The sequence below is a fragment of the Aquarana catesbeiana genome, linkage group LG06, assembly GCF_042186555.1.
Source record: "Aquarana catesbeiana isolate 2022-GZ linkage group LG06, ASM4218655v1, whole genome shotgun sequence".
NCBI lineage: Eukaryota > Metazoa > Chordata > Amphibia > Anura > Ranidae > Aquarana > Aquarana catesbeiana.
The window spans coordinates 23,652,108-23,796,286 of record NC_133329.1 but is presented as its reverse complement, the minus strand read 5'-3'; the positions used below and the strand labels follow the sequence as shown (position 1 = coordinate 23,796,286).

The window sequence follows — 144,179 nt, the reverse complement described above, 5'->3', positions numbered from 1 at the left end:
TTTGCGCAAACCAATCAATGTACGCTTATTGCGATTTGTTTTACCCAAAATATGTAGAATACATATCGGCTTAAACTGTGAAAAAAAATATTTTTTTAATATATTTGTGGGGGATATTTCTTATAGCAAAAAATAAAAAATAATTACGTTTATTTCAAAATTGTCGCTCTTTTTTTGTTTATAGCGCAAAAAATAAAAACCGCAGAGGTGATCAAATACCACCAAAAGAAAGCTCTATTTGTGGGAAAAAAAAGGACGTCAATTTTGTTTGGGAGCCACGTCGCACAACCGCGCAATTGTCAGTTAAAACGAATGTGCCGAATCGCAAAAAGTGCTCTGGTCAGGAAGGGGGTTAAAATCTTCCGGGGCTGAAGCGGTTAACAGGGGTGTGTAGACTTTTTATATCCACCTATAATGTTTGGGGGTTCTAAGTAATTTTCTAGCAAAAAAAAATGCAGATTTTTACTAGTAAACAAAAAGTGTCAGAATAGGCCGGGTCCTTTAATGGCTCTCACAAAACACAGACGTATACGGTCTTTGGAGCATAATGTGTAGGTTGTAATTTGTAGGTTGAATTCTTTTGTTAATTGTGTAAAAATATTTTAATTGTGTACAACGGCTTTATAATAACCTATTCACTGTCCAGACAGCCATAAGAGTTCAGTTATCTGTGGCTAAGAAAATCTTTTCAGCCGTGCAAACAACAGGAAGCATGTCGTTCTGTAACTCCACACCCAGCCGAACTGAAACCTAAGAATAGCACAACTACTGTGTGTACAGAGGAAGAACAATTCTCAGACTGCGAGCCTCATGCAGCACTTTAACCAAATAACAATTAGATCACAAATAGAGCTTTTCTTTTGGTAGTATTTGATCCCCACTGCGTTTTTTTTAATTTTTATTACATAAATGAAAAAATACAGAATATTAAATATATATATATATATATATATATATATATATATATATATATATATATATATATATATATATATATATATATATATATATATATATATATTTATTTTATTTTATTTTTTTACTTTCTGCTATAAAACATATCCACAAAAAAAAAAAAAAAAAGAAAACAAACTAATTTCTCCATAAAGTATGGACAAAATGTATTCTTCTACATGTTTTTGATAAAATAAAAATCCTAATAAGCGTATATTGATTGGTTAATGTGAGAGTTATAACGTCTACAAACTATGGTAAATACTGGATTTTTTTTTTTAACTACTAATGGCGGCGACTTATAATGGGGCTGAGAATGTGTGGTGGGAAATCTGACACTAACTGATGCTGGGTGGGGACTGACTAACCTCCCTTGACATCGCCAGTGACACTAATGCCCTGTACACACGGTCGGACATTGATCGGACATTCCGACAACAAAATCCATGGATTTTTTCCGACGGATGTTGGCTCAAACTTGTCTTGCATACACACGGTCGCACAAAGTTGTCGGAAAATCCGATCGTTTCGAACGCGGTGACGTAAGACACGTACGTCGGGACTATAAACAGGGCAATAGCCAATAGCTTTTGTCTCTTAATTTATTCTGAGCATGCGTGGCACTTTGTCCGTCGGATTTGTCTACACACGATCGGAATTTAAAGGATCGGATTTTTTTGTCGGAAAATTTTAGATCCAGCTCTCAAACTTTGTGTGGCGGAAATTCCGATGGAAAAAGTCCGATGGAGCCCACACACGGTCGGAATTTCCGACAACAAGCTCCGATCGCACATATTCCGTTGGAAAGTCCCACCGTGTGTACAGGGCATAATACAGTGATCAGTGCTAATAATAAGCACTGTCACTGTACTAATGACACTGGCTGGGAAGGGGTTAACACCAGGGGCGATCAAAGGGTTAAATGTGTGCCCAACTATGTGTAATGTGTATATTTTGCATGGCTCCCAACTGTCCCTGATTTCGAGGGACTGTCCCTGATTTGGAACAAGTCCCTCTGCCCCTCTTTCCTCCTCATTTGTCCCTCGTTTTGGTCTGATCTATATAGTTGTATATAAAATGCACTTTTTTCCCGGGGGTAAACCTTTTATCCAAATTTGCAGGGATAAGAAACAGAGAGATTGTTCCCTCTGTAGAGTGCTCTGTGTTAATTGTCAACACAGGTCTCTGGGCTATGATTGGACATATCCCACCAGCAGGTCCCAGATATGAATTATTGGACTTCTTACAGACTCTCAGATGTCACAGTATAAATGGAAGAAGACCAAAAATAAAAGGAACTTTTAGGCCCCTTTCCTAATTGTGTGACTTGTCCTGCGACTTGGGACTGCAAAGTCACATGACAAGTTGTACCCCCTATGATTTTCAATGAGTATCGTTCAAGTCCCTGCACAGTGGTTATACCAGAATGATGGTTGCACCTACAGGCATCATCCCCATATGTTTGTTTCCAGCCAGCGATTCTCTTTCTTGCAGAAGTGATCCGAGTGACTAATATTATTATTATTATTATTATTATTATACAGGATTTATATAGCGCCAACAGTTTACGTAGCACTTTACAACTTGAGGGTAGACGGTACAAATACAATACACTTTGATACAGTAGGAATCAGAGGGCCCTGCTCCTTAGAGCTTACAATCTAAGAGGGAAGGTCAAGAGATACATGAGGTAATAACTGTGGGGGATGTGCTGATTGAGAAGATAAATGGACAGTTGTTAGGTGGGGGCCAGATAGGCTTCTCTGAAGAGATGAGTTTTCAGGGATCCTCTGAAAGTGGATAAAATAGGAGAAAATCGGACGGATTGGGGTAGAGCATTCCAGAGGATGGGGGAGGCTCTGGAGAAGTCCTGAAGGCGAGCATGGGATGAGGTGACAAGGGAGTTTGAGAGCAGGAGGTCTTGGGAGGAGCGAAGAGAACGATTAGGTTGGTATTTTGTGACTAGGTTAGAGATGTAGCTGGGGGGGCAGGTTGTGGATGGCTTTGTAAGTTATAGTTAGTATCTTGAATTTAATTCGGTGACTGAGTGGCAGCCAATGGAGGGATTGGCAGAGGGGTGTAGCAGACGCTGAGCGGTTTGTGTGGTGGATGAGCCTGGCCGCAGCGTTCATGATGGACTGAAGTGGGGAGGAGCCTATGTAGAGGTAAACCAATGAGGAGGGAGTTGCAGTAGTCGAGGTGGGAGATGACCAGGGAGTGGATTAGAAGCTTTGTGGTGACATTGGTTAGGAAGGGGCGTATCTTGGAGATGTTGCGAAGACTGAGGCGGCAAGCTTTGGATAGTGATAGAATGTGGGGTCGAAAGGTTAGTTCAGAGTCCAGGATTACACCTAGGACCTTGGCGTGGGGAGATGGGTTGATAGTTGAGCCGTTGATCTTGACAGGGAGATCAGGGGAAGTGGCACCTGAGGGAGGAAATATCATGAGCTCAGTTTTGGATAGGTTGAGTTTGAGAAAGTGAATAAGCCACTAATAAGCCACTCAATCACTTCTGCGGGTGACAGAATGGGGTACCACCCCCCTCCCCCACGCCTCCTCTCCTGGACTCTACCGTGGCACTCGGGATAGATGTGGCCGGCGGCAATGGCTGCCCTGAACAAAGAGAAACTTACGTCGTTCCCCTCTCTCTCTGTAACCCCAAGAAGCCAGGAGCGATGGGTTATATCATCACTTCCGGTTTCTGCTCCTTGTTTACCTGGCCGTTAGTGGTCAGGAAAGCAGCCGATCAGACCGATCTGTGCCTGATCGACTGCATGGGAGGCCAGAGGGTACTATAATTGACACCAGAGCTCTCCATAAAGAGGACCAGTCATGGCCCATGCTGTCACAAAGGGTGTTGTTCATCCCTTGTGATAGCAATAAAGTTAAAGCAGAGTTCCACATAAAAATGGAGCTTCCGCTTTAAGTGCTGGTGACCCCCTGACAAGCCACATTTGGTATGTCATTTTTTTTTTTGTTGGGGGGGGTGGATACCCTCTTTTTAGAGGCACCCAGCTCCCACTTCCTCCCGGGGCTCCGCGGCACCAGAAGGGAGATCACCTCTCCCCCCTCCCTCTCTGCAATCATCTGGGACACGCCACAGGTCCCAGAAGATTTCCCGGTCATTCGCAGCGTGGCTCATGCATGCGCAGTGTGTGCCCAGCTGTGCAGCCACAGCCAGGTGCCCACAGTTAGAATACCAGCACCGTGGAGAGGAGCGGGGCTTCGTTCGCCCACATCGCTGAACCGTGGGACAGGTGAGTGTCCGATTGTTAAAAGTCACCAGCTACACTTTTTGAGGCTGCTGATTTTAAATTTTTTTTTTTTGCCGGAACTCCGCTTTAATCTGAAAAAGGTGTAAACTTTTTTTTTGTATAAAAATAAATATTTTTAAAAAATGGAAAGAGCCCATGTGCTTACGCGCTAATGCGAACGCATACGTTACTCCCGCATGCATGCACGCATGTTACTCCCTCTATGTAAGCGGTGATCGCACCACACATGTGAGGGATTGTTGCAAACGTCAGAGCAAGAGCAATAATTCTAGCACAAGAACCCCTGTGGATATAGCAAACAGTTTAAAAGTTTCATATTATGTGTTCTCTGTTATGAAATGTCGGATCGATATGTTTTATCTTCATAGTGAGACCTGTTTTCTTTCAACCATAACCCTGTGTGTCCTGAAGAAGCAATAGCGAAACGCGTTGACGTACAGGGGCTCACTAGCATCTATTTGTACTGTCCTGGCATCTTCAGGCCTGAAATGAGAACGGCCATCAGTACATCAGGATTGATCAATTTTCAGATATATATCCCATAGTTTGTGACTCTATAACTTTCCTGCAGAATAAATAATATACACTGATTTGGGTTATTTTCACCAAAGAAATGTAGCGGTGCACATTTTACCCTAAATATATGAAGAAATTAGATTTTGTTTATTTAGCAAAAAATAAAAAATAAAACACATTGGTGATAAAATACCACCCAAAGAAAGCTCTATTTGAAAAAAGGATATCAATTTCATTTGTGTACAGTGTTACATAAGCACGCAATTGTCAGTTAAAGTAGCTCAGTGCTGAATAGCAAAAAATGGCCTGGTCATGAAAGGGGTAAAACCCACCGGAGGTCAAATGGTTAAAGTGCATAAGATCATGGCCAGCAATGACACATTAACATATAAACTATTCTATAGAACAAATATACTATACTGTACCATAAAAAATACAATACTACAACATCTTTACTATACTATATAACAAATACACTATATAACAAATATACTAATATAGAACATACTATACAATACTACAACATCTGTACTACACTACAGTATACTATACTATACTATACAACAAATATAGTAATATATAACATACTATACAATACCACAACATTTTTACTATACTATACTGTACTATACCTAAAACTATACTATAATATACTATATAACAAATATACTATGATATAACATACTATACAATACTACAACATTCTTACTATACTATACTATATAACACATATACTAATATACAACATACTATAAAATAATACAACATTTTTACTATACTATACTATAATATACTATATAACAAATATACTAATTTATAACATACTATACAATACTACAACATTTTTACTATACTATACTATACTATATAACAAATATACTATGATATAACATACTATACAATACTACAACATTTTTACTATACTATGCTATAATATAAAATACTATATAACAAATATTCTATAATATAACATACAATACTACAACATTTTTTCCATACTATACTAGACCTATAACTACCGTATATATACTTTAGGTCTTTTGATGCCCTCTAGTGGGAAGTTTGAAAGTTGTGGATAATTATTTTATCATATCTTCAAATAGGTTGACCTATACCAACTCAAAATCCTCAACTGTTTGATGAATGTTACATGTCCTTTTATATACTCTGAGGCTTTTTTCAATATTTTGGGGGAGTGGCTCAGTTGATTGGGGATCCTTACCTGGCTTGGTCTGGTAAATGTATTTTTTCTGTCTTTTATCTTGATGGGATTATGCTGGAATGTGTCCTATTGGTATAAATAAGAACATGCTGGCTTTTTAATAAGGAATCCCCCCTCTCCTTTTTTTTTTTTTTTTTTGACCCAAAGGTGTTCTATCGGGTTGATGTCAGGACTCTGTGCAGGCCAGTCCAGTTCCTACACCCCAAACTCGCTCATCCATGTCTTTATGGACCTTGCTTTGTGCACTGGTCCAAATAATTTGGTGGAGGGGGGATTATGGTGGGGGGGTTGTTTTTCAGGGGTTGGGCTTGGCCCCTTAGTTCCAGTGAAGGGAACTCTTAAGGTGATCAGTGATTTTTATCATGACTGTGGCATTATGGCGGACAGATCGGACAATTTTGACACATTTTTGGGCCTATTGTCATTTTTACAGCGATCGGTGCTATAAAATTGCACTGATTACTGTAAAAATGACACTGGCAGTGAAGGGGTTAACCACTAGGGGGCTAAGGAGGGGTTAAAGAGGAGGGCCCATTAAAAAAAAAAAAAAATTAAAAGTCAGCAGCTACAAATACTGCAGCTGCTGACTTTTAATTGGACACTTATCTGTCCCAGGGTCCAGCGATGCGGGGGATAGAAGCCCCGCTCGTCTCCCCCTCTGTTTGGCGGCGCTGGCATTGCAACTGTGGGCGCCGGGCTGTGGCTTCCCAGCCGGGCACCCACTGCGCATGCGCGAGCGGCGCCACGTGCCGTGATTGGCCGCTCAGTCACCTGGGACCTGTAATGGGTCCCAGGTGATTGACAAGAGGGAGGGAGCAGAGCCGAGCCCTTCCTGTGCCGAGGGGGAAGTGATGTCACCAGCCCAGGCACTGAAAGAGGACTACGACTACGAGAGACCCCCTAGCAACAGGCATTTAGAGGTGAGTTAAAAAAAGGTACGCCCATTTGCCTAGCCGTGCCATTCTGCCGACGTATAAGTACGTGCGGCGGTCGGCAAGCAGTTAAAATTTTTCCGACAGCAAATGTGTCTTGTCTGATTTTTCGATCGTGTGCACACAAGACTGTCAGACAAAAATCCAAAGTACAAACACACATGCTCGGAAGCAATGCTCACCATAACACAACATTAGCAGAAGTTACCCAAAGGGTGGCGCTAAAGAGCTGAAAAACCACGTTGTTTCGTGTTTGTTGGCCGACAATTCTTTGCCGTTTGTATGCAAGACAAGTTCACGGCCAACGCCCTTTGGACAAAAGTCCTACGCTTTGTCCGGTGGAAATCCGATCGTGTGTACGAGGCTTTTTTCTCAGCTTATTTATTCCTGGGAAAAATATCCAGATTTTCCTCACCTACTATGTAACTATTAGTTTAAAAAAAAAAAAACTATTAGATAAGCAACTGAACGACCACAACATACAGGGATATATAATGTAATACTGACACATAATCACACACATAGGTTGGACTTAATGGACTTGTGTCTTTTTTTCAACCTCACCTACTATGTAACTATTAGTTTCAAAACTATTAGATAAGCACCTGATATAGTGGACCATTGCAGAGGATCTTTTTTTAAAAAAAGATCAACAAAGATGGAGAATCAATGAATTCCAGAGAAATACCATTTCCTTATCTTTAGATATATATATATATATATATATAGGCGAAAGCTGCTTAGTTCTAAACTACATTGAACATGTATAATTTAGTAATATGCAGCATACTATTCACCACATATTTCATTTATAGATGTTAATCTTATATATTGTACTTGCTATGTATTATTGCTCTGCTAAGAATCTTTTTCTGCTTCCTCCCTTGTTAAATAGTTCTGGGAACCAACTGGATCTAAATCTGCCCATGAGTTTAGATTCTGATTTGCCCCATGTTGGTGATCTCCGCTTTAATCTGAAAAAAAGTGTAAACTTTTTTTTTGTATAAAAATAAATAAATATTTTTAAAAAATGGAAAGCGCCCATGTGCTTACGCGCTAATGCGAACGCATACGTTACTCCCGCATGCATGCACACATGTTACTCCCCCTATGTAAGCGGTGATCGCACCACACATGTGAGGGATTGTTGCAAACGTCAGAGCAAGAGCAATAATTCTAGCACAAGAACCCCTGTGGATATAGCAAACAGTTTAAAGGTTTCATATTATGTGTTCTCTGTTATGAAATGTCTGATCGATATGTTTTATCTTCATAGTGAGACCTGTTTTCTTTCAACCATAACCCTGTGTGTCCTGAAGAAGCAATAGCGAAACGCGTTGACGCACAGGGGCTCACTAGCATCTATTCTGTGTCAATTTTTGGTCAATATGTATTGTATGCTTTTAACTCTTTTCTATATATGACCTGTCTGTTATTATCTTGTTGTTAATAAAATATTCGTTTTATTATACTTTTGTCCATTGCCTGAAAAGTCCGAACGAGGGCCTCTGCCCCTTGATTCCTCTCCTCCTCTGTGTAACTCTAAACTGGTAACCTGTAAAGGCGTTTAAAGTTGTGACCTATGGAAAATTTTCAGGACTGTAGCTTGTCGCCATTCCACTGGCAGACGCAATTTTAGGCCTCGTGCACACTGGATGTTAACCTCCCTGGCGGTATGATTATTTCGGATTTTAGGTGCTGAAAGCGGTACAATTATTTTGCATGAAATTTGGCGTTTTATATTGTAGGCCTGTAATTCTTAACAATAACACACTTAAATCTGTCCAAACAAAAGTCTAGTAGATATCCCGGGTATGATAAAGTTTGAAACACAAAAACATAAATTATAATATAATAAATAAATATAAATAAATATAAATAATTAAAAAAAAAATAACAATATAATAATAATAAAATAAATTTCCCCACGATTCACTATCGCTCAATTCTGCAAGTGTTCTAATTTACTATCGCTGTTTTCTAGCTGGTCTAAAGCCACTTTTGACGTAAAGGGACACTTTTTGGTTGCTATGGACAATCTCCAGTTTCCAGGCAGAAAGAACAGTATATATAATATAAAACTGCATGCAGGGCATGGGCCAAAGCACTGGGGACAAAAGGGATGTGAAATAATTGCATACAGTACTGTAATCTGTAAGATTACAGTACTGTATGTGTTATGATTTTTACTCTTTTTTTAATTTGCCGCCAGGCTCCGCCCCCGTGCATCGCGACTCTCGCAGGGAATGGAGCCTGGCACGGAGAGGCTTCGGAGGAGACAGAGCCCGCAGACACCGCGATCCGGGGGACAAGGTAAGTAACATTGCACCAGGATCCTGCAATGTAATCCGGAGTGTGGCTCGGGGTTACCGCTAATGGTGCTGAAATTTAACCCCGAGCCACACTCGGGAAAACTGTCAGGGAGGTTACAATAACATTATAAAAACGCCAGTAGCTTTGCAGTGAGTTTTTCAATTTTTTTCAACTTTTTTCAACGTTTTTGCAATAGCGTATTTTTAGCGTTTTTTAGCGTTTTTTAGCGTTTTTCCGTGTTAGCGTTTAAAAAAAAAAAAAAAAATTTCAATGGATCAAAAACTTTAAAAACCGCTGGTGAGCAACGTTTTTGAGCGCTTATCGACGTTTATCAGCGTTTATCAGATTTAGAGCATTTTTACAGCTGAAAAACGTCTCTCAGAACCCACTAGTTTTGGGTTTTTTTTTACTGCTCAAAAAACATTACTGCCCAAAACTGCTGATAACAGCCTATGTGTGCATGGACACATAGGATAACATGATGGAGAGTTTAATGATTCTAGAAAAAAGTGTCTACAGCTTAAAAACAGGTGCTGTAAAAACGTCCAAAAACATCCAGTGTGCATGAGGCCTTAAAGCGTGATATGTTAGGTATCCATTTACTCGGCGTGACATCATCTTTCATATTATACAAAAAATTGGTCTAACTTTACTGTTTTTTTTTTGTTTTTTTTTATTAATGAAAGGTTTTTTTTTTCCCACAAAAACATTGCATTTGAAAAACAGCTGAAAGCAAATACCGTGTGACATTAAATATTGCAAAACCCACCATTTTATTCTATAGGGATAATAAAGATATAATGTTTGGGGGTTCTAAGTAATTTTGTAGCAACAAAAAGATTTTTCTGTGTAGGTGTCAGAATTGGCCCGGATGGCAGGTGGTTAGTTAAAAAGACCCCCCCAAAAAAAGATTAATGTATTTATTTATTTAACATCCTGTCACCAGTCAGTATCCCTGATCACCACCACACCAGGGAAATGGTGATGCTGTACTGCACTGGTGACCTATGTAAACAAGAGTTGTGAATTTTTTTTTTCTTCATTTTACAAAAACACTTAAAAAAAAAAAAAAAAACGAAATACCTTGGACTGTTTACTTTAAAAAAAGGGGTCATTTGGGGGATATTTGTACTGTCCTGCCATCTTCAGGCCTGAAATGAGATCGGCCATCAGTACATCAGGATTGATCAATTTTTAGATATATATCCCATAGTTTGTGACTCTATAACTTTCCTGCAGAATAAATATTATACACTGATTTGGGTTATTTTCACCAAAGAAATGTAGCGGTGCACATTTTGCCCTAAATATATGAAGAAATTAGATTTTGTTTATTTAGCAAAAAATAAAAAATAAAACACATTGGTGATAAAATACCACCCAAAGAAAGCTCTATTTGAAAAAAGGATATCAATTTCATTTGTGTACAGTGTTACATAAGCACGCAATTGTCAGTTAAAGTAGCTCAGTGCTGAATAGCAAAACATGGCCTGGTCATGAAAGGGGTAAAACCTACCGGAGGTCAAATGGTTAAAGTGCATAACATCATGGCCAGCAACGACACATTAACATATAAACTATTCTATATAACAAATATACTATACTGTACCATAAAAAATACAATACTACAACATCTTTACTATACTATATAACAAATACACTATATAACAAATATACTAATATAGAACATACTATAAAATACTACAACATCTGTACTACACTACAGTATACTATACTATACTATACTATACCATACTATACTATACCATACTATACTATACTATACTATACTATATAACAAATATAGTAATATATAACATACTATACAATACCACAACATTTTTACTATACTATACTGTACTATACCTAAAACTATTCTATAATATACTATACTATATAACAAATATACTATGATATAACATACTAAACAATACTACAACATTCTTACTATAATATGCTATAATATAAAATACTATTTAACAAATATATTATAATATAACATACTATATAATACTACAACATTCTTACTATACTATACTATATAACAAATATACTCATTTATAACATACTATACAATACTACATTTTTACTATACTATATAACAAATATACTAATATATAACATACTATACAATACTACAACATTTTTACTATACTATACTATACTATATAACAAATATACTAATATATAACATACTATACAATACTAAATTTTTACTATACTGTATAACAAATATACTAATATACAACATACTATACAATACTACAACATTTTTACTATACTATACTATACTATACTATACTATACTATACTATATAACAAATATACTAATATATAACATACTATACAATACTACAACATTTTTTACTATACTATATAACAAATATACTAATATACAACATACTATACAATAATACAACATTTTTACTATACTATACTATATAACAAATATAGTAATATATAACATACTATACAATACTACAACATTTTTACTATACTATACTGTACTATACCTAAAACTATACTATAATATACTATATAACAAACATACTATGATATAACATACTATACAATACTACAACATTCTTACTATACTATATAACAAATATACTATGATATAACATACTATACAATACTACAACATTGTTACTATACTATGCTATAATATAAAATACTATATAACAAATATTCTATAATATAACATACAATACTACAACATTTTTTCCATACTATACTAGACCTATAACTACCGTATATATACTTTAGGTCTTTTGATGCCCTCTAGTGGGAAGTTTGAAAGCTGTGGATAATTATTTTATCATATCTTCAAATAGGTTGACCTATACCAACTCAAAATCCTCAACTGTTTGATGAATGTTACAAGTCCTTTTATACACTCTGAGGCTTTTTTCTATATTTTGGGGGAGTGGCTCAGTTGACTGGGGATCCTTACCTGGCTTGGTCTGGTAAATTTATTTTTTCTGTCTTTTATCCTGATGGGATTATGCTAGAATGTGTCCTATTGCTATAAATAAGTACATGCTGGCTTTTTAATAAGGAATCCCCCCTCTCCTTTTTTTTTTTTTTTGACCCAAAGGTGTTCTATTGGGTTGATGTCAGGACTCTGTGCAGGCCAGTCAAGTATCTCCACCCCAAACTTGCTCATCCATGTCTAACCAACAAATGGACATATCTAATACAAACAACAAAGGATGTAGACCAGACATAACTAACTTTGCACAATCAGCTTGCTTATATGATGTATGGAGATGTCATCACTCCACGGACAGGGATTTTTCATTCTTCTCCCGGGTTCATCTCTCATACTCGAGAATAGACATGTTCTTACTGGACAAATTCTTACTACAGCAAACCTCTAAATCGGAAATAGGAAGCATTACATGGACGGATCACGCTCCAGTGTCCATAACTGTGGGGAGCCACAATTTCTCGACCTGAGCAAACAGATGAAGAAGAAGAATGAAGAAGAATGATGTGCAATTACTTTCTGACCCCGATGCATCAAAGGACATTGCAAACTCATTACATAAATATATATAAAACACAAAGTGCTGTGATGCTAAATAGCTGATAATTACACATAAAACCAAGTGAGGCTGCTATCAAAAAAGAGTGTTTTCAGAGTCACTTAAAAAGAATAAATAATGATATTTGAAGCGCTTCACAATGTGCATGAAAATGAACATTGTGACTGTGATGTAACGCGTGGGAGGAGCCAAGGACGCTCTGTGCAGATCAGCAGTTTCACACAGTGTACTGCACTGAATCTGCTCCTGTCTAAGGCGGCTGACTGCTATAGTAAAACCTGCATATGCCTTATCATTATAAGGCACACGTGAGTGGATTGAAGTTTGCCTGTGTACCTTGGTATCCTAACTATTGCACAATGATTGTTTTTTTTTCTTATCTGCCTGTTTATGATTCTCACATTGGTTGTGAATAGAAGCAAAAAACACATTGGTACTATCAATGAGCACCTTAATTAAGCAAGTGTTTTTAAACAGCTTTGCTAGTGATCAAAAGCTCTATACCAATCAGGATTCTACACCTGTATAATTGAACCTTCTGAATACATCCCTATATATTTATTTTTATGTGGATTTTTTATGTGAATTTTTTTACACATTTGGTGTCACTAATTTTTTATAATTTTACATTATTTTGATTGCTGGATTTTTTAGGAATTTTTACTCACCGCTGGATTTATTTGACTATTTATATTTATTCTTATATATTCATTTTCATGCACATTGTGAAGCGCTTCAAATATCATTATTTATTCTCATTACATAAATACTTTAGCAATAATGATACTGAAGATGTGAATCCATTTGTTTTGTGGAATGCCCACAAGGCATTTATTAGGGGCCTTTTAACCCCTTCCCGCCGAGCGTACGCAGATGTGCGTACTCGGCTTTCCGGGGTTATACCGGGATGATGCAGGCATCATCCCAGTACCGTTTTTTACAGCGGGCGATCGGCTTTCCGAGTATAACAACCGATGCGGCTAAAAGCTGCTCGGCTGTTATACCGGAGCAGTGGGAGGGGACGCCCCCCCTCCCGCCACCTCCTGCCGCTCTTACCGGGCCTCCCGTGCCATCGGGAGGCCCGGTGACCAATCGGATGCCTCTGGCGGCTGGGGACAGGCTGGAACGAAGCTGTGGGTGGCTTGGTTCCAGCCTTCTAATTGTAAACGCGGAATCGACGTCATGGCGTCACTTCCCGTTTACTCGGCTGCCAATGGCGCCGGTTTTAAAAAAAAATATACAGTGTGGCGATCTGAATACTGTGAAGTGCAAAGAAGGGATCCGGGTCTTTTAGACCCCCGATCCCTCCATAAAGAGTACCTGTCACCACCTATTACTGTCACAAGGGATGTTTACATTCCTTGTGACAGCATTAAAAGTGATCACATTTTTTTTTTATTTAAAAACACTATTTCTAAAAATAAAAATAAATAAAATAAAAAAAAAAAAATTTTTTTTTTTTTAAAGCGCCCCCATCCCCAAGAGCTTGCCCAGCAAAGAAAATGCATACGGAAGTCGCGCCCGCATATGTAAACTGTGTTCAAATCACACATGTGAGGTATCTCCGCGATCGTCAGAGCGAGAGCAATAATTCTAGCACTAGACCTCCTCTGTAACTCTAACCTGGTAACCGTAAAAAAATGTAAACGTCGCCTATGGAGATTTTTAGGTACCGTAGTTTGTCGCCATTCCACGAGTGCGTGAAATTATAAAGCGTGTTATGTTTGGTATCTATGTACTCAGCGTAACATCATCTTTCACATTATACAAAAAAATTGGGCTAACTTTACTGTTTGTTTTTTTTTTTAATTCATGAAAGTGTTCCTTTTCCCAAAAATCTGCATTTAAAACACCGCTGCACAAATACCGTGTGATTAAAAAATATTGCAACGATTGCCATTTTATTCTCTAGATTCTCTGCTAAAAAATATATATATATAATGTTTGGGGGCTCTAAGTAATTTTCTAGCAAAAAATACGGATTTTAACTTGTAAACACCAAATTTCAAAAATAGGCTTAGTCATGAAAGGGTTAAAAAAAAAGTGCAGCGTTGAGGAGTAAAAGGAGGCAGCGCATGGATACCATTCTAAAAGAAATCACCAATTTAGAACTCCTGAATAAAAAAACACCCTCAGAATCCGCGAGTAACAAATTAGCAGAGGCCCAATACTCACGCACCATCCTCAAATTAAAAGCCACATTTTTACACACATGGTGATAAAGCAGGGAAACTACTGGCTAACCAGATTAAAAACAAAACATTTAAACAAAGAATCCCCTATTTATACCATCCAAAAAATGGATCTAAACTGACTAACCCCCAAAGAAATAGCTGACGCATTCAAGCTTATATAACCTGAAAAAAGACAAGATAAAACCTCAACCCACACTAGAACTGATAGAGCAATTTCTACAAGAAATTTCTCTACCAACTATACAACCAGTAGATCAGGACATGTTAAACGCCCCATTTACAATATCAGAAATACAAAAAACTATAGCTAGTCTGCCAATCAATAAGTCCATGGCCCTGATGGATACTCTTCGGGGGATTATCAGAACTACACAGATATCCTAACTCCAATTTTGCAAAGGGTGTTCCAAGCTGCTGCCTCCTCAGCCTCTTTTCCAAGCGACTGTAATTACACTGCCCATACCAGGGAAGGAGCCGGACAAAGCACAACATTTCAGACCAATATCACTGTTGAATGTGGATCTAAAAGTAGACGCCAAACTCTTAGCGAATAGGATAGCACGACTACTTCCATCACTAGTAAAACCTGATCAAGTGGGGTTTGTGGCAGGTAGGCAAGCTAGGGATGCCACAAGAAGAATACTGAACTTGGTCCACTCGGCATCCGGTGACAGACGGCCCTCGGTTCTCCTGTCACTGGATGCCGAGAAAGCCTTTGATAGGATACATTGGGGCTATCTATTGGAGGTCCTTTCAAAGTTTGGATTTACCAGTCAATTTTTTTCTGCCATAACAGCCCTCTACTCGGGGCCCTCGGCTCATGTGTTCACTGAGGGCTTGTTCTCCAGTTTGCCATCACGAATGGGACAAGGCAGGGGTGCCAAAGGGTGTGTTTTTCTCATTTGTAGAGGAACATTATAGAAAAGAGGCAGAAAAGTTGAACTATTACATCTGTGGACAGAGGGTGTTGGGGGCAGTTTATGGTAGGGGAGAATAATACAGAAAGTATAATTCCATAATGAGAGGCCGAGGGTCCCTCTCCTTCCTTCTGGTCCTACTGTGTTCCTCTAATGGATGGACACCTAAGTATCTTCAGGGATATTTAATGTCTTTAGGAACATTTTCCTCTTAACAATTTTCTATGTATACATAAAATATGTATTCAGGGATGGGGGGTTGGTATACTTTTGGAGAAGCATCAACTCCTCATCTTCTATGAGAATCAAAATAAAGAAAGCATGATCACTTCGAAGGTAGCTTCTATCTGTAGATTAGTCTTAAGCCTTGTACACACGATCGGATTGTTGGCAGAAAAAGCGCCAGACTTTTGTCTGAAGGGAACTTGTCTTGCATACAAACGGTACACAATTGTCGGCCCACAAACATGAACGTTGTGACGTACTACGTGGAATTTCAGCTCTTGAGCGCCACCCTTTGGGCACCTTCTGCTAATGTCGCGTTTGGTGAGCATTGAATCCGATGCGTGTTTGTACTTTGGACTTTTGCGTGACGGACTTGTGTACTGACCATAGGAAAATCTGACAACAGACCGTTGTCCGCCGAAAATTTACTAGCCTGTCATCCAACATTTGTTGGCTGGAAAGTTGGACAACAATTGTCTGATGGAGCGTACTAATGGTCAGATTTTAGGCAAACGGTCTGTCATCACACAATTCCCTGCCGAAAATCCGATCGTGTGTACGAGGCTTTAGATAACAATACTCCATGTACAGGAGAAGGAGGATGCCATGAGTTGATGTGGTGCTGGTTTTGTAGTGGAGTCTGCAATCTGGCATCGTTGTGTAGCTCTGAAATAAGTGAAAGAAGAAGGATGGGGGGAAAACAACTTATTTAAAAAGTGAATTATTCTAGCTTGTCTCCATACCCAGGACTTGGGTTTACTTCACTTTAGATAATATTCACTAATATTGAAGACGGGTGCGCCAGCATAGAAACTTATCGTCATGTTTGGTACCCGTGACTAAACTTTTTAGATCCTTCAGCACATTTTATAACAATTTAGGATTCCAGATATCACCAGGGTGTTCATCAAAGATCTTTAAAGTCATCCTTAAGGCCCATACACACGATCTGATTTTTTGACAGGAAATGTGTGATGTCAGGCTGTTGTCGGAAAATTCCGACCGTTTATACACTCCATCGGAAAATTGTTGTCTGATTTTCCGCCAACAAATGTTGGATAGCATGCTTTAACCACTTCAGCCCCGGACCATTTGGCTGCCCAAAAACCAGAGCACTTTTTGCGATTCGGCACTGCGTCGCTTTAACTGACAATTGCGCGGTCGTGCGACGTGGCTCCCAAACAAAATCAACGGCCTTTTTTCACCACAAATAGAGATTTCTTTTGGTGGTATTTGATCACCTCTGCGTTTTTTATTTTTTGCGCTATAAATAAAAATAGAGTATCAATTTAAAAAAAAAAACATTATTTTTTACTTTTTGCTATAATAATATCCCAAAAAATACATAAAAAAAAAACATTTTTTCCCTCAGTTTAGGCTGATATGTATTCTTCTACATATTTTTGGTAAAAAAAAAAATCGCAATAAGCGTATATTGATTGGTTTGCGCAAAAGTTATAGCGTCTACAAAATAGGGGATAGTTTTATGGCATATTTTTTTATTAATAATTTTTTTTTACTAGTAATGGCGGTGATCAGTGATTTTTATCATGACTGTGGCATTATGGCGGACACATCGGACAATTTTGACACATTTTTGGGACTATTGTCATTTTTACAGCGATCAGTGCTATAAAATTGCACTGATTACTGTAAAAATGACACTGGCAGTGAAGGGGTTAACTGCTAGGGGGCTAGGGAGGGGTTAAAGAGGAGGGCCCATTAAAAAAAAAAATAAATAAAAGTCAGCAGCTACAAATACTGCAGCTGCTGACTTTTAATCGGACACTTACCTGTCCCTGGGTCCAGCGATGCGGGGTATCGAAGCCCCGCTCGTCTCCCCCTCTGTTTGGCGGCGCTGGCATTGCAACTGTAGGCGCCGGGCTGTGGCTTCACAGCCGGGCACCCACTGCGCATGCGCGAGCGGCGCCGCGCGCCGTGATTGGCCGCTCAGTCACCTGGGACCTGTAATGGGTCCCAGGTGATTGACAAGAGGGAGGGAGCAGAGCCGAGCCCTTCCTGTGCCGAGGGGGAAGTGATGTCACCAGCCCAGGCACTGAAAGAGGCAGACTACGAGGGACCCCCTAGCAACAGGCATTTAGAGGTGAGTTTTTTTTAAATTTTTTTTAGGAATTTTCATGTATTTTTTTTTTTGGGTGAAACACCACTTTAAGTGTGTCCTAGGGAGTGATTCTAACTGTGGGGGGGGGGCTATGTGTGACACGTCACTGATCACCGCTCCTGATTACAGAGAGCTGTGATCAGTGTCCTGTCATTAGGCAGAACGGGGAGATGCTTGTTTACATTAGCACCTCCCTGTTCTTCAGCTCCGTGAGACGATTGCGGGTATCCCCGCAGACATCGAGTCCGCGGGACCTGCGATCACACTCATGGAGCTCCCGGCGGGAGCAAATGGGCGTACAGGTACGCCCATTTGCCTAGCCGTGCCATTCTGCCGACGTATAAGTACATGCGGCGGTCGGCAAGCAGTTAAAATTTTCTGACAGCAAATGTGTCTTGTCTGATTTTTCGATCGTGTGCACACAAGACCGTCGGACAAAAATCCAAAGTACAAACACACATGCTCAGAAGCAATGCTCACCATAACACAACATTAGCAGAAGTTGCCCAAAGGGTGGCGCTAAAGAGCTGAAAAACCACGTTGTTTCGTGTTTGTTGGCCGACAATTCTTTGCCGTTTGTATGCAAGACAAGTTCATGGCCAACGCCCTTTGGACAAAAGTCCTACGCTTTGTCCGATGGAAATCCGATCGTGTGTACGAGGCTTTTTTCTCAGCTTATTTATTCCTGGGAAAAATATCCAGATTTTCCTCACTACTATGTAACTATTAGTTTAAAAAAAAAAAAAAACTATTAGATAAGCAACTGAACGACCACAACATACAGGGATATACAATGTAATACTGACATATAATCACACACATAGGTTGAACTTGATGGACTTTTTTCAACCTCACCTACTATGTAACTATTAGTTTCAAAACTATTAGATAAGCACCTGATATGGTGGACCATTGCAGAGAATCTTTTTAAAAAAAAAGATCAACAAAGATGGAGAATCAATGAATTCCAGAGAAATACCATTTCCTTATCTTTAGATATATATATATATATATAGGCGAAAGCTGCTTAGTTCTAAACTACATTGAACATGTATATTTTAGTAACATGCAGCATACTATTCTCCACATATTTCATTTATAGATGCTGATCTTATATATTGTACTTGCTATGTATTATTGCTCTGCTAAGAATCTGTTTCTGCTTCCTCCCTTGTTATATAGTTATAAGAACCAACTGGATCTAAATCTGCCCATGAGTTTAGATTCTGATTTGCCCCATGTTGGTGATCATCACCCCAGCTTATGATTTGCTCTTCAAGGCTAACCAATCTGCTCTATGAAGAGCCACAGTGATTTTTAATGTCTTTTTTTGTTTACTGGGGTCTTTATTATTATAATGATGTCATAGCTAAGTCTTATTTTCTGTTCTTTTTCTAGAAACCAGCAACCCTCCAAGCTCTGGTAAGTGATCTCAGGTTGTAATTATCTTTCTGTATTTCAATACTGTACATAGTCCTACATATTCATACATATTTAGACTGAAAATTCTGCAGAGCTTTGATTGGATACCCTCTATTGGGGGGGGGGGTATATTTAATATGTTATAATTATATTATTGAAGCACATACCTATCAGTTGTATTTTTTTCCGGGTATTTTTGTTTCCACTATACATGTGATCACCTCACCGTCATTAAAGTTTATGCTGATGGGTCTGAATGATTGCTTCATTTAGCTTTTCTAGGACGACTTTTTAGTTATACCTACCAGAATTATACACATTTGGTAGATATTTGTATAATGAAAGATTTTGTTGATTGACTCTCGATAACGTGACCTAACAGCAAAATGTTTTTTTTTGTAAGGGTTTTAAAGATCCAGAGGTTCAGAAATCCTTGTAGGGTTGGGGAGGGAGCTGGTGGGGGTTGGACAGACACCTCAGAAATCAGATGACTCCAGCCTATTCTTACGCCCCGTACACACGAACAGACTTTCCGACAACAAAACCGTGGAATTTTGTTCGAAGGGCGTTGGCTCCAACTTGTCTTGCATACACACGGTCACACAAATGTTGGCCAACAATTACAAACGTAGTGACGTACTACGTGGTTTTTCAGCTCTTTAGCGCCACCCTTTGGGCTCCTTCTGCTAATTTCGTGTTAGTAGAAGTTTGGTGAGTGTTGATTCGCGCTTTTCTTTTTGCGTTTTTCATTTAGCGCTTTTCAGTTAGTTTCTGAACTGCAGTTTGCCAACCAGACATCGGAGGAGATAACGTGTTATTTATTGTTGGCCTTGGAGTTATTGCTTTGACATAATTTTTTTGGTTGAATAATGTATATATTTGATTTGGTATATTTTCTATATTTTTGGATGCATAGAATGCACTTTTTGGTTAAGTTCTATTGGCAGATAGCATGTCTATTTTTTTTTTAATGCACATTAGAATAATACTTGACTATGTGTTTTACTTCAAATGACAGTTTGGAAATCGGCAGTTACATTTTAAAAAATACAATATAAAATTGACAAGGGACACCAACATAGTTGTATCTTTGATCTTAAAAACTACGGGATAATGGTGTTGTGGTAACTTGCACAAATAAAAAAAAAATAAAAAAACATAATAATATTATTCTTGCTATCACTAGAAAAAAAAAGCCTTTGAAAATTTGTTTGCAATAACTCCATCAGTATCACCAGCAAAGCAGCTTCATTATTATCCCATTAAAGAAGAAGAGAATGTACGCTGCATTTGGAGATTTCATAATTTGCCGCGTCACAAATGTTAATTCTCCATTACGAGCGCTAGTTTACAAGACCGACCGCTTCCGGCTCGTCCTTGCTTCCGAGCATGCGTGTTTGTACTTTGGACTTTTGTCCGGCAGACTTGTTTTACACACGCTCGGAAAATCCGACAACAAACATTTGTTGGCAGAAAATTTGAGAACCTGCTAGCCAACATTTGCTGGCGGAAAGTCCGACAACAATTGTCCGATGGAGCGTACATACGGTTGGAATTTCCCCCAACAAGCTCACATCCAATTGAAAGTAGCTAGCTATGAGTAAGCACTTAGCATAAGTGCGAAACGCGTTAGCTGATTGCCTGTACCTTCTGCCACAGTGTCTTGTATGCTATATGCGCCTGAATTTACAATAAATGATTTTTGAACTATATCTTCCTGGAGTGCGGCTGTCCGGATGTTCTCATCTACTTTCAACATGACTCAGCATTAGTCAGCACCTGGGGCTCTTTATCTTGGGAGACAACTGAGTTCACACCTGGTGTGGATCCATACCTGTGCAGTGAGAATCTTCCAAGCTCACATCCAATATTTGTTGTCGGAAAATCTGATCGTGTGTACGCGGCATTAGACATATGACCACGGAAGCCCCTACCGATCAGACCACCGACAGGCTTTTTTTGCAGACTCTTTTTGAACTCTTGGGGGGTTATTTACTAAAAGCAAATCCACTTTGCACTGCAAGTGCACTTGGAAGTAAAGTCGCTGTTGATCCGAGGAAGATAAAAACAGCAAGGAAGATAAAAAACAGCATTTTATCTTGCACATGATTGGATGATAAAATCAGCAGAGCTTCCCCTCGTTTCAGATCTTCCTCTTAGATTTAGAGCGACTGCACTTCCAAGTGTACTTGCAGTGCAAAGTGGAATTGGCTTTCGTAAAAAAAACCCTCGGATACCTCAAGCTCTTTATTGATGTAGCAATATAGTAGACTGAAAAAAAGACCAAAAGTCCATCTGGTTCAACCAATTGAAACTTACCCTGTTTCCCCCGAAAATAAGACCTAGCGTGATTGTCGGTGATGGCTGCAATATAAGCCCTACCCCCCAAATGAGCCCTAGTTAAAGTCCTTGTAGGTCTTATTTTCAGGGTAGGGCTTATTTTTGGGGAAACAGGGTAGGGCTTATTTGGGGGGTAGGGCTTATATTGCAGCCATCACTGACAATCACGCTAGGTCTTATTTTCGGGGAAACAGGGTATCTCACTAATGAGAAAATTAAAAATTTGAAATAAAATGAGGGTGATGGCTTTAAAGGTCCATTTAAAAAAAAAAAAAAGTTTGTATTTTATTAATTACATGTGGTTAATACACATAGTGATAGTATTTAATATAGTCAGTTTTTTTTTACCACCTTCAATTATGATTTACATCAACAATTCCACGTAGTAACGGAGAAAAAAAAGTAATGAACCAAATTATAACACAGCCAAAGTAATTGCAGGATTTTTTAAGAAAATGTAAGCCATGGGAAAAAAATGGTGACTGTTATAAGCCCTCCTGGCAACATTTTAATCTACCCCAACCTTGTCACTCTCACTACTGATGGTCACATTGGTAGATTAAAGGGAAATATAAATAAAGGAACATAAAATAAATTTAACTGCTTCCAGTTTTTTTCAGCAATGATCCTTTTTACATTAATAGCAATAAAAAAACTTGACAGGGTAGCTACACATTTCCCCACCACTCCATTAAAAAACTAACTTTAAGGAAAAAAAGTTGTGCCTTTGTAGAAATTGTAACTCTCACCTATATCTTTTCTAATGAGGGTTTGTGGATACAATAAAAACAAATGCTTGAAAAATATAAACAAGATTTATACTTTCTTTTTAATAACTTATATTTCGGATTTGCAATTTCTGATCTTTTATTTCTTTTGTATGGAAATCTCTGTCTCTTCAAGCTCAGATAAGTGTGATGAGTCGGGATGAGTAAATCTGCTCGGGCTCATTTCATGAGGGGTTTGAGTTCTGCTTGTTCATATGTACATTTTTAAATGCAAAAATGCACAACGGGGAAAAATGGTGGAAGGGGAACTTTGTGATACCCAAAAGATATCAGAAAAATGTTGAAAGAAAAGAAAAATACAATGTCTATTTAAGTAACATTAAAGTGTCCTTTTGTATAAAGGGAGACTGTATACAAAATGCCACACACAGATATAGACAAAAATGATGTTGCTAAAATGCTGGAAGTTGGTCAACAGCACAATATTGAAGAATTTATGATTTCTTGGCCATTTTTCAGAGAATATGAATGATAACACAAAAACTTTTCTTTCACTCATGGTTAGTGTTTGGCTGAAGCCATTTATTACCAAGTCAACTGTGTTTACTCTTTTTAAAATCATAATGACAACAGAAACTACTCAAATGACCCTGATCAAAAGTTGACATACCCTGGTGATTTTGGCCTGATAACATGCACACAAGTTGACACAAAGGGGTTTGAATGGCTATTAAAGGTAACCATCCTCACCTGTGATCTGTATGCTTGTAATTAGTGTGTGTGTATAAAAGGTTAATGAGTTTCTGGACTCCTGACAGACCCTTGCATCTTTCATTCAGTGCTGCACTGATGTTTCTGGATTCTGAGTCATGGGGAAAGTAAAAGAATTGTCAAAGGATCCACAGGGAAAAGGTAGTTGAACTGTATAAAACAGGAAAGGGATATAAAAAGATATCCAAGGAATTGAGAATGACAATCAGCAGTGTTCAATCTCTAATCAAGAAGTGGAAAATGAGGGGTTCTGTTGAAATCAAACTGAAATTCCACGTAAGTCACTATGTTCGTGTTTGTTGGCTGACAATTGCGTACCGTTTGTATGCAAGACAAGTTCCCGGCACACACCCTTCGGACAAAGGTCTGACGCTCTGTCGGCCAACAATCGGATCGTGTGTATGAAGCTTAAGAGTTGTAGTTTTTACAATTTTTAACATGCACAAATTACTTTTCCCTTCAGGCAATGGATTTGTAATGAAAATAGGTTTGTTCACTCAAACAGAGCATATGATATGATTGCAAAACTTTCTAGTTGAGGTTTAAAACCACAAAGAGGAAGTTTACCTCGGCATGAAGACATTCAGAGGGAGTTTGGTACTGCTTTCAGTAATATGAACCATCAGAACTCTACTTATGGGAAGGTAGCCAAAGTGTTGATCTAGACTTATAGCTATAGAAATATAGAAAGTTATATTTAGACACTAGCTAGTGTGATATGGGGGTTGGTGAGCTCAGAAGTGGTGAGTCCACGTAAATCAGAACTGTGTTTAACACCTTCCTGTCCGGCCTATAGCACAATAATGGCCGGGCAGGACCACTGTTGTTCAGGGAGGATGTCACATGACATCCCCTTAAAAGGTGCCTCTCGCGTGGTCATAGGGCCACACAGTGGCGTGATCTGCCACCGGTTGTAACCACTGGACACAGCCATTGACTGATCAGTGTACCAGTACTGTGTGATCACTGTGACCAATCACAGCAGATCACATGACAGTTGTAAACAATGGTCCGGCAATGGCTTTAAGATCCCCACTGGATATCACATGATGTTCTGCCAGAAAGTGCCACTCGCAGGGCCACACAGCGGCGTGATCTGTCACCGGCTGTGACCCATGTACCACGTGACCGCCGTGACCAATCACAGCAGGTCACATGACAGTTGTACACAATGGATGGCTTCCTTTCATGCCATCCATTGTATAGAATTGTGTCATTAGCTGTGATTGGTCACAGTGATTACATGGTACAGAGAGGGCCAATCACAGCCCATCTGTACCATGTGATTAGATTTGGCAAATCACAACAAAAGACACAACAAAAGACACTGAATAAACCAGCACAGTGTTCATCTAAAGCTACAAGTTAGTGCAGTGTGTCCTGCTCACAGTGTTCAGCTAAAACTACAAGTTAGTGTGGTGCGTCCTCCTCACAGTGTTCAGCTAAAACTACAAGTTAGTGTAGTGCATCCTCCTCACAGTGTTCAGCTAAAACTACAAGTTAGTGTAGTGAGACCTCTGCACAGTGTTCATCTAAAGCTACAAGTTAGTGTAGTGCGTCCTGCTCACAGTGTTCAGCTAAAACTACAAGTTAGTGTAGTGAGACCTCTGCACAGTGTTCATCTAAAGCTAAAAGTTAGTGCAGTGCGTCCTGCTCACAGTGTTCAGCTAAAACTACAAGTTAGTGTAGTGAGACCTCTGCACAGTGTTCATCTAAAGCTACAAGTTAGTGTAGTGCGTCCTGCTCACAGTGTTCAGCTAAAACTACAAGTTAGTGTGGTGCGTCCTCCTCACAGTGTTCAGCTAAAACTACAAGTTAGTGTAGTGCGTCCTGCTCACAGTGTTCAGCTAAAACTACAAGTTATGTGGTGCATCCTCCTCACAGTGTTCAGCTAAAACTACAAGTTAGTGTAGTGCGTCCTGCTCACAGTGTTCAGCTAAAACTACAAGTTAGTGTAGTGAGACCTCTGCACAGTGTTCATCTAAAGCTACAAGTTAGTGTAGTGCGTCCTGCTCACAGTGTTCAGCTAAAACTACAAGTTAGTGTAGTGAGACCTCTGCACAGTGTTCATCTAAAGCTACAAGTTAGTGCAGTGCGTCCTGCTCACAGTGTTCAGCTAAAACTACAAGTTAGTGTAGTGAGACCTCTGCACAGTGTTCATCTAAAGCTACAAGTTAGTGTAGTGCGTCCTGCTCACAGTGTTCAGCTAAAACTACAAGTTAGTGCTGTGCGTCCTGCTCACAGTGTTCAGCTAAAACTACAAGTTATTTTTTTGCGAGCTCTGCACAGTGTTCAGCTAAAGCTACCTGTAGAAGGTTGGTGGTGTTCTCATACTACAGGCAGGCAGTTGATTTTGCTAGCTGCAGTATCAGTATATATATATATATATATATATATATATATATATATATATCCCAGCTTAGTGCAGCTACAGGCCATTAGTATGTCTGGAAGGCCAAGAAAGAGAGGCAGACAGTCACAAGCCAATAAGAGAGGGCAAGCAGGCTCTGCGTCTAGTGCTGGTCGTGGAGACGGTGCATCCTCATCAGCACCTGGCTGTGGGACACGCTTGGCTTTTTTTCGGCAGCTGGCCGTGTTGAGCCGCAACATGCAGAAGACTTAGTCGAGTGGATGACCAAGCCATCCTCATCCTCTCTCACCCATGCTCAGGGTACTTTGTCTGGCAAAGCAGCGGCCTCTTCCCTCGGCTAAATGTCATCAGTGACTCCTTCCCTAGCCCGACCATGTCCTCCTGAGGAGTACTTCGAACTGTTTGACCACAGTTTTGGGTACATGCTCCAGGAGGATGCCCAGCGCTTGGAAGGCTCTGATGATGATACTGAGCTCGATGAAGGCAGTAACATGAGCACGGACAGAGGGGGTGCTCAAGAAGGACAGCAATCTGGCAGTCATGCTCCCCCTGCTGCAGCATGCTGCCAGGTTTGCTCCAGTGATGAGGAGGGAGGGAATGATGAGGTCACTGACTCAATGTGGGTGCCTGATATGAGAGAGGAGGAGGAGCTGGCACATCACCAATGAGGCAGGATGCCCTCCATGGGCCAGCCTAAGGGCAGCACATTGACTGCATCACACCCCAAAGCTCCACATGTGCAGGGCGCTGCAGTCTCTGCGCGTTATTCAAAAAGTTGTTTGGTGTGGGCCTTTTTTGAGACGAGTGCATCAGATCGCACCGCTGCTATTTGCAACATATGTCTCAAGCGTATCTCGCGTGGCCAAAACATCTCCCGCTTGGGTACCACGTGCTTGACCAGACATATGTTGACCTACCATGCAGTTAGTTGGCAAGCGTATCTAAAAGACCCACACCAAAGAACAAAGAGGACCTCTCCTTGCTCCTCATCAGCTGAGATCTCCAACCCCACTATACCTTCAGTCCTCTCTGAGACCTGCACTGAGAGGAATGGAGGTGTAGAATTAGGTGTGTCACAGGCAAGTACTTGTGGGCAATCTGCTTTTGGTACACCGACGTCAGATTGTACCAGGCAAATTTCCCTGCCCCAGCTGCTGCACCGCCGAAAGAAGTTTGCTCCCAGCCATCCACATGCCCAGCAGTTGAATGCTAGCTTGGCAAAATTGCTAGCAGTTCAACTGCTGCCTTTTCAGTTGGTAGACTCTGCCCCCTTCCGTGAGTTTGTGGAATGTGTGGTTCCTCAGTGGCAGGTACCCAAACGCCACTTTTTCTCACGGAAGGTGATTCCGGCTCTCTACTGGCATGTGGAAGGCAATGTCCATGCCTCGCTGGACAGGGCGGTCAGTGGTAAGGTGCATATTACCGCTGACTTATGGTCCAGCAGGCATGGACAGGTACTGTACCTAAGTTTCACGGCGCATTGGGTGACTCTGCTGGCAGCTGGGAAGGATGCAGGACAAGGTGCAGTAGTGTTGGAGGTTGTTCCGCCACCCCGCCTCCAAAATGCCACTACTAATGATTGTGACACACCTCTCTCCTCCACCCCCTCCTCTTCTTCTTCCTCCGTGGCCTCTTCCTGTGCTTTTTCCTCGGAAACAGCGGTGCTCCGTAGCCGTTCAAGGGGTACCGCAAGTACCATCGCCAGCGTCTGTTTTACATGGTGCAGGAATACCTAGGGGCGAGATCTGACTTGGACACCTTTCCCACCGAAAATCCTCTAGGTTACTGGGTCTTGAGGATGGATCACTGGCCAGAGCTTGCACAGTATGCAATTAAGCTACTGGCCTGTCCTGCATCCAGCGTTCTTTCGGAACGCACATTCAGTGCTGCTGGAGGCTTTGTAACCGATCACAGGGTGCGTCTGTCCACCGACTCGGTCGATCAACTGACCTTCATAAAAATGAATCAGTTTTGGATCACCACCAGCTACCAAGCACCTGATGCTGATGTAACTGAATATTTTTTTTGAAATCTCAGATCCCTTCAAAGACTGCCTATGCTGATGCTGAGTGACTATCCCTGAGTAATTATCCTCTTCCTCCTCAATGATCACGCTGATAGCTTGTAAGAACATTTTTGGTTCTGGGCGCCACCATCAGTGCCTAAGGCCCAATTTTTCAGCCCCTGATTAACAGGGACGTGTAATTACAATTTTTGATGCAATACTTTGCAGCAGGGCTCGTTTCTGCATTCCAACTAGAGTATCTGTGAGGGGTTGCAGTGTTGTGGCACCAGTGCCTAAGGCCCAATTTTTCAGCCCCTGTTTAACAGGGGCATGTAATTACAATTTTTGATGCAATACTTTGCAGCAGGGCTCGTTTCTGCGTTACAACTAGAGTATTTGTGAGGGGTTGCAGTGTTGTGGCACCAGCACCAGTGCCTAAGGTCCAATTTTTCAGCCCCTGTTTAACAGGGGCGTGTAATTACAATTTTTGATGCAATACTTTGCAGCAGGGCTCGTTTCTGCGTTCCAACTAGAGTATCTGTGAGGGGTTGCAGTGTTGTGGCACCAGCACCAGCACCAGTGCCTAAGGCCCAATTTTTCAGCCCCTGTTTAACAGGGGCGTGTAATTACAATTTTTGATGCAATACTTTGCAGCAGGGCTCGTTTCTGCGTTCCAACTAGCGTGTCTGTGAGGACTTACAGTGTTGTGGCACCAGCACCACCACCACCACCAAAGGCCCAATTTTTCTGCCCTTGTTCAACAGGGGCATGTAATTACAATTCTTGATCTAATATTTCACAGAAGGGCCCATTCTGCACCCACCAAGAGCGAGTGAGGACTTACAGTGTTGTGGCACCAGCACCACCACCACCACCAAAGGCCCAATTGTTCTGCCCTTGTTCAACAGGGGCATGTAATTACAATTCTTGATCTAATATTTCACAGCAGGGCCCATTTCTGCGCCCACCAAGAGCGAGTGAGGACTTACAGTGTTGTGGCACCAGCACCACCACCAGCACCAAAGGCCCAATTTTTCAGCCCTCTTTTCAACAGGGGCATGTAATTACAATTCTTGATCTAATATTTCACAGCAGGGCCCTGTGAGGGCTTACAGTGTTGTGGCCACAACAACACCTAAGGCCCAAATTTCTGCTGAGTATATAGGGCAGGCCCCTACTTTCAAACATCTAACTTACAAAGGACTCCTACTTGCAAACGGAAGGAGAGAACAGGAAGTGAGATGAAATCTACCCCTAGGAAGGGAAATTCTCTCCTGTAAGAGTTAATATGGGAAAAACATTTCTCCTTTCCACTGATGCTTTCCAATCCTTGTTCCACAAAAACACCCAAATTTTCAAAATCCAATTGTCATTGGGACAAAAAGTGAGGTGAAATCTTCTGAAGAGGAGGACAGACAGCAAAACAAATGTCACAGGGGTGATAACCCTTCCCTATGTTTTCCAAAAGGGTTAAAAAAGATTTTTACGTTAAAAATGTACCCGTTCAAAATTACAAAGAGATTCTACTTAACAACAAACCTACATTCCCTGTCTTGTTTGCACCGCCTGTATACTGCTGTTCAGAGTATATAGGGCCTGGTGGCCCCACAACTTTCCTTATTTTAATTTGGGAGTGGGATTCCCCTTAATATCCATACAAGACCCAAAGGGCCTGGTAATGGACTGGGGGGTACCCATGCCGTTTGTCTCACTGATTTTCATCCATATTGCCAGGACCCAACATTACATTAAACCCGCAAGCAGTTTTAAATGAGATTTTTTCCTTTAAAAATGACATTTTGTGCAGGGACTGTTCTAAACACGGGAAACACGCGCCACTTTACAGGCATACTATAGACACACCCCAGGTACGATATTTAAAGGAATATTTCACTTTTTTTTTTTTTACTTTAAGCATCATTAAAATCACTGCTCCCGAAAAAACGGCCATTTAAAAAAAATTTTTTTTGCATTGATACATGTCCCCTGGGGTAGGACCCGGGTCCCCAAACCCTTTTTAGGACAATACCATGCAAATTAGCCTTTAAAATGAGCACTTTTGATTTTGAACGTTCGAGTCCCATAGACGTCAATGAGATTCTAACGTTTGTGCGAATTTTCGGTCCGTTCGCAGGTTCTGGTGCGAACCGAACTGGGGGGTGTTCGGCTCATCCCTATTTAACAATACTGTTTTACAGTACAGTAAAACCTTTGGTTTGAGAGTAACTTGGTTTAAGAGCGTTTTGCAAGACAAGCAAAATGTTTTAATACATTTTGCCTTGAAATACAAGCGATGTCTTGATATAAGAGTAGCGTCATGTCACAACTGAGTATAAAAAGAAGAGAGGAGACTCTAAGTGTAGCAATATGGTTACATTTAATGAAGGTACAACATTTAGCAAAGTATTGCTACACTTAGAGGTGCCTCTCTTCTCTTTTATACCCTGTAAAAAAAAATGCTTTGATATACAAGTGCTTTGGATTACAAGCATGTTTCTGGAACAAATTATGCTCGCAAACCAAGGTTTTACTGTAAATTAAAGGCGTTAAAATTCATAAAAAGTGACCAGTCACAAAGCCAGGTATCAATGGCATGCTTCCGTCCCGGGTTAATGTATAAAGAAACAAAGGGGTTGGGGGGGAGTGGGACTTTAAATGAAGCATGTCAATAGAAAGTAATATAAGGAATGCATGTGAGTAGGTAAAATGATTTGGATTTAATTTAAAGTCAATGACCCATAGGGGTAGTCCATGATTTAGAAGCACACAATAACACACAACAACAATAAAGTAGTATAAATACAGATATATTCAAAACAAATGAATTTATTAGTAGTAATGATCATCAAAGAGTATAGATACAAATATAATCAAAATTAATACACTGGTAGTAATGATCATCAGAGAATCTGGGGTGCAGACAAAATCAATGGACATACATGAATGCAGTTCAAATCACAAAATCACATGGAATGAGTAAAAACTCAATAAGGCAAAGTAATTTTTTAACTTTGCCTTATTGAGATTTTACTCATTCCATGTGATTTTGATTTTGTGATTTTGATTGGTAATTTTAATCTATGTATTTCTGTTATGAACTGCATTCATGTATGTCCATCGATTCAGTCTGCACTCCAGATTCTCTGATGATCATTACTACCAGTGTATTAATTTTGATTATATTTATATCTATACTCTTTGATGATCATTACTACTAATAAATTCATTTATTTTGAATATATCTGTATTTATACTACTTTATTGTTGTTGTGTGTTATTGTGTGCTTCTAAATCATGGACTACCCCTAGGGGTCATTGACTTTAAATTAAATCCAAATCATTTTACCTACTCGCATGTATTCATTATTTTACTTTCAATTGACATGCTTCATTTAAAGTCCCACTTGCCCCCCCCCCTTTGTTTCTGTATATTAAAGATGTTACTTGAATTGCTTTTAAGGTCCTATTTTATATAAGAGATATTGTATCTTGAGCCCATTTAAAGGGCTGTGGGTTTGTTGTGTCGTTGTAAAACAAAAAAAAGTCCCACTATTATCCCTCCCCTCCTTTTTTCTTTAGTTTAGGAGGCCTGGAGGTGTTCTTTCTTCTTTGTTGTCAGACAGATCCTTCTCTCTCCCACACGTGTCTCTGCGTGAAGATTCAGTTTAGACAGATATGGTTACAAAGTGAGCGGGGCAGTTTTTAAATTTTTTAACATTCACATATTACTTTTCCCTTTAGGCAATAAATATGTAACACAAACAGGTTTGTTCAATCGAAAAGAGCACATGATTGCAAAACTTGCTGGTAGAGGTTTGAAACTACAAAGAGGAAGTTTATCTCAGCATAAAGACATTGAGAGGGAAGTTGGCACTGCTTCCGCTAAAGTGAATAATATGAACCCTACTTACTGGATGGTAGCCAAAGTGTTGAGCTAGACTTTAGGAGGGATAATCATACAATTGCTGGTTAATGCTGGCCACGTACAGGTCCAGCTAAAGCATGCGGGTAAACACTCCAATCCAATTTCCTCCAAAGTCTAAGCTGCATTCTAGTATACAAAATCCATACAATTTTTCAATACCATTTGAGTAGAATAAAACGTACTCAAGCATATTTTTATTTTTGAACAGATGAACAAGAACAACCTCCCGTGCTCCATTGTAGTGTGGCGTTCAGAGACAGATGTACCACCACTGTTCCACTCCAGAGAAACGTTAGGCCACCATGCTCTGCTGCCCTCTTAGAACTGGGAAAGTCCCGAACTCAAATGAACTAAAAAAAATAGGCAAACAGTGGGAAAACCAGCCTAGTGCATTATCTTTGCAAACAATTTATTAATTTAATAGAAACAACTGTTATGCCCTGTACACACTGTGACAGACCTAGCCGTGAGAGAGACTTTTGGAGGGGACTGTATGCTAGCCTCTTGCTGATCGATCGTGGGCCCTGGCATTTGGAGGAACGGTGCTCTTTGTGAGCTGTATGCCTGGGGACCCTTGAGGTGGTATTACTGTGGATTCGGGTCCTGGTCCCCCAAAACACACAGACTCTGGGGACCCTCAATTTGTCATATTAGAAATAGTGGCTGATTCATAATGCTGGGACAGATACTGTTAGGAGATGCTGATGTAAATTCCAGCCACCTGTCTGTCTGTTCCCTGCTAGAATGTGTATTGTAAATAAGTCTCTAGTATGGGATCTAAGAGTCATTAGATCCCCATTGTTGTTTGTGTTAATTAACTCTGCTATTGTGATAATGTTGATTGGGTTTTCTGAGCTACAAGACGGCCAGTCTGGCCTAAAGGTCATGTCTGAGTCATCTAGGCTGTCTAAAGGGATTAGTTAATTAGCTCATGTTAATTAGGTTAATTAGGTTACAGCTGTATTGTTAGAGTAATATGAGCCGGAGGTACGCACCTCCACTTTTAGTGTGTAAAAGAGCCTGTATTGTTCAACAAAGGAGATTCCTGGTTGAACTTACATACAGCCTGTCTGGTGTTTGTTCTGAGCTATCACAACTGGGTTAGAACGGCACATAGCTGTAGTTCTAGTCCCGGAGCATCGGATGACCGAACCATCAGATGTTGCGATCTGCAATCTGATTCTATAGCTGCAGAGGAGTGTCTGGAGAGTGGAATCGAGCGAGCAGGGGCTCGTTACACACACACGATAGGATTTTCCAATGGAAAACGTGTGATAGGACCTTGTTGTCGGAAATTCCTACCGTGTGTGTAGTCCACTGCCTATAGCATGATTTATATACCTCTTGCTATTGTGAAATATAAGATCTGATCCTGTGGACTAAATTCCACAGGAGGAATTCAGTCCACAATTTAGAATTCAGAGGAATTCCACCCACGCGCCCCCTAGCGGCCACAGGGCGAAGCGACGTTACATAACGTTGTTTCGCCCGGCTGTGCCATTCTGCCGCAGTACAACTGCAGTGACTGGTCGGCATGTGCTTAAGCATCTATAAAAGCACTGCTCCTGGAAAAATAATCATTTAAAAAAAACCTTTTTGCATTGATGTCTCCCAGGGCAGTACCCGGACCCCCATACCCCTATTATGGCCAATTACTTGCATAGAAGCCCACAAAATGGGCACTTTTAATTTTTCCTGTTCGCCTCCCATAGACTTCAATGGGGTATGCCATTCGGGTTAGCACTTTTCCCCCGGGAGTTCTGCTGCAAACCGAACAGAGGGTCATTTGGCCCATCCCTACCTCCTATCTTTTACAGCCAAGGACGCTGCTTCTGTTTGATCTATAACCTCCATGGTGCTGAACGTGTGATCAGTTATGACACCAGCCAATTGATGGTTTGACAGTTTGGTTGAGGACACAAGCAAATGTGACAGTTAGCAATCCAGGAATGTAACAGTTTTTTGAAACCATTAAATCAATTGGTTTAGTTCCACTTTATGATTTACTGCTGTTCAGGGGTTCCAAACTTCAGCAAAATGTCGGCCTCCACAAAGAGGAAACAGGAACAATGCGGGAGGCAATTTACAGCGCACGCTAATTTTGGTAGCATAATTATTACATAGTTACATAGTTACATAGTAGGTGAGGTTGAAAAAAGACAAGTCCATCAAGTCCAACCTATGTGTGTGATTATATGTCAGTATTACATTGTATATCCCTGTATGTTGCGGTCATTCAGGTGCTTATCTAATAGTTTCTTAAAGCTATTGTGTCTCCCCGCTGAGACCACCGCCTGTGGAAGGGAATTCCACATCCTTGCCGCTCTTACAGTAAAGAACCCTCTACGTAGTTTAAGGTTAAACCTCTTTTCTTCTAATTTTAATGAGTGGCCATGAGTCTTGTTAAACTCTCTTCTGCGAAAAAGTTTTATTTCTATTGTGGGGTCACCAGTACGGTATTTGTATATTGAAATCATATCCCCTCTCAAGCGTCTCTTCTCTATGGTATACACGTTCTTTGCTAAAGAACATTATTTTTATCACGTTGCTTTGGGTAATGTTCTGCTTTAACCATTAAATGTTTTAAAAAGTCCTTCAAGGAACTTTTGTCCCAGGCACACCTCAATACACATACAAGAATTTATAATCTAATGAGCTCTCCATTTGTCGCTATCAGAGAGGTAGCAGCCTAGCACAAGAACGGGATCCACCAATACTATATTTCAATGATGAATCTGTTTCTTTGAAGGAAAAATCACTTTACGGTGGATCCATCGAAACCAACTTTCACTTCTATTGGTCCAGCGCTGTCACACACATATCTGGCATCATTTAGATGACTGTGAAGACATCCTGGGAAAGCATAGCATCCCAAATCCCATGTGAATGCACCCATTGAGAGTGCTGTAGCATCTTATTTTGGCATCCTCAATCTTCTCAGAATCTTCAGTGATACCTACAGGAAGCATCTGGAAGCCCAGGAATAAGGTTAGCATTTCTTTACATTTTTATTTCAACTTTTTTTATTTTTTATTGATTCATTTAGCTTTTTTTAATGGAGGATGAGTTGTAAGATATGCCTTCCAAGGTCCACCTTAAAAAATACTTTACAAAAGTATGGTCTACTTAAAATTCTACGTAGATTTTTGGCATCTGTCAATGGGAGGTAAACATTGGCTTGCAGTAATATAAGCACTTAAACACACAAAAAGTTTCCACACTTTTTTATACTCTTTTTATTAAGTTAGCCGGCTTACCAGACAGACTAGTCACATGACACTCTCAGACACGACCGATTACTACTCCTCCTGCCCTCACAGTTTCTAAGGAAAATATAAAAGCACAGAAGCTTTTTGAAGACCCCTGTACAAAAGTAATGCAATAGTGGGCATAACTTTTTAATTAACTTACTGTACATAGGTCGTTCAAATTTCACATGTTGGTAAAATAACTCTTCTTCTTCTTCTTTTTCATTGCAGGTAAATAATGGATCCTGTTATGTCCCTTTGACACAGGGTCTCTCAGGGTGTTGCTAGCAATGCTGCCAGTATCTGCTCAGCAAGTTACACACAGGCTGGATGCACTTCTTAGCCAGGGAAGGGTTTATTACTCACTCAGAAAGCGAAATACATTCTTACATGGAGGAGTCTTATACAACAGGTCTCCCTCTCAGTATCATGCTGCTGCTTCCAGTCCCACACACACTGACTGACTTCCTGGTACAGCCCCTCCCCCAGCATGCATCAGGAGAAAGGGGTTAAGGGTCACAGTGATTCTGGATAAACATTACACCTCCTCTTTTTCTCAAAGAAAAAAAATCAAAATAAAGAATAACAAGAGAACAAATACACAACCCATAAAATACTCAACACATAAAGAACAAGGCAAACAGGATTAGTTCAGCAAGTAGTATCTTAGTATCTCCAACTCAGTTCTGTGGCTTCCGCAGCACTTCAGGAGCCCTTTGTCTCCATTTCCTGACCTCCGATGTAAGATTTCAGTGCTTTGCCAAAAAGGAGTTTAATGTCTTTGGCGAGCAGACTTACGAAGTGGCAAAGGACTGGAAGGAATAGAGTCGGTCAAGGGTTCTGGAGATGTCAGTGGGTGTCCAACAGACCAATCAGTCTCTGTGACTCCAGGCACATGTCTGGACTCCTCAGGAATATGGTCACCAACCGTTTCAGGGGTTGGTTGTAAATTTGTGGGATCATGCCAGACACCATGCCATATGTCACCAGTAGAGCCCTGAGTAGACTCTGGTGGTTGGTTAGAAAGAGGGGTCGGGTTTGTCTCTAGTGGTCGGCAAATGCGCTTCCTCAATTGCGAAAGGTGTCGTCGAACATAAACGCCATTCTCCAGGCGAACAAGGTACATTCTTCTTCCAAGAGGTCCATCAATTATGCCAGGAAGCCAATGAGGCAAAACTCTGTAATTCCAAAACCATACAAGATCAATCCAGGATGGCCTGGTGGATGTGGTGTTGGTGACTGTTCCTGTGGACGGACTAAATCAAGTTTGGTGCGGAGATGCCTGCCAAACATAAGAAAAGCAGGGGACAGCCCAGTAGTAGCATGTTTTGTGTTTCGGTACATGGTCAAGAACTCCAGCAGCTTCTCCTCTGACAGTCCGACCTGGTCTAGATGGACAGAAAGTGCTTCTTAAACATCTGCACAAACCGTTCTGCCAGCCCATTCAAGGCTGGGTGATATGGAGCTGTTTTGAAGTGTTGGATGCTCAAGCCACTGAGGAAGGATTGAATGCGATGTAAATTGAGTTCCATTGTCCAAGACTATGGCTGTTGGCAAGCCATATTGGGCAAAGAGCTTCCTTAAGACTAGAATGGTAGCAGCTGAGGTAGTAGAAGGCATTTGAAATACCTCCGGCCATTTTGAATGTGCATCTATCACAATCAAATACATTTTACCCTGGATTGGGCCAGCAAAATCAAGATGGAGTCTTGACCACGGGTCTGTCGGCCATGGCCAAGGTAGCAGGGTTCCTTTCTTTTGGGGTCGCTGAGCTTGACAGCACCCAGGACATTGAGCCTTCAATTGCTGTATCCATTTGTGGCCACCAAACATAGCTCCGGGCTTGCTGCTTCATGCGCACCATGCCAGGATGTCCCTCATGCAGTATCCTTAGCATGGTTGGTTGCAAATACTGAGGTATAATCACTCTATTGCCCCACTGTAGGCAACCAGCATTAGTCACAAGCTCACATTTTCTGGCAAAATCCGGACACAATTCACCTGGGACTTTCTCTGGCCATCCAGCCTGAACATATGAGAATATCTGAGACAGGAAGGGATCTGTGGCTGTATGTCTGGCAATTAGGGAGGTGGACATGCAGGACCGTGGCCTGTGTACTTCCACTATGCGTATGTCTCTAGGAGGGTGGTCTCCAATTGGCAATCTGGAAAATGCATCTGCATTGCCATGGGCCTCATGAGAGCGGTATCTGATAGAATAAGTATAAGCTCCCAAGAATAAAGCGTACCTTTGTAAGCGAGATGCGGTCGTTGTAGAAATTCCTTTCTGAGGATTCAGTATGGACAACAGAGGCTTGTGGTCAGTGATAAGTGTGAACTCCCAACCATAGATGGACATGTGAAATTTTTTTGTGGCCCATACAATGGCCAAAGCTTCATTGTCTATCTGGGTGTAGTTTTGTTCTGCTGAGGTTAAAGACCTGGAGGCAAAAGAAATGGGGCGCTCCGTGCCATCTGGCATGACATGGGAAAGCACGGCACCCAGTACATAAGGTGAGGCGTCACAAGCCAAGGTGACGTGTTTCTTTAAATCGTAGTGGACTAGAACCTGAGGACTGAATGAGCTCTTTAGAAAGCCGAAAAGCTTCTTTACATTTGTCTGTCCATATCCATTTAGCCCTTGCATCCAGTAAGCGATGTAACGGGTAGAGCTGGTGTGCTAGGTTCGGCAAGAAACGGTGGTAGTAATTTAGGAGGCCAAGGTAGGACCTGAGCTGTGTGACATTCTGGGCGGTAGGGGCATGGGTAAGGGCTTTAACCTTTTCTTCAGTAGTGTGTAACCCATGTCGGTCCACAGTGTGGGCACAAAATTCCAGTCGATACTTCAGAAATTCGCATTTTGAAAGATTGACACATAAACTATACCGTTGGAGTCTCTCTAGCACAGCTTCAACATTCTTTCTGTGTTCTTCATCAGTGGGACCAGTGATGAGCATGTCGTCTAGTAGACATTGGGTGAAAGGTATGCCTGCCAGGACCTCATCCATGATCCGCTGCCAGATGGCTGGAGCTGGGGCTATACCAAAAACCATGCGGTTATATTGAAATAATCCTTTATGGGTGTTAATAGTCAACAGATGGTGTGAATCTGGGTGTACTTGCAGTTGCAGGTAAGCTTGCTTTAAGTCTATTTTTGTAAACTTTTGCCCCCCAGCCAGTGAACCAAATAGATCTTCAAGTCGAGGCAATGGATATTGATCCACAAGAAGTTGGTTGTTTAGGGCAACCTTGAAGTCTCCACAAATTCTAATGTCTCCATTCTTTTTCTTGACAGGCACAATTGGCGATGCCCATTCACTTCTATCAACTTTAGTTGTGATCTTTTCAGCCAATAGGTGGTCCAGCTCTGCTTCCACTTTCTTCTGCAAGGCAAAGGGCACTGATCTTGCCTTACAAAAACGAGGTGTACCACCAGGCTTTAAGAGAAGGTGGGCCATTTTTCCTTTTACTGAGCCCAAAGAGTCCTCAAAAACCTCCTTAAAGTGTGACTTCAGGGATTCCAGTCAATGGTCTACCTCAGAAAGCAATGTACATTGGGCAATGGCAAGAGGGGGCATGCCCAGGGCTTTGATCCAGTCCCTACCATACAGCGGAGGACCTCCTTTACTTACAACATAAAGGCGTAGAGTTTGACTGCGCTTGCCTAATGTCACAATGGGTTTCACATAACCTAAGGGCTGTAGCAGTTCCTTGCTGTAGGTTTGTAGTGTGAGATTTGTAGGTTGGAGCGGTAGGGACAGACCCGATGCCTTTAAATCAGTCCATGAAATGACGGACACAGCCGTCCCTGTATCAACATCCATGAAGACAAGACAGCCATTGAGTGTGACATCCACTTTTATCGCAGGAGTGTTCCCAGCTACCCGAAACAGTCCAACAAGCTGGACACAGGTCTCCTCATCAGAGCTGAAGCCGTTATTGTCAATATCCACATGAAATGTCTGTTAACGTCTACCTTTTGTTGTAACGTTCGGGGAGCGTGAGCTGCGGCAAACACGCTATGACCAGTCTTTCCACAAAGAAAACAAATGACATCCTTGAACTTGCTAGCAGGTGCACTGTGAGAAGTGTTACCATAACGGTGTAGTGATCGGGTATATTTATGTATATTGGGTGTTATATTAATGTATATTTACTGGGTGATATGATGTAAGTACTCTTCCGCAGCAACCCAATTCTTCCAGAGAGATGCACTTTATTGACTTCCAACACAGAACAAAGTCCAAAGTCCACAGATGACAAAGAAATCCGACAGAGGAAATATAATTCAGAGACCCATATTATTCAGTCTTCCCATATAATTCAGTCTTCCCAGCAATGCACAGACAAGCCTCCCTCATACACAGACAAGCCTCACTTACAAACCTATAGACTGAAAGCCGTGTTATATTCACTAAATATTGAATGGCTGAGCACTTTGATTGGCTGTTTCAATTTAGGACTTTGATTAGCTTTATTCTATCAAACAGACAACAACTCCCAGCTGTGAACAGCTTAGTCATAAACCGCCCCAATTTGCACTCCCGCATATCAACATCAACAAGTCCCCTTTAGATATATTAATTAGATAAACAGAACACCCTTTTGAGCCCTTGGAATACCTACATTCCTGCATATCAACAAGCCCCCCTGATAAATTAGCCCCACAGGAGGGAGCCTCCGCTAGGCCAACCCAAAACACTCCTTGATCCCATTGTTACCCCCTCAAGTCTAATTACCATCAATAAATATTTCTTCTATGGTCCTTTAAACAATGTACCCTTTGAAATGTTCAATTAGGTTAACAGCCCATACCTCACACCCCTAGGTAGACTTGCATGAGACTAACACATCAAAGGGTTTTCAGCTGTTATATTAAAATTGAGTTGGTTTGGACAAAATAGACCATCGTCAACTCAATTCTGGCCTGGTCAACATTGACTGCATGTGTACATACACACAACAATGTCCCACATAAATCGGTGAACATTACAACATATTACAACATATACCCCCACTTGGGTCGGTTCTAACTACTAGAACTGACCCATAAATCAAACAACAAAAAATATCATTACGATTTAAGGTACTGGATGCTTTACAATGGCTCATATAAAATATGAAGTTGAAACTGGTTACATCTCTCTTCGCCAGCCTCTAAAATATCCCCATGAAACAGTTATTAGATAATATAACTTTTAGACCATGACTGGAAAAGGATTTGGTAAACGTCAGTGGCCCATATAGCTGTTAGGCCTTATATCACATCAAGATCTTGAATATTGGGCAAAGACGAGCTGATGTCACAGTCCATTCTTCGGTCTGACTTCATCACATCTCTCACCATCTCACTGAAAGTAAACTTGGTATGCTCTGGGAACTCCAATCCACATAAGTCCAGGATTTTTTTCATCTCCAGGCTCAAGCTTTCCATTTTTAAAGATGCTTTTACGCAAACACTCTACTTTCATCTTTATAGTAAGAAGAACTATCAATGTACCAGCACTCACTTTCAAAGTCAAAAGGTTTGGATATGGCAGTAAAAACTGTGCTTCAAACTATTTTCTTGCACTTGACATTCATGAGTCCATCTTGCAAGCATTTTACAATTCACATCTGCTTCTTTCCATTTCCACAATTTGAACAAAGATGACCGGGTTGTGTACCTGTCAAGTACCAGAATTTGTTGATTGCCAGTCACAATTTGCTTTTGAAATTTGCTGTAGGCCGACCCCTCATTGCCTTCAATAGAGCAGTTACTTGGATCATTCAGTCCATAATTCCACCTGAATGGTATACCAACATATACATATACCTCCACACGATGGTTCAGATAGAATCAGCTTGACATCAGTGTTTATCAGATCTTCTATCCAGACAAAGCGGCAGTGGAAATTCTTGCCAGTATCCTCACCATGAAAGGTAGAAAGGTCTTTTTCATCCATATATGTCATAGCCTTTAGCATATTATAAACAACTGATTCAACAAAGTTTCAAATCATGACTAGAGTGATGAATTTCACTCACCCCTCTTATAAATTTAGGAAAACCACCCAACATACTAAAATTTATGCTATGCCAAGCCATTGTGCAGCATCTCACCTTAGATGTCAAATATATTGATCAATACGCATTATGTAATATGTACAGATGTTATGAAAATTATTTTAGGTTTAAATGCTTCTCTTTGGTTTTAGGATAAAGTTCAAGAAATAAAACATAAAGAAAATAAAAAAATGAAAAGCAAAATATATCAGGAAAAGGGAGAAAAATTAAAAATTAGGGCGTTGAAGAAAAAAGAAAAAAAAAGGTCCATTGCTTGATGAATTTTGAGAGTCCATGAACTTTTAATAATTCCTTGTTGTCTATTCAGCATTCCTCCCATAATTCTCCCCCACTAGCCAGCAATTTCAGACTGTGCTTCTGCTATTCACCATCATTTAAATGTCAATATCTGAAAGACAAAAAAACTCTCCAACAAAACTAATTAGCAAGGTCCTTAAACATTGTTTGACGTTAAAACAAAACACTATTTACACGTTTACAGTTTGGAGCTAATTCACCCCCACTGCTAGAGAAGTGTCATCTGCATTCAAAAACAGATCTGGAGAATATACATCTTGTACATTCAGGACGCCCTGTACCCCCTTCAACTGCTCTAATAATGTATCACGTTCCCCTCTCATCTTGTCATACTCAATTTTCAGCTGGTCATATTTCTGTTTTAACTGAGAAAACGGTATCCAAGTCTTGGACCTTTTCTTATTATTATTTTGTTCAGCTCTGTTTTTCATATTAATATCACCTATGTTTGACCCGGAGTGTCCTCTCTGGGTGTTATCATAGGATATTATCTTCTGATCTTTATGTTCAGTATTTGTCCTAAACAATGTGGCTAAATCAATTTTGACAGCCTGCTCATTTGACTTTCTCCATAAATGGTCTGCTCTCAACAATATGTCTTTTAAATCATGAGGATTTGGGGTAACTAATAAAATATTTTGTTTGATATCTTCATGCAACGCATCTAGAAACATACTCATATGTATCAAGCCACCACGCTCAAATGCAAGATTATTACCGACCAATAATTCCATAATAGTTGCTATCCTGTGTGACAATTCATAGGGAGATTCATTTTGCATTTGTTGGATCTTCCCATGAATAGTAACATCAGAACGTACACCATACAAAACACATAATAATTCCAGTAATATGTCCCTTGTCCTCAGAGGCTGAATACAGATTTGTTTAATTCTCATCCAAAGACCACTTCCTACAGAATGTTGTATGACTCTTTCTAAGTCAGATGGGTTGAGATTGTACAGATCTCTGACTTGCTGCACGTCACAAAACCATTTTAAAAATCTGTTTAAATCATGGTATGGAACCATTCCTATTTCTTTAAGAATTGCGTCTAATAATTTTGATTTCAAAGGCTTCATTACAAGCTGAACTTCACCTGTATTATTATTATTGTTTTAAACTGTGGTGGTCACAGTGGGGGCAGCTGGTAATGAATTATCAGATTTAATATGAGGTTCTGTTTGCTGCAGATTGCTGAATCCAAGATTTGATGCATATCTGCATTCCTGAGATCTCTTCTCTAATTCCATAATTCTTAATTTTAATCTCTCATTTTCCTCTGATAATTCATCACAACGTTTAGATTTCTCAAGTAAAGCTTCTCCAATGGTAACCGCATGCAATTTTAAATTTACTGTCTCAGTGTCTGATTGGTTTTGTAACCTCTCACAAACATTGTTGCTATTATCAACTGCCTTCTGTAACTGGGTAATTTCCTCAACCTTACCATTCAAAGAACTTTCCATTGTTAAACAGCAAGATAATAAGCCCTGTATAATGCAACCTTTTCTTTTACTTTCTGAAATTTCGCTATCAAAAACATTTTTCTCTAAAAATTCCTTCATCATCGTCCACGTCTGCTTACATTTTTCTGGAATTTCATAAGGACCGCCATGGCGCTTAATACATTTTAATACCCATCTGTTAACTTTATCAGAACTGACACTAGCTTCACACTGAGTAAGCATTTTGACTATATTACTAATAATTAAAAAAAGGAAATATTTTACTCACCGCATTAGTTACTCCTTCAGCTTCCACTTCAGGTCTTCTGGTACACGACACGGTCCTTTTTTTGTTGTTGTTTCCAGTCTCCAGAGAATAATTCTGGGGTTCCCAACTTGTTAAATTTTGTAGACCAGACTCTTTTATGTCACAACCAGACATTAGAGTCACAGCACAGCTCTTGGTTCTTCATCAGACTTCTGTCCACCTCACAGGATTGTTGTCACCACCGACTTCTGTTACTAAGTCCGAAAATGCTCTTCTGGTCGCTTGAACGGCACCAGTGTAGTGATCGAGTATAAGTTCAAAGAACGGGTCACGGCACCAGTGTAGTGATCGGGTATATTTATGTATATTGGGTGTTATATTAATGTATATTTACTGGGTGATATGATGTAAGTACTCTTCCGCAGCAACCCAATTCTTCCAGAGAGATGCACTTTATTGACTTCCAACACAGAACAAAGTCCAAAGTCCACAGATGACAAAGAAATCCGACAGAGGAAATATAATTCAGAGACCCATATTATTCAGTCTTCCCATATAATTCAGTCTTCCCAGCCATGCACAGACAAGCCTCCCTCATACACAGACAAGCCTCACTTACAAACCTATAGACTGAAAGCCGTGTTATATTCACTAAATATTGAATGGCTGAGCACTTTGATTGGCTGTTTCAATTTAGGACTTTGATTAGCTTTATTCTATCAAACAGACAACAACTCCCAGCTGTGAACAGCTTAGTCATAAACCGCCCCAATTTGCACTCCCGCATATCAACATCAACAAGTCCCCTTTAGATATATTAATTAGATAAACAGAACACCCTTTTGAGCCCTTGGAATACCTACATTCCTGCATATCAACAAGCCCCCCTGATAAATTAGCCCCACAGGAGGGAGCCTCCGCTAGGCCAACCCAAAACACTCCTTGATCCCATTGTTACCCCCTCAAGTCTAATTACCATCAATAAATATTTCTTCTATGGTCCTTTAAACAATGTACCCTTTGAAATGTTCAATTAGGTTAACAGCCCATACCTCACACCCCTAGGTAGACTTGCATGAGACTAACACATCAAAGGGTTTTCAGCTGTTATATTAAAATTGAGTTGGTTTGGACAAAATAGACCATCGTCAACTCAATTCTGGCCTGGTCAACATTGACTGCATGTGTACATACACACAACAATGTCCCACATAAATCAGTGAACATTACAACATATTACAACAAACGGTAGCAAGTCTGCGTCCTAGAGAGAGAAGAATTAGTGTGGCAAGGTTTAGGTTGATCTGGCGACGGCCGTCGTGGCTGTCGGGTGATAGCAGTGTGGAATATTTCTTCTCCCTGGCTTACAGGAGGTTCAGGTGGTGCCTTCAGTAGGGTGGTGTCCCGTGTAGCCAACTCCATGACTGTAGCAAGCTCCGTGGCTTTCGTCAGAGTTAAGTCGGGTTCTGTGAGTAAAAGTTTCTGTATGGCTGGGTCGCAGAGTCCCATGACAAACAGGTCGTGGAGAGCCGTCTGCAGGTAGTCTCCAAACTGACAAGTGGCAGCTAGTTTACGTAAAGCAACGATATAAGTCTTTATATCCTCCCCGGCATGCTGCCTCCTACTGTAAAATTTAAACCGCTCTGCGATTTCTAACAGCTTTGGGTTGTAGTGCTCATTTAGCCTCTGAATTAACTCAGGCAGGGGCTTAGAGGCAGGCTTGTCTGGAGAAATTAGGTCTCTGAGAGTGCCATATGCAGCTTGACCCAATGCTGTGAGGAAAACTGCAACTTTCTTTTCTACAGCCACACTATTTGCTTCCATATACTGCTCCAGCCTCTCCACCCAGGAGCTCCATGATTCAGCAGCAGGATCAAATGGTTGAATAAACCCTATGAAAGCCATGTGTGCTAAAATCCACAATCCTCGTCGCCACTGTTATGTCTCTTTGACACAGGGTCTCTCAGGGTGTTGCTAGCAATGCTGCCAGTATCTGCTCAGCAAGTTACACACAGGCTGGATGCACTTCTTAACCAGGGAAGGGTTTATTACTCACTCAGAAAGCGAAATACATTCTTACATGGAGGAGTCTTATACAACAGGTCTCCCTCTCAGTATCATGCTGTTGTTTCCAGTCCCACACAGACTGACTGACTTCCTGGTACAGCCCCTCCCCCAGAATGCATCAGGAGAAAGGGGTTAAGGGTCACAGTGATTCTGAGTAAACATTACAGATCCCAAGCAGAAACAATGTGCCACCATTGAGTTCTTGATGAAGGAGAGGTTCAGGCTGTCTGATATCCACAGATGGCTACAGAATGCTTACAGAGATTACACCATTGGATACCTCCCAACTTTTTCTTTCAAATAATTTTATTTGTTAAAAGATGCATGTTACAAGATAAAAGCGTAAAAAGAACATTTTCAACATCTGGTACAGTCAAAATTACATTTAACTGGGTATCTCGCACAATTAAAAACTGTGACAAATCCGTGCATTTTCAATGTGTTACAAGAGGATAAACTTGCAATACAAGAGCCTATCTAAATCAGTAATTATAAACTACAAATAATGAGGCTGTGGACCAGACTTCGGGGCATGAGTTTGAGAGGCTTGTGTAGTATGTATGTGGTTCCAAGAAAAACGTAAATTAAAAATTTCCCGTATACTACCTTCGCACCCCTAATGGGAACATGCTGTGCGAAGGAGACGGTTATGAAAGTATCACGTGTATTGAAAGCCTTGGCGATCCACTTTGGAATGTGTAGGAATGAATATCTTGGAATACCTCATGCCTCTTCAGCCCGTATCAGGATCACCAAATTTCCTACCCTTCAATGGGTAAGAAATCGTATGGGAGGTAGGTAGTGTGGTTTTTGGGGGTGATAGTGGTACTTACTCTCTTGAAATATGTCTATTCACTCCTAAAAAATTAGATTTAATAAAATGATTGGACATTGTGTTGGGATTTGTACTCTGAGGCACGTGGTGTTATAACACAGGAAGGGTCGTGTTTTTTCACTCAATTGACGAAGAAACGAAGTGATGGGGGTGGAACCGACAGGAAGGTAGAGCTAACATGACATCTACAGAGTACGTTGCAGTATGGACTGATAAGTATACCTAAATGAGCATTCTCAATTTACTATCACTGTAGGTTACAATTACGGGTTGGGAAGAAGTTCCTGATATTTTGGAGAGTCTCTGAAGTGTAACCAACAGGCCCAGATCTTCCCATATTTAGAAGGGGTATCATTGGCTTGATGAATTAGGTTTTCCAATTCAGCTATTCTGTCAATACGTTTGAGCCACATTGCTATTGTAGGAGGGTCAGAGTTTCTCCAAAGTACCGGTATGCATTGTTTAGCAGCGTTGATTAGATGGAGTGTAAGGAATTTTTTGTATGCATAGTGTGGAATGGATGAGTGGTGAAGGAGGTATTGGGATGGCGTGAAAGATAGGTTGTATGTTGTGATATATGCTATTGTCTCGTGTACTTTTTCCCAGAATGGTTTAATTCGTGGGCAGTTCCCCCATATATGGAGCATAGAGCCTATTTCAACATTGCATCTCCAGCATATGGGAGGAACAGATGGGTAATATCGGTGGATGATATCCGGTGTTCTGTACCATCTCGAGTGTATTTTGTAAGAATTTTCCTGTGCAGTTACATTTATGGAGCCTTTGTGTATGTGTTCATATATGTTTTCCCATTCTTCGGTAGTGATGTCTAACCCAAGTTCCGTTTCCCATTTTTGGTTGATTGCGTTGTTTTTTGGGTCATAGTTGCTGAATAGTAACGTGTACACCTCAGAAATAAGATGGCGTTGTGGGGGAGTGCTAGTGCAGAGTGATTCAAAAGGGGTCATATCTCTAAACCACTGTGAAATAGGTCTGGCATTGTTCAGAAAGTGCCTAATTTGGAGAAACTTAAAGAATGGTATGTGATATCCCTGGAAACGTGAGATTAGTGCTGTAAACGGAAGAAGAATCCCGTTCTGGAAGAATTGTGAGGCTCTAAGAGAAGGTGTTACTTGTGTATGCGTTGGAATGCGAAGTGGCACTCCAGGTGCAAAGTCAGGATTGTCAACTAGGGGGGTCAATGGTCCGGGGGTAGGGCACCAATGTAAAGATTGGGAGATGCTCCTGAAGGCGGAGAGTGTGGGACCCGTCAGTGGGTGTGAGGCATATTCTTTGGGTGTATTTGTCTTAGCAATCCATAGCAGATGGGCAATGGGGACTGACTTCAAGGTCTACCCAGTCTTTAGTGGATTTATGGATGTGCCAGTCAATGATTCTTGTAAGGTGGCATGCTGTATGATATTTGTGGATATCGGGAAGACTTAGACCTCCTTTTGCTTTGGGGGTAGTCATTTTCTCCCAACTCAATCTAGGGGATTTTGCGGCCCAAATGAAGTTCCGGCATAATTTCTTGTATGTGGTGAAAAAAGACGTGGGTAGTTTGATGGGAATGGTCTGCAATAGATATAATATTCGGGGTAGGACGTTCATTTTTATGATGGCCGTTCTGCCAAACCAGGAGAAATGGCCCGAAGTCCATTTGAGGAGGTCTTTCTGGATATCAGCGATGATTGGTAGGTAGTTTCTATCATAAAGTTCATCGAGATGGGTCGGTAATTGTATCCCTAAATAGGTGGGTGCACGTGGTTCCCATTTAAATGGGAAGTTCATCTTACAGTGTGTCACCCATCTCTGCGGGAGGGAGATATTAAGAGCCTTGGATTTTGTGAAATTAATTTTAAAATTAGATAAGGTGTTGAAATTGGTAAATTCTTTTAAAAGATTGGGCATGGTGATTAGGGGTTCTGAAAGGAACAATAAAATGTCATCAGCGTATGCTGCAATCTTGTATTGTTTGGCGTTGATATCTATGCCTTTTATATCAGGATTTGCTCTAATTTTACGAAGAAGGGGTTCTAGAGTGAGTATAAAAATAAGGGGCGATAATGGGCATCCCTGACGGGTACCATTCGAGACAGAGAAGGCGTCCGACAGGCGGCCATTAACTCTTATTCTGGCCGTGGGAGAAGAGTATAGTGCTAATATCATTTGTAGGAAATGTGAGGGAAACCCCAATGCCTGTAGCGTTGCTGACATATAATCCCATGCCACCCTGTCGAACGCCTTCTCCGCGTCGAGCGGCAAGAGAAAACCTTGTTGTTTAGGGGTGGAGGATGTTGATGAAAGATGGTGATGAATATGAAGGGCTTTTATGGTGTTATCCCTAGCTTCTCTACCAGGGACGAAACCTACTTGGTCAAGAGAGATAAGTTTAGGGAGGATAGGGAGTATTCGGTTAGCAAGAATTTTAGCGTATAGCTTCAAATCAAGATTTAGGAGGGAGATGGGCCTATAGTTTGTCACTAGGGTATCGTCTTTGCCGGGTTTTGGTATTAGGGTAATATGCGCTTTCAGAAGGTCTTTGTTGCATTGAGGATATGAGGGTAATGAATTGAATGCTTTGGTAAACTGGGGGGCAAGTATAGCCTGAAAGGTCTTATAATAACCAACGGTTAATCCATCTGGGCCAGGACTTTTTCCCATCTTGAGTTGTTTCAGTGCTGCCATGGTTTCCTCAATGTTAATGGGGTGTTCAAGGGTTTTAGATTCTTCATTAGAGATAGGTGGTATACCGTATTGTGATAGGAAAGTGGATATTCCTGTCTACTGGGAGTATTAACGGTCATTTCTGCGGGGGGTAAATTGTATAGTTTGGTAAAATACTTCACGAATTGTGTGGCAATGTCATCTGGGGACGTAAAAGATTTCCCAGAGGGGTTTTTTATTTCGTGTATGGTATATGTTGCTTTCTTATGTTGTAGTGCTTTAGCCAGTAACTTTCCAGACTTATTGCCAAATTCGTAATATAGTTTGTGGTTCAAAATAGTGCTTTGTGCATTTCTTCTTTGAGAGCTTCTCTAGCCCTTAAGAGCTCCTCAAGAGATTTAGTGGCGAGGGATAGTTTATGGGCCCTTTCTAATGTATGGATTTTAGACGTGAGCGCTGTAATATGTGCTCGTCTTTGTTTATTGCGGAAGGCCGTTATGGAGATTAAGTCCCCTCTCACCACACATTTATGTGCAGCCCAGATAATGGGAGGTCCGGTTTCATCAATAGAATTTTCCTGAAAGTATTGGGTGAGTCGGGTGGCGATTCGGTTCGTGATATCTGGGTCTGTCAGCAGTGAATTATCCAGGCGCCATATCGAATTTGTGTGTTGAGAATGTGCAAAAGCGAGTGTCATTGAAATGGGATTGTGGTCAGAGAGTATCATAGGGTCTATGGTTGCTTGTTTGAGAAGGGGTAAGTCATTTTGGGAAATGAAAAAATGGTCGATTCTGGAGTACTTGTTGTGGGGGGGGTGAGTAAAATGTAAAGTCCCTATCATGTGGGTGTAATGTACGCCACAAGTCATGCAGGGTTAATTCTTGCAACTGTTTTTTGATTGCTCTAAGTGCTCTATAGGGTAATGAAGTCGCACCTGTAGAGGAATCTTGCTACGGGTTTAGGGCCACATTGAAGTCGCCACCCACTACGAGGATCCCTGCATAGAATTCAGTGAGTAAGTGAAGTGTTTCTCGAAAAAACGTGACTTGTTGTTTGTTAGGGGCGTATAAGTTTGCCAGGGTAATGGGTCTGTTGTGTAATGTTCCCTTGAGAAATAAGTATCTGCCATTAGGATCATGTTTTGATTCTGTAATTTTCAAGGGACAGTTTTTCGATATTAGAATCGCAACCCCCTTTGTTTTGGATGTGTCATTGGAAGCATGGTATACAGTAGGGTACTGAGAGTTACCAAGTTTGGGTATAGTATCAGTACGAAAGTGAGTTTCTTGGATGAATGCGATTTGCGTTTTGTTTTTTTGTAATGTATATAGCAATTGGGACCTTTTTTCCGGGGTGTTCAGTCCTCTAATATTCAGTGAGCTTAGTTTTATTTGTAAATCAGTCAGAAGCTTACGAGAGCCGTACGCTCCCTGTTTGTGAGTATCCGTTGCTGCCATGTTAGAGGGTAGTTTTAGGTAGCCTTCTTTGAGTGGGTCAAACTAAATTGTGTAGATTCCTGCAAATATAGTACCGTAGATGTGGGTACGTAGAAAGGTAAGTGAAAGGGAAGGGAGGGTGAAAACGTAGGAAGGGGGAAGGGAAGAATTTAACTAACCTATCCTGCAACGAGATAGGTTAGGTCTGTACAGTGCTTTGTCTGTGGAGTGTCTTCCAGAACCAAATCTGGAACCTCTCACTGCACTGTGTGGGGGTTGGGAAGTATTGAACGTAGGAGAAAGTTAGTGAAGTACTTTGAGGGGATATCCCTCCGTTGCGATCCATGTAGTGTATGATTGGAGGGTGTCGTATATAACACTGTTCAGAACATTTACTATATGTACCTCTCTGAGTGACCTATATAACCTTCTAGCAAGAGAGAACAACTGACTCAACAGTGAGTATGTAACATGTATGAAGTACCTTGGATAGGGGACATGTATTAGCAGTATAGCCTTATGCCCCGTACACACGGTCGGATTTTCCGATGGAAAATGTCCGATCGGAGCGTGTTGTCGGAAATTCCAACCGTGTGTGGGCTCCATCGGACATTTTCCATCGGATTTTCCGACACACAAAGTTGGAGAGCAGGAGATAAAATTTTCCGACAACAAAATCCATTGTCGGAAATTCCGATCGTGTGTACACAAATCCGACGGACAAAGTGCCACGCATGCTCAGAATAAATAAAGAGATGAAAGCTATTGGCCACTGCCCCGTTTATAGTCCCGACGTACGTGTTTTACGTCACCGCGTTTAGAACGAGCGGATTTTCCGACAACTTTGTGCGACCGTGTGTAGACAAAACAAGTTTGAGCCAACATCCGTCGGAAAAAATCCTAGGATTTTGTTGTCGGAATGTCCGAACAAAGTCCGACCGTGTGTACGCCCTATAAGTGTTTAAGGTATAAGCTATAGACTGTCAAACCAAAATACAGTTTTGCTGTTGGTGTCAAAAATTTGCCTCGTGAATCATATGATATATATATAAATATAGTATTACAAACTTTGTTTTATAAAACCTTTTTCAAAAGAGAAACATCACAAGTAAAAATCCTGAAAGCCTGTTGAGTCAAAGAACGGAAACCTGGTAAAGTGCATCAATGGATGCGTAGTTATGTCATACTGTAATCGTAGCCTCTGAGTGTTGGCCTGTCATGTTTCTGTTTTCCCCTTTCTCTTTTTTTTTTTTAAAGTTTCCATTTAATTGTGTATATTTGGCCTCTTTATCCTTCCCCTATATGCTCCCCTCAACAGTACAGCAGTCAGTTGTAGTCCATTACTTTAAGAGGAGATTGTATAGTAACATTTGTATGTGTAGGGTTTAGTAGAGATTTACAATGAACGTTAGGAGGTTAGGTGTTCGGCAACTGTAGAGTAGAGTAGACGTTTCTCAGAATACCGCTGACAGTTTGATTCAAAGGAGGTAAGAGGTATTCTGTCTACTAACACTGTCGCTTGCATAGTTCCGTCAGGATCTACTAAGTCCCTGGTTAATCCTATGGTTATGTCATGTCGAATGCACAAGTCTATGGTTAACTGTCTTTATTGTCCTTCTGTTGCTAGAGTGATTAAATGATGTGCGGACATTTTGTGTGTTAGGGGATAAGCGTGGTCGCGCCCTTGAAATGGAGGGAGGTCACTGTCTAAGGAGGGTGGGGGCGGTGTTGGAAAAGATTACTCTGAGGTGACTGCTTGCTATACTGTTGGTTGAACGCCAGGAGGAGCTTGCTAGTGTTTGGGCGAAAGATATGTGTAAAGATTCTCCAATCCCCAGATATGCAGTATTGCCGCTATTAATTCTTTGTGCCCATTCATCAGCAGTCTAATCAAGTTCCTGGGTAGATAAGAGTACCTAACCTTAATTCAAACGTTAATACCTTAAACATTGAAACATTACCTATACCAGTAAACGAACGGGAAAAACAGTGGAGCTTGCTTTCGGCTAATTCTTACTGGGGTCTTTAGCTTTCAGATGCAGAAAGTTTCTGTACTGAAAATCTGTGTCGTGCTAGTGAAGTATGTGTGGATCCTCTGATGGTGTGTGGGCAGGTCGGTCCGTTCATGTGGGCCCAGTTATTGTTCGGGGATTGTTCTCGTCTAAGGTCCAAAGAATGGGCATTGTGCATCAGGCATCTTATTATGCTGAGTAATGAGCTTGAGGCGTTGCTATTGTGAAATACTTGCCACATGTAGGTTACCGATGTGAAAGTTGTTAGCTGTCCGGAAAGTGTGTACCTATAAACGAACGGGAAAAAACAGTGAAGCCTGCTTTCGACTGGTTCCTACTGGGGTCTTTAGCTTTCGGATGTATACTGAGATTCTGTCTCGTGCTGTTGAAGTATGGGTGGATCCGTTGTCGGTGGGTGGGATGGTCGGTCTTTTCAGGGGAGCCCAGTTGTTGTTCGGGGATAAGTTTCGTCAGAGGACCGGAGACTGTGCTTTGAGCATCGGACAACTCTTCTTGCTGAGTGTTGAACATGAGGCAGAGCTAATACGATATATTTGCAGTATGAAGGCAGCAGATGTGGAAGCTATCTGCTGTCCGGGAAGTACGTCAGTAACGGAGACTAGCAGAGACATAACTGCTTCTATGCATTAGGAGGTGAATAGGCTGTGAATTAACAGTGATGCCCAACATGGCAACTTGAGATCCTGAAAAAATGTTTAAGATTACACACCTTAGTAGTCCCTGCAGGCTCTCCGATTTCTCGGTGAGAGCATGGGTCCGTGACCACGCTGGATACCCTGAGATGAGGCATGCGATCTGTTGCCTGACGGGGATCTTCTCCTGCGGTGTTGGGATTCTTGTGCTTCCATCGGTTCTTCCTGGGGCGAGTGTTTCTCGCTAGTGTGATGGCGGAATTCCGCATACCAAGTCGGAACGTCCACTAGGGGTATGCCCAGGCTGTCGCAGAAGTAGGGTAGGTCTTCTGGCACTTTGAAAAGAACCGTACGGCCTAGGTGTGTGGCCGATAAGCAGAACGGGAACTTCCACCTGTAAACGATCCCGTGAGTGCGTAGGACATCCAATAAAGGTTTCAAATCCCTGCGATGTTGTAAAGTGATGCCGGAAAGGTCTTGAAAGATCTGAAGATGCGCACCCTTGTACTGTAATGGCTGTTTGTTCCTTGCCTGCCTCAGGATTTCTTCTTTCAGCTTGTAATCCACTATACAGCAGATAACGTCTCTTGGCGGATCGGTGTCTCTGCCTTTTGGGCGTAATGCTCTGTGGATCCTTTCCATTTCAATTTTGGTCTGAGGCGGTCTGTCAATTAGGCCGTTAAACAAGTCAGTCACAGCAGGGGATAGTTGCTCCGAATCAATGGCTTCTGGTAGGCCTCGGATTCTGAGATTCTGACAGCGTCCATGGTTGTCAAGGTCCTCGATGCGGCGTTGTGCCTCCCTAAGTTGCATTGTGTGGGTATCGATCTTCCTTGTGGCTTTACGGAGGACAGTGTCGTGTTTTGCCCTGACTTTTTCAACTTCCAAGACCCTGTCATTTAAGGTATGAATGTGCACTCTGAGCTCTGCAATGGCGGCTGACAGGGTATCTTTAATGTCATTAGCAATAGCCCTCAGATCATGTATGTTAAGGCCGGGAGGTTGAGGGATATCTGTCAACCCCGATGGCATGGGCTGTGAGATTTGGGGAGAAATTAAGAGGTGCGGTCCCGCGTCTTGCGAGGAGCTGTGACGGGACGACGCCATATTGCTCCTCTGAGTCCTGAACATTTCAGGAATGTTTTGGCTTTGGTTCCCTGGATTTTCGCATGGCAAGTGGGACCTTGAGGCCGAGGTGTGACGGGAAGCTGTTCCCATTGTGTCCGATCGAAAGAAGCGGTATTTACCACCGGTGATAACGATATACAGGGATGCAACGGCGGGAGCTGTTCTTTCAGGCAGCCATCTCCTAGCTTGTCCAGGCCAGGCCCCCCTTCCCAACTTTTTGAAATGGGAATGAGGGACACCTATCAGCAAAATCATGCAGGCATAGGACACGCCCCCTGCCACGCCCCCTTAAAGTAGAATTGTACAAAAAAAACAAGATTGATTAAACCCACAAGTACTCTTTTACCACTACTATTCCTTTATATTGGCTTTTGGAATTTACAAATGCAGCAATTTAGAATTCAGATGAAAGGTTTAGCGCTGGGAAACATTTTTTGATAGATACAAAGTGCATTTTATATACAACTATATAGATCAGACCAAAACAAAGGACAAATTGGGAGGAATGAGGGACAGAGGGACATTGCTCCAAATCAGGGACAGTCTCTCAAAATCAGGGACAGTTGACAAGAGCAATGGGAGACCATCAATGTCAGACAGCCTGGACCTCTCTTTCATCAAGAATTCAATGGCAGCACAATGCTTCTGCTTGGAGTTGATTATTTACCTGCAATGAAAAAAGAAGAATAGATATTAAAGAGAAAGAGTTATAGGGCGTACACACGGTCGGACATTGATCGGACATTCCGACAACAAAATCCTAGGATTTTTTCCGACGGATGTTGGCTCAAACTTGTCTTGCATACACATGGTCACACAAAGTTGTCGGAAAATCCAATCGCTCTGAACACGGTGACGTAAAACACGTACGTCGGGACTATAAACGGGGCAGTGGCCAATAGCTTTCATCTCTTTATTTATTCTGAGCATGCGTGGCACTTTGTCCGTCGGATTTGTGTACACACGATCGGAATTTCCGACAACGGATTTTGTTGTCGGAAAATTTTATATCCTGCTCTCAAACTTTGTGTGTCGGAAAATCCGATGGAAAATGTCCGATGGAGCCCACACATGGTCGGATTTTCCGACAACAAGGTCCTATCACACATTTTCCATCGGAAAATCCGACCGTGTGTACGGGGCATTACTCTTTCAACATGTGCAATTTGAACAAACTATGTAAGTTAATAAAGCGATGCCCACTTTTGCAATACTTTTGGTACAGCCCCAGTATATGCCAACATAATCTAAATGACTTTACCTCTTGTACTGCTGCACTGTTCCCACTTAAGGACCAGAAGGATTTTTCCCCTTAATGGCCAGGCCATTTTTTGCGATACAGCACTGCGTCGCTTTAACTGACAATTACGCGGTCGTGCAATGTTGTACCCATACACAATTGATGTCCTTTTTTTCCAAAAGATTTCTTTTGGTCGTATTTGATCACCTCTGCGGTTTTTATCTTTTGCGCTATAAACAAGAAAAGAGCGACAATTTTGAAAATAAAACACTATATTTTTTACTTTTTGCTATAATAAATATCCCCCAAAAAATTTAAAAATAACTATTTTTTTCCTCAGTTTAGGCCAATTTGTATTCTTCTAGATATTTTTGTTAAAAAAAAATCACAATACACGTATATTGACTGGTTTGCGCAAAAGTTATAGCGTCTTCAAAATAGGAAATGGCTTTATGGCATTTTTTATTATTTTTTTTTGTTTACTAGTAATGGCGGCGATCTGCGATTTTTAGCAGGAATGCAACATTGTAGCGGACAAATCGGACACTTTTGACACTTTTTTGGGACCATTGACATATATACAGCCATTAGTGCTATAAAAATGCACTGATAACTGTGTAAATGTCACTGGCAGGGAAGAGGTTAACACTAGGATGTGATTAAGGGGTTAAGTGTATTCCCTGGGAGGTGTTTCTAACTATGGGGGGGAGGGGACTGACTAGAGGAGGAGGAGAGAGATCACTGTTCGTAAACACTAGGAACAGCAGATCTCTTGCTACTCCCCTGTCAGAACAGGGATCTGTCTGTTTACATTGACAGATCCCCTTCTGGCTCTCTGTGGAGTGATCGTGGGTGGCCGGTGGACATCACGGCCACGTGCATCGCCTCCGGTGTCGGTGTCCCCTATCACTCCTAAAGCGGCCGACGTACACTTATGGCAATTCGCGCAGGAGAGCCAACCTGCCGCAGTATAATGACGGCGGTTGGTCCTTAAGTGGTTAAACATCAATAAAGAAACATTTTAAATATTATATTATATTAAGTCATTATATATAATTTTTATTTAGTGTACATTTTTCTTAGCAGAAGCTTGGTCCGCTTGAAACTAGACATGTGCAGAACGGGAACATTTCAGATAGATTCGTTATGTTACTAATTTCATTTCATTATGGAATTCGTTTAGTTTGGTTTTCGGAATTTGTTTCATTTTGGTTAATTTTCGTTTTCATTAAAATTTGTTTCATTTATGAATTTTTTAACAAATTCCAACTTTTTAGAATGATTAGAATTTGGATTGGTCGAAAAACGATTGCCAGCCTATGTTAATGAGTATCGGGTACTTGTGATGTCATGTGACATCATGTGTAGTTAGAAGGGGGTGGTGCCACCTGGTGACGTACCCGGGTGGTCCTGCCCTTGCCTATAAAAAAAGCTGTCAAACCCGAACAGGGCTCATTCGTCTAGAGACCTCTTAGGAGGCGAAGCGTTTTTTACATTTTTTCTATTTTGCGGTCGATGGGCGGCGTGATTGACGGTGGATTACATCGCGGGACACTTTTTTTTTTTCTTTTAATAAAGGATTTGTCAAAAACTCTCTTCTGTTTTTCTTACATTTTGACACTTTTTTTGGTGAATGGGTACCGGGTACGATGTACCCGATACCCATTCACATAGAGGGGGATCGGGATCTGGGGGCCCCCTTTAACCCCCGACAACCACACCCCACGGTTGTCGGGAAGAGGCCCTTGTCCCCATCAACATGGGGACAAGGTGCTTTGCGATGGAGGTGCAGAGCCCCCCCCCTGCCCCAAAGCACCCACCCCCCTCATGTTGAGGGCATGTGGCCTGGTATGGTTCAGGAAGGGGGCGCTCGCTGTCTGGTATGGGGGTCTGATATGGATTCTGGGGGGACCCCACACAGTTTTTTTTTTACATTTTGGCGTTGGGTTCCCCTTAAAACCCATACCAGACCCAAAAGGCCTGGTATGGACTGGGGGGGAGGAACCCTATGCTGTTTTTTTTAACATTTTTCTATTGCCTGGTAATTGCCGGCATTCTTTTCTTTAACACAATCTGTCAGTGGGGAAGCCCGCTGACAGATGAGAAATCATGGTTGTTAAGAACGCAGGCGTCTGGCTTCTCGGCCCGCTGCTTAATAATAACCAGCTATTTCTTCACACAGAATTCAAATCGATCACTCGTTTTTTGACCGATCCAAACTCTAATTGTTCTAAAAAATTGTAATTTGTTAGAAAACGAATAAACAAAACAAATTTCAATGGATCTCAACAAAAAACGTTACTATTTGTTTCTATTTCATTTCGGAAATTCGGATGTATCGGAATCTTCAAATGAAATAGTAACGAATAGTAACGATTTTCATTGAAATCTGTTAAAATTTTGTTGCTTTTATTCGTTTTCTAACCAAAAATTCATCCAAATTTGCATTTGGACTGAAACGAATTGCGCATGTCTACTTTAAACCCCACGTAGATTTGTGGCATCTGTCAATAGGGATCAAAAAAGGGAGCGGTGCAGGTACTGTCTCTTAATATGACACAACTCCATCCCTGTAAAACATATAGTACAAAAAAGAGAAGTTTGCCCGTGGGACTTTAAATGAGTTGGTCATAGAGGTCATAACAAATAGAGTTTAATAAATTTCCAAACACATGATGAAACATGAACATAAAAACATCATAAGACATCGTTTGACCATTGAAATGTTAAATATGATGGTATGTTACATAGTATACATATACAACATAGTACTCGACGCGTTTCGCGAGCTCCGCTCGCTTCCTCAGGAGTTGGTGTATATGTGAAGTATCTAAAAGATAATAGGTATCAGTAAATAATGGCATACAATGATAGTTATGGTCAAAGAAGAAGTATGTGGCTTCATAGAAGCCTTCCATACTTACATATGGTCAAATGGTCCATAGGGCTGGATAACAAGGGCAGCAGCGGAAAATCCTCCACACGGGAGCTGAAGAGGCGTAGCCCGCAGCAACCAGAGCAGGGGCCCAGCAGAGGGCGGACATGGCAAAGAAACAGATTGGGGTATGATGTATCCTGAGATGTCCAACTAGCCACCTGGGTCATATTAGCTGTAATCAGATTATATATGTATCTATGTCAAAAAATAGAGTGTTAACTGGGAGTAAAAGTAATATGACAATACTAATATGTGGAAAGGACCTCTGAAAAGGTGGGCATGGATAGAAGTCAGGAGAGAGAGAGAAGAATAGAAAGAAATTGGGGGGTGCAGGGGAGGAAATGAAAAAATAAAAAGAAAGGAATGGTGTTGCACTAATGTGTCAGGTTACACATATACAATAAAAACAACAATGGTAGTAAAGTATATTGGATATAAAAGTAATTGCCATAATGGTAAATTACAGGAGTATGAAGATGTAAATGTCATTATAATGTACATATTGTGTACTGAAATGAAACACAAACAACCCATGATAGATAAAGGGGGGGGTTATATGATAAGTGAAGGAAAAAACCAAATGAAATGAGAAAAGAGGGAAGGCAATAGAAAACATCTCCTAATAATGAATAGTCAATAGGGATAAGCAATACCTGGCAGTAATACAGTGCCTTAAAAAAGTATTCATACCCCTTGAAATTTTCCACATTTTGTCATGTTACAACGCTAAACGTAAATGTTTTTTGTTGGGATTTTATGTGATAGACCAACACAACGTTGCATTTACTGTAAATGGGAAGTGCAAGGAAAATTATAAATGATTCTCAATTTTTTTTTTTTTTTACAAATATCTGAAAAGGGTGGCATGCATTTATATTCAGCTCCCTTTACTCTGATACCCCTAACTAAAATCTAGTGGAAACAATTGCCTTTAGAAGTCACCTAAATAGTAAATAGAGTCCACCTGTGTGTTATTTAATCTCAGTATAAATACAGCTGTTCTGTGAAGCCTGCAGAGGTTTGTTAGAGAACTTTAGTAAACAAACGGCATCATGAAGGCCAAGGAACACACCAGACAGGTCAGGGATAAAGTTGTGCAGAAGTATAAAGCAGGGTTAGGTTATAAAAAATCTCCCAAGCTTTGAACATCTCACTGAGCTCTGTTCAATCCATCATCCGAAAATGGAAAGAGTATGGCAGAACTGCAAACCTACCAAGACATGGCCGTCCACCTAAACTGACCGGCCGGGCAAGGAGAGCATTCATCAGAAGTGGCCAAGAGGCCCATGGTGACTGGAGGAGCTGCAGAGATCCACAGCTCAGGTGGGAGAATCTGTCCACAGGACAACTATTAGTCGTGCTCTTCACAAATATGACCTTTATGGAAGAGTGGTAAGAAGAAAGACATTGGTGAAAGAAAGTCATAAGAAGTCCCATATGCATTTTGTGAGAAGCCATGTGGGGGACACTGCAAACATGTGGAAGAAGGTGCTCTGGTCAGATGAGACCAAATTAGAACTTTTTAGCCTAAAAGCAAAACGCTATGTGTGGTGGAAAACTAACACTGAACATCACCCTGAACACACCATCCCCACCGTGAAACATGGTGGTGGCAGCATCATGTTGTGGGCATGATTTTCTTCAGCAGGGAAGCTGGTCAGAGTTGATGGGAAGATGGATGGAGCCAAATACAGCACAATCTTAGAAGAAAACCTATTAGAGTCTGCAAAAGACTTGAGACTGGGGTGGAGGTTCACCTTCCAGCAGGACAACGACTCTAAACATACAGCCAGAGCTATAATGGAATGGTTTAGATCAAAGCATATTCATGTGTTAGAATGGCCCAGTCACAGTCCAAACCTAAATCCAATTGAGAATCTGTGGCAAGACTTGAACATTGCTGTTCACAGATGCTCTCCATCCAATCTGACAGAGCTTGAGATATTTTGAGAAAAAGAAGAATGGGCAAAAATGTCCCTCTCTAGATGTGCAAAGCTGGTAGAGACATCCCCAAAAAGACTTTCAGCTGTAATTGCAGAGAAAAGGGGGTTCTACAAAGTATTGACTCCGGGGGGCCCCATACAAATGCCCCCCACACTTTTCACATATTTATTTGTAAAAAAATTTGAAAGCCATTTATCATTTTCCTTCCACTTCACAATTATGTGTCACTTTGTGTTGGTCTATCACATAAAATCCCAATAAAATACATTTATGTTTTTGGTTGTGACATGACAAAATGTGGAACATTTCAAGCGTTATGAATACTTTTTCAAGGCACTGTATATACACACAATGGAGCAAAATGTTGAAAATGTGACAAAAATTGTAATTGATAACTGAACAGACATGCAAAAATCTCCTCATGCTTCAGTGATTCATCTTTATTTTGATATGACTATAAATATTGGTAATAAGGAAGTGAATCTAAAATCTGCTGTGGTATTAAACCAAGGGAGTGCTGATTTTTAATTTTTTTTTTATAAAGAGGGGAAGTAAAGCTGATTCGTAACACCTATGAACAGAGTGTGTTGGCAGCAGTTTGTGTTGGTGAGCGACTGACACAGAACATAGAATTCCATAATGAGAGGCCGAACGTCTCTCCCTTTCCTCCTGGTCCTGCTGTGTGCTTCTAATGGATGGACATGGACACGTAAGTGTTTTTAGACATTATATTTAGATATATATATATATATATATATATATATATATATATATATATCTAAATATAATGTCTGTGTGTTTGGGTACACGCTTTGAAGAAGCATCAACTCCTTATCAGCTATAAGAATCAGAAGTAAGTAAGATCACTTAGAAGAGGAATTCTAACTTTAGACAAGGGATGGGCAAACGGTTTGGCCCGAGCATAAGTTGGAGGCGAACTTTGGTTGTTCGGACGTTCGGCGAACAACAAACATTATGCGGCGTTCGCGGCCAATTCGAAAGCCGCAGGACCCCATTAAATTCTATGGGACACTAACGTGAAAAAACAAGTGCTCATTTTAAAGGCTTATATGCAAGTTATTGTCATAAAAAGTGTTTGGGGACCCGGGTCCTGCCCCAGGGGACATGGATCAATGAATAAAAAAGTTTTAAAAATGGTAGTTTTTTTCAGGAGCAGTGATTTTAATGATGCTTAAAGTGAAACAATAAAAATGAAATATTCCTTTAAATGTCGTGCTTGGGGGGTGTCTATAGTATGCCTGTAAAGTGGCGCAGTTTTCCCGTGTTTAGAACAATACCACAGCAAAATGAAATTTCTAAAGGAAAAAAGTAATTTAACACTGATCGCGGCTGTAATGAATTGTCGGGTCCCGGCAATATGGATAAAACTCATTGAAAAAAACGCCATGGTTTCCGCCCCAGTCCATTACCAGGCCCTTTGGGTCTGGTATGAATATTAAGGGGAACCCAAAACCAAAAATTAAAAATAAATTGCGTGGGGGTCCACCTAAAATCCATGCCAGGCCCTTCAGGTCAAATCTGAAAAAAAAAAAAGGCGTAGCCCCCCCCCCCCAAAATCCATACCAGACCTTTATCTGAGCATGCGACCTGGCAGCCCGCCCGCCCCCGTGGCGTCAGAAGGGGGCAGAGTCACCCGTTTACATCACCGGGTGGTCCCGTCCTCAGCTAAGTAACAGCTGTCACAGAGAAGAAGCGTCTCTCGGTGGAAGAATCCAATGGTGGTCAGTTTGCGTGCTCGGATAAGGGTCTGGTATGGATTTTGGGGGGGGGGGACCCCTACGCCATTTTTTTTTAAAATTCGGCGCAGGGTTTCCCTTAATATCCAGTCAGTGTAAGGTTGTGAGTGTCGATCACTGGCACTTCCGTGTTTTACATGTGACCGGCTGTGAATAAACACAGCCAATCAAATGGTTAAAGAGCCGTGTGATCAGCTCTTTACAGAGATCGGGGTCGTGCAGTGTCCTAGCAACACCATCTGGCCTTTTTTGCCGTGCTGCGCGCCCCCACGGGCGTGTGAGGGGGGGTCATTCTGGGGCGACATCATATGACATGACCTCCACCCAGAACGAGAACCACACCGTCCCTCCGTCATTTGACAGTGGGCGGGCGGCAAGCGCTCATTTATGAATTTGATGGAGAGATCACACTCCAGGAAAATGTTCATTTGTGCTGAGAACTTTACTATTACGAGAACTTCCAGACTTACAATTTTATTTTTTGTTTTTGTTTTTTTTTCTTCTTTTATTTCTAGATACCACCAGCTCTCCAACCTCTCCTGGTAAGTGATCTCTTTTTGTAATTGTCTTTTTTTTTTTTTTTTTTTTTTTTAATCTCACTAATGAGAACACTAAACCTAAGGCAGATGGCTTTAAAGTGATATTGAACCCAAAACAAAAAATTAATTGTATTGCTGCTCACTGATTCTTAGATGTGGTGGCTACATTCGTTTTCTTTTTTTGGGGGGCTTTTTTCCCTTATTTTTACCTGGTAAGTCTGTTCTCTCACATCTTTCTTTAATAGACCAAGCTGTCCAGCAAAAATTGCAGTTATAGAGTTGAGACAAACCATTTAACACTGACAGGGGTGCTCACAATGGTCAGTTTTTAATTTATTTATGTAAAATATCCCAAATGAAAAAAAAAAGATGTTGCTGTAATTGCTTATAAATTGTTACTTGTAGTTCAGCTTCAACTTGTTAATCAAGTCCATAAAGGTCCAGTTTATTTATCACCACCCTTTCCTCAGATCGACAATGCTGCTGTCAAAGGGTCTCCATTGTTCCTCCTTCCAGAATGCAGACACCCTGAGACAAGAAGTGTGTTGCTGGCTGGATCAGCAGATGAAAATATAGTTAAAAAAAAAAAAAAGCTAAACAAAAAAGAAAAAATGCAACCTCCGCATTTAAGGATTGGCAATATTAAATTTCAATTTTGCTTTATAGCTGGATATTGGATGTTGAGTGTTTTAGAGCTTTGAGCTACAAAAGAGCTCTTAATCTTAATCTTAAAAAATCTTTTATCAGTAACCCAAATGTTATTCCTAATCCTAAATATTAGACTAAATTTGTCGTACCCCTAACATTTACTCTTTTAATGAGGTTATTCTTTGACTGGAACAATAAACTTTTACATTAAATCACTGGCTAATCCATGCGGATGACTTTTTTTTTATACTGATGTTTTTTTCCCTTTAGATACTAAAGTCTACAACTGCACACAAAGAGGTAAGACTAGACACTCTGTATATAGAGAGGTAAGACTAGACACTCTGTATATAGAGAGGTAAGACTAGACACTCTGTATATAGAGAGGTAAGACTAGAGACACTGTATATAGAGAGGTAAGACTAGACACTCTGTATATAGAGAGGTAAGACTAGACATTCTGTATATAGAGAGGTAAGACTAGACACTCTGTATATAGAGAGGTAAGACTAGACACTCTGTATATAGAGAGGTAAGACTAGACACAATGTATATAGAGAGGTAAGACTAGACACTCTGTATATAGAGAGGTAAGACTAGACACACTGTATATAGAGAGGTAAGACTAGAGACACTGTATATAGAGAGGTAAGACTAGACACTCTGTATATAGAGAGGTAAGACTAGACACTCTGTATATAGAGAGGTAAGACTAGACACTCTGTATATAGAGAGGTAAGACTAGACACTCTGTATATAGAGAGGTAAGACTAGACACACTGTATATAGAGAGGTAAGACTAGACACAATGTATATAGAGAGGTAAGACTAGACACTCTGTATATAGAGAGGTAAGACTAGACACTCTGTATATAGAGAGGTAAGACTAGACACTCTGTATATAGAGAGGTAAGTCTAGACACTCTGTATATAGAGAGGTAAGACTAGACACTCTGTATATAGAGAGGTAAGTCTAGACACTCTGTATATAGAGAGGTAAGACTAGACACTCTGTATATAGAGAGGTAAGTCTAGACACTCTGTATATAGAGAGGTAAGACTAGACACAATGTATATAGAGAGGTAAGACTAGACACTCTGTATATAGAGAGGTAAGACTAGACACTCTGTATATAGAGAGGTAAGACTAGACACTCTGTATATAGAGAGGTAAGACTAGACACAATGTATATAGAGAGGTAAGACTAGACACTCTGTATATAGAGAGGTAAGACTAGACACTCTGTATATAGAGAGGTAAGACTAGACACTCTGTATATAGAGAGGTAAGACTAGACACTCTGTATATAGAGAGGTAAGACTAGACACTCTGTATATAGAGAGGTAAGACTAGACACTCTGTATATAGAGAGGTAAGACTAGACACTCTGTATATAGAGAGGTAAGACTAGACACTCTGTATATAGAGAGGTAAGACTAGACACTCTGTATATAGAGAGGTAAGACTAGACACTCTGTATATAGAGAGGTAAGACTAGACACTCTGTATATAGAGAGGTAAGACTAGACACAATGTATATAGAGAGGTAAGACTAGACACTCTGTATATAGAGAGGTAAGACTAGACACTCTGTATATAGAGAGGTAAGACTAGACACTCTGTATATAGAGAGGTAAGACTAGACACTCTGTATATAGAGAGGTAAGACTAGACACTCTGTATATAGAGAGGTAAGACTAGACACTCTGTATATAGAGAGGTAAGACTAGACACTCTGTATATAGAGAGGTAAGACTAGACACAATGTATATAGAGAGGTAAGACTAGACACACTGTATATAGAGAGGTAAGACTAGACACACTGTATATAGAGAGGTAAGACTAGACACTCTGTATATAGAGAGGTAAGACTAGAGACTCTGTATATAGAGAGGTAAGACTAGACACTCTGTATATAGAGAGGTAAGACTAGACACTCTGTATATAGAGAGGTAAGACTAGAGACTCTGTATATAGAGAGGTAAGACTAGACACTCTGTATATAGAGAGGTAAGACTAGACACTCCGTATATAGAGAGGTAAGACTAGACACTCTGTATATAGAGAGGTAAGACTAGACACTCTGTATATAGAGAGGTAAGACTAGACACTCTGTATATAGAGAGGTAAGACTAGACACTCTGTATATAGAGAGGTAAGACTAGACACAATGTATATAGAGAGGTAAGACTAGACACTCTGTATATAGAGAGGTAAGACTAGACACTCTGTATATAGAGAGGTAAGACTAGACACAATGTATATAGAGAGGTAAGACTAGACACTCTGTATATAGAGAGGTAAGACTAGACACTCTGTATATAGAGAGGTAAGACTAGACACAATGTATATAGAGAGGTAAGACTAGACACACTGTATATAGAGAGGTAAGTCTAGACACTCTGTATATAGAGAGGTAAGACTAGACACTCTGTATATAGAGAGGTAAGACTAGACACAATGTATATAGAGAGGTAAGACTAGACACTCTGTATATAGAGAGGTAAGACTAGACACACTGTATATAGAGAGGTAAGACTAGACACTCCGTATATAGAGAGGTAAGACTAGACACTCTGTATATAGAGAGGTAAGACTAGACACTCTGTATATAGAGAGGTAAGACTAGAGACTCTGTATATAGAGAGGTAAGACTAGAGACTCTGTATATAGAGAGGTAAGACTAGAGACTCTGTATATAGAGAGGTAAGACTAGACACTCTGTATATAGAGAGGTAAGACTAGACACTCTGTATATAGAGAGGTAAGACTAGACACTCTGTATATAGAGAGGTAAGACTAGACACTCTGTATATAGAGAGGTAAGACTAGACATTCTGTATATAGAGAGGTAAGACTAGACACTCTGTATATAGAGAGGTAAGACTAGACACTCTGTATATAGAGAGGTAAGACTAGACACACTGTATATAGAGAGGTAAGACTAGACACACTGTATATATAGAGGTAAGTCTAGACACACTGTATATAGAGAGGTAAGACTAGACACACTGTATATAGAGAGGTAAGACTAGACACACTGTATATATAGAGGTAGGTCTAGACACACTGTATATAGAGAGGTAAGACTAGACACTCTGTATATAGAGAGGTAAGACTAGACACTCTGTATATAGAGAGGTAAGACTAGACACTCTGTATATAGAGAGGTAAGACTAGACACTCTGTATATAGAGAGGTAAGACTAGACACACTGTATATAGAGAGGTAAGACTAGACACTCTGTATATAGAGAGGTAAGACTAGACACTCTGTATATAGAGAGGTAAGACTAGACACACTGTATATAGAGAGGTAAGACTAGACACACTGTATATATAGAGGTAGGTCTAGACACACTGTATATAGAGAGGTAAGACTAGACACAATGTATATAGAGAGGTAAGACTAGACACGCTGTATATAGAGAGGTAAGACTAGACACACTGTATATAGAGAGGTAAGACTAGACACACTGTATATAGAGAGGTAAGACTAGACACTCTGTATATAGAGAGGTAAGACTAGACACACTGTATATAGAGAGGTAAGACTAGACACACTGTATATAGAGAGGTAGGTCTAGACACACTGTATATAGAGAGGTAAGACTAGACACTCTGTATATAGAGAGGTAAGACTAGACACACTGTATATAGAGAGGTAGGTCTAGACACACTGTATACAGAGAGGTAAGCCCCAAGACACTGCACACAGAGATTCTAGTGGATGATCACTGATACAAGAACGCAATCTGTACTTATTTATTTTGCATGCTGGCAACACCTAAACCTTTCTTTTTATCTTCTCAAGTCACCAAAGTGAATAAAAAAGTGCATGTAAGCACACATACAAAAAATGCACAAGGGGGTGTTGAATGGTCCCTTTCCAAAGAGGTAGAACCTTTAAATGACGCCCCCCCCAACCCCCCAGGTCGCTTGATTCTTGTAAGGCACACTCAGGTCCACCTAGCCTAAAAGCCTGGTGGCCCACACTTCTCATGATCATGATAGGCCAAAGCTGACCAATGAGTACTAGGTGGGAGACTCCTGAAGAGACACCCTACCAAGGCAGAGGAGGAAAGAACCTGAAAGAACCTGATGACCACATATCCTTCTCCTAGACTTGCCCTAGAGGGTAGTCCCAAAGACCCATAACCTGCAATACTGAGTGAAAAATTGAAAGACCCATGGAGAAAAATAAATAAAAAGCACCAAGACAATGGCTAGGCCCTCCAACACCTTGTGGATGTCATCAACAGACATGTCTTATTTCTGGAAGAACACGTATAAGAATCTGTACATATACTGTATGTGTACAGAATAACTAGAACATCAGGAGTCAGGAGTTTGTATATAGTGTATATGTCTACAGCAGTGGCCTCCAAACTGCAGCCCAGGGACCGGATGTGGCCCTTTGCTTGCTTTTATCAGGCCCTTGGTAGATTATATCACCCACTGTCAGCAACAGTGGGGCATAGTTCCTGACACAGACACCAACAATGGGACACTAGTCCTCTCACTGACAATGACGATGAAACACTATTTCTCCCATTGATACCAGTGATGGCGCACTATTCTTCCCACTGATACCAATGATGGGGCACTATTCCTCCCACTGATACCAATGATGGGGCACTATTCCTCCCACTGATACCAATGATGGGGCACTATTCCTCCCACTGATACCAATGATGGGGCACTATTCCTACCACTGATACCAATGATGGGACACTATTCCCCCCACTGACACCAATAATGGGGCACTATTCCTCCCACTGATACCAATGATGGGACACTATTCCCCCCACTGACACCAATAATGGGGAACTATTCTTCACCTTAATATCGATGATGAGACATTGGGGTTGATTTACTAAAGGTAAATAGACTTAGTTTGCATATTGCACACTGCAAGAGCAGTTGCTCCAGAGCTTAGTAAATGAACAAAATCTTTGCTGATTTACATTATTATTATTATAATACAGGATTTATATAGCGTTGCAGTTTATGCAGCGCTTTACAATGTGAAGGTAGACAGTACAACTACAATACACTTTAATAAAGTAGGAATCAGAGAGCCCTGCTCATTAGAGCTTACAATCTAATCTATTATACAATCACGTGCAAGCAAAAATGCTGTTTTTTTTTTTTTTTTTTTTTTCCTTGCATGTGATTGGCTATTCTTTGCAAAGTGATGCTTTAGCTCATTTACTAAGCTCTGGAGCAACTGCACTTGCAGTGGGCAACTGCACATTGCAAAGTGCACAGTCTATTTGCCTTTTGGTAAATCAACCCCAATGTCTTCCTCCACTGGCCACAGTTCAGCCCCCCTCTAAAGTTTGAAGGACAGTAAAATGGCACTTTGTTTACAAGGTTTGGAGACCCCTGGTCTACAGTATACTCATACAGGTTATAGTGAGAAGGGACTAAAGGAACCAAAAAGCCCTCCAACTGAATCACTGCATAGCACAGCAAAGTCTTCTTAGAGCAGATGATATTCACATGTCTCATTCCATCACACCTCCAAAAAATAAGAGGTGTAGTCCTTATTCCAGGACAGTGGGCAAAGCCATGCAAATCATTATTTGTATGCACCAAAGAGCCAAATGAACATCTAGGTTGGCACTACCACTTCCCTAATAGGGATGAGCTTCGAGTTCGAGTCGAACTCATGTTCGACTCGAACATTGGCTGTTCGCAAGTTCGCCGAACAGCGAACAATTTGGGGTGTTTGCGGCAAATTCGAATGCCGCGGAACACCCTTTAAAAGTCTATGGGAGAAATCAAAAGTGCTAATTTTAAAGGCTAATATGCAAGTTATTGTCATAAAAAGTGTTTGGGGACCTGGGTCCTGCCCCAGGGGACATGGATCAATGCAAAAAAAAGTTTTAAAAACGGACGTTTTTTCAGGAGCAGTGATTTTAATAATGCTTAAAGTCAAACAATAAAAGTGTAATATCCCTTTAAATTTCGTACCTGGGGGGTGTCTATAGTATGCCTGTAAAGGGGCGCATGTTTCCTGTGTTTAGAACAGTCTGACAGCAAAATGACATTTTGAAGGAAAAAACTCATTTAAAACTACCCGCGGCTATTGCATTGCCGACAATACACATAGAAGTTCATTGATAAAAACGGCATGGGAATTCCCCAAAGGGGAACCCCGAACCAAAATTTAAAAAAAAAAATGACGTGGGAGTCCCCCTAAATTCCATACCAGGCCCTTCAGGTCTGGTATGGATATTAAGGGGAACCCCGGCCAAAATTTAAAAAAAAAATGACGTGGGGTTCCCCCTAAATTCCATACCAGACCCTTCAGGTCTGGTATGGATTTTAAGGGGAACCTCTCGCCAAAAAAAAAAAAAAAAAAACCGGCGTGGGGTCCCCCCAAAAATCCATACCAGACCCTTATCCGAGCACGCAACCTGGCAGGTCGCAGGAAAAGAGGGGGGGACGAGAGTGCGGCCCCCCCCCTCCTGAACCGTACCAGGCCACATGCCCTCAACATTGGGAGGGTGCTTTGGGGTAGCCCCCCAAAACACCTTGTCCCCATGTTGATGAGGACAAGGGCCTCATCCCCACAACCCTAGCCGGTGGTTGTGGGGGTCTGCGGGCGGGGGGCTTATCGGAATCTGGAAGCCCCCTTTAACAAGGGGACCCACAGATCCCGGCCCCCCCCTGTGTGAAATGGTAAGGGGGTACAAAAGTACCCCTACCATTTCACTAAAAAACTGTCAAAAATGTTAAAAATGACAAGAGACAGTTTTTGACAATTCCTTTATTTAAATACTTCTTCTTTCTTCTATCTTCCTTCATCTTCTCGTTCTTCTGGTTCTTCTGGCTCTTCTGGTTCTTCCTCCGGCGTTCTCGTCCAGCATCTCCTCCGCGGCGTCTTCTATCTTCTTCTCCTCGGGCCGCTCCGCACCCATGGCATGGGGGGAGGCTCCCGCTCTGCTCTTCATCTTCTTCATCTTCTTCTCTTCTTCTCTTCTTTTCTTCTCTTCTTCATTTTCTTCTCCGGGCCGCTCCGCAATCCATGCTGGCATGGTGGGAGGCTCCCGCTGTGTGACGGCGCTCCTCGTCTGACAGTTCTTAAATAACGGGGGGCGGGGCCACCCGGTGACCCCGCCCCCCTCTGACGCACGGTGACTTGACTGGACTTCCCTGTGACGTCACGGGGAATGCCACAGGGAAGTCCCGTCATGTCCCGTGCGTCAGAGGGGGGCGGGGTCACCGGGTGGCCCCGCCCCCCATTATTTAAGAACTGTCAGACGAGGAGCGCCGTCACACAGCGGGAGCCTCCCGCCATGCTAGCATGTGTGCGAAGTGGCCCGGAGAAGAAAATGAAGAAGAGAAGAAGAGAAGAAGAGAAGAAAAGAAGAAGAGAAGAAGATGAAGAAGATGAAGAGAAGAGCGGGAGCCTCCCCCCCCCATGCCATGGGTGCGGAGCGGCCCGAGGAGAAGATAGAAGACTCCGCCGAGGAGATGCTGGACGAGAACGCCGGAGGAAGAACCAGAAGAGCCAGAAGAACCAGAAGATGAAGGAAGATAGAAGAAAGAAGTATTTAAATAAAGGAATTGTCAAAAACTGTCTCTTGTCATTTTTAACATTTTTGACAGTTTTTTAGTGAAATGGTAGGGGTACTTTTGTACCCCCTTACCATTTCACACAGGGGGGGGCCGGGATCTGGGGGTCCCCTTGTTAAAGGGGGCTTCCAGATTCCGATAAGCCCCCCGCCCGCAGACCCCCACAACCACCAGCCAGGGTTGTGGGGATGAGGCCCTTGTCCTCATCAACATGGGGACAAGGTGTTTTGGGGGGCTACCCCAAAGCACCCTCCCAATGTTGAGGGCATGTGGCCTGGTACGGTTCAGGAGGGGGGGGGCCGCACTCTCGTCCCCCCCTCTTTTCCTGCGGCCTGCCAGGTTGCGTGCTCGGATAAGGGTCTGGTATGGATTTTTGGGGGGACCCCACGCCGTTTTTTTTTTTTTTGGCGCGGGGTTCCCCTTAAAATCCATACCAGACCTGAAGGGTCTGGTATGGAATTTAGGGGGAACCCCACGTCATTTTTTTTTTTTAAATTTTGGCCGGGGTTCCCCTTAATATCCATACCAGACCTGAAGGGCCTGGTATGGGATTTAGGTGGACTCCCACGTCATTTTTTTTTTAAATTTTGGTTCGGGGTTCCCCTTTGGGGAATTCCCATGCCGTTTTTATCAATGAACTTCTATGTGTATTGTCGGCAATGCAATAGCCGCGGGTAGTTTTAAATGAGTTTTTTCCTTCAAAATGTCATTTTGCTGTCAGACTGTTCTAAACACAGGAAACATGCGCCCCTTTACAGGCATACTATAGACACCCCCCAGGTACGAAATTTAAAGGGATATTACACTTTTATTGTTTGACTTTAAGCATTATTAAAATCACTGCTCCTGAAAAAACGTCCGTTTTTAAAACTTTTTTTTGCATTGATCCATGTCCCCTGGGGCAGGACCCGGGTCCCCAAACACTTTTTATGACAATAACTTGCATATTAGCCTTTAAAATTAGCACTTTTGATTATTCATGTTCGTGTCCCATAGACTTTAACGGTGTTCGCGTGTTCGAACGAACTTTTTTCCTGTTCGCATGTTCTGGTGCGAACCGAACAGGGGGGTGTTCGGCTCATCCCTATTCCCTAACAACCATGGACAGGAAGGAAGCTGTAATTTATAGTAGTAGTAGAAATACTGTACCTTTACTATGTATGATGTTCAGTCAAATGGGTTAAAGTTCAGGATTTTGGGTTAATGTTTGAACAAACACTGAGCACATCTATAACAGTCACATCAAATAACATAATCAATGAAAGCCTGTAGGGAAAAGGGCTCTGCAGTTCAAGTAAGAGGGTAGGTGGTTGGAGGATGGGGGGGGGGGGCTGCAGAATGGCACAATGTTCCATATTACACCCTACATATGTTATTTAGTATAAAAATATGGGATAAACATGAAATAATGTTGGAAAGGTGGAACCAGTCTTTACCAGGATCAGCTACAGGGCTTCCTACCACGCTGAAGTGTTGGGTAGATCTCCTCCTAGTTGTCTTACATGGAAAAAAAATGTGCAAAGAACATTTGTGAATACAAGTTTTTAATATTTTTATTAAAGGTTTTTTAGAGAATGTGTGACGCCATGTTTGTATACTTTCTTTTGTTCTATAGTGTTTATAAAATATCTCTGATTGGAGGAAGTAGCAAAGACATGTGTATAAGGAAGGAACAAAGCCATGGATATTGTGTATTAGGAAGGAACAAAGCCATGGATATTGTGTATTGGGAAGGAACAAAGCCATGGATATTGTGTATTAGGAAGGAACACAGCCATGGATATTGTGTAATACAATTACAACAATAAAAGAGAACATTTATCTGGAAAGATATATTCCGAACTTTTCCTGAACCAAGACTGAACCATTTCTTCTCATCCAGGGTCACCATCTGCTTCCTGGACTGAGTTACCAGCTCAGAAATGACACAGTCATGGTCACACATGTCTAACACTGATTAGCCCCCTGCAGCAGCCCCTAATGCTTTTTACAAAGTTACAATTTTGCAGTCTGATCACTGAGGGAAGGGAGACTGAGGAAATGCTTCCTCCTGCCTGCACCTAGTGAAATCACCTCAGCCTAGGCAAAGTCACTGATTAGAGCTTTTTTTTTTTTTTTTAGTTTCAATAGATTTTTATTGAGTTTTCAATAACAGATAGTACAGAAAGGAAGAAATATTATTCAGAAAATAGCCATGTACATAGAATTCTTATATATAGTACTTTGTTATTATTGCTCTATTATGAAAACGTTAATTCGAGAACATCATCTTTGTGAATATATATACTTATAGAAGGTAACAAGACATATGTAATATCGTTATATTTCCAAGTGTGCATCCTGTCTTCCTGGCACCCCTATGGGAACTTTCTGTGCCTCGGTCAACAGACGCACACCTAATAGTTTAATTCTGTCTCTACTACTTATAAACTAAGATTGGGTTTCAGGGTGGTGTTACAATTTGTCTTCATGTAGAACAGTATTTATATAAAGATATAGTAAGTAGATGGTTATACTTAAAGGAACTGCCGTAAAAATTGTAAAATAAATGAACCGAGTAAAAGGGTAAAGGGATATCTAGTGTAAATCTGTGAGGTAGACATGTCTTCACTTGGTACAGAATGTACGGTGCCAATCTGTCCATGGTTTCCAAATCTGACTTTTAGTTGTGTAGGTGCCTTGAGAAGCGGCAAACATAAGTTTGTATGATATATGGAGATTGGTGGTTTTGATCACATCATTAAGAGTTGGTATTTCAGTTTTTAACCATCGTCTCGTTATTTCGAGGCGAGCGCTAGTAAGAATCTGGGTAACTATTTGTCTCATGGAGTGGGGTACCATATCTATTCCCAAGGACAGGATAGCCATATTGGGCGTATTATATATTTGGGTTTTAGTGATTTGTTTTATGAAATGGAATATATTGGTCCAATAGGTTTTTTATCGTGGGCATGACCAGAAAATATGAATGATAGAACCTCTTTGACTACAATTCCTCCAACATAGTGGCGATATTTGTGGGTTGAACCCTGCTAATCGTGTAGGAGTTAAGTACCATCTCAAGAGTAGTTTTTGGTATAATTCCCACATGTTAACACTCCTGGAGGCCTTGTATATGGATGATATTGCTTGTTTCCATTGTTCTAAGGTATAGGATACATTAAAATCAATTTCCCAGGTTCTCATAGAGGGCGTCTTGTTAAATATTGATTTCTGGTTTAAAAGGTTATAAAATAGGGAGATACCTTTGATAGAGGTCGTGGGATTTGAGAAGTATAAGTATGCCTTCCAAATAATGTTTATGTGAGTATTGTTAACCGATGATAATAAATGTGATACCTGTAAATACGTGTAGTATTCTTTAGAGTCTAAGTTATGCTCTATTTGAAGTGCTCGGAAGGTCTTTATTGTGGGTCCTATATAGAGATCTTCGACTGTTTTTAGGCCTTTGGATTCCCAATGTTTAATGTTGACATTGGGTATCAACAGTTGTAAACTGGTGATGGGGAGGGCAATGGTTTTTAGAGGATAGTCAGTGACGGGAGTGTTTAGGAATGCTTTCCATGTGTTTATAGATGCCTTCATTGTGGGCGAAAGTTTGGTGGAGGATTGTGGCATCATAGTGCAGGTCAATAGGAGGTCGTATAAGCTATGGTTAGGGGATTGGAAAGATTCTAATTCTTGCCATCTTGGGGTATGATTCCCCGGAAACCAATATTTAAGTTGGGCCAAAATTGCCGCAAGATAGTAGTCCTTCAGCAGGACATGCCCCACTCCCCCTGCTCCTCTGGATTTGATAAGTTTATGGAATGCGCATTTAGACTTTTTTCCCTGCCAGAGGAATCCATTAATCATAGATTATGCTCTGACAAAGAAGCTGTCTGGAATTGGTATTGGTATGGCTCTGAATATATAAATGAATTGAGGGAGTATCATCATTTTAAAGGCCGCGAGGCGGCCCGACCATGTGAATTCTACTTTATTTATTGTTTGTAATTTTTGATTTAAACTAAGTAAGAATTGGGTATAATTTGTTTCCGCCATTTTTTTGGTATCATCTGTGAGTGTTATGCCAAGGTATTTTATTCCTTCTGTAGTCCATTTATATGGAAATTGTGATTTAAGTTTGTTGCTAGTAGTACTGTCTATCCCTAAACCTAAAATATATGATTTATTTTCATTAACTTTATAATAAGAGATTGTGTTAAATAAACGTAGTGCTTCATGTGCCGCTTTAAGAGAAGAGCCCACCTCAGTCAAAATCATAATAATGTCATCTGCGAATAGACTTATAGAATGAGTATCCTTACCAACAGTGAATCCTTTTATTTTTGGGTGATTTCTTATATATATGGCCAAGGGTTCTATTAGTAAATTAAAAATTAGAGGGGACAATGGGCACCCTTGCCTTGTACCATTGGATATGCTAAAGGGTTTTGATATAGTTCCAGAAATATAGACCTTGGCAGATGGGCTAGCGTATAGGGCTAAGATGGCAGATAGAATAGGTCCTACAAAACCAAATGATTCTAATACTTTGGTTAGATATAGCCAGTGAATACGGTCAAAGGCCTTCTCCGCATCCAATGTTAGGAGCAGAGAAGGCCTCCGAGATACCCCCGCCATATGGATGATATTAATCATGCGTCTCGTCGCGTCTGAGGTTTGTCTGTATTTTGTAAATCCTGCTTGATCAGGATGGATAAGGTTGGGCATAATGTCAACAAGGCGTAATGCTATAATTTTGGCATACAGTTTAAGATCGATGTTTAGTAAGGATATGGGTCTAAAATTTGAGGGAGAGGTGGGTTCTTTTCCTTGCTTTGGCAGAGCCACAACTAAAGCTTCTAGCATTTCTGGTGGGAAAGAGGCAGAGGCAGCTGCTGAACTAAATATGTGTGTCAAGAAGGGGGTCAGTAGAGTCTTAAATTCTCTGTAGTATTCTCCACAAAAACCGTCTGGTCCTGGGGATTTATTCGTAGGGAGTGTATCAATAGCTTTATGAATTTCTGCATCGGTGAATGGTTGATTGAGAGCTTGGATTTGGTGTGGAGATAATTTAGGTATGGATAATTTACTTAAAAAGTCATTAATTGCGTCAGGGGTAGGTTGGATGGTTGAAGGGTCATCCTTTAAATTATAAAGGGACCTGTAGTAGTGGCTAAAAGCGTCTGCAATTTTTTGTAGGTGGTATTCTTTTTGATTGGTGGATGGATGTATAATAAATGGTATTCTTGATTTATATCTATGGCCTTGGATATTCTGTGATAAAAGTTTTCCTGCCTTGTTTCCATTCACATAATAATTCATTTTAAGTCTTTTTGTGGCTTTCTCAAAATTTTCTAGTAGATAAATTCTTAGTTCAGATCTTATTTGTGTCAATTTTTGAGTAATTTTTTGGGAATATTTTTGTTTATTTTTGATTTCTAAATCAGAAATGTGTTTTAACAATTCAGTCAGTCGTTGCTGCCTCTGCCTCTTCGCCCTTGCACTCAGTTGAATGAAAATGCCACGTATAAATGCCTTATGGGCATTCCATAATGTAAAAGGGCTTTGTACTGAGTCCTTATTGTCATCAAAAAAATTGGTTAAGTGGTTGTTAATTTGTTGTTTGAAGTCTTGTTGCTGTAGCAAGTAGGTGTTGATTCTCCAGATTGGGCTGGGTCTAGGAGAAGCCGAGTCTGATAGTGTTAGTACTATAGACGCGTGGTCCGACCACGTTATTGTGTTGATGGATACAGCTTTAGTTCCCAATGGTATAGGTTGGTCTACCATGAATAGGTCAATTCTTGTATATACTTTATGCGTTGCAGAAAAAAAGTAAAGTCTCTTTCGTTGGCGTGGAAGCAGCGCCACGCATCATAGAGATTATATTTGTTGAGGGAGGTTGATAATGTAGGAGAATAGCGTGTGGATTTAGATGTAGAGTCTAATGATGGGTCCGGAGTAGCATTAAAATCTCCGCATAGTATCAACGGTCCTCTTTGACACTTCCTGATTTTTCTCATTAGCTTATTAAAGAAGTGTATTTGATGCTTATTAGGAGAGTAAGCTGTTACTAGTGTATATTTTGAAGAGTTCAGTTCGCATACCAAAATTAGGTATCTGCCCAGTGGATCACGGATTTCCTGGTGGAGAGTGAAAGCTATAGAGTCTTTTATGGCTATTAATACTCCTTTAGTTTTAGAATCTGCGTTGGCAGTAAAAACATATGGGAAGCTTTTGTGGGTACATTTCGGTGGTGCTTGGTTACAAAAATGAGTTTCTTGAGCGCAAATTATGTCTCCCTGGTGTGTTAATGCTTCTTGCCACAATGATTTGCGTTTCATGGGGTGATTGAGCCCCTTAGCGTTTATGGAGATTATGTTAATAGGCATGGAGTTTAAATGAGATAAGCTTTATAATTAAGACCTTCATCTTAATTCTAGTGCTTAGTTCATCTATGTTTGGTGCGGTTATAACTTCATGTGATAGTGTAGACTTACTTGTACGGGTCAAAGGATAGGTTGTCATTTGGTGCAAACGAGGTTGACTGTTCTTGGAGGTCCAAGTCGAGCTGAATCTTGCTGGAGTAGTTTCTGTTATTTTTTCCTTGTGTGGAAAAGGTGTAGTCTAGGGTGAAGCGTTGCTGTTCATATCCCAGAGGTAACGGCAGGAGTATAGAAAAGGTAGAAAATATAAGTAGAAAAAAAAACAAAAAGTCGTTAACTTTCAACTTTGGCATAGCACAATAGGTGCAACATATATAGGGGGTATAGGGTACCCTGGAACAGCATTTTGCTGTTGAATGTAACTGGGGGGAAAGTTCAATCTTGCGAGCTTCATTAGTCAGGGACTAAAAGGAGTGATTGAAGAACATCCTTAATTATTCAAGAGTGAGAGGTGGCATTTTTTGCCGTAACTTTTTTCCATTCTTGTGATAAATGGCGCGGAGTGCTAGTGTCCGCGTTTTCTTCTGGGGGGTCAGAAAGGATACCCCATTCTTTCAGGAGATTGATGCCTTTCTCCAGAGATGTCACTGTATAGGTGCGGTTACCCTTAGTGATATTTATCTTTGTGGGATACCCCCATCTGTACACAATTTTGTGGTTGCGTAGAACCTTTGTCACCGTGTTCAGATTTTTGCGTTTTTGCAGGGTAAACTGTGACAAATCTGCGAAAAATTGCAGATTATGGTATTGTGGTGGAATCTGCTCTTGTTTTCTCATTGTGGACATCAGTTGTTCCTTTACGTGAAAGAAATGCAGCCTGAGTATCACATCTCTAGGTATCAGATCTGGCAGATGGGGTGGCTTAGGCAGACGGTGAATTCTATCGATGGTTATATCTAAGTCCATAAGGCTTGGTATGAGCGCTTTGAACAAAGTGGCAGCATACAGGCTCAGATCTTGTTGTTGCACTGATTCAGGGATTCCCCTGATTTTTAAATTGTTCCTTCTAGATCTGTCCTCCATGTCTGCCAGCTTTGCCTTGATCCATTCATTGTCTGCCTCAGTGTCCTCCTGGGCGTCAACTAGGTCATTGATAGTGGAAGCATATTCCCCCATTTTGGTCTCTATGTGGCTCACCCTGTTTCCCACATCTTGTATGTCTTTATTCATGCGGTGCATATAACCTGCCATGTCAGACTGCAATGTGCTTCTCAGAGATAGTAACATCTCTTTCAATACTGTGTCTATCACAGGCTGGTTTTGTGTGGGGAAGGATTCGATCGATTCTGGGAGTTCTCTGGTGTCCTCCCCAAAATCTGAGACTGGGCTCCCTGTGTAACGGAATCCGCCAGCATCCAGCCTAGGTTTCGTTTTGGCTGGGCTACAAGTGGATGGGGTGGATGGATTCTGCATTTTATCTTTTGGGGAGCTGTTATTGTGAGATCGAATACCTTGGGATGATCTTTGTTGTGCAGGAGCCGTTGCTGTGGAGTAGGCCTCGGTGCCATCTTGCTCCTCTGTTCTGCCGTTTGGGGGATAAAAGTCCGTGAGGCGTTGGACCTTTCCGTCCTTTCTCCACTTCCCAGGCATAGTCGTAGGGTTACCCAGCCTTGCCCTCTGCCAGATTTGGTGCTAGTTTGCTTCGGATGGTCGTTTTGGCCTGCTATTGTCCCTTATCTCGCCGGAGCTCCGGGCTCACACATCCATCCGGCTTGCGTGCTAGACCACGCCCCCTATGTTTTTTTTTTTTTAATGGTAACAAGCAGTGTTTATACTAAAAACCAAAATGCTCCTGCATATTATATTTATTTATTTATTTATTTATTGCAGGTATTTACATGGCACCATCATCTTATGTAGTGCTTTCCATATATCGTACATTCACACCAGTCCCATCCCCCAAGGAGCTTACAATCTAATATCCCTACCTCACATGCATACACATTCTAGGGCCAATTCATCTATGAGAATGTCTCATGTTGGTAGAATAACTGTCCCTAGAATGTGTATGCATGTGAGGTATGGGTTTTAGATTGTAAGCTATTGCCCTGCAGCACTAGGGTCATCAGCTCAAATCCCAACAATGGTGCTACCTGCATGGACTAACTAGCACTAAACAAAAGGAGAGGATCCCAAAGACATTCTCATTCTCACGATGGTGCTGCCTGCATGGACTGACTAGCACTAAACAGAAGGAGAGGACCCCAAAGACATTCTCATGAGAATGTCTTTGGGGTCCTCTCCCTTTTTGTTTAGTGCTAGTCAGTCCATGCAGGTAGCACCATCATTGGGAATTGAGCTGATGACCTTAGTGCTGCAGGGCAAGAGCTTACAATCTAAAACCCATACCTCACATGCATACACATTCTAGGGACAGTTATCCTACCAGCATGTCTTTGGAGTCCTCTCCTCCTGTTAAGTGCTGGTTAGTTTTTACAAGTAGCTCCAAAGTTGGGATTTGAGCTGATGAACTTAGTTCTGCAAGGCAGGAGTGCTAACCAATAAGCTACTGTGCTTTTAGAAGATACCTGTCAATCTATGGTCAACCTTAAACTCGCCAACAAAATGTTGGTCTTACAGAAATTCTGTATGGAAGTGCAACACCTGAACTTACCAAGATGAAGTGTAAATTATTTTACCAGTGATTCTGATTGCATACTACAGTAAATGTTCATGAGCAATTGTTTTCATATAACCATTTTATTTTACAGAAGGGACTTCCCTTACCATACTGATAGAAGAATGTAGGACCTATTTTGATTCCACATATCTATATTACTTTGAACCAGTCCTGAATGATATATCGGCAAGATTTCCCTGTGTTACTAAACAATACACTTCTATCCTTCTAAACAATACAGGTAAATGCAAATCCAAGTCTTTGATAACACATAATTTAAACATAATCATTACTTCCTGAAAGATTGGGTATGGATTGTATCTTTCCATCAGTATATGCAAGGTTTGATTTCCCAAAGAAATATCTGTATCCCAGATTTATCCATCTCCTTACATCTATTTTTCTGTGTTGTATGGAACTACTTTGGTTTATTATTGTTCAGTTGTATGCAGACATCTAACAGCAGTTTTGGGGGCCACTACAATTTGTTTACTATATGATTTGGTTTCTCCATCTGTCCTCTATTCCTGTTTAGTGCTAGTTGGTTTAACCTAGCTAGACCCCCCCCACCTCATTTCTACATCACATGTTCAATCAGTGTCAGGAGTCTACCGAGGTCTTAAGCTCTCGACTGAAGTGTGACTTGTCTTTCCTGCCACTCCAGGTCTCGCGTTTAACTATTGGAATTGTCATAGTTCCCCTATAGACAATTGTAAGTACCTTTGTCCCCGCCTGGAGCCTAACGCCCCGGGGGATCAGGGAATTGGCACGTCTGTGTACCCGTGGCACTTTTTTGTGAGCACTCTTTATGTGTGTGCACATTTTTTATGCACCGGGTGAAGTTTTTGGGTGTGTTTTGCACGCCGTAGGCTTTCAATAAAAAAAAATAAATTGTCATAGTTCCGCATAACTGCATTTGCTGTGAGTCTGACCTAAATTTGATCATGTGGGCAAACAGGGTAAACATCTTATATACAAGGATGGCACAACCTTGATTAAGTTCTTATTTAGTGCCCAAAAACAACGATTAATAATGTCCTAAAAAGCACAACTGTGGCCAATGGGAACGCTTAGACTGCTACTCCTCTCAACTAAAGGAACTTGGGTAGTCCCATAAATGTCCACAAAAAAAGAAAGAGATGTCAGCATGCCAGGTCAGGTTCAGGGCAATTGTTTTACTGAATGACTGAAGATATTTGTATATTTGTAAGTGCATTACTATTTTAATAAAGCATACTTTTATTGGAAACTGTGTAATGAGCGATTATATTCCTCTCTCAGTATATGCCTGGCTGATGTATAGTGCCTGACATTTGGCTGGCTGGTTATCTTGGAAATTCTTCTGATGATCTATCTCACATGTGTGTTCCTTGAAGAAAGTTACATGGGGGGGGGTTTGAGCTCAATATGCATGGCTAAACCTTGTAACAAGGGTCTTTGTGTCTGGTAAGTGTCCATCTTTTGTATGGTGGTGGAGCACTGATAAATGATCACCTTGAGCACCTTTGAAGACAATATGTGTGTCGCACCTTCTCTGTCGCAGGCCCTGGAAATGGGACTATCTTATCTATTTTATGCCATTAATTATCTAGAGATGCTATTTATGGTGGTTTTGGCATTTGATGGCTGATGGCATGCAGGCATGTTCTCTCTCTGTACCACCACTGATTAAACTCAGAAGTGAATGCCTAACCTCCACCACACGCAGCACATCCCAGCCGACACTATCCAGTCTGGATCTACCGTGAACATCCATCCGATGACCCTGCCAGTACCGGTGAACTACCTACCTGTGAATTTTGACGGTCTGGATATCGTTCCACATGCCCTGGGTGGCACCATGCCTTCATGACTCCATGTCTACGACAGGGGAGTCCACTGGATCCGGTAAGAGTTTACGCCTACCATTTTCTGTTTTGATGCCGTTGTGAGTTGAGGAAGTGTCCATGCAGTGATCTTCCAAGTCTCCTTTTCACTTTCAGAACATCTTTATTGCCAGTGACTTTCTTTATGTGCACACTTAGAGACTCTGGCCTTTATTTACTTTTTTGGCACATGGACTTCTAGCATTGTTTGTTCCATTTACCACACCTGGCCGATAGGTTTGTGGTTTTTGGGAGCACATCACACTAACATTCTTTATGCGTAATAGGTGACGGTAATTCCGCGCTTAGGAGGATAGGGACAAGGAAGGACTGCTGCCCCCCTAAAAATGAAAATCACCTAGGTGAAATCCAATATACAAAAAATTACTATAAACAGGGGAATTGGCGCTGTCCGGCTATATGTGCATTAAATAATAATTCATACAAGTGCAAGAAAAAGGAAACATACGTGTAAAATAAAAATAAAAATAAATAATAAATAATAAATAAATAAATAGGCAAAATAAGGCTATTAATATACGTGTGACAAATGTGTTGCGGGGGCTATTAAAGTGCAAACAACACTCCCAGCGGGTGTTATTATAATAAAGTGCAACGTGCTCCTATAAATATGTATATGTGCCAATGTCTCAATATATATCAAATACCTAAATAAGTATAGGAATGTGCCCAAACGTAAAAAACAAGAACTCTAAAATAAACAATTATGGCAATAAAACAGTTTTGGCAATAAGGAACAGTTATAGCAATAAAAAATCCCCAGCATGTGTGCATAAATCAGTCCAACAAAACAATTCGTGAAAGGTAAAAAAAGTGTGTAAAAAACACAAAATCTGTAAACAGCAGTAAGTGTCCAAAATCAAGGTCCTAAAGTGTATCCTTTTAGTGAAGAAAACGTGGTATCAGCTTTGACTGGTGTTGCCCCCATCCTTCACTGCACCCCCACTCGTGCTTGCACTCACCGGACTGCCTAACCCCTGCAGGGGTAAGAGGCATGTGTAGAAAATCCTGCGATGGCGAGTCCAGGAAGCGATCCTCCGTCCAGGGGTATTTATCCTTCTCAATGATGAGGCTGATTCAATGCCTTCCAAACAGCGACTCCTGGAGAGGCGTCCTTTCAGCAGATCCCCCTGGACGATCGTCTGATGCGAAGCAAGAAGAGCAGGTTGTCAAGGTGGTGCTGGATAGATGTCCGGTGAACAGCAAGCAGTGCTAGGCGCTTCTCGGCCTGGCTGGAACGTTGTACACCGTGTGGTAGGCTGCGACCTCGCTCCCGCTGCTCAGAAGGGTCCGTCACACGAGGCCCAGGAGGAAGAGGAAGACATAAGCACTAGACAATTATACACCTTGCTGAATATTGAAATGTAGAATTGTAAGTATAGAAATATAAATGTAAGGCTGGACAGACTCATACGGGGAGGTGACCCTAACATGACCCCATGGTCCCAAACATACCTGAACACCCGACACCCAGGGAAAGCCCGGCAGAAGACCCCCCGCCAAGGGAGGAACAGGCTGCACCGTATTTATGCTTGCAGGGGGCACATAAAAGACCTGGCGATTGAATATATTGAAAATTAGGAGTAATAATAGTTGAATAGACGTAAGATACGTGTAAAACATTAGGTTCTGGAAATATAAAAAGTGTAATGCACTATGCATAGATTAGATAGGGCATAAAAGCCTCAAAGGAACTCAAAAAAAGAAAAACAAGTTGATTGGTGAAGAGGAAGCGCCTGAAGATGGATTAAAAACAAGCATGGACAGCTGGTAAAGATGTTAGATGATGGTCTGGAAAAATACATGGGAAAAATGAGCCAGTTAGCCAAAAGGGATAGTTTGGCAACAATTATATCAAGGGATTGAAAAAAGTGACCAAAAACTGCTCACCTAATAGGTGATTAGCAAGGCATGTGACTGTCACCAATAAGTCTTCACATAGCTTGCATAGAAATAAGAGACCAGGCAATGGAAGAGAGTTAATATGTCCTGGGAGAGGGTGGATAAAGGCTAAGTTAGAAGTGGCAAAATGGGTTATTTCAGGATGGTTGAGAAGTGAGTAACCATAAATCATTACCTTGTCAGCCTGTGCAGAACATGTACAGGCGTTTTCCTTGTCCGGGTGAAAGAGTGGACAAGCCAGCTGCTTATATCCCCCCCACACCTGATCTGAAGCCGATCAGGTGTGCGGACGCTGAAGAGAGGCGTCTGCGCGTGCGCACTAGGTAGCACAACGGAGCCTACAAGGTCCGTCATGCACCGCGCGCGCCTGCTCTAACTGCACGGCCCCTGTGTGGCCAATAGGAGAGTGGGAACGCCGGGAGGACGAAGATCCAACGGCGCTACCCAAACCAGACTGGCTGATGGAGTGAGAGAGGCCGGGCAGTGCGAGCAAAGCGCAGACACCTAGGGCAGACATGAGTGTTCTGCCCTGGGCGTCCATAAAAGCAATGACAGCGCAAGCTCCGCCCATCCCGACAAGAGGCCAAAGCCAAGCCCCTCCAAGGAACGAAGGGGGAACAGGGATTGCAGGGACCAAGGGGATGGCACCCCCCAGTAGTGAGATAGAGGTTTTCTCCACATTTATTTATTTAATTTTTTTTTTTTTTTCATACTGGGATCCTGTGATTCCCTATGCACTCTATGCTCTCTGTGGCTGGACCACGCGGGGGGATGCACAAGGATATCCCCTTCGCCCCCAGAGACCCATGGGATCATTGGGTCTTTTGGGGTTTACTCCCCTCACCCTGCGCCTCTCCCCGCGTCTTATCTCACTACTGGGGGGTGCCATCCCCTTGGTCCCTGCAATCCCTGGTCCCCCTTCGTTCCTTGGAGGGGCTTGGCTTTGGCCTCTTGCCGGGATGGGCGGAGCTTGCGCTGTCATTGCTTGTATGGACGCCCAGGGCAGAACACTCATGTCTGCCCTAGGTGTCTGCGCTTTGGTCGCACTGCCCCGCCTCTCTCACTCCATCAGCCAGTCTGGTTTGGGTAGCGCCTTTGGATCTTCATCCTCCCGGCGTTCCCACTCTCCTATTGGCCACACAGGGGCTGTGCAGTTAGAGCAGGCGCGCGCAGTGCATGACGGACCTTGTAGGCTCCGTTGTGCTACCTAGTGCGCACGCGCGGACGCCTCTCTTCAGCGTCCGCACACCTGATCGGCTTCGGATAAGGTGTGGGGGGGATATAAGCAGCCGGCTTGTCCACTCTTTCACGTGGACAAGGAAAACGCCTGTACATGCTCTGCACAAGCTGACAAGGTAATGATTTATGGTTACTCACTTCTCAACCATCCTGAAATAACCCATTTTGCCACTTCTAAGTTAGCCTTTATTCACCCTCTCCCAGGATATATTAACTCTCTTCCATTGCCCGGTCTCTTATTTCTATGCAAGCTATGTGAAGACTTATTGGTGACAGTCACATGCCTTGCTAATCACCTATTAGGTGAGCAGTTTTTGGTCACTTTTTTCAATCCCTTGATATAATTGTTGCCAAACTATCCCTTTTGGCTAACTGGCTCATTTTTCCCATGTATTTTTCCAGACCATCATCTAACATCTTTACCAGCTGTCCACGCTTGTTTTTAATCCATCTTCAGGCGCTTCCTCTTCACCAATCAACTTGTTTTTAAAGAGTGAGTTCCTTTGAGGCTTTTATGCCCTATCTAATCTATGCATAGTGCATTACCCTTTTTATATTTCCAGAACCTAATGTTTTACACGTATCTTACGTCTATTCAACTATTATTACTCCTAATTTTCAATATATTCAATCGCCAGGTCTTTTATGTGCCCCCTGCAAGCATAAATATGGTGCAGCCTGTTCCTCCCTTGGCGGGGGGTCTTCTGCCGGGCTTTCCCTGGGTGTCGGGTGTTCAGGTATGTTTGGAACCATGGGGTCATGTTAGGGTCACCTCCCCGTATGAGTCTGTCCAGCCTTACATTTATATTTCTATACTTACAATTCTACATTTCAATATTCAGCAAGGTGTATAATTGTCTAGTGCTTATGTCTTGTAGGTTTACATGATGTTTTTGTATTCCCATGTATAGATTTTTATATATCGCACAAGCTCTCAGTCCCTGAGGAAGCCAATGTTTTGGCGAAACATGTAGGAAACTGAGCTCTTGCCTTTAAGGCCGCTTCCACCTGGCCCACCCTACTGCACTTGGGTTATATTATGATTAGGGATGAGCTTCGAGTTCGAGTCGAACTCATGTTCGACTCGAACATTGGCTGTTCGCAAGTTCGCCGAACAGCAAACAATTTGGGGTGTTCGCGGCAAATTCGAATGCCGCGGAACACCCTTTAAAAGTCTATGGGAGAAATCAAAAGTGCTCATTTTAAAGGCTTATATGCAAGTTATTGTCATAAAAAGTGTTTGGGGACCCGGGTTCTGCCCAAGGGGACATGGATCAATGCAAAAAGAAGTATTAAAAACGGCCGTTTTTTCAGGAGCAGTGATTTTAATAATGCTTAAAGTCAAACAATAAAAGTGTAATATCCCTTTAAATTTCGTACCTGGGGGGGTGTCTATAGTATGCCTGTAAAAAGAAGAAAGAGAAGAAAGAGAAGAAAATGAAGAAGAGAAGAAGAAAGAAGAGGAGAGGATGAAGAAGAAGATGAAGAGAAGAGCGGGAGCCTCCCCTCATGCCATGGGTGCGGAGCGGCCCGAGGAGAAGAAGATAGAAGACGCCGCGGAGGAGATGCTGGACGAGAACGCCGGAGGAAGAACCAGAAGAGCCAGAAGAACCAGAAGAAGATGAAGGAAGAAAGAAGAAAGAAGAAAGAAGAAGCATTTAAATAAAGGAATTGTCAAAAACTGTCTCTTGTCATTTTTAAAATTTTTGACAGTTTTTTAGTGAAATGGTAGGGGTAAGTACCCCCTTACCATTTCACACAGGGGGGGGGGGCCGGGATCTGGGGGTCCCCTTGTTAAAGGGGGCTTCCAGATTCCGATAAGCCCCCCGCCCGCAGACCCCCACAACCACCGGCCAGGGTTGTGGGGATGAGGCCCTTGTCCTCATCAACATGGGGACAAGGTGTTTTGGGGGGCTACCCCAAAGCACCCTCCCAATGTTGAGGGCATGTGGCCTGGTACGGTTCAGGAGGGAGGGGCCGCACTCTCGTCCCTCCCTCTTTTCCTACGGCCTGTCAGGTTGCGTGCTCGGATAAGGGTCTGGTATGGATTTTTGGGGGGACCCCACGCCGTTTTTTTTTTTGGCGCGGGGTTCCCCTTAAAATCCATACCAGACCTGATGGGTCTGGTATGGAATTTAGGGGGAACCCCACGTCATTTTTTTTTAAAATTTTGGCCGGGGTTCCCCTTAATATCCATACCAGACCTGAAGGGCCTGGTATGGAATTTAGGGGGTCTCCCACGTCATTTTTTTTTTTTTTAATATTGGTTCGGGTTTGCCCTGTGGGGAATTCCCATGCCGTTTTTATCAATGAACTTCTATGTGTATTGTCGGCAATGCAATAGCCGCGGGTAGTTTTAAATGGCTTTTTTTCCTTCAAAATGTCATTTTGCTGTCAGACTGTTCTAAACACAGGAAACATGCGCCCCTTTACAGGCATACTATAGATACCCCCCAGGTACGAAATTTAAAGGGATATTACACTTTTATTGTTTGACTTTAAGCATTATTAAAATCACTGCTCCTGAAAAAACGGCCGTTTTTAAAACTTTTTTTTGCATTGATCCATGTCCCCTGGGGCAGGACCCGGGTCCCCAAACACTTTTTATGACAATAACTTGCATATAAGCCTTTAAAATATTAATGTTCGTGTCCCATAGACTTTAACGGTGTTCGCGTGTTCTAGCGAACTTTTTTCCAGGGGGGTGTTCGGCTCATCCCTAATTATGATATACGATATATATGTGTTTTGCTGTTAATGATCTTACTGTTTTCTTGTATGTATTGAATTTTGTGAAATAAAGTGTTATTTGTAATTTTTATACTTCTACCTCAGGTTCACATTTTTTGCTTTAGCACCGCTATAATCCCCTATCCTCTTATCTACATGTTACCAAATTACTTTGGGATGAGGTGCCGTATCTAATGTAACCTGTCTAGCCATACCTCCTTTTCTCCATACTTATTTAGGTATTTGATATATATTGAGACATTGGCACATATACATATTTATAGGAGCACGTTGCACTTTATTATAATAACACCCGCTGGGAGTGTTGTTTGCACTTTAATAGCCCCCGCAACACATTTGTCACACGTATATTAATAGCCTTATTTTGCCTATTTATTTATTATTTATTATTTATTTCTATTTTTATTTTACACGTATGTTTCCTTTTTCTTGCACTTGTATGAATTATTATTTAATGCACATATAGGCGGACAGCGCCAATTCCCCTGTTTATAGTAACATTCTTTATGCGCTACATTTTTTTATAGAATAGTAAATGCTGGCATGTAACAAAGATCTGGTCAGATCAGTCCATCCTGGCAAAGATCATCTGCTGGGGAAGGAGAACTCGATGGCTAATAGGGATGAGCCCGCGGTTTGAGTCAAATGTAAGTTCAATTCGAACATCGGGTGTTCGTTTGTTCTAAAACAAACCGAACATATGGGGCATACGTAGGAAATTTGAGGGCCGCAGAATGCCCTATAATGCACTGCGAGATCGCAATGCATTGCTGTTCGATGATTGGCCAAAGCATGCTCCTGACCTGCATGCTTTGGTTAATCACATCGCGCTCTGCTGAGAGAGCCATAAGGGTGCCTTTGGCCAATCCTGGCTCAGGGGGACTAAGTCCACGCCCCACACTATATAAGGCTGCTTACATAGCAGCCATGCATAGTGTGTGGACGGAGATAGCTTGAGCTAGATTAGGCAGGCAGGTTAGTTAGTGGCAGTGTATTTGATATATATATATACAGTCTAGTGTTTGTATGTGTATGTATGTATGTAGCGTTGGTAGATTTCTAATCTACCGCTTATATGTAAATTTAGTAGGTCATCTGTTCTGTACATAGTTCAAATTTAATCTATGGACAAATTAGCCTCTGTTCCAACATCGGCTGTGTTGTGTGCAGTTCCACACTGTTGCCTGTAGGTGTCGTTGTCACCATAGGTCAGTGTTGGAAAAGCAACAAGCTGAAGTATATTGAGTGCTCTTCTTTCTCGGAGGCAACTCGGCAGAGGTGGTCCGCTGCCGTGCTTTCTGGGAGAGAGTATTTAAGGGACAGACGCCATGTGTTAAGGGGAGTTCTACCTCGTGGCCCTCCAGGCTGGAGGGCTGCGACTATGCAGCCGTGCGAGTAGGCCCAGAAGCCTGTCTGGGGCCTACTACTGCTGGGATGGTCCTGTGCTGTCTGTCCTGCGGGAAGAAGCCGAACAATTAAGAAGACCCAGGGGAGGACCCATCTTGGAAGGGACCATGCGGAAGGCTGGTCTTGAGAGGGGCCTGGTGACTCAATTGGAGGACACATCTTATATCTAACCTACCACACAAGTACTGCCAGGTCGGCTTAAAGGTTCTGGTACTGTGTTGCTGTTCATCTAAAACTACTACGTCCAGTGGCAGAGGCACAGTTACATCGTTCTTCTCAAGTCTGTGGCAGAGACTTTTCTTTTGTTCGTGTTACACTCCGGTGAGAGAGACCTATCTGGGTGGGCAAAGATAAAACCTTGGATTGAAGATACTTTTGTCCACGAGAGTTTAAGTCCTCAGAGATCTTAAGAAAAAAAGGTATTTGAACTTTCCTGCAACTCTTCCTCTACCTCTTTCCTGCTACTTCTTCCAGTTATCTCCTATTAAAGCATTGGAAAAGTACAAAAGTGACTGGTGCCTACATTGTCAGATACAAAGCTCAACATGGACTCTAAGTTCTGGTATTGGTGAAACTACGGGTAAAGAGGTGATGGTAACAGCGCGATTTAAATCAGCAGCTCCTTGGGGGGTTAGTGCTAAACATTATATATATATATATATATATATATATATATATATATATATATATATATATAATTCTGATTTTTTTTTTCATATTTGTCACACTTAAGTGACTCAGATCATCAAACAAATTGTATTATTACACAAAGATAACCCGAGTAAAAATTCAGTTTTTAAATGATGGTTTCATTTATTAGGGCAAAAAAGCTGTCCAAAACTTCCTGGCAGTCTAAAACTCATTTATATGAAAAAGTAATTGCCCCTAAACCTATTAACTGGTTGTGCCACCCTTGGTGGCAACAACTGCAATCAAGCGTTTGCGATAACTTCTTTGCAGAATTGTTTTAATTCAGCCACATTGTAGGGTTTTCCAGCATGAATGGCCTGTGTAAGGTCATGATACAGCATCTCAATTGGATTTAAGTCCGGCTTTGACTAGTCAACTCCAAAACCTAAATTTTGCTTTCTTTGAACCATTTGGCCTTGGACTTGCTGTTGTGTTTCAGATCATTGTCCTGCTGCATAACCCAAGTGCACTTGAGCTTGAGGTCACGAACTGATGGCCAGACATTCTTCTTCAGGTCTGGTATGGATTTTAAGGGAAACCCTGCACCAAAATTAAAAAAAAAAAAGTTGTGGGGGTCCCCCCAAAATCCATGCCAGACCCTTATCCCAGCATGCAATGCAGGAAAAGGGGGGGAAAGTGAGCACCCCCCCCCTCTTGAACATACCAGGCCACATGCCCTCAACATGGGGAGGGTGCTTTGGGGTCCCCCCAAAGCACCTTGTCCCCATGTTGATGAGGACAAGGGCCTCATCCCCACAAACCTTGCCTGGTGGTTGTGGGGGTCTGCGGGCGGGGGGCTTATCGGAATCTGGAAGCCTCCTTTAACAAGGGGAACCCTGCGCCAAAAAGAAAAAACGGCGTAGGGGTTCCCATCAGAATCCATACCAGACCCTTATCCTAGCATGCAATGCAGGAAAAGGGGGGGCAAGAGAACGCCCCCCCTGAACCGTACAAGGTCACATGCATGGGATAGGGTGAGCCTTAGGATAATCCAAAGAACTTCTAACAAACAGTAATGGAGGACTCTGACTTTGATCTGTTCCTTCAGGGTGAAAACCACCCTCTTTAATATGAAGGATAAATAGGTTCCAAACTGGGACTTCTCAACAGAAGTATAGTCCTGGATGTACTGCTTAAGCTCTTCCAAATAGTTCAAAGAAAAGTCTCTGGAGTCCAAAAGGCAAGTACTCACTGTGCCCGGAATACTTTGCTACCTTCTAAAGTATTAGTCAGGTTCTGTACTTTTTGCTTGTCATATGGTTCCTCGGAAAAGCCTTTCTGTATGCTTTCAGGAGGCTAGGCCAGAACTCCCCAAGCCAAAACAGAAGCTGGGACCCCCAAAAAGTATTCTTAAAGAGGAACTGCAGTCTGCTCACATAATTTTTAATAAAAGCATCTTTGCCATTCTGAAGCTTCCCTCCAACCACTTTGCATATTATTTTATATATATACTGTGATTCTGTACTTGTCAAATAGGCTGCAGAAATTTCCCTTCACTAAGTCTGGCTGCATCCTTTTTTTCTGTGGGCACCTGAACCTGCTGCCTGTATACTTCCTGGATTTACACAGACACACAGAGGCACACCTCCAGCTCTGCAGCTCTCAATGGCCCTCTTATGACTCATCCCCCCTCCCTTTCTGGCAAACTCTCATGAGAGTGAGAGAAAGAGCTGTGCATGTAGTGCTAGCTGTGCCTAGGCTAATGACAAGACAATAAAGAGGAAGTGGGCTGTATAAGGTATTTACTGACATAAAAAAAATGATTTACTATCCAAAGTAAAACAACAAGGGCAGAAGATTTAATAGATGGAAAGTTAAAAACAAATTACTGAAGAGCTGCTGTAAGTGTTGCAGGTGGCCTCCCAGGGATGCCTCAACCATCAGGCTTGGTCTTAATTCCCCAGGAACAAGAGAAAGCTGTTCAAAGCCCCAGCCTATATCAGTCTCCCGCTGGTCACTCACCTGACTGAGATTGACTGCAGAGGCATAAACATGCAGGCCAGGGTCTGACTCTCCCACTCAATATATCCCAAGGTGCAGTGGGATGCAGGGGGAATTAGCTGAATCTGCACCAGCAGAGCCTAGAACCGACCTAAACCAATGATTGCTACTCTCCCTGATTACCAGGATACCAAAAACTAAATTTACCTGTCACTAGTGCCTACTGAGGGGTGCTACAAACTTCTGTGTTTTTTGAAGAGTTAATGTAGTTGTAAAGCCTAAAGGTTCTTTACCTTCAGTATTTAGCTCCCCTAAAACTTACCTGAGCCCGATCCAGTGATGTGCATGAGAGCAACTGCTGTCTCGGCTCTCTGCCTCCTCGTTGGCTCAGGGACAACAATGGGTCTTTGGAGTCAGCACGCATGAGTGCCCCATAGCAAGTGTTTTGCTATGGGGGCATGCACCAGGGAGTGGGGGCAAGTAGGGCCAGCAAGGGGCCTGAGAAAAGAAGGATCAGAATGGCTCTGTGCAAAACCCTTGCACAGAGCAGGTATGACATGTTTGTTGTTTAAAAAAATGAAGCCTTTAGTATCACTTTAAGCTGCTTGTGGATGGTCCAAGTCAGCAGGTGACCATAGTGTTTTGACAGATTGGTTATAAGGAGGTACGTCAATGCATAAAGTGGGATTTTAGACATAACACAGATGCTAATAACCTCAGCTCCTGGGCTTAGTGCTTGATGTACGGGGTTACTGACAGACAATGTTTCCATCCTACATGCTGGGTAGGACCTGAAAGATCTGCTAAGTCTGTGTATTATTTTAAAAAGGTGCTTGGAGCAATAGCCAGTGTCCATGTATTGTTATAAAATGGTACCTCAAGTGGTTTGTTTAACATCCAGATACTTAACCTAAACTTTTCTCTAAAATCTTTAACAAAGCTGCCTAAAGCTAGCTAAAAGCCTTTGTAATGTTTTACAACAGAATAAGTATAGTGAATTACAAAAAACAAAAATCAATTGTTTTACTTTCAGAAACAAAGGAATTAATCACCACTGACAAAAACACTTTCTTGCAAAGCTTCATGGGAGATGATTGGCTATCTAAATGTAATAATTTTGATTTGTATAAACAAATGGAAAACTGCAATCAGTCCCTCCTCTATGGGCTGAAGAGAGCTCTACAGATTTCCCCCGCTGAGTCTATTATTGCCATAGTTACTTCTGGCTCCATGGCGGATTACAATGACACTCAGCTCCTGTCTGAGGTTTATACATTGCTGGAGGAAAAGAAGTCCCAAGTAAGAACCTTTCAGATAAAAGCTTACATCGTCTACGTATCTCTGACCCATGGGTAAATCTTTGATCTTTCTCTGCAGGTACATTTTGTGTGGCACTTTGGGTTTTGTGCAGTGAACGATGACCAAAAAGATATATTAAATAAGTTGTCATTTCTTAGTTTTGGAGAATTTATCAGTGTACCAAATAAACAACACTTCAAGGTAAGAAGCCGTCTTTACATGCATATTAGTGAAGATTATGACTTTGGTGTGGACAGCCTCAGAATACTTTAGAAAATACTTTCACGTTATATACAGATTCCTAATGTATGTGTTTGCAATAAGAGTGACAGAAGGTCGGGAAGGATATCAGAACAAAATCTTGCTTATTTATCCCTCTACTTAAGTGGGCAATTGGTCAGTTATTCCCAGAAGTTTTTCTTGTTCCTTTTAGATATGAAGATATTTACCCCCATTTGTCTGGGTAGTTATAATGTTTCCCAGTGGTAGCTGGGAGCTAAAATGCTTATTTGTAGGGCAGCTATTCTTGACTTAGAGTCAATGTAGTCCCAAAAGGCTTATTCACACGAGCCTTGCTCTCTTAAGAGCAAACTGCATTTGGATCCCTCTTCAGAGAGTGTTTGACAGGCAGTCAGGAGGCAATGTATAGCGTCTTTATTGCCTGTTTTAACCCAATGAAGCTTGCCCCCAGAATATAATTTGTGCCGCAGCTGTAAAGTGATTATGGCCACAGCATGTTTACACCGCTCGCCGTTACCTCTGCAGCTAAAAGGGAGAGTGATGGGGGGTTCAAAAACATGGCTCAACCACTGGGTTTTACGAGCCCCCCATTACCTTACAATTAGCAGGTGTGCTGTTAACCTGCCATTTGTTCTCTTTCAGTTGATCATTGGGCTGCCCTTCAGGTCTATTGGATAGGCTTCCAATGGTCAACTGAAGGGGTACACATGGCAGTGGTAAAGACAGAGGCTCGGCACTCTCAGCCTGCACCTAAGCTTTTGCCTTACAATTAAAATAGAAGCATTGTTAACCTGCCATATGTGCTCCTTTCGTTAACCATTTGTCTGCCTATCAAGTCTATTGGATAGGCTCCCAATGGTCAACTGAAGGGGTGCACATGGCAGTAGCAGAGGCTCAGCACTGTATGTCTGCACCTAAGCCATTGCCTTACAATTAGCATTAGAATTATCAACATGTCATATGTGCTTCTTCAGTTGACCATTGGTCTGCCTATCAGGTCTATTGGATATATAGGCTACCAAATATCAATGGAAGTGCCCTAACCTGAGCTTGTTTCCTGTGTTTTCCTTCAATTTCCTGCTATTGTACTCTGCATATGCTAGTTGTCTCCCCATTCTCAGGTGGGCATACCTTGGGGCCGCGACCTGGTTCCAGCTTGTTGCAAGTCCATCCCCATCATCAGGGGGCCCTGGTGAAGAAGCAGGCTGGGGCTTAGACTCCTTGCCCTGGGGAACTCTGAGTTAGTGAACTACAGGGGCTCGATATCACAGACTCCTGACACATGTGGCATTCAATAAAAAAACATCATCATTAAAGAACTGGGTGGTAGTCACCCCATCATCATTTAAAAACTGGGCAATAGTCACCCACAGCACATCCTATACAGGTTATTATGTAGCTAATGAACTATATCTATATTGACATGGCAGATTGGGGGATTTTTTTTTTCATACACAGAAATAATAATTTAAAAAACTGCTGAGTAGTTTCTTCTATGCATTTCATAATGATCTTCATTAGGAAGATTTACTACATAAGAGATGTGCTGCTCCCCACTAAGGGCGTCAATGATCCCAGGGCAAGCAAAAAAAAAAAAACACCAAGGGTATGCACAAAAGGGGGATGCAGAGAAAGTTACAGAACAAGGCATACACCTTATCAGCAATGACCACATGAATATGGAAAGGTAGTTGATTAAGACTGGCAGCAAGAGAATGAAGCAGCAATAATAGTCTGACAGTCCTACGAGAACAACCAGAATAACTGGTATCTCCACATGCAGCTGCATCCACTGACACCAGCTTTTAGTTAATAAATTATACCAGAAATTGTGTGTCTAATTTTTAAAACATTTGAATATATTAATTTTTATGCAGGTTTATATAGTGTGAACAGTTTTCTCAGAGTGTTTTCACTTTTTTTTTTTCCCTGAGCAGACTAGGCAGTTAAAGTAAAACAGATTTACCACAATCAATAGCCCATACTGCTTTATACTCAAACTCATTTTATTATTTGATTTTTTTTTTTATGGTTGATTAAAATACTTTTTCTTTTTTTTTGCACTTTAACCTCCTAAGAAACTCCCCAATCCCCACTCTAATTCAAAATAAGGTCACTTAGGGGCACATATACAGAATGGAATTTAAAGCCCCCAACTATACATAGACTATGGGTAATACACACACCCTCTTCCCTCCCTGCTTCTAATCTTAGTTTTAAAACACACATATAGGACAACCTCTCCAGGTTATATGCAGATATATAAGATTAACATATGTGTACTTTCATATTTTAATTTATTTTATATTTATTTTTAAATTTTTAATATGTTTATAGTATCTCATTTTTGACATGTATGTTTAAACCTTAGAACATAGAGTAATAGTGGGACCAGTATGTGCATATACTTTTTCCAAAAAAACGATTAGCAGTGGCTTGGGGGTGTCACCGACCCGGAAGTCGGCTTAGATTCCAATATGAAGTGGGGGAAGACGTTCTTTGCTGACAACTGACTCAACGTTCCCCCACTAACAGTAAAGCGCAGGCGCGCTACCCGGGCTTCGGTCTACAAAATCCCCAAGAAAATGGCCACCATAAGGACTCAATGGATAGTTCTACTAGGCTTCGGTCTGTAATATCCACAAGAAAATGGCCGCTATCAACCTAATGCACAGTCCTATTGGGCTTCGGTCTTCAAAATCCTAGCAAAAATGGCCGCCGATCCAATTGCACTTATTACTGGCCACACTATTTAAATTCAGGAGGTACAGCAAGATGAATGCCCCAGTAGAAGTCTGACGACGAAACGCGCGTAGGGCGGGTTACGAACGTCTTGCAGCACCTCTAACAAAGGGAATTCGCTAACTTTTGCCATGCTTGATTTGTTCATTTGAAATGTGAGTACATTTGTCTATTAAGTTTTAATAAAAGTTCTCCTATGGTTTTACGCGATGGGCATACCTTCTTTCCTTTACATGTAATTACTACACCACAATACGCAAGTAAAGTTTGGGGGATATCCTTGATTGCTACACAGTGGCAGACACTGTGACCATCCATACCCCTGCAGGGGAAAGGAGAATCCGGTTTTAGAAGTAATTCTATAAGGACACTAGGCAATACATTCACTACAAAGAAGAAAATATATTTTTGTCTCCATAAGGGCAGTGCCATACTACTCCTGCTTTTTTACCATTTTCTAATACTTTCCACTTAGGTGGTATTGTATTGTTTTTAACACTTTCCACCTAGATGATATTGTATCCATATCCACAACTACTTTATTACCTAATTTAAAGGGCACAATGCATCTTTGTTGAACAATTGGAGCACCAGTTGTTGTATTTTCATTTTTAATAGAAATATTCACCACCAGTCACAGTTTTATTCAACTTTTGAACACATACAGGTTTTAGAAGCAATTCTATAAGGACACTAGGCAATACATTCACTACAAAGAAGAAAAAAAATGTTTGTCTCCATGAGGGCAGCGCCATACTACTCCTGCTTTTTTACCATTTTAAAATACTTTTTCTGTTTGTTTTTTATTTTACAGTTTATTCAGTCTATGAAATTACTTATGTCTAAACCTCTAAATTCCTCTGTGCAAATCCTGCATGCAAATGCAAGTGTTACAGGCAATTATACAGAAGCATTTAATGTTAGAAAATCCTTAACATTTTTACTGATCGCAAGAGATGAAACCTTTGCCCTGCAACTCACTGATCCAAAAGGTAAGATTATTGTTGTAGAGAACCGGCTAAGAGTGATGAATGTTGTTAAAATATTATGAATTTTTTTGCTCCTGGGTCCCCAGACACTAAGAGCGTTATTAAGTGTTCTTGCATAGCAAGACCACTTACTGTTATCTCACATATATATTATTCTTATTATTATAGCCAAATTTACCACCCTAACTCCTCCCACAGTTTTTACACTACATAGACAAGTAATATACCGAAACGTGCGGATTGTTCCCGAATGGTGTGCTATTACTTTGTGGAACGTTTCGCCGAATGGTTCACGAAATATCGTCGTTTTTGCGGCGAAATTGGTCCCATAGGAATGAATGGGGAAACTAGAGTGGGAGATGACAAAAGCTGGAAAATCAGAACATGATTTCTAAACTGCCGCCACTCCCTCATTTTCAAGCCCACCTACACAAATCTTATATCAAAACGTTCAGCTATCCCTGCTGCCACTAAACATGTCCACGGCTAAGCCATAGTCCTGATAGTTTTCACAATATGACCATTTGTTTGCAACTCACACCGTCCATTGACATTCATTGAAACTACACTCTAGCCCCCTCCAAATTTGAAGGGCAATTTCTAAACTGCGACCGTGCCTTCAATTTTAATATTTCAGAGACATACTATGTATCAAAATCTAGGTCTGGGTCTTGTGATTCTCACAATATAAAGATCTTCGCTGTAGGATGTATAGTTTTTAAAATACGGCCATTTGTTTAGAGGTCATTTCAGGAAATTTTAGCCATTAATCAGCGTGTACTGTGTTTGTTTTGTTGCCATGGTTACCAAAGCTTCTGTTATACACAGGGGGGAGGTGGCTGGAGCATCTCAGCTCTGAATACAGAGCCCGGGGGAGGGGACAGACACACCATGTACTGATTTATAATAGAGGAATATGATGGGGCAGTTTTGATGGGGTAATTCTGATGGGGCAGTTTTGATGAAGTAGTATTTGGGAAGCATAAACAGGGCATGAGCGTTGCTAGGAAACAGTGGTTGTAAACACAAGATGCTGAGACACCCCAAATGCATGTGACTTCATCTGCTAGACTTGATAATGCTTGTAGACTCCTCCCACAGTTTTTACACTACAGAGACAAATAATATACCGAAACGAGCGGATTGTTCCCGATTGGTGTGTTATTACTTTGTGGAATGTTTCACCGAATGGTCCACGAAATGACGTTTTTGCGGCGAAATTGGTCCCATAGGAATGAATGGCGAAATGTTCAAAACTAGAGTGGGAGGTGACAAAAGCTGACAACCCCATGATCAGCCAAAACATTATGACCGCCCCATGATCAGCCAAAACATTATGACCGCCCCATGTAAAAAAAAAAATATTTTTGAAAAAAAAAAAAAATTTTTGAAAAAAATAAAAAAATAATTTTTGAAAAAAAAAATAATAATTTTTGAAAAAAAAAAAAAAATTTTTGAAAAAAAAAAATAATTTTTGAAAAAAAAAATATTTTTGAAAAAAAAAAATATTTTTGAAAAAAAATTATTTTTGAAAAAAAAATCATTTTTGAAAAAAAAAATCTTTTTTGAAAAAAAAATTTATAATTTTTGAAAAAAAAAATCATAATTTTTGAAAAAAATGTTCAGCTCTTTCAGCTAATGATGAGACTTCAACTTTTTTACTACTATTTATACTTTTTAAAATATTAAGCTTTTTAACACTTTTCACAGTTACTCCAGCCACTCCAACCACACAACAGTTACTCAAGTTACTCCGCTCACTCCAGTTGTAGAGGCAAGAACACTTTTCACAATTTCCCCAGAAATTGTACCTTTTCTAGTTTATATAAAGATTCAGTGCTTTTTTTTAAAAAAACATTCTTTAAACAAAGATTCAATGTGAGAATGTTTCAGCATCCATGTGAAAGGCACAGTTAATCCCCATAATATTGTAATATGTGTGAAATGTCAGTTTCTATTTGTTGCCTTTCACAGGCTGAGTGTAACATTTCCTAAAAGTCATTGCGAATAGAAAATAGCCGTGGAACATTCAACCAGAAAAGGCAAAGAACATTTGACAAACACTAGTAGGTGCTCTGATCTTTATATCCCTCCAAACTCTGATAGACACAGTTTATAAGTGCTCAATGGTACAACACGTTAGGTAGTTGCAGCTCTCAGGGATTGCACCGGGTGGGAGGAACTCTCTAGGACCAAAGACAAAAACAAGAGAGAGCACCCTCATCCTAGTGTAAAAAACATTTATTATCCACTTAAAACAATATCCAATGCACTCACATTTAGGTAAAGGAATAAAAGTACATCAGTGAGCTCCTGGTCACCTCTCCTCGATAAGCCCCATTTTCAGTCCATGGGGGAGAAGACCATGTGTAATGATATGGACAAGCTGCTGCAGAGACTCCCAAACACAGTGGAACCTTGGATTACGAGCATAGTCTGTTCCAGGAGAATGCTTGTAATCCAAAGCAATCGCATATCAAAGCGAGTTTCCCCATAGAAGTCAATGGAAATGAAGATAATTTGCTCCGCACTGGACTTCTATTCCATGCAATACCGCATGTGGCCAGAGGTGGGGGGGGCGCCGGAGAGCCTCGGAAAAATACTCGGGGACAGCTTGGCTGAACTCGGAAAGCCTCAGGAAGCTCGGAAACACTCGGGAACGGAGTATCTCTGAGTGTTTCCGAGTATTTCCAAGTGATTTCCGAATGGCTCCGAACCGTTCTGAGTGTCACCGTCGCCCCTGCACCTCTGGCCAAATGCTGTACTGCACACCCCATTAGCTTGAATTCTGCTCATTTTGCAAGACAACACTCGCAAACTGAGTCAGAAGTTTAACAAAAAAGTTGCTCGTCTTTCAAAACGCTCGTTAACCTTGTTACTCGTTCGTAATCAGGGCTCCACTGTACTGCCGTTAAGGCTCCTTCACACCTGAGCGTATTGATTCATTGGCATTTTTTCAGGCGTTTTTTAAAGCTTTTTTGCAGCTTTTTTTTTTGTTTCAATATTTTTTATTCAAGATTTTCGCAGAACAAAAAAAAAGATTCCAGCATTGATTTGGAACAATACGTAACTTCCACAATATGAATTGCATACTGTATAAAAATAGAAAGTCATACTTTATTACTACATGAGTACAAAGCGAAGGACATATTACAACAATCCGTAAGGCAAAAGGCCCCTGAGACAACTAGCCTCATATATTTCAGGGGTATATAACCACAATCTGTAATAATGATACTCTATTAACCACAGTCTTATTTTCTAGTTTCCAAATGGACTGTAAAACGGACTGTAAAACCTAGAAGTCTCAGTATGTCTTTCTACGTTATGGTAACAATGCAGTTTAATGGGGTTCAGAGTATGTCCTTCACACTAGGGGATGTACATTCCCTCAACCAAATAGCTGAGGATGCTCCATCCCCCATGTCTTGGAGAGATTTGGCTATATGCTATACATAATCAATCTCACCTGCGCTAACACGCGCCCTTTCAGAATAATGGCATAATGCATCTCTAAATAACCCATGTCTCCCGCATTTCACCAGTAAACAGACATGACCATACTTACGTCCTCATCTCAGCATCACTGCCTGCCGAGCAGTTCACTGTTTCTTTTATTCAAAGGCAACAAAAGAAATTACAAACAGGAAGTCCTGGCTCCAACAGTCAATCACCTCCTACACAGGATGTGACCTCACAGGATATGACCAAATAGGGATATGACAACACAGGATGTGACAACACAGGATGTAACAACACAGGATGTGACCTTACAGGATGTAACAACACAGGATGTGAATGTCAACACAGGAAAAATGTATTTATACAACAACCAATGAACACAGTTCCTGCTGATGGGAGCTTATCTGCATCTGTATGCCCATGGCACCACAAATATGTTGATCAGGCATACAGGGGTGACACAAGCACATATCCGCTAAACCGATAATGTGTTTGCTGAGCAGACACATCCCCCCAGATGAACGTCTGTGCATCGCACAGGGGCCCTTTCGCTGGCAGACATATCCATACTCCGCAAACACCTCTCTCCAACTTCAGGAAGGTTTCCACTATCTAACGGATTTCAACCAGCGTCAGTCTGCCCCAGTCAGCCCTTTAGAGCGGGTTGCGGGAGAACTAACACTGGGAGACACTATGACAATACATATTAAAATACATCTTCATAAAATTTCCACAACACCCATAAACATGGAGTTACACAGTCCGAGTCACTCAATAAAAAAATCAAGAGAAAAGATCAAAAAAGAACAAAAAAGGGATTTTTTTTAGAGTCCATTCTATGCTTTTCTTTTCTATTCCATTCTTTTCTTTTCTTTTCAATTTTATTATTGTAACAAGCCCCTGCTCGCTCGGTTCCACTCTCCCGACACTCCTCTGCAGCTATAGAATCAGATTGCAGATCGCAACATCCAATGCTCCGGGACTAGAACTACAGCTATGTGCCGTTCTAATCCAGTTGTGTAGCTCAGAACAAACACCAGGCAGGCTGTATGTAAGTTCCACCAGGAATCTCTCTTTATTGAAAGGAATACAGTCTCTTTTATACAGTGAAAGAGGAGGTGCAGACCTCCTGCTCGTATTACTCTAACAATACACCTGTAACCTAATTAAACTAATTAACATGGGCTAATTAATCCCTTTAGACAGCCTAGATGACTCAGACATGACCTTTAGGCCAGACTGGCCGTCTTGTAGCTCAGAAAACCCAATCAACATTATCACAATAGCAGAGTTAATTAACACAAACAACAATGGGGATCTAATGACTCTTAGATCCCATACTAGAGACTTATTTACAATACACATTCTAGGTGACAACAGACAGACAGGTGTCTGGAATTGACATCAGCATCTCCTAACAGTATTTGTCCCAGCATTATGAATCAGCCACTATTTCTAATATGGCAAATCCAGGGTCCCCAGAGTATGTGTGTCCTGGGGGACCAGGACCCGAATTCACAGTAATACCACCTCAAGGGTCCCCAGGCATACAGCTCACAAAGAGCACCATTCCCCCAAATGCCAGGGCCCACGATCGATTGGCAAGAGGTTAGCATTCAGTCCCCTCCAAAAGTCTCTCTCCCGGCTAGGTCTGTCACAATTATATTCTATACATCAGCCTAATTAGGAATCATCATCTTATTTCACTTTTATACCTTACCATATTCATTGCAATCTGCTTCCATTTTTAATGAATGAGTACGGGGTCCAATGTCAATCACACTGTTTAGTGATGTAGATGCATTGTCAGTCATGATGAACCACACCCTGAAAACCCGCAGACATGGCGACCCTTTACCGCTGGATTATTTGTGCCTAAAGACAATTCTTCCCGATGTTGCTGAAATCTAATCAGCTGAGGAACTTGGATGATGTCATTGGTCGTGATGTCACTTTGAATCAGACCCCTGATTTTTTTTACGTTTGAGACAGAGAAAGAGATTCTTCTCTACAGCCCTGCACTCTCTAACATTGATCAGGAAGGGCTCATTTTGGTAACTGGTTTGGTAAAATTATGGACATACAGTAATATTTTCAACCTTTTAAAATATAAGACCAGGACAATGTATCAGATATTCATGTTGGCATCATTGATGGTGGGCTTTGCTGGGGACTGATCTCCACGCTGAAATTCATCATTTTCAAAACCTAGTTTTTGTCCTAAATTGTTCAACTGTAAAACAGTCCAGAACTCTCCCTGGAAAGAGGTATAGAAACTAGAGATATACAAATCTGTAAATAGCATTGTTTTTAAGTTACATAAGCATAAATACACAGTTATTTATTGATTGATTCATTTGTTTATTTCATTTAATTTTAGGAAACACAGTCAAATTTGAAAAAATACCTTCCGACTATTACAAGAGACAGAAAATTTTAGATTCTATAAATTATCATTTGGTAAAAAGTCCAGCTGCGGGAACCTGGACTCTTAATGCTCAGGGGGAAGGGTCCCTTACTGTTCGAATATTAGGATTTTCTGGTAAGTTTTACAAGCTTGGAATATGAAAATAATATGACTAATACACTAAACAATAGAATAATAGAACTTCATTAGTTCTTTGCCCTGTCTGCTAAACTCATGTCTTTTAGGGCTTGTTCACATGTAGGTCAGTGTTTCTCAACTCCAGTCCTCAAGGCGCCCCAACAGGTCACGTTTTCAGGCTTTACCATTATTTTGCACAGGTGATTTGATCAGTTTCACTGCCTTAGTAATTATCACAGCCGTTTCACCTGAGGGAAATCCTGAAAACATGACCTGTTGGGGCACCTTGAGGGCTGGAGTTGAGAAACGCTGGTGTAGGTTGATCTTGTTTGGGTCACTCTTCAGAGAGCATTTTACAGGCAGTGAGGATGTATTGTATTGCCTCAACCTCGCCTGCTTTGACTCTTTTGTATCCTGCACTAGCACTCTGCAACAGCATGCATTGCATATGGTTGCGGGCAGTGTTAATTTCGTAGACTAATATATGTTATGCCGTGTACACACGAGTGGACTTTCTGGCATACTTGGTCAGGCAGACCAGAGTCTGCCGGACAATCCGGCCGTGTGTAGGCTCCGGCGGACTTTTCCGGCGGACTTTTTCCCAAAAGCCCGCCGGACCTAGATTTGAAACAAGTTTTAAACCTTTCCGTCGGACTCAGTTTCTGGCGGAAAGTCAGCTCGTCTGTGTGCTGGTCCAACGGACCAGATACGACGCGAAGGCAGGGTATTGCATTTCGCGCTCGCTGCAATAGGAAAATTTATTGCGGCGAGCGCGGGGCATACCAGGCCCTTAGGTCTGGTATGGATTATAAAGGGAAACCCCCACGCCGAAAAAACGGTGTGGGGTCCCCCTTGAAATCCATACCGGACCCTGATCCGAGCACGCAGCCCGGCCGGTCAGGAAAGGGGGTGGGGACGAGCGAGCGCCCCCCCCCTCCTGAACCGTACCAGACCGCATGCCCTCAACATGGGGAGTCGGTGCCACAGGCCCCCCCCCACCCCAAAGCACCTTGTCCCCATGTTGATGAGGACAAGAGCATCTTCCTGACAACCCTGGCCGTTGGTTGCCGGTGTCTGCGGGCGGGGGGCTTATCGGAATCCGGGAGCCCCCTATAAGAGGGCCCTCAGATCCCGGCCCCCCCACCCTATGTGAATGAGTATGGGGTACATGGTAACCCTACCCATTCACCTAGGGAAAAAGTGTGAATAATAGAGCACACTACACAGGCTTTTAAAATAATTTATTAAACAGCTCCGGGGGGTCTTCCTCTGGCTTCGGGGGTCTTCTTCCAGCTTCAGGGGTCTTCTTCTGGCTTCGGGGGTCCCTCCGGTTCATCTTCTCCCGGCCTCCGGTTGGTTCTTCTCCGCTCTCTCCGGCCTCTTCTCCCGGTGTTCCACTTCTTCGGCCGGCTCCACCGCTGTCTTCAGGTAGCTCTCTTGCCAGCGGAGGTCCGGACTTCTGGGCTTCTTGTCTTCTCTTCTCCAGATGGTGACACGACGCTCTCTCCGGCTGGACTGCTCTCTGAGGGCTCCGTTGTGACTTATATAGGCGGAGACCCCGCCCCCTTATGATGTCACAGTCCCTGGGCATGCTGGTACTGTGACGTTTTAGGGGGCATGGTCAACATCACCCAGTGACCACGCCCCCTAAAACGTCACAGTCCCAGCATGCCCAGGGACTGTGACATCATAAGGGGGTGGGGTCTCCGCCTATATAAGTCACAACGGAGCCCTGAGAGAGCAGTCCAGCTGGAGAGAGCGTTGTGTCAACATCTGGAGAAGAGAAGAGAAGACAAGAAGCCCAGAAGTCCAGAAGTCCGGACCTCCGCTGGCAAGAGAGCTACCTAAAGACAGCGGTGGAGCCGGCCGAAGAACTGGAACACCGGGAGAAGAGGCCGGAGAGAGCGGAGAAGAACCAACCGGATGCCGGGAGAAGATGAACCGGAGGGACCCCCGAAGCCGGAAGAAGACCCCCGAAGCCGGAGGAAGACCCCCCCGGAGCTGTTTAATAAATTATTTTAAAAACCTGTGTAGTGTGTTTTAATATTGACACTTTTTCCCTAGGTGAATGGGTAGGGGTACCATACTCATTCACATAGGGTGGGGGGGGCCGGGATCTGGGGGCCCTCTTATAGGGGGCTCCTGGATTCCGATAAGCCCCCCGCACGCAGACCCCGACAACCAACGGCCAGGGTTGTCGGGAAGAGGCCCTTGTCCTCATCAACATGTTGAGGGCATGAGGCCTGGTACTGTTCAGGAGGGGGAGGCGCTCACTCGTCCCCACCCCCTTTCCTGACCGGCCGGGCTGCGTGCTCGGATCGGGGTCTGGTATGGATTTTAGGGGGGACCCCACGCCATTTTTTCAGCGTGGGGGTTTCCCTTTATAATCCATACCAGACCTAAGGGCCTGGTATGCACCGCGACGGGGCTCGCAAGGTGTCAATCTCGCCGATAAAAGTGGCAAGATCGACTTCCTTTTGTAGTCCAGTCGCACCTGAGTCACGGTAAAAATGAACGGACTTGTCCGTGTGTGGGCAAGTCCGTTCATTCTGAAAGTCCGCCGTAACTCCGGCGAAAGTCCGTCGGAAAGACGGGCGGACTTAGCCCGCCGGAAAGTCCGGTCGTGTGTGGGCAAGTCCGTCCGTTTTAAAGTCCGGCACACCTGGCGGACAAAGTCCGTCAGAAAGTGTGCCGGACCAAGTATGCCAGAAAGTCCGACCGTGTGTACGCGGCATTAGTCTACTAAATTAATATTATTATAGCCGACTAAAATACGACCAAAACTAAAACAATTCAGGTGACTAAAATACAACTAAAACGACATTTTAGTAAAAAGACTAAAATACGACTAAAACTAAAACGACATTTTAGTAAAAAGACTTTAACTAAAACTAAATTGAATTTATATAACAACGGCTGAATCTGTGTCTGTGGTGCGTGTTCAAACCTTAATACCAAAAATAATAAGCATGTTATTAGATTTTTACTCCAGGAGTATAGAATGTTTGGCAGTTCTAAAGAAATAATGCATTGAAATTTAACTAAACCCATTCAATTTTAGTAGACTAAAATGTACTGGAGGTTTTAGTCAACTAAAATACGACTAAAACTGCATTTTAGTCAAAAGACTAAAATATGACAATACTAAAATGGCATTTTAGTCAAAGGACTATAACTAAAACTAAATGAAATTTGCTGAAGCAAAATAATGGACTTTAAACACTTCCATATCGGGCCTATTCTGGCCCTCCTCTCCTACATGTAAAAATCATCATTTTTTGCTAGAAAATTACTCAGAACCCCCAAACCTTACATATGTTTTTTTTTATAAGACACCCTAGGGAATAAAATGGCGGTCATTGCAACTTTTTATGTCACACGGTATTTACTGAACAATATTTAAAACGCATTTTTTTGGGAGAAAAAAAATGTTTCATGAATTAAAATATAACAATGCAGTAAAGTTAGCCCAATTTTTTGTATAATGTGAAAGATGATGTTACGCCGAGTAAATAGATACCCAACATGACACACTTTAAAATTGCGCACATTCGTGGAATGGCGCCAAACTTTGGTACTTAAAAATCTCCATAGGCGACGCTTTAAAATTTTTTACAGGTTACATGTTTAGAGTTACAGAGGAGGTCTAGTGCTACAATTGTTGCTCTCACTCTAACTCATGCGGCAATAACTCACATGTGTGGTTTGAATGGAGTTTACATATGTGGGCGGGACTTACGCATGCGTTCGCTTCTGTGCGTGAGCACACAGGGATGGGGGGAGTGCTTTAACGACTTGCCGACCGCCTCATGACAATATACGTCGGCAGAATGGCACGGGCAGGCAGAATCACGTACCTGTACGTGATCTGCCCCCCGGTGCCCGAGGCGGCCGGCGTTTGTCCCCCGGTGATCGGAGGTGAGGGGGAGGCCATCCATTCGTGGCCCCCCCTCGCGATCACTCCTAGCCAATGGGATCATTCCTCTGCTGCTGTATGCTAAACAGCAGCAGAGGAAATTATGTCATCTCTCCTCGGCTCGGTATTTTCCGTTCCGGCACCGAGGAGAGAAGACTGCAATGTGAGTGCACAACACTACACATCACAGTAGAACATGCCAGGCACATAATACACCCCCCTTTACCCCCCGATCCCCCCCCCGATCACCCCCCAATCACCCCCCCCCGTCACACTGACACCAAGCAGTTTTTTTTTTTTCTTTCTGATTACTGCATGGTGTCAGTTTGTGACATTTAGTGTGGTAGGGCAGTTAGTGTTAGCCTCCTTTAGGTCTAGGGTACCCCCTTAACCCCCTAATAAAGTTTTAACCCCTTGATCACCCCCCGTTGCCAGTGTCACTAAGCGATCATTTTTCTGATCGCTGTATTAGTGTCACTGGTGACGCTAGTTAGGGAGGTAAATATTTAGGTTCGCCGTCAGTGTTTTTTAGCGTCAGGGACCCCCATATACTACCTAATAAAGGTTTTAACCCCTTGATTGCCCCCTAGTTAACCCTTTCACAAGTGATCACCGTATAACTGTTACGGGTGACGCTGGTTAGTTAGTTTATTTTTTATAGTGTCAGGGCACCCGCCGTTTATTACCTAATAAAGGTTTAGCCCCCTGATCGCCCGGCGGTGATATGCGTCACCCCAGGCAGCGTCAGGTTAGCACCAGTACCGCTAACACCCACGCACGCAGCATACGCCTCCCTTAGTGGTATAGTATCTGAACGGATCAACATCTGATCCGATCAGATCTATACTAGCGTCCCCAGCAGTTTAGGGTTCCCAAAAACGCAGTGTTAGCAGGACCAGCCCAGATACCTGCTAGCACCTGCGTTTGCCCCTCTGCCCGGCCCAGCCCAGCCCACCCAAGCGCAGTATCGATCGATCACTGTCACTTACAAAACACTATACGCACAACTGCAGCGTTCGCAGAGTCAGGCCTGATCCCTGCAATCGCTAACAGTTTTTTGGGTAGCGTATTGGTGAACTGGCAAGCACCAGCGGCCTAGTACACCCCGGTCATAGTCAAACCAGCACTGCAGTAACACTTGGTGACGTGGCGAGTCCCATAAGTGCAGCTCAAGCTGGTGAGGTGGCAAGCACAAGTAGTGTCCCGCTGCCACCAAGAAGAAGACAAACAGGCCCATCGTGCCCATAATGCCCTTCCTGCTGCATTCGCCAATCCTAGGTGGGAACCCACCACTTCTGCAGCGCCCGTACTTCCCCCATTCACATCCCCAACCAAATGCAGTCGGCTGCATGAGAGGCATTTTCTTTATGTCCTCCCGAGTACCCCTACCCAACGAACCCCCCCAAAAAAGATGTCGTGTCTGCAGCAAGCGCGGATATAGGCGTGACACCCGCTATTATTGTCCCTCCTGTCCTGACAGTCCTGGTCTTTGCATTGGTGAATGTTCTGAACGCTACCATACACTAGTTGAGTGTTAGCGTAGGGTACAGCATTGCACAGACAAGGCGCACTTTCACAGGGTCTCCCAAGATACCATTGCATTTTGAGAGACCCGAATATGGAACCGGTTACAGTTATAAAAGTTAGTTACAAAAAAAAGTGTAAAAAAAAAAATACACAAAAAAAATATAAAATTAAAAAAAATAGTTGTCGTTTTATTGTTCTCTCTCTCTCTCTCTCTATTCTCTCTCTATTGTTCTGCTCTTTTTTACTGTATTCTATTCTGCAATGTTTTATTGTATTATGTTTTATCATGTTTGCTTTTCAGGTATGCAATTTTTTATACTTTACCGTTTACTGTGCTTTATTGTTAACCATTTTTTTGTCTTCAGGTACGCCATTCACAACTTTGAGTGGTTATACCAGAATGATGCCTGCAGGTTTAGGTATCATCTTGGTATCATTCTTTTCAGCCAGCGGTCGGCTTTCATGTGGCTAATTAGCCTCTAGACTGCTTTTACCAACAGTGGGAGGGAATGCCCCCCTCGTCTTCTATGTTTTTCTCTGGCTCTCCTGTCTCAACAGGGAACCTGAGAATGCAGCCGGTGATTCAGCCAGCTGACCATAGAGCTGATCAGAGACCAGAGTGGCTCCAAACATCTCTATGGCCTAAGAAACCGGAAGCTACGAGCATTTTATGACTTAGATTTCGCCGGATGTAAACAGCGCCATTGGGAAATAGGGGAAGCATTTTATCACACTGATCTTGGTGTGGTCAGATGCTTTGAGGGCAGACGAGAGATCTAGGGTCCAATAGACCCCAATTTTTTCAAAAAAGAGTACCTGTCACTACCTATTGCTATCATAGGGGATATTTATATTCCCTGAGATAACAATAAAAATGATTAAAAAAAAATAAAAAATGAAAGGAACAGTTTAAAAATAAGATAAAAAAGCAAAACAAATAAAGAAAAAAAAAAAAAAAAAAAAAAAAGCTTCCCTGTCCTCCCTGCTCTCGCGCTAAGGCGAACGCAAGCGTCGTTCTGGCGTCAAATGTAAACAGCAATTGCACCATGCATGTGAAGTATCACCGCGAAGGTCAGATCGAGGGCAGTAACTTTGGCAGTAGACCTCCTCTTTAAATCTAAAGTGGTAACCTGTAAAGGCTTTTAAAGGCTTTAAAAAAGTATTTATTTTGTTGCCACTGCATGTTTGTGCGCAATTTTAAAGCATGTCATGTTTGGTATCCATGTACTCGGCCTAAGATCATCTTTTTTATTTCATCAAACATTTGGGCAATGTTGTGTGTTTTAGTGCATTAAAATTTTAAAAAGTGTGTTTTTTCCCCAAAAAATGCGTTTGAAAAATCGCTGCACAAATACTGTGTGAAAAAAAAAAAATGAAACACCCACCATTTTAATCTGTAGGGCATTTGCTTTAAAAAAATATATAATGTTTGGGGGTTCAAAGTAATTTTCTTGCAAAAAAAATAATTTTTTCATGTAATCAAAAAGTGTCAGAAAGGGCTTTGTCTTCAAGTGGTTAGAAGAGTGGGTGATGTGTGACATAAGCTTCTAAATGTTGTGCATAAAATGCCAGGACAGGTCAAACCCCCCCAAATGACCCCATTTTGGAAAGTAGACACCCCAAGCTATTTGCTGAGAGGCATGTCGAGTCCATGGAATATTTTATATTGTGACACAAGTTGCGGGAAAGAGACAAATTATTATTTTTTTTTTTTTTGCACAAAGTTGTCACTAAATGATATATTGCTCAAACATGCCATGAGAATATGTGAAATTACACCCCAAAATACATTTTGCTGCTTCTCCTGAGTACGGGGATACCACATGTGTGAGACTTTTTGGGAGCCTAGCCGCGTACGGGACCCCAAAAACCAAGCATCGCCTTCAGGCTTTCTGGTGGCACAAACCCCCCCAAATGACCCTATTTTGGAAAGTAGACACCCCAAGCTATTTGCGGAGAGGTATAGTGAGTATTTTGCAGACCTCACTTTTTGTCACAAAGTTTTGAAAATTGAAAAAAGAAAAAAAAAATGTTTTTTCTTGTCTTTCTTCATTTTCAAAAACAAATGAGAGCTGCAAAATATTCACCATGCCTCTCAGCAAATAGCTTGGGGTGTCTACTTTCCAAAATTGGGTCATTTGGGGGGGTTTGTGCCACCTGGGCATTCCATGGCCTCTGAAACTGTGATAGGTAGTTAGGAGTGAAATCAAAAATTTACACCCTTATGCCCCGTACACACGGTCGGACATTGATCGGACATTTCGACCACAAAATCCTAGGATTTTTTCCGACGGATGTTGGCTCAAACTTGTCTTGCATACACACGGCCACACAAAGTTGTCGGAAAATCCGATCATTCTGAACGCGGTGACGTAAAACAAGTACGTCGGGACTATAAACGGGGCAGTAGCCAATAGCTTTCATCTCTTTATTTATTCTGAGCATGCGTGGCACTTTGTGCGTCGGATTTGTGTACACAAGATCGGAAATTCCGACAATGGATTTTGTTGTTGGAAAATTTTATAGCCTGCTCTCAAACTTTGTGTGTCAGAAAATCCGATGGAAAATGTGTGATGGAGCCCACACACGGTCGGAATTTCCAACAACAAGGTCCTATCACACATTTTCCGTCGGAAAATCCGACCGTGTGTACGGGGCATTAGAAGTCCTGAAGGCGGTGATTGGTTTTCGGGGGCCCCGTACGCGGCTAGGCTCCCAAAAAGTACCACACATGTGGTATCCCCATACTCAGGAGAAGCAACAGAATGTATTTCGGGGTGCAATTCCACATATGCCCATGGCCTGTGTGAGCAATATATCATTTAGTGACAACTTTGTGCAAAAAAAAAAAAAATTTGTCACTTTCCTGCAACTTGTGTCAAAATATAAAATATTCCATGGACTCAACATGCCTCTCAGCAAATAGCTTGGGGTGTCTACTTTCCAAAATGGGGTCATTTGGGGGGGTTTGTGCCATCAGGGCATTTTATGGTCTTCAAAACTGTGATAGGTAGTGAGGAGTAAAATCAAAAATTTACGCCCTTAGAAATCCTGAAGGCGGTGATTGGTTTTCGGGGCCCCATACATGGCTAGGCTCCCAAAAAGTCCAACACATGTGGTATCCCCGTACTCAGGAGAAGCAGCTGAATGTATTTTGGGGTGCAATTCCACATATGCCCATGGCCTGTGTGAGCAATATATCATTTAGTGACAACTTTCTGTAATTTTTTTTTTTTTTGTCATTATTCAATCACTTGGGACAAAAAAAATTAATATTCAATGGGCTCAACATGCCTCTCAGCAATTTCCTTGGGGTGTCTACTTTCCAAAATGGAGTCATTTGGGAGGGTTTTGTACCGCCCTGCCATTTTAGCAAGTCAAGAAATGACATTGCAGTCATAAACTAAAAGCTGTGTAAATTCCAGAAAATGTACCCTAGTTTGTAGACGCTATAACTTTTGCGCAAACCAATAAATATACGCTTATTGACATTTTTTTTACCAAAGACATGTGGCCGAATACATTTTGGCCTAAATGTATGACTAAAATTGAGTTTATTGGATTTTTTTTTATAACAAAAAGTAGAAAATATCATTTTTTTTCAAAATTTTCAGTCTTTTTCCATTTATAGCGCAAAAAATAAAAACCGCAGAGGTGATCAAATACCATCAAAAGAAAGCTTTATTTGTGGGAAGAAAAGGACACAAATTTCGTTTGGGTACAGCATTGCATGACCGCGCAATTAGCAGTTAAAGCGACGCAGTGCCAAATTGTAAAAAGTGCTCTGGTCAGGAAGGGGGTAAATCCTTCCGGGGCTGAAGTGGTTAATTTTTTTTTTTTTTTTTACTGTCTTTTTTTTTATTTTTACACTTACTTTTTAAAAAAAATGTTTGATCACTTTTATTCCTATTACAAGTAAACAACCCTTGTAATAGGAATGGTGTGTGACAGGTCCTCCTTATGGAGAGATAAGGGGTCTATAAGATGCCCCATCTCTCTCCAGGCTGGAAAGCATCAGATAAAAAAAACTATTACAGATCTGAAGCTTTCCAGCCGAGATCGCCGCTTTGTTGACATCCGCGGCCTGGATGTGATCCCCTCCCGTCACTTGTAAGAACAACCAAGCGGCTGAACTGCCGCTATAATCATTCTTACGGTGCACAGAATCACCAGCTGAGAAAGAGGATACCTGATGCAGCTGCAGGCATCATTCAGATATCCCCAATGAAAGTCAAGGACGTCATATGACTTTCTTGGGCTGGAAGTGGTTAAAGGCACGCATAATCTTTTTTTTTTTTTTACAATGTATTAATTAATAATACTACATTAAAAAGCATACATTTCCACAACACAACAAAATGACATCTAATGAACACCTAAAGCATCTAAAATGTAGGTAGGACTCAATGTGGTTCCTCTACAGGGTATGATACCATATATTTGTGTGACAATTCATTAAATGTATCCACATGTGTACGCCTCTCAAGTAGGGGTTCCCTAATACATTTAATGAATTGTCACCCAAAATATATGGTATCATACCCTGTAGGGGAACCACGTGGAACCCTACCTACATTTTAGATGCTTTATGTGTTCATTAGATATAATTTTTTTGTATTGTGGAAATATTTCGGAACTGGATACAGGTGGCGCCAACCCTACGTATATCTATATAAAACTTGTAAACTTTAAATCTCTGTGACAGCTGCCCCTTAAAAGTGTAAAATACACTACCAAACACAAACAAACATTCAAGGTAGGCGCTATTCCTCTACAGTGGAACCTCGGATTACGAGCATAATCCGTTCCAGGAGAATGCTTGTAATCCAAAGCACTCGCATATCAAATCGAGTTTCCCCATAGAAGTCAATGGAAACGAAGATAATGCGTTCCGCATTGACTTCTATTTCATGCAATACCGCATGTGGCCAGATGTGGGGGGGCAGCGGAGAGCCTCGGAAATACTCTGGGACAACTCGGGTGAACACGGAAAGGCTCGGAAACACTCGGGAATGGAGAGTGATTCTGAGTATTTCCGAACGGCTCCAAACGGCTCCGAACTGTTACGGGTGTCACCGGCGCCCCCGCACCTCTGGCCAAATGCGGTACTGCACACCCCATTAGCTTGAATTCTGCTCATTTTGCAAGACAACACTCGCAAACCGAGTTAGAATTATTTTTAAAAAGTTGCTCGTCTTTTAAAACGCTCATTAACCACGTTACTCATTAACCAAGGTTCCAAGGTATATATAGAGTAATAAAAACGAAGAAGGGTCAGTGAGTGAGTGACCATGAAAATCATCCATGAAGACAGAGGAAGTCCAAATACAAAAGACATAAATCACTCAGTTATTCCCAGTGAAGACTATATAGAAAACATGGGATAAAACACCACTCGTTGTGATCCACCACCACATAGATTTCACGCTTACCAGAAGGCAAGCTAAGTAAGCCTGTGTGTAAACTGAAGGTCCGGATGCCAAACCAATGGTGCTACTTCTCCATGCTCAGCGTGGACTTGGAAGTACAGCAGATGACGGCCCATACACCAACCCAGGCTCAGGATCATGAAGGTAAAAGAAAACTGGCCATAGTGTAAATCCGCTTATAAAGTTTTAGTAAAAAAAGGAATTGCACTTACAAGAATGTGTAGTATAAAATCAGTTCGCCGGCTGGCGTTGCATGCAACCGTTCACATCAAGGTCGCGATGACGTCAGAGCGTCAACAATTTAAACTGCTGCTGGCAGGGTTTTTTGGTAGCGCGGTATTTTTCCTTTTCCATTTATATAGAGGATCAGCGCCTACCTTGAATGTTTGCTTGTATATATTTTTTAATGTAGATCAATAAATTGTAAAAAAAAATTGTGTTATACGTGCCTTTATAGTCCATTATTTTCCTTCAATAAATTTAATGTAGTTCTCGGGATGTGGCACATGTTTATTTTAGGCGCCCAATAGCCACCAAAGGGCACTATAATTATTTAACTAGTATAACTAAAACTAAATCGAAAATTTGATGTCAAAATGGACACTGGTTGCGGGGCATTTGCAAAGCAGCCACATTAAGGCTGGCCATACATTATACAATTTTCTTACAATTTTCTGTACAATTTTCTTTAGATTTACCTTCAACTATGTAGTTCAAGGGCCTGCCTAATTGGATACAATTGAAAGTGTTGTTGAGATTTGACCTCATGGTATATGTTTTTTGGTAAATCTAAAAGAAAATTGTACAAGAAAATTGAACATATGTGGCCAGCTGTACTTGAATAGGTCATGTTCAGAGGCTGCTACACTCGGAAAAAGTGACAGGGAGTATAATTCCTGCCACACCCATAAAGCAAAGTATTGCACTTTTGTCACGTGTACACCCCTGTTTGCTGCCCCTGCAGCTAAAGGTGTTAGTGGTTGAAACCCAACTGCAACACTTTTTGCACACCTCTTGTTTTGATACACCTGAAATGTATTTAGCTGATTTAAAAAAAAATAGTTAATTTGGGCTTTAAAACTTGGCAAAGAATCCCTGGAGCAATATGGGTTAGCTAAAAATCTGACCTAGGCAAGAATAATGATTCTTTATGTCCGCAGATGTGCCACAGGGCTTCAGGTTCTAATAGAGCCCTGCATCACCCCTGTGCAGGTTTCTCATGCATGTGCGGAGACAGAGTGGCATGGAAATCCTAAACCTTGATGAGTCTGTGCACACATGGAAATCCCCTGCATGTGTGTGTGCAGATGTGCCGCAGATTCCAACGCACTATTCCCAAAGCACACGTTCCTGTAGAAATGGCTGTATGTATAAGTGGGTGCTGAAGTGACCACCAACTGGAACCGTGAGTAGTCAGAGTGAGAAATGTCACCAGCACACCATGGATCTCCAGAAAGGGTCCAAAGCTTTGTTCAGTGATTACATCATTACAGCAACATTTCATAGTCATGCAGGACCCCTTCATCAGGCATGTGATGATGCAGGGGTCCTGCGTGGCTCCAAAACGTTGCTGTTTGCTGTAACAAAGTTGAATAAAGTTTTGGACCCAATTCTGGAAATGAATGGTTTGCTGGTGACTAGGGATGAGCCGAACACCCCCCCGGTTCAGTTCGCACCAGAACCTGCGAACGGACCGAAAATTTGCACGAACGTCAGAACCCCATTGACGTCTATGGGACTCGAACGTTCGAAATCAAAAGTGCTCATTTTAAAGGCTAATTTGCATGCTATTGTCCTAAAAAGGGTTTGGGGACCCGGGTCCTGCCTCAGGGGACATGTATCAATGCAAAAAGAACTTTTAAAAACGGCCGTTTTTTCGGGAGCAGTGAGTTTAATGATGCTTAAAGTAAAAAAAAAAAAGTGAAATATTCCTTTAAATATCGTACCTGGGGTGTGTCTATAGTATGCCTGTAAAGTGACGCGTGTTTCCCGTGTTTAGAACAGTCCCTGCACAAAATGTCGTTTTTAAAGGAAAAAATCTCATTTAAAACTGCTTGCGGGTTTAATGTAATGTCGGGTCTTGGCAATATGGATGAAAATCAGTGAGACAAACGGCATGAGTACCCCCCAGTCCATTACCAGGCCCTTTGGGTCTTGTATGGATATTAAGGGGAACCCCGCACCCAAATTAAAATAAGGAAAGGTGTGGGGCCACCAGGCCCTATATACTCTGAACAGCAGTATACAGGCGGTGCAAACAAGACAGGGACTGTAGGTTTGTTGTTAAGTAGAATCTGTTTCTAATTTTTAACGGGTACATTTTTAACGTGTTTAGCTCCAGCCAAAAAATCTTTTTGAAGCTTTTTGGAAAACATAGGGAAGGGTTATCACCCCTGTGACATTTGTTTTGCTGTCTGTCCTCCTCTTCAGAAGATTTCACTTCACTTTTTGTCCCAATGACAAATGTTTTTTGAAAATTTGGGGTTTTTTGTGGAACAAGGATTGGAAAGCATCAGTGGAAAGGAGAAATGTTTTTCCCATATTAACTCTTACAGGAGAGAATTTCCCTTCCTAGGGGTAGATTTCGTCTCACTTCCTGTTGTCTCCTTCCATTTGCAAGTAGGAGTCGTTTGTAAGTTAGATGTTTGAAAGTAGGGGCCTGCCCTATATACTCAGCAGAAATTTGGGCCTTAGGTGTTGTTGTGGCCACAACACTGTAAGCCCTCACAGGGCCCTGCTGTGAAATATTAGATCAAGAATTGTAATTACATGCCCCTGTTGAACAGGGGCAGAAAAATTGGGCCTTTGGTGGTGGTGCTGGTGCCACAACACTGTAAGTTCTCACTCGCTCTTGGTGGGCGCAGAAATGGGCCCTGCTGTGAAATATTAGATCAAGAATTGTAATTACATGCCCCTGTTGAACAAGGGCAGAAAAATTGGGCCTTTGGTGGTGGTGGTGGTGCTGGTGCCACAACACTGTAAGTCCTCACTCGCTCTTGGTGGGTGCAGAAATGGGCCCTGCTGTGAAATATTAGATCAAGAATTGTAATTACATGCCCCTGTTGAACAAGGGCAGAAAAATTGGGCCTTTGGTGGTGGTGGTGGTGGTGGTGCTGGTGCCACAACACTGTAAGTCCTCACTCGCTCTTGGTGGGTGCAGAAATGGGCCCTGCTGTGAAATATTAGATCAAGAATTGTAATTACATGCCCCTGTTGAACAAGGGCAGAAAAATTGGGCCTTTGGTGGTGGTGGTGGTGCTGGTGCCACAACACTGTAAGTCCTCACTCGCTCTTGGTGGGTGCAGAAATGGGCCCTGCTGTGAAATATTAGATCAAGAATTGTAATTACACGCCCCGGTAAACAGGGGCTGAAAAATTGGGCCTTAGGCACTGGTGCTGGTGCCACAACACTGCAACCCCTCACAGATACTCTAGTTGGAACGCAGAAATGAGCCCTGCTGCAAAGTATTGCATCAAAAGTTGTAATTACACGCCCCTGTTAAACAGGGGCTGAAAAATTGGGCCTTAGGTAATGGTGCTGGTGCCACAACACTGCAACCCCTCACAGATACTCTAGTTGTAACGCAGAAACGAGCCCTGCTGCAAAGTATTGCATCAAAAATTGTAATTACACGCCCCTGTTAAACAGGGGCTGAAAAATTGGGCCTTAGGCAATGGTGCTGGTGCCACAACACTGCAACCCCTCACAGATACTCTAGTTGTAACGCAGAAACGAGCCCTGCTGCAAAGTATTGCATCAAAAATTGTAATTACACGCCCCTGTTAAACAGGGGCTGAAAAATTGGGCCTTAGGCACTGGTGGTGGCGCCCAGAACCAAAAATTTTCTTACAAGCTATCAGCGTGATGATTGAGGAAGAGGATAATTACTCAGGGATAGTCACTCAGCATCAGCATAGGCAGTCTTTGAAGGGATCTGAGATTTCAAAAAAAATGATTCGGTTACATCAGCATCAGGTGCTTGGTAGCTGGTGGTGATCCAAAACTGATTCATTTTTATGAAGGTCAGTCGATCGACCGAGTCGGTGGACAGACGCACCCTGTGATCGGTTGCAAAGCCGGATGCAGGACAGGCCAGTAGCTCAATTGCATACTGTGCAAGCTCTGGCCAGTGATCCATCCTCAAGACCCAGTAACCCAGAGGATTTTTGGTGGGAAAGGTGTCCAAGTCAGATCTTGCCCCTAGGTATTCCTGCACCATGTAAAACAGATGCTGGTGATGGTTGCTGGAACCGATCATACCTTGGGGCTGCGGACCAAAAAATTGTCTGAACGCATCGGTCAGACGGCCACCTTCTCCACCGCTCCTTCTTTGACTGACCGAAGCCTCAGCAACACATTGTCCAGAAACAGGATTTTGTAACCTCCCAGTCTCTGGGAACGCGATGCACAGACCTTTCAGCAAGGCCTCCTGAAGATGTTTCATCCGCTGCTCCCTCTGCGATGGCAAGATAAGGTCCGCAACCTTACCCTTGTAACGTGGATCAAGGAGGGTTGCCAGCCAGTATTGGTCCTTCTCCTTGATACCACGAATACGAGGATCCTTACGCAGGCTTTGCAGGATCAGGGAGGCCATGCAGCGTAGGTTTGCTGAGGCATTCGGTCCGGAGTCCTCTGGGTCACTAAGGATGACATGGTCTGCCGACACCTCCTCCCAGCCACGTACAAGTCCATGTGTTTCTTGGGACTGATCCCTTAAAGACTGCTGCTGATGCTGAGTGCCAGGCTCCACCTCCATACTGACACAATCTTCGTCCTCCTCCTCCTCCTCGTCCTCTTCCTGTGTGATCGGAGGGCATGCAGGAACACTGTCTGGATATAGGGGGCCTTGAGAGCTAAGGAAGTCCTCCTCTTCCTGCTTCTGTTCTGCCTCAAGTGCCCTGTCCATTATTCCATGCAGCGTGTGCTCCAACAGGTGGACAAGGGGGACAGTGTCACTGATGCATGCACTGTCACTGCTCTCCATCCTCGTGGCCTCCTCAAATGGTGACAGGACAGTTCATGCATCCCTGATCATGGCCCACTGGCGTGGGGAAAAAAAACAAGCTCCCCTGACCCTGTCCTGGTGCCATAGTCGCACAGGTACTCATTGATGGCCCTCTGCTGCATGTGCAGCTGCTGCAGCATGGCCAACGTTGAGTTCCACCTGGTGGGCATGTCACAGATTAGGCCGTTCTTGGGCAGGTTAAACTCCTTTTGAAGGTCCGTCAGCCGAGCACTGGCATTATATGACCGGCGGAAATGCACACAGACTTTCCTGGCCTGCCTCAGGACATCCTGTAAGCCCGGGTACCTGCCCAAGAACCGCTGCACCACCAAGTTAAGGACGTGAGCCAAACAGGGCACATGGGTCATTTGTCCCTGTCGGAGGGCAGAGAGGATGTTGGTGCCATTGTCGCAAACCACCATTCCTGCCTTAAGTTGGCATGGCGTCAACCACCTCTGAACCTGCCCCTGCAGAGCTAACAGAACCTCTGCCCCAGTGTGGCTCCTGTCCCCCAAGCACACCAGCTCAAGCACCGCATGGCATCTTTTGGCCTGCGTACTTGCGTAGCCCCTTGAATGGCTACGGAGCACCGCTGGTTCCGAGGACAAAGCACAGGAAGAGGCCATGGAGGAAGAAGAAGAGGAGGGGGTGGAGAAGAGAGGTGTGTCACAATCATTAGCATTTTGGAGGCGTGGTGGCGGAACAACCTCCAACACTACTGCACCTTGTCCTGCATCCTTCCCAGCTGCCAGCAGAGTCACCCAATGCGCCGTGAAACTTAGGTAACGTCCCTGTCCATGCCTGCTGGACTGCCCTGTCCAGCGAGGCATGGACATTGCCTTCCACATGCCGGTAGAGAGCCGGAATCGCCTTCCGTGAGAAAAAGTGGCGTTTGGATACCTGCCACTGAGGAACCGCACATTCCACAAACTCATGGAAGGGGGCAGAGTCTACCAACTGAAAAAGCAGCAGTTGAAGTGCTAGCAATTTTGCTAAGCTAGCATTCAACCACTGGGCATGTGGATGGCTGGGAGCAAACTTCTTTCGACGGTGCAGCAGCTGGAGCAGGGAAATTTGCCTGGTACAATCTGACGTCGGTGTACCAAAAGCAGATTGCCCACAAGTACTTGGCTGTGACACACCTAATTCTACACCTTCATTCCTCTCAGTGCAGGTCTCAGAGAGGACTGAAGGTATAGTGGGGTTGGAGATCTCAGCTGATGAGGAGCAAGGAGAGGTCCTCTTTGTTCTTTGGTGTGGGTCTTTCAGATACGCTTGCCAACGAACTGCATGGCAGGTCAACATATGTCTGGTCAAGCTTGTGGTACCCAAGCGGGAGATGTTTTGGCCACGCGAGATACGCTTGAGACATATGTTGCAAATAGCAGCGGTGCGATCTGATGCACTCGTCTCAAAAAAGGCCCACACCAAAGAACTTTTTGAATAACGCGCAGAGACTGCAGCGCCCTGCACATGTGGAGCTTTAGGGTGTGATGCAGTCAATGTGCTGCCCTTAGGCTGGCCCCTGGAGGGCATCCTGCCTCGTTGGTGATGTGCGCCTCTTCCTCCTCCTCCTCCTTTCTCCTATCAGGCACCCACGTTGAGTCAGTGACCTCATCATCCCCTCCCTCCTCATCACTGGAGCAAACCTGGCAGTATGCTGCAGCAGGGGGAGCATGACTGCCAGATTGCTGTCCTTCTTGGGCACCCCCTCTGTCCGTGCTCATAATACTGCCTTCATCGAGCTCAGTATCATCATCAGAGCCTTCCAAACGCTGGGCATCCTCCTGGAGCATGTACCCAACACTGTGGTCAAACAGTTCGAGGGACTCCTCAGGAGGACATGGTGGGGCTAGGGAAGGAGTCACTGATGACATTGAGCCGAGGGAAGAGGCCGCTGCTTTGCCAGACAAAGTACCCTGGGCATGCGTGAGAGAGTATGAGGAGCATGAGGACGGCTTGGTCATCCACTCGACCAAGTCTTCCGCATGTTGCGGCTCAACAAGGCCAGCTGCCAAAAAAAAGGCCAAGCGTGTCCCACGGCCACGTGCTGATTAGGATGCACCGTCTCCACGACCAGCACTAGACACAGAGCCTGCTTGCCCTCTCTTATTGGCTTGTGACTGTCTGCCTCTCCTTCTTGGCCTTCCATATATACTAATGGCCTGTAGCTGCACTAAGCTGGGGGATATATATATATATATATATATATATATATATATATGTACTGATACTGCAGCTAGCAAAATCAACTGCCTGCCTGTAATATGAGAACACCACCAACCTTCTACAGGTAGCTTTAGCTGAACACTGTGCAGAGCTCACAAAAAAATAACTTGTAGGTTTAGCTGAACACTGTGAGGAGGACGCACCACACTAACTTGTAGTTTTAGCTGAACATTGTAAGAAGGACACACCGCACTAACTTGTAGTTTTAGCTGAACACTGTGAGCAGGACGCACCGCACTAACTTGTAGTTTTAGCTGAACACTGTGCAGAGGTCTCACCCCACTAACTTGTAGTTTTAGCTGAACACTGTGAGCAGGACGCACCGCACTAACTTGTAGTTGTAGCTGAACACTGTGAGCAGGGCGCACTTCACTAACTTGTAGTTTTAGCTGAACACTGAGCAGGAGCACTACACTAACTTGTAGTTTTAGCTGAACACTGTGAGCAGGATGCACCGCACTAACTTGTAGTTTTAGCTGAACACTGTGAGCAGGACGCACCCCACTAACTTGTAGTTTTAGCTGAACACTGTGAGCAGGACGCACCGCACTAACTTGTAGTTTTAGCTGAACACTGTGCAGAGGTCTCACCCCACTAACCTGTAGTTTTAGCTGAACACTGTGAGCAGGACGCACCGCACTAACTTGTAGTTTTAGCTGAACACTGTGAGCAGGACGCACTGCACTAACTTGTAGTTTTAGATGAACACTGTGCAGAGGTCTCACTACACTAACTTGTAGTTTTAGCTGAACACTGTGAGCAGGACACACAGCACTAACTTGTAGTTTTAGCTGAACACTGTGAGCAGGACGCACTGCACTAACTTGTAGTTTTAGATGAACACTGTGAGCAGGACGCACTGCACTAACTGTAAATAGTCTAGCTGCCTGACTGTCTTACTAATAGGATCAAAAGAACACCAGTAATTTTCTTCAGGTAGCTGTAAATACTGTAACAAGACAAGCCTGCCTGTCAGTAAGAAGATAACAGGAACGGATCTAGCTAAACTGAATACAGTGTATATATATATATATATATATATATATGCAACACCTGGGATGCATATATATACACAATACACTGTAAATGCAGCTAACTCACTGATTGTCCTGCCTAATCTAGCTAACTCAAATGAAATGACACTGTCTCTTTGTCTATCTATGTATCTCAACGCAGGAACACACACTACACAGGGCCGCCGTGCAGGCGGCCTTATATAGTGTGGGGCGTGTACTAAATCCCCTGAGCCATAATTGGCCAAAGCCACCCTGGCTTTGGCCAATTACAGCTCTCTCTACTGACGGCGCTGTGATTGGCCAAGCATGCTGGTCATAGTGCATGCTTGGCCAATCATCAGCCAGCAATGCACTGCGATGCCACAGTGAATTATGGGCGCAATTCGGCGAACGGGCGAACAGACGATGTTCGAGTCGAACATGGGTTTGACTTGAACACGAAGCTCATCCCTACTGGTGACATTTCTCATTCAGCTGTGCCACAGGGCCCTCTCGGGACCTGAAGGCCAGACAGGACCCTTCGGTACATCTGCAAATGCACTAGAGTGACAAAGATGGTGGTGCTGGAGAGCAGGTGGAGCCAAAGCAAAAAAAAAGACTGAAGTTCTTCTTTAAGCAAACAACAGGCTTTATTCAGCAGGTGGTTAGGAGACAAAGGAAGAGGTGAATAAACAAAGTCTTAAAAGGTTTTGAACCCTGAAGCTCTATTCTGCAAGGAGCCTTTGCATTCTCCACCATACAGTAAAGCAACATGTGCATAGTGTGTAAATTTGTTGTAATTGTTGTCAAAATATTAAATTGATATAAAATGACAACATGCAAATTGAACTAATTCTCTTATCTTCACATCTTTTTCAGGGTTGAACATTTCAGGTAAGCCTGGTGGATAATGGTGTTGTGATCTTCATAGATGATATGGTACTTTTTTCACAGATCAGATTTACCTTGCAGTCCTATAGACAAGGTGACTGCTTCTACCTAGCTTTGGCTGTGAACTTGAACTATTACTAATGGTCCCATTGACTGATGACCTGTTCTTAACTGCCTCTTGCACTGGTCTGGAAGCCTTAGGTGATGCTTAATTATACCTTGCTGTATGATACAGGACCTGCTTTTATCCAGCCTGGCAATCAGTTTCTCTATTTAAGCTGTGCTCAGATCAGCCATCCTGGCCGGAGTAACATTTTTTCAATATGTCAGCAAACCCCATACTTTGTGATCGTCTCCACTGTCTAAGCTCTTACTTGTCCCTGGAAATCTTGTATGCCATACACTCTCCAGTCCCCTGAAACCCTTGTACACTTCCTAGTATTCAGTCCCTCATTTCCTGTGTGCAGTACTAATCCACCATACATCATTCCAGTGACAGGCACCCCACCAGAGCCTCACCTTGTTTTGGCTAGTAGTAATTGAGGTAGGTCCCCGGGGGGGGAAGCAACCAACCCATCTCAAACATCAGGCACTCTAGAGAAGGCTGCCCATTCAGTAGACTCTGGTCCTTGATGAACCCAACCATGGTCCAGCTGTGGTCACCAGGTCTGTGACAATGCAAATACAGTATTTGAGGGCTGTACCACATGTAATGAAACAGTGGGCATAACTTACATGGGTCATTCAAATCTTACATGTTGAGAGTAATTCTTCCTCTATAGTAACTATTTTTTCTTACTATAGTAGGTTTTAATAATGAATTCCAAGCAGAAGCAATGTGCCGTCATTGAGTTTGTGATGAAGGAGGGGTGCCGGCTATCTGACATCCACAGAAGACTACAGAATGTTTACAGAGATGAAATTATTGACACCCCTCCTTCATCAAGAACTCAATGATGGCACATTGCTTCTGCTTGGAATCCATTATTTACCTGCTATGAAAAGAAGAAGAGTTACTATAGAGGAAGAATTACTCTACCAAAATGTGAAATTTGAATGACCTATGTAAGTTGATAAAAAAAAAGTTATATGAGGGCTGTTCAAATGTGTCTATAAAAAATATGCACTGCCACTGTACTAATGACACTGGCTGGGAAGGGGTTAAAATCAGGGGTGATCAAAGTGTTAACTGTGTGCCTAGCCTGTGTTTTACTAAACTGTGGGAGGTGCTTTTACTAGGGGAAGACATGGATCCTAGTTCCTGCTTGCACAGAGACACAGGATCCATGCCTTCCCTCCTCAGAACAGCAATCTGCCTTGTTTACATAGGACTGCCATTCTGCCTCTCTTTTGGATGATAGGGGTACTGGCGGACATAGAGTGTGTGATCACAGTGGGAGTGAGCCACCGACAGTGTACATGCACGGCCCCTACCCCGAGGAGCAGGGGCAGGTATATATATACGTGATCTGGCGCAGAGGTGCCACCCTGTAGCAATAAAACTGCTATATGGTGGACATTAAGTGGGTAATATAAATGTTTGCCCACCTTTGCCTCAACTTTGGTACAGCCCTCGTATTTGCAACAAATCAACCTATTTTATATATTTTTTTACCACATCAGAGAATAGTGTCTGGAAACGTATTCAGCTTGACGTTCATTTACAGACCTCTTAAATTCACATCATTGTGGCAAAGTTTTCTTATCACCACTCCCCCCCCCCCTCCCTTCCCCTCTACATATTTCCTGAGCTTTGAGCTGAAATTACACAGGGTCATGAATTAGACATTAGTTCACTACCAATTGATATGGACCTATAGAGTCGTGATGCGGGTACCATATAACAAGTCCAAGGTCAATAATAACAAAGACTAAAGGACTTCCAGCCATTTTCAATATTATCCAGATTGATATATATATATATATATACTTAATTCTATCACTCTTTCCCCTTGCCCTCTCATCCCCCCCTCCCAACATCCCACTCCCCTATATAGAGTATTCAGGGTTAGACACATTTAGTTAACAAACACAGCTTCTATTAACTATTATTTGTTAGATAGAGACAAGCACCCAACAGGTTATGTACTGGTAGACCAGATCCCTCTCAGCCTAGGGCTTTTATTATTAAATCCCACTCTGTTATATTCTTCACTTCCTATTAAGAGCCTCCTACCTTCTCCAGCCATGGTCTCCACATTTTATCAAATTCCTTAAGATTGCCTCTCTTAATATACTCTGTTCTTTCCCTACAAAGGATTTTCTTTAATATAACAATCCAATCTCTTACTGTGGGGGGTTCCTTTGATTGCCATCTTAATGCGATTGTTTTCCTTGCTTGGAATAGACCTCTCAGAATTGCCAGCATAGGTGTGCGCAGCCTATTGCATTAGGGTGTGCACCCTTAAGCTCAAACACACATGCGTGTGCAGGTATCTACATATATATGACCCTGGCACATTGATCTCCTTGCCGGCACAGTGAAAGAGCATAAACACTTCTCTTATGGCAGAGCCGGTAAGAGGGAGATCTTTCCCCTGTTTCTGTTGCTACACAGAGCGATAACATTAATGTGCACGGGGTGATTAGGGTGTGCCTGGGCACACCCGGCACACCCTGTGCGCACGCCTATGATTGCCAGTGTAGTACTCTTCCTCTCCCCCTGTATCCGTCTATACCCCAAGATGCATTCTTTAGCCTCTTTCTCTAGTACTATCCCAAATACATCTCTCAAACTATCAATCACCCCCTCCCAGTAGCAAAACAACTTGGGACAATCTCCACATCATGTGAATGAGGTCCCCAGTCCCCCGGCATCTAGGACATCTATCATCAGATCTTCTTCCAAACTTAAAGAGACGTTTAGGTGTATAATAAGCTCTGTTTAACAACATCAAGTGTGATATCTTCTGTGGGGGGAGACTGATATCAACAATCCCATCTCCAAGATTCTCTTCCACTGAGCCTGTGTTATAACCCCCCCATCCTCTTCCCACCTGACTTTTACATCATTGAGTAGGTCTTCACTATTGGCTTCTTTACTCAGTTGATTATAAATCTTGGATATTAACCCCTTAGTCGGGGCTACCTGCAATATACTATGAAGTAGGGGCGTTTCATTCCATACTAAACTATAGTTCCTAAATTGAGTTTTAAGAGCGTGTTCTAGCTGAAGGTACGTATAAAAGGAGCCCGGCGACAGGTTGAATTCACTTTCCAACTCTGAAAATTTCTTCAGAGTATTACCACTATACAATTGTCTCAACTTTTTAATACCTCGATCTTCCCACTCTCCTACTTTTCCTATCTTATGGATTTCCTGCAAATTTTGATTATTCCAAATGGGAGTATATTCATACACCCAGTATATCTCATCTGGTTTTTGACTGTTTTCCATACTTTAGTTAACATTATAATTGTTGGATAGGTGTCGTGAAACGAGTTTGCTTCTAGGGCTTCTATTAATGTGAGGCGCCCATTAGTACGATTCTACCATTTGGGGTACCCCCTTCCGGGGCTCCGCACCCCATTAACTGCTGCAGTTGGGAAGATGAAAAGTACCGCTGAGGATGAGGGAGAGCATAACCACCCTCCCGTAGCGGGAGTTGAAGTACCCGTAGACGTATTCTGGCTGGTTTCCCTTTCCATATCAGTTCCCTGAACAGGCTCTCGATTTTGTTGAACCACTTCTTGCATATCCACACAGGAGAATTATGCAAAACATACAGCAATTGTGGCAGCCTAATCATTTTTATCAAACTGCTTAACTTAATCTTCCCGCCACTGAGAAAAGGAAAACGTTTCCATATCCCTATCTTTTGTTTGAATTTCGACAAGAGTGGGAGTTTTTACTAATGTATTGGTTAGGATCCCTAGTCATGATGATTCCCAGGTATTTCAATGCGTCCACTATTACCAACTGGCGCATTTCTTGCACTGTTATCAAATCGATGGGGTCTATGGGTAAAAACTCAGACTTTTCCCAATTTATCTCGAGTCCTGAAAAGCTGCCAACAGCTCCACCATTCTCATTGCCTTTAACAGTGATTTGCTCGTATCCCCCAAAAAAAGCAAGATATCATCCGCGTACAGTGCAATTTTATCCTCACCTGTCCTTCTCTGGAAACCGACTATCTCAGAACTCGCTCTTATAGAAATAGCCAGGGGTTCCATCACCAAGGCAAAGAGCAGGGGGGATAGTGGGCACCCCTGTCTGGTTCCCCTCTCTAGTTCAAACCAATCTGATAGGTCGTTATTAACTTTTAGTCTTGCCTTGGGTCTATCATAAAGCATTTTAATCCATGCAATAAAAACGGGGCCAAAGCCAAATTTCTCCAACACTCGCCAGATGTAAACCCATTCCACACTGTTGAATGCTTTAGTCACGTCTAACGTCAATATCGCTCTTGAGCCTTCATTATCTGTTGGGGACTGTAAGTTTAAGAAGGCCCTTTTAATATTCAAGCTTGTGGATCTGTTGGCAATAAAACTTGCTTGATCTATATGGACCAGCTTAGAGATAACTTTATTTAGTCTAGATGCCAAAACCTTAGCTAAGATCTTGGCATCAGAGCACAAAAGAGAAATTGGCCTATAGGCGGACACATCAAGGGGATCCTTCCCCTCTTTCTGAATTACTATGATAGTGGCCTCCAACATTGACGCTGGCAAGTGGCCCCCCTAATCACCCCTCCCAGGGCTTTTAGTATCTCTGGAATTAATACTACGCCATACTCTTTATAGGCCTCAATTGGGAGTCCATCAGGGCCAGGGGATTTTTGATTTTCCATACTGGCTATTGCTTGCTGGAGTTCTACAAGTGTAATTGGCATATCCAATAAGTCCCTTTCTGCTTGCAAAATGGTCGGTATTGCCAGGCCCTCCAAAAACGTCTCCATCACCCCATCCATACCTTTTTTCTGAGTGGAATAAAGATATCTATAGTAGTCCCTGAATACTTGCACTATCTTTGAAGTCTCTGCTAATATATCTCCACCTGGGGACCTAACAGCAAGAACAGTCGATGGGGCAGAATTGGACTTTGCCAACTGCGCCAGCAGCTTTCCCACTCTTTCTCCCTCAACCCAAGAGACCTATCGCTGTAGGAGGCACCTGGTCTCTGCTTTCTGCATGACAACTACCTTGTAGTCTTGCTGTTTGTCTAGCCATGTTTTTTCCCTCTCAGGAGTCGGATCCATTATATAATTGCTTTCTGCCTCAACCACCTCTTTCTGAATTTTTTCTTCCCCGTTCATAGCCTCTTTATTAAATTTGGCCACCTGCTGAATTAATACCCCCCTAAGGAAGGCCTTCAGGGCGTCCCACAACACTATAGGTGGCACTGTTCCTTCATTGATTACTATTACTATTTAGGGAGAACCCCGTTTGTTTCTTTTATTAAATTCAAACCAGCACGGGTTAATTTTCCACTCCTTCCGGAATTTGTTCCCTCCTAATTTCAATGTCACCACAACCGGAGAGTGATCTGATATACCTCTTGGGAGATATGAAATTCTATCAGTGATCTGTAATGCTCTATTATTTCCCAGAACCAGGTCTATTCTAGATAGCACGGAGTGCGAGGCAGAATAGCATGAATATTGCAAGGCTTCCGGGTTCCTCACCCTCCATAGGTCTACTAGCCCCACTTCATCCAGGAATTGCCGCAGGTGGCTCTTCACATTAGGCTCAATAGGAGGCCGTACGGGAAATCTATCCAGCCTTCTATACAGTATCTCATTGAAATCACCCACTACTATAGTCGGCACCCCTTCTTTATCTAGCAGGAATTTGTTCAATCTAAACATTACATCCAAATTAAAGGGGGGAGGAATATATATATTTGCCACTACGTACATACTAATATCAATTGAACAATGAAGAAAAATATAACGGCCCAATTCATCAATACAGAACTGCCTGCAGGAAAAGTTCACCCCCGTTTTCACCATAATGCTTACCCCCCCTACTATAGGAGGAGTGAACCGCGTGGAACTGACAGTGATATTTCTTTGACTTTAATTGGTGAAGTGAGTTTTTAGTTAAATGAGTTTCCTGCAGGCAGATCAGCTCCGCGCCACAACTATTTTATATTTCTTTTCTTTTCAAATAATTTTTTGAGAATACAACAATACAATTTTACAGTACTGGTTTTAAATTTATGTAAGGTTACAAAATATGAGGAAAAGGAACTTCTCAATCATAACTTAGAATAATAATACTTAAGTTATCTTGTAGAAATCAGTAAGAAAATCTATTATCCAGTGTACATATCTGAATTATATGGTTATAACAATTTATAGAGCTTTTGTAATTGGAAAAATAAATAAATAAGTAAGTAGATAAATATATATATATAAAAAAATACAATATGTCACAAAATTGAGACATAAAATGCAACTAAATTAGATAAATTGGGTATTAATGAGATGACCTAGAGAGACACCCAAACAACCAGAGCCAAGGTCCGGCTATTTGGCCCGTCATATCCCGGGTGCATGGGTGCCCCTCCAAAGCATCCCCATCAAAGGTATAGTTAGTTTGCATCCGAAAAAGACATAGTTTGCCTAACCAAATAATAATTTAATAGAAATAGATAAAGACATATTTTATTATACATCACTAAAAATAAAATGTAATAAGTGGGAATATGTGGTGGGATCTGAAAGGGTTATGGAGGGAATTTGGGGTCTCCAGAGAGAAGCGAGTGTTAAATATTTATGGGAACATGTAATAATATAGACCGTGAAGGTGGTATATCTCATTAGGGTAATAGAAGTGAATAGTTCAAATCCGGTGGTAGTATGTGTGTTATCCATGGAAGCCAAAGAGATTCAAATTTGTCCAGTTTATCAAGTATGATTGCCTCCATTTTAGCATGGATCATAGCTTGAGTTACACGTTGTTTTACAGATATGTCACAAAGCTTATTGGTTTTCCAGGCTTTTGCTATCGATTGTTTTGCAGCTGTTGTGACATATAGTAAAAGTTTAAATTGACGTTGAGTTATGTTTCGTGGCTTATTATTTAGGAGGGCTACCAATGGATCCGGTTGTAATGTGGTTTCAAACATTGTAGAGAGAATTTGAAATATTTTTGACCAATATGTTTGGACTATTGGACAAGTCCACCAAATATGCAGATGTGTACCAATGTCGCTGCATCCGCGAAAACAGTGGGGGGGGGGGGTATTGGGGAAGGTATTTTGATATACGTACTGGCACTAAATACCACCTGGTAAGAACTTTATAAATTGTTTCTAGGGCAACTATGTTGGGTGTGGCTGATTTTGTAGATTGCCAGATTTGTGACCAATCCAGTGAGTCTGGAGGAAGGTTTAAATCAGCTTCCCATTTGGTAGTATAAGACGGGGGATAGGAATTTGTTTGTGAAAGTAGTTGAGCATATATGTCAGAGTTAATTCCTCGTCTGTGTGGATCTGACATACATGATCGTTCAAATGAAGTATATTCTGGAGCTGTCAAGTTTGTGAGGATGTTTTGGGATAAAAAGTTTTTAATTTGTAAGAATCTAAACGTTACATTACTGGGTATGTTGTGTGTCTTGCTTATTGTAGGAAATGAAATAAGTTTATCAGAGTCGTAGAAGTGATGAACTCATGTAAGACTCACATTTATCCAAGCTTTAAAGGAGGAAGGTAAAGTCCAAGCTGGGTAGAAGGAGGGGTTGTTTAGAAAGGAGAGGAGAGGGTTTAGTGGAGATTGGAGACCAAAGCGGAATTTAAGTCTATCCCATATTGAGAGGCTATGTTTTGTGACTAGATTTGTTATTGAATGTCGTCGGGGTGGTGAAAGCCATAACAGATTTCATATAGAAAGTGGATCACATTCCACCGATTCTATAGTTACCCAAAGAGGGATTTCTTTAGTGGCATGGTATTTAATAATTTGTGCTAATTGAGAAGCATAATAGTATTTTGAGAAATTTGGAACACCCAAGCCTCCACAGGTTCGGGGCATATGTAGGGTGTTTTGTGGTAATCGTGGTTTAAGTTTACCCCAAATAAATTGGGCTGATTTGCGTTGTAGTATTCGGAAAAAATAAGCCGGAACGTTTATAGGAAGTACACGGAACAGGTATAGGATTTTAGGCAATATGGACATTTTTACTACTGTGATTCTACCCATCCATGCTAACGGTAAAGAAGACCATTTTCTCAGTAAGGTTGATAATTGAGTTAGCATGGGAGGATAATTTGCAGAGTATAGGTCAGCTGGATTAGCCGTTAGTGAGATCCCTAAATATGGTAAATGTGTTGTTGACCATGTAAATGGAAGGGAGTCTTGTAACTGTTTCTGTAAATCCAGGTGATAATGATATATTTAGGGTCTTTGATTTTTGCTGATTTATCTTAAGACCAGATATTTTACCGAATTTTGTAAGAATTTCAATGAGGTTTGGAGCTGATAGTAGGGGAGAAGTAAGAAATACTAAGACGTCATCGGCAAATAAACATAACTTATGTTGGTGACCACCTAATTCAAGTCCTTTTATATTTATATTGGATCTAATAAGTTGAGCTAGGGGCTCAATAGCCAAGGAGAATAGAAGAGCGGATAATGGACATCCCTGCCTGGTTCCTCTTTCAATATTAAACGGGTCTGAGCCGTAACCTGAATAGGTTATATACGCTTTTGGATTATGATAAAGAGAGGAAATCCATCCCTGGAACCACTCACCAAATCCCCATTTATGAAGAATGGCTTTAAGATAAGACCATGACAGAGTGTCAAACGCCTTTTGTATATCGATAGAGAGGAAACAGGCAGGGATTTTGCAAGACCTGGCTATATGAGCCAGTAGGGTAGCACGCCGTATGTTATCACCTGCTTGTCTAAAAGGTATGAAACCCGTTTGGTCTTTATGAATTAATGTGCCAATAATTGCATTAAGTCTATTAGATAGAATCTTTGCTAATATTTTTATGTCTATATTAAGGATTGAGATTGGTCTGTATTTAGGCCATGACGTGTCATCTGCATGTGGTTTTGGAATCATGGATATTGAAGCTAGTAGGGATTCCGTGTTAAAGGAACATCCTTCTAATAGAGAATTAAATGCGTTTGTCATAAGTAGGGCTGGTAGTGTAGTAAAGTGTTTATAAAATGTGGCTAAGTATACATCAGGGCCTGGGCGTTTATGCAATTTTAGGGATTTTATTGCTGATATGACTTCCATATTAGCGATCTAAAGTTTCTTGTTGGGTAACAGAAAGGGTTGGGAGAAGAATAGAAGATAACAGTGCGTCTAATTTTGTTGAGTCGAATGTTTGTGTATTTTGGTATAAATCTTTGAGTTTCCTACGGAACTCACTGATAATTTGTTGTGGATTACTAGAAAAATTGTTTTTGGTGATTTGTAGCCGAATTGGTTTCGGAATGTGATCTGCTCTGCGTAGAGTTAATGCTAAGAATGTGGTTGGCTTATTAGCTTTCATATATATTGTATGTTTAGATTTGCGAAGAATCTGTTTAGCTGGGTCTGTTAAAAAAAGATCAAGCTCCAACTTTGCTTTATCATAGTCTAGCTTTGTAGTTTGAGAGGGCAAATTTTGGAAATTTTCAGAGGCTTTATAATAAGCTTCCTCTAATTTGTTTTGCATTTGCTGTTTCAATTTATGTCGGTAAGACCATAGATTCAGTGGATTAGTATCTGTTGGTAAATTATTAGCGATGTAATCTTGTATGGCTGTTTCTATTTTTAGACGGTATGTTGGGTCAACTAATAAATTATCATTTATAGTCCAGGATCTATGGCTAGGCCTCGGGATCAAGGATGAGAAGGATGTCATGACCGCATTGTGGTTTGACCTTGCGCATGGGATGATTAAGGAATTATGTATTTGTGGTAACGTGCCAATGTGGACGAATTGGTGGTCTATACGAGAAAACCTTTTGTGGGGATGGGAATAGTAAGTGTATTGTTTTCTTCTAGGGTTTTGTTCACGCCAAGAGTCAATAAGAGAATGTTGTTCAAGGAGTTGTCTGAAATGAAGGCGTTGAGGTTGTAGTGGTGAAGGGGATTTGTCTAAAATTGGGTATAAAACTAGATTTGAGTCTCCACACATCATGAGGGTACCTTTTTTATGAGATTCAACTACTGAGAACAAGTGTGAGAGGAACGAAAGAGGATTTCTTGTTGGGAGCATAGTAAGAAACTATAGTTATTTCATTATCTAACAGGAGACCTGTAAGGATTATATAGTGACCCTCAGGATCTTTTATTTCTCTATGTAAAGTGAAGGGGGTTGTGTTATGGAATGCAATCGGCACTCCTCTTTGTTTTGTAGACTTGTGGGTATTGGTGACTTATAAATTTAGGGGAAGACTGTGTAGAGAAGTGTGTTTCCTGCAGACATATTACATGTGCAGAAAGTGAAGAAAAGGAATGAAAGGCTTTTGTTCGTTTTGGTGGGGAGTTGAGACCCTGAACATTAAGTGTTAGTACATTTAAAGACATTTTTGAATAAAGGTATTAGGGATTATAATAATAATTTCTTATTGTGATAATATCCAAGAAGGTTATACTGTGGAGGGGCAAGAAAAAAAAAACATTAAAAAAAAAAAAAAGGGGGGGGGGGAGGGGGCAGGAAAGGATGGGTAAAAAGAATAAAAGGGGATTAAGTAGGAGAAGTAGAATAAGTAAAATTCCTGTTTTAGAGCTGTAGATGAGAAGTTGTTTTTAAATAAAGAGGAAAATAGCTCCTATATGGAGCTAGTATCTAAGGGGTGGTGAAATATCACCAACCGGTGGATAAAATGGTCCAAAGAGAGTCCGGACAGTAAGTCCGGCTACTCGAGGATCTATTGAGAGGTGCAGTGGATTGTCTCCGGGACAAAGGCAGCCTCCTCACTAATAATATAATAGCTATTATTAGGATAATGTAATAGAGATATGTTTCTATAACTTTGCATTACATCATGCACTTATAAAAAAGGGCATTGCATTTACTAAACTAAACTTAAAGAATGATATTGGAGTAATAAAGTTTGGTAACAATTATTATTTTACAAAAGATTGATTAACTTCTGCTTAAATGAAATTATAAGGATAAAGGAAATGACAGAGGAAGGTTTATTCGATCCCTACTCTGAATCTACCTGAAATTGGTTACCGCTATAATGGTAACACTAGGTAAAAGGTTTCAATGAAATAAAAGAATCGTAGTGGCTTTCAGTCCATTTGATCTTCGGAATTAGGAGGTGGTGATGCAAAACGACTCCTTTTACTGGTACTGGAGTGAGCTAGTTGAGTTGGGTTGTCTTGCTGAGCCTTGGGTGAGTTTGATGATGCTCTGTGTTTGGAGCCTTCAGTCGAATTATCTGGAATTGACAAACGAAGCTCCTGGATCGCAGTCAGTAGGTCGTCCAATTTCTTGCAGGTATATGTTGTACCTTTATAGGTGAATCGCAGGGCAAATGGGAAAACTCCGATAGGGGATGTGGTGGTATTGGAGTATTTGTAGGTGAGGTTTCATCTCTTTTCTTCTGTAGAGAGTTTGCTGCGAGAGATCTTGGAATACTTGGTAGCGATGGCCTTGAAAGGTTAATGTATCTTTATTACGTACCGCTTCCATCAGTTGTTCCTTTGTTGTAAAATAGTGTAATTTTATTACAATGTCCCTGGGGGGACCATCTTCTTTTTTAGGGGCAAGAGTTCTATGAATTCTGTCCATCTCCAATCATTCAATGGGGATTGATGGGGCTAACTCCTGAAAAAGCGCTATAATGGTTGATTGAAGATCTATTATAGTTTCAGGTATACCACGGAGTCGCAGGTTGGATCTCCTGGCTCTGTTTTCGAAATCTTCCAGACGTGTGTGTAGAGTAAAATTTTCTTCTTTCAAGGCTTCTAGCTCGTCAGTATGAGTATTAGTGATATCATTTATATCCTCCATTTTGTGTTCTAAGATAGATGTGCGACGCCCTACCTCACAAATTTCCCTTGTCAGTTTTTCTGTTATTGTGTCTGAGGTATTTTGGAGGGCTTTTTGTAAAACACGTTCAAACTGACAAAGAATATCCGAGTTATTAGGAATATTCTGTAGAGATATTGGTGTTAATCCATAATCAAGGTCAGAGTCAGCAAGTTGTGAGGAAGAGGTAGAGTTCCCCCTTTGTGACTGTCTTTGAGGTAATGTAGAGCGGGAAGATTGTGCTGCTGTCATATTAGGAGCGTTGCTTGTCAGCTTTTCTTTACCTGCTGGCTGTTTAAGTTTTGTCTTTTTCCCAGTAAACGTTATATGTAGTTGTGCCCCGTAGTCTCAGTAATAAGTGGGTTACCGTATTAATGCGGTATTCGACCGTGACTTGTCGATAGAAGGCCGTTTTCGTCCCGGTGACAGCGGAGCTCTAAGCATTCATGACTGCTCAGCAGCTTCGCACATGCGCTCCTCCTATGTTATATTTCTATGACAAATTATCCACCTTCACTTTGAAAATAACAAAAAATAGTTTCTTCTTTCTTAGGAAACTGCTCTGACTCTGACTGTGACCCGAATGCAACGTGTGGAGAGTTTGGTGGGGACCAACAATGTACGTGTAAAGAGGGATTTGCAGGAGATGGGTCGTCTTGTGAGGACATGTATGAATGCCATGATCAATACGGCAACAACTGTAAACGTTATGGTGCTATGTGTGTGAACACTATTGGATCTTACACCTGTGAATGTAACAATGGATTTGAGTATAAAGAAGGAATTGGCTGTATTGACATTAATGAGTGTGCGGACAGCTCTCTGAATGACTGTCCTCCACCAGCAATATGTGTCAATTATTATGGATATTACTTCTGTAAATGTAAGTCTGGATTTGAGCATAAAGAAGGAATTGGCTGTGTTAAGATGAATAAGTGTGCGGACAGTTCTCTGAATGAGTGTCATCCACTAGCCATATGTACCAGTTATTATCAGTCTTACACCTGCACTTGTCCTTATGGATATTACGGAGATGGAAGACACTGTGAGGTCAATGAATGCCAACAAGGAACACCGTGTACCTCTAATGAAGAATGCATTAAGTACGTTGGATCATATTCCTGTAATGACCCTTGTTCCAACCACACTGAATTGGAAGACCACTGGCGCAGCACTTCTAATGTACGAATTGATCGTGACTTCTACGATAATTGGGCTCATTGTGACTCTGCCCTAAATGGCTGGTATCAGCTTACTGGACAATTTGGTCAGCAGATGCCCGAATATTGTGTGCCTGAATACAGCTGCGGCACACACCTTCCTATGTGGCTAAGCGGCAAACACCCAACAATAGAAGATGGCATTGTTAATCGTACAGTCTGTGCCAACTGGAATGAAAATTGCTGTTTATGGTCTATTACAATTCCCGTAAAAAACTGTGCTAAAGGATATTATGTCTATAAACTGCAGCGGACACCAACTTGCCCAATGGCCTACTGTGTAGGTAAGTGTTCACACAAAGTCAGGTCAATGCAATACATTTTGTCTTAAAGTGACACTTATGCCCCGTACACACGATCGGAATTTCCATCCAAGGTTTTTCCGACGGAATTCTGCTCAAGCTTGCCTTGCATACACACATCACAGAAAAGGTCCCTGAACTTTCGACCGTCAAGAATGCGGTGACGTACAACACTACGACAAGCCGAGAAAATTAAGTTTAATGCTTCCGAGCATGCGTCGAATTGTTTCCGAGCATGCGTGATTTTTTTGCGCAGCCGAATTGCTACAGACGATCAGAATCTCTGATAGGAACTTTTTCCATCGGAAAAATAGAGATCCTACTCTCAATCTTTTGCTGGTGGAAATTCTGCCAGCAAAAGTCCAATGGAGCATACACACGGTCGGAATTTCTGACCAAAAGCTCTCATCAGACTTTTGCTGGCGGAATTTCCGATTGTGTGTACGGGGCATAAGTGGTCTATGTTTAAAAAATTTGTTGTGTGGATGCGACAAGCATCTGCACAGTCAGGATGAAAATTGCCGTACTTCCCCTATTATGTGTAATTGATAAACAGTACATGGTCAGCGCCATCTAGTAGCCACAATACATTTTGTTCCTGCTTGAGGCATTTCTAAATAAATAATTCAATTAATTAATTAGCCACCTCAATACCGGACACTTCAACCCCTTCCCGCCCCGGACAATTTTCAGCTTTCAGTGCTCTCACACTTTGAATGACAAACACTGTACCCAAATTAAACTTTTATACAACCATAATGGCTGTATAGGCAATCATTTCTGACAGTTCTAGGCTGCATTCGAACAGCCATTGAGAATTACTGTGATAGCTGTGCTTGGCCCTGTATCGTGTGATCACTGTGACCAATCGCATAGATCACAGTAGTTCTCAATAGCTGTATGAAAGACAATCGTGTTTACTAAAGGACACGTGATTGCTGTGATTGGTCACAGTTATCACATGGTAACAGGGTGGAACAGAGCTGCTCAGTACTCTTATAATTGATCTGCTGTGTGCAGTGGAAACAGCAGTCACAGAATTGTAAATTACATGTGAATAAATGAGAGTGCACTGTATAAGTCCAAAATATACAAAAAAGTACAAAAATGTATGATTCTGAAGTGAACAAAATGTCCCTCTCACTATAGATGAAAATCTAATTTGTGCTTGAATATAAATGTGTAGTCACCACCACCACCTTTGAGTGAATTGGCCACTCAGCTCAAAGAAAGACAAACCGGGTCCAATCAAGCCTTGTAAAAAAATAGGAAGATTATCGGTAGCCAGGAAGGCCAGCTCCAATAGTATAAGACACACACTTTCTTTAGGAAACCGATTTCTCCAGTAATACTCAGAATATATAAGAAAAAATCATTGCGCAATACCATTTAAAACAATTTATTTAAACAGAAGGATTGTGCACTCACATTTTCCACATCTTGTAAAATTGCAAGTAGTATATCCAAAATGTGAACTCCTCACCTCCTCATTGCTAATTCAGATGCATGAGACACTGGCAATGATGTCACCAGCTCCAACCGACGCGGTGCGCCACTTGTCACGTGACTTTTCCAAGTCACATGAAGAAGTCACGTGACAAGTGATGCAACGTGTTGGGTTGAGCTGGTGATGTCATTGCCAGTATATATGCCCAGCTGCATATATACAGCGGCCAGACAGAAAGCAGCTAAAAAAAAAATATGGCCACTAGGTGACAACCATGAGTTAGGAATCGCATATAATAAAGACGGTACGAAATGTTTTAAATAAACAGTGTAAGCCCTCGCGCTATCAAGAGAATCAATCTAATCTAATAAAAATTGCAGCTAGACCTAAAGTGTATACAGTGCACTAAAATTAGTGTGAGATAAAAAGTGATCAGCACAACTTAATAAGATAAATAGATAATACCCGTGACAAATGAAAAAGTCTCCTAGGTAAACAAATACACTCCTGTGAAAACTAGAACTCCTGTGTGGATTTAAGCAATAAAGTGTGCTGTGCAAAATGACAATAGCAAGATGCCAAAAACTGGATGCAAAATAAATTCCTGTGCAAATAAATACATGATCAGTGAAAATGAGTATAAAGTCCCAGGTAGCTCAAAGGTAAACAAATACACTCCTGTGCAAACTAGAACTCCTAGCTCAAGGATATGGAACTCTAGCACTGACCTTTAAAGCAGTAATAGCCAGTGGTGTTGCTCCTAATGGTGTATTCCAAATGATGGGTTTCTGGACTCACAGCATAGCTAATCACGGGAAACGGGCATATAAGGGGACAAAAGAAGAATCTCCCATAGTGCAAACTGTTTAAAAAGTGGATTTATTAAATAGCCAAATGGGCACTTACAAAGAAAAGATAAAAAAACAGCAGAAATGTGCAATGCACGGCATTACAGACGCCTCTTACGCCACTTCTGGTTCGTTCAGTATCCGGCCACTCCCTATGCATTACGTCACGTGACTTCATCAGGGGACGTGAGAATGTAGCCATACTCTAATAGGAAGTCAGGATAGCAGCAACAAAAATACGTTATTTGGAGATTTGGAGAAGGCTGAGAGCAATAGAAGGGGCTTTTTTGAGTTAAGAATACATACTTGAATATAATAAATATATTTTTAAATCAGAGTTTAGTGTTTAATGTATAAAGTGTAATAAACTCTCTTATTTTACATTCTATTTCAGAATCGTTTGATAGCTGCTCATTGATGGGCTGCGCTCCTGATGAGGAATGTAAGATTGTGGATGGAGTTCTGGGATGTCATTTAAAAAATTAATACTATGTACCTGAAGGGATCCAATCGAGAAATTTAGCAGGTACATTATTAAAAGAATATTGCAATTCATTAAAGAGAACTAGGTTTTTTTAAATGAATAAAGTAAGGCAGGGATATAACCCCATCATTTTTTTTTTGCAATCTGTGTCCCATTGGGGAGATTTTCCTTCAATTGTCTCATAGCCAAAAAAGAAAGTGACAGGAAATCCCTCCAAAGTGGGGGAAATCCCTGGTTGTCACCAGAACTAGAGGATTGTACCCTCTATTCCTGTTCTGGCTACAACTGAACATTTGTGATTTTCCTTCACTTTCAAGCTCGTGTTGAATTTGAGAGGGTTAATCTTCCTAACAGAGACATAGAAAGAAATGAAAATCTGGCAGTGGTTCTAAACCCTCTAAAATAAAAATAAAAATGTGTATTACATAGTTGTGGTGATTGCATTGTTTTAATGGGTTCATTAAAATCCCTTCTAAAATCCTAGGATCACCAGCAGGAGGGAGGAGGTCCTGATTCCTCTATATAGATCTTTAGTTATCACTAGTGGGATCACCAGCAGGAGGAAAGAGGTCCTTATTCCTCTATATAGATCTTTAGTTATCACTAGAGCAGGGGTCGGTAACCTCGGCCCTTCAGCTGTGGTGAAACTACAAAATCCCATCATGCCTCTACGAGTCATGCCTTTGATTGTCAGGGTCTTGCAATGTCTCATGGGACTTGTAGTTTCAAAACAGCTGGAGGGCCGGGGTTGCCTACCCCTGAACTAGAGGGATCCCCAGCAGGAAGAATGAGGTACTGATTATTACTCTATATAGATATTTATATCACTAGAGGGGTCACCAGCAGGAGGGAGGAGGTCCTGATTCCTCTATATAGATCTTTTGATCACTAGATGGGTCACCAGCAGGATTAGGGAGGTCCCGATTCCTCTATATAGATCTTTAGTTATCATTAGAGGAGTCCCCAGCAGGAGGAAGGAGGTCCTGATTCCTCTATATAGATGTTTATATCACTAGAGGAGTCACCAGCAGGAGGAAGGAGGTCCTATTTCCTCCATATCGATCTTTAACTTTTACTAGAAGGATCCCCAGGAGAAGGAAGGAGATCCTAAGTTAGATGGGTCACCAGCAGGATTAGGGGGGTCCCGATCTTTGATATTACATATACATTACATGGACTGCAAGATGCTAAGGAGCCTCTACAGCCCTGATGTCCAACCTGCTGCCCGAGCATTCATCCCCTTGGTTAATGATGTGCAGCCCTCAGACCTCAGCAGTCTGCAGTGGAAACATTGTTTAGGGTAATAGCATTGATCTCTACTAGACTCATGTAAGATGTTTCCAGTCTCATATTGTCTTCTGCAGCCAAAAATGTATCCTGTCCACACTCTCTGATCCTCATTTCCTTTATTAGGCCTGGTTCACACCTATGCATTTTTTTGTGCATTTTCAGTTTTTCAGAAACACACTACAGTCCATTTGACCACTTCAGCCCCAGAAGAATATACCCCCTTCCTGACCAGAGCACTTTTTTTCTATAATAAATATCCCCAAAAAATATATTTTTTTTTTCCTCAGTTTAGGCCGATACATATTCTTCTACATATTTTTGGTAAAAAAAAATCTCAATAAGCGTGTATTGATTGGTTTGCACAAAAGTTATAGTTACATAGTAGGTGAGGTTGAAAAAAGACACAAGTCCATCAAGTCCAACCTATGTGTGTGGTTATAGCGTCTACAAAATAGGAGATAGTTTTATGGCATTTTTATTGATTTATTTTATACTAGTAATGTCGGCGATCAGCGATTTTTATCATGACTGCAACGTTATGGCGGACACATCGGACAATTTTGACACATTTTTGGGATCATTGGCTATAAGATTGCATTGATTACTGTAAAAATGTCATGGGCAGTGAAGGGGTTAACCACTAGGTGGCGCTGTAGGGGTTAAGTGTGTCCTAGGGAGTGATTCTAACTGTGGGGGGAGGGGCTGTGTGTGACACATCACTGATCACCACTCCCGATTACAGGGAGCTGTGATCAGTGTCAGTGTCATTAGGCAGAACAGGGAGATGCTTTTTACATTAGCATCTCCCCGTTCTTCCTCACCGTAAGACGATCGCGGGTATGCCCACGGACATTGAGTCCGTGGGACCAGTGATCACGGTCATGGAGCTCCCGGCGGGTGCCCGCAAGCCGCCTCTCAAAGGGCAACGTACAGATACGTTAATCTGCCTGTACATGCCCTTCTGCCGCAGTATATCTGCGTGAGGCAGTCGGGAAGCGGTTAACATGGTTTCCTATGGGTCACATTCACATCTGTGCATTTTATAGAAAGGGCCAGGGGCATTTCTCTGGTTTTTGATACCATAGATTTCAATTGATTAAAAATGTGTATTGAAAAACGCAAAATGCACCTAGAATATGCAAACTTCAACCTGCATAGGTGTGAACCAAGCCTTAGGTCCGCAGTTTCTGACAGTCATCTCAAGCATTACCAATATAGAACATTGTGTCTGGCCCTTTGGTGATGTCAGCGGTTGGCTTTGAAGCCCCCTTTAGCTCCTAAGTTGACTACCACTGCTCTACAGTAATCTCCAGTGTAAACCATAAGGTGATCTTTTGCACTTGAAACTTTAAATTTCTCCACATACTAACCTGGATTGGGTGACTGTCATCTGATGTTTATGGGTCCTTCATATGTGTGGTAAAACCATCATTTATATTTGTTTCTGTCTTCCAGGCACTGCTGAACCAACAACAAAACTTTAAATTTCGCTATTGTCTTCCTGCTGCTTTACACTTCTGCCATTATTCTGTATCATCATTATATATGTGTATATTGATGGAACATTTTATGAGTAGTGTAACCATACATATGCTTACTGCTTGGCTCTTGAAGAAGAGGACATACCCCGAAAGCTTGTGCTGAAAAAATTGTATGTTAGTGCAAATAAAAAACGTATCACAGACAGTACTTGTAACTGTAATTGTTTCTGCCGCAAGTGCACTAATATGGCTACAATCACCTCATACATGTAGCCTGTCCTCAAGTACCCCCAACATGCCGTGTTTGCAGGTTTTCCTTTATCTTGCACAGGTGCTTTAAATTGGAGTCAATGGCTTGGTATTCCCAAATTCCCAAGAAATTCCAAAAACATGGCCTGTTGGGGGTCTTCGAGGACAGGTGTTGAGAACCACTGCTTTATATTACCAAACCAGCATCTTCAAAGGCTACATATGGCCTGATTCTACGGGCCAAAGGCTCCGCTAACGGGCAAGTATCGGGGGTGGTGGCTGTGGGTGCATTGTTTGTCTACTCCCAAAAAAAAAACTACCACCAGCCGCCACTGCTTATGAACTTTTCCAAAATGTGACCTAAGTCACAGGTATTACTGTATATAGAGAATAAGTCAGTATGTGCGGTATGTGGCAATAAACCACTTGCCGCCTGCCATATAGCAATATGACGGTGGCAAAGTGGTTTAGTTATCCTGATCGGACGTCATATGATGTACTCAGGATAACAAGCCGGCGTGCGCCCGCGGGGGCGTGCAGCACGGCGATCAGAGGTACTGTGTGTCAGTCTGACACACCACAACTCTGACAGAGGCTTCTTACCACGTGATCAGCTGTGACCAATCACAGATCATCGTGTGAACCAGGAAGTGCCGGTAAACGGCTTTCCTTGGTTCACGCTGACAGGGAGAGCCGATTGGTGGTTTAGACATTAATGGCTGTGTGTTGAGTTATTTTGAGGGGACAGCAAATTTACACTGTTATACAAGCTGTACACTCACTACTTTACATTGTATCAAAGGGTCATTTCTTCAGTGTTGTCAATATTCCTATCGCACACGTTCCCAGAAAGTATGGCTCTTAAAATGGTGGGTGCTGTAGCGATCACCAGTTGGGTCCTGGAAACATCAAGCAAGTCTACATATTCGCCAGCACACCATAGACCAACACTTCCGCCAAAAAGGTTTTTTTATTGAGAGAGATCACATCACCCCCTCCTTTCATTTCTCTTTTTATTTTAGAGTGAATTGGAATTATGTTCTTTTTGACATGGTACAGAAGAGGGTCAATCACAGCCCATCTGTACCATGTGATTAACTTTGGCAAATCACAACAAAAGACACAACAAAAAACACTGAATAAACCAGTTTCATGCAGTAAAAATGGTTGCTTATGCCAATGAAATTCACTGGTATAAACAATCACAATGTGTAAAAAAAAATCCTGATCACTTCCCCAGAGAAGTACAGTATTACTATGGTAACACTGTACTGCTCTAGTCAGTGTTAAAAAAGAAAACAAATTAAAAAATAATAATAATTAATATTATTTATTTTTTTTTACATTTTGTTACCAGTCAGTGTCCCTGATCATCGCCACACCAGTTATATGATAACACTGTACTGCACTGGTGACAGTATGAAAAACAAATTGTGAATTTGTTTTTATTAATTACTTCATTTTCCAAATAATTGTGACAAAAAAAAAAAAAACGTAACATAACAGAAACAAAAGAAATGCTTTTTGTTTTTTTCAAAAGCTCTGTTTGTGTGAAAAAAATGATAAAAATGTCTTATGGGTGCAGTGTTACATGACCGCGCAATTGTCATTAAAAATGTGAGAGCGCTGAAAGCTGAAAATTGACCTGGGCAGGAAGGGGGCAAAAGTGCCCGGTATTGAATTGGTTAAGGGCACAGCAGCCCACTTTTATTCAAAAGGAAAAATGTTCACAAACTGGTGGCCCACGCAGGGGTTCTTCCCCAGCAACCATACATAATGAAAAAATGCTAGACCACCTGGCTAAACTTCAGCAGCAGTCTCCCAGACCATGGGTTCTCACACACCTCTTGGGTACCCAGATTTCCTCTTGCCCCCCTGGACTTGCTAGTCAACTCAGCTTTCCCAGTCTCTCTGGACCCATGCAGCTGTCTCAACTTTCCCAGTCTTGTGGGAAAGAAATCCCCCCAACATAGCGTCTCTTCTCCTGAGTGGTCACTCCTCCTGGCCGGAGCACACCACTATCTTCAACACAGAGACTCTATGTAAGAGAAGCTCAGTGCATATTGAAACCAGAAGGCTATTCCATGCACATGCTCATAATTCTGAGCAAAGGCTCAATACAGGATGGGCATTAGCGTGTGCAAAACACAAAATGTACATATGCACACGGGCATGTGCACATGTACACGCACTTGCGCGAAACAGCCTATTTAAGTTGGACTATGGC

General features: G+C 41.9%; 1 protein-coding gene across 2 annotated transcripts; it reads left to right on the top strand.

The window, feature by feature from the left end:
* The first annotated feature begins 60,576 nt into the window (after window positions 1-60,576).
* On the top strand, window positions 60,577-141,908 carry LOC141148229 (uncharacterized). Of its 2 annotated transcripts, XM_073635477.1 has the most exons (12): window positions 60,577-60,737; window positions 62,301-62,327; window positions 63,243-63,272; window positions 79,702-79,851; window positions 92,460-92,725; window positions 92,804-92,926; window positions 96,522-96,699; window positions 102,539-102,700; window positions 122,685-122,699; window positions 135,185-136,135; window positions 138,843-138,974; window positions 141,678-141,908. In XM_073635477.1, exons 1-11 carry the CDS (start codon window positions 60,668-60,670, stop codon window positions 138,932-138,934), a joined length of 2,064 nt encoding a protein of 687 aa, XP_073491578.1. In that variant the 5' UTR covers window positions 60,577-60,667; the 3' UTR covers window positions 138,935-138,974; window positions 141,678-141,908. The 2 variants fall into 2 exon arrangements, with proteins under 2 accessions (XP_073491578.1, XP_073491579.1); XM_073635478.1 differs by lacking the exon at window positions 122,685-122,699.
* Window positions 141,909-144,179: the final 2,271 nt, after the last annotated feature.

Excerpts from the sequence above, each read along its gene's own strand:
- LOC141148229 (XM_073635477.1), top strand. The coding sequence starts at position 60,668 with ATGAGAGGCCGAACGTCTCTCCCTTTCCTCCTGGTCCTGCTGTGTGCT. Across the intron at positions 63,273-79,701 it reads CTACAACTGCACACAAAGAG|AAGGGACTTCCCTTACCATA; the intron begins GTAAGACTAGAC and ends TTTATTTTACAG. Across the intron at positions 92,927-96,521 it reads CAAATAAACAACACTTCAAG|TTTATTCAGTCTATGAAATT; the intron begins GTAAGAAGCCGT and ends TTTATTTTACAG.